Source organism: Pituophis catenifer, unplaced genomic scaffold (assembly GCF_029215685.1).
Source record: "Pituophis catenifer annectens isolate HBS135680 unplaced genomic scaffold, rPitCat1.0.hap2 SCAF_3, whole genome shotgun sequence".
NCBI lineage: Eukaryota > Metazoa > Chordata > Lepidosauria > Squamata > Colubridae > Pituophis > Pituophis catenifer.
In genome coordinates, this window is record NW_027256883.1 from 117,115,992 (window position 1) to 117,260,170 (window position 144,179).

The 144,179-nt window shown below is 37.5% G+C and overlaps 1 protein-coding gene across 1 annotated transcript; it reads left to right on the top strand.

The window, feature by feature from the left end:
- Positions 1-30,477: 30,477 nt before the first annotated feature.
- PLA2G4A (phospholipase A2 group IVA) lies at positions 30,478-84,098 on the top strand. The gene is made up of 17 exons (XM_070939291.1): positions 30,478-30,510; positions 38,489-38,570; positions 43,288-43,436; positions 45,564-45,677; positions 47,030-47,067; positions 47,614-47,743; positions 49,674-49,810; positions 52,032-52,254; positions 53,502-53,616; positions 56,207-56,344; positions 56,829-56,921; positions 62,186-62,254; positions 62,947-63,189; positions 70,280-70,464; positions 77,234-77,429; positions 79,259-79,416; positions 83,765-84,098. The coding sequence occupies exons 1-17, from the start codon at positions 30,478-30,480 to the stop codon at positions 83,891-83,893; spliced, it is 2,232 nt and encodes a 743-aa protein (XP_070795392.1). The 3' UTR covers positions 83,894-84,098.
- The last annotated feature ends 60,081 nt before the right edge of the window (positions 84,099-144,179 follow it).

A 144,179-nucleotide genomic window follows, 5' to 3' on the forward strand; every position in this document is an offset into this window, starting at 1 on the left:
GGCCTTCTGAAAGAGTGTCACAATGGGGGCCAGAGGGAGAGAGCCACCACGGAGAAGGCTCTTCTTCTGGGTCCCGCCAAATATATGTCCTTAGGGGACAGGGCTGAAATATTCCTTGCCTTTCCCCTCTAGTGGGTTGGGTGGATGTGACAGGCAAGAGACAGTCCCTCAGATAACCTGGTCCCAAGCCACGAAGGGCTTTAAAGATGACAACCAGTACTTTGCATTGCACCTGGAAGCAAATTGGCAATCAATACAGCTCCCGCAAGGGAGGTGACACCAAGGTATTGCTTTTTTACATTTCCACCAAACATAATCAAATGATCTATGTTATTTACATTCCCAACGTAAACTGGAAGTACCTTTGTACATTCTGTACAATTTCTCTGATGATATACAGATTAATTATTTTATAGCAATTCTGTTTAAAGTTGTTACATAAATTTCAGTCTTTTCCACCATGTATTTCCCATTATTTCATTTCTATATCGTAACCACATTTCTTTAGCATTTTTATTAAAGGTTTTTTCATTTGTTTTATATTTCAATAAAAAATGTATAATTTTAGCAATTATATGTCAGTCATTTGTACATGTTTCAAATCCAGTCTTGCAGTATTTAAAAGCATACATTATTTTATTATTTTTAATAATTGTATTATTTTGTCTGCTCGCATTTTTGTATTTTTACTAACATCCTCATCTTCTGTTTAACCTTAAAATTTGCTAATGCACCAAAATCTTTTAATTTATCCATTAATGTTCCACCTTGTGAATTTTAAAGGATCTTCCAAAACTAACATCATGTCATCCACAAAAATGCTTATAAGTCATTTTTAAAAAATCTTTACTCGTACAATCCTCTCATCCTCTTGTATATCTCCACTCGGTATTCAAGAACCAAAATAAGCAGGAGTTGGGGTCAATAGTCTTGACCTACTCCTTTTGGTATTTTATATAGTTTGATTAAATCTCTATTCACAATTATATGTGCTCATAACTCATAATTGAGTTTATCCATTTTATAAAATTTCTCCAAAATTCATAACTTTCAAAATCTTGTACGTGATAACTGCAGCGAGATTTTTGTATGCACAAATATGGAAAGATTCCACAATGGAAGAATGATTGGTAAAGATGACAGAATTTGCTGATGGCTAAATTGAGTTCCTTGATCAGAAAAAAAGACAATATCCATGTTTACTAGTGACAAGAAACATCTGAAGATTTTTTTGTGTGAAACAGAAGGGGAAAAAAACTTTTTAGCATTTTGATAAGACAGAATACAGTAAGACTTAAATTTATAATTGTACTTATAACTGCTTAAAGATTAGAAACTTTGTATGTTCTTTCTTTTCTGTATTTTTTTTACTTCCTTCCCCCTTTCTTGCACGTTTAGCTTTCTCTTTGACTTCTTTTTTTCTTTTTCTTACTTTGTATTAGTTTTCTTTTTTTTAAAAAAAGGTATTTAGTAAAATATACATTAGAGAGAGAGAAATAGCGAAATAAAATTTGCCCCATGTTCTGTTTAGACATCTTGCTAGGATTCCATTTTTTCTGCTGATGACTTAAGATAGCTCAAATAAAGAATAAAAAGGAATAGATCATAGTTGATAGACTGCACTTTTTGTTCAAAAACTCAAGGTGGTCAATTGGCACTCCTTTCTCACATCTACTCCAATAACAACAAACCTGTGAGACAGGTTGGGCTGAAAGAATGACTGGGCCAAAGAAACTTCCATGGCTGAAGGTAGACTTGAATCTGGATTTCCCCAGATTCACGTTAACGAGTACACTGGTTTAATGAATTGCACAAAGACACTTGTTTGTCTATGTGATAAATACTGTGCAATGATTTGCTTGACAGTAGTTGATTGCTAGAACACTATTCTAAAAACTAGAACAGCTCAAGTTACACAACATGCATGGTATATGGATTAAGATTAAACTAGAGTAAGGAGACCAGGTTTTAGTCAACTTTCAACTCTGGAAGCTTCATGGGACACATTCTCTCTCATCCATATATCATATGATGGTTGTATTTTTGGGGAAACAAATAGGTCAGAGAGCTATATATGCTGCCTTGAGCTCCCTCTCCTCAATGAAGAGTGGGTTACCAATCTAATAAATAAGAACAGAAACAAATAAAAAAACATTATGGCATTGAGGAAGAATTGTTCTCTGGATTCCATCTTTTGAATCAGATCTTTACTGAATATCAGGGTGGGGCAGAAGGGTGGAGTAAGCAGCAGGTCTACCTATGCCGCAAAAGATGAAAACTCTTTTTATATGCACAGAATCAGGCAACAAGCTTGCAATCTATGGGAGTTCTAAAAAATGAAAGTTTTTCAAAGGCTGAATGTTCCACAGAGGCTGATACATTGTGCTTCCTTATCACTTGTCCTTGCTTCTATCAGCTTGCTAGCCAGTTTAAGCCACATCCTGTTTTTCCTAGCAGTAGAAGAGAGAGAGAGAGAGAGAGAGAGAGAGAGAGAGAGAGAGAGAGAGAGAGGGAGAGAGAGAGAGGGAGGGAGGGAGGGAGAAGGGGGACCACTGCCTTGTTCAAACTATCGATAGTTATTCTTCCTTCAATGGTTTAGCATAATGACATGGTAGCTGCTGAAGTTCTAACAAAAATGCAAGTTAACTGAGAATTTCAAGTTTTAGCAGATGAGATATAAATCTGATCTTTGAAATTCCACTCTGGGGGTCCTGGTTATCATTCATATACTTTGAGGTCTATCTTGGATAGGAAATGTGTCAGAGGCCTTGTTCTTCTAAGAGTAAAGGACTAATATAGAAACAGGTTTTTGCCAGTCCAACTATTTCATAAAACTGGGTGACATTATTTTCTTATAAAGATTTCATTCAGTGTTAATTTAATTCAATTTAGTTTCCAACTGATTCAGGGCAGCTCACAATATATTATCATAAAGTAATCCAATCTAATTCAAAACAAGATGGGGTTCAGGCACTATATAGAGATAAAAATAATAAAAAAGGCATACCCAAGAAGGGAATCCATCCATCTCAACAAACAAGTATTCAAGGCTTTATGTCAATGCCAACAGGGTGGGGGGAGGGGCACATGGATTTCCGGGTGATCTCATTCCAAAGGGCAGGCACCACAACAGGGAAGGCTTACTTCCTGGGCCCTGATAAATGACATTGTTGAACCAGAGACCCAGAATGTGTCAATTCTGCTGGCCTGTACCAGCCAGGCAGAAACCGTGGGAAATAGGCAGTTCCTCAAACAACTGCAGCTGCTACCAATTCCAGCTGCAGAAATGTTTATAATTACATAATTCCTAGCATTTTCCTCCTGCTACCTTTATTGGGGGGGGGGAAAGTGTGGGAGAAATGAATTCAGCAGGAGCCATTGGGAGAGTAATGCTCCTGACCACCAGCAGACTACAGAAAGAATACTCATTAAGTAACATTTTCCAAGACAATGTCCACAATATCTTCAGTGCAGGGGGGTAGCCCAGATGTCAGTGAATATGCTAAGAGGTGTTCCTGCATTTACAGTAAAAACTTGATTAAAAAAAATACACGGAAATAGGAAAATCTCACTTCTATTTAAACTAGATATCAGAGGATAGAATAGATCATTTTGCTCTTAAACACAGAGAGCACATTAAATAACATTAATATTACAAAACCCAGGTCAGTAGTGAAGACCCTTCTTTCTCTTCACTCTCTCCCCATATGCCCTTGTGGCAAAAAAAAAAAAAAAAAAAAAAAAAAACAAAGAGAAGCTACAAACTTCAAAAAAAAAAATACTGTAGGAATAATTTTAATTTTTAAAATGTCTGTTCTTTAAGGTATAGCTTTATTTTCTGGTCCAAAAACCCATTTCTCACTCTATTTATTTGAATCCTGTTTAATATAGTGGTTTTGGTTTTCCTTAGTCTTCTTCCCCAAATAGGTTTATACCGAGAGCGGAACCTTGGACCTTCAACTAGCGTGGAAAAAGGAGTAAGATGCTAGAAAATGTAATCCAAGATGTGGTCCACCTGGTTTTACGTGACCCTATGCACAGCCTCAGCCTTCGGTTTCGAAACATGAGGAGTAAGTGAGCTCAACCACTGACTGAGGCTGTCAGATGTAAATGCCTTATTCTCTAATGTGTAAATAATGTATATATATGGAACATCAGGGGTTAACTTATTCTTTGGACTTTAATGTATTCATAATTTACCACTCCCATTCCTGGCTCCACCCCTTGTATATAAAAGGAGCCATCCTCCCCATTTTCCTAGCTTCTATCTTGAATATTCAGCGAATATAGAATGCCTATTATGATTAAAGAGAAATATATTTAAATCTTTAACTTCTATTATCTTTATTGAGTCTGATCCTGAAAATATTGCAACAAGCTGGTAGCAGAGGATGGTTAATTGACTCAATAAGTAATTAAAAATGTCCAAGAAAGATAGGCCCAACACCAGGGCCTACAGCAAAGAAATAGAAACTGATCAAGAGATGATCAACGAATCCACTAATGCGATTTCGAGAGAATCCGAAGAATACACCACTGAAGAAGAAGAACTGATGAGCGAAAATAACGAACTCAGGTCAGAGATATTAAAAATACTAAAAAGCCAAAAGAATGATGAAAGCCTCATCGCGGACCTCCAGGAGATGCTGAGGAACAGCGGAGCAGCGAGAGAGAAAAACATCATTAAAGAAAAACCCAAAGATCAAAAAACTGTGAGTGAAATGACTACTGAGAAAATAGTTGTAAAAAAGAAAAGATGTGACCCCGCGCGAAATTTTGAATGGCAGCCATCTTGGTTTCAACGAACTTCAAAAGAGAGTGAAGCAGAGCCAATCAAAACGCTCAGTTCAAAATTTCTGGCGCGAAAAACGCTATCAGACGAAGAAAGTGAAAAAGAAGTCTCAAACTCTTCAGATGAACCAAAATCAGAAAGTGAAGACGATTTAACAAAGTCTCAAGTAAAGTCAGCAATGAAAACACTTTTTGCTGCTTTTGGGCCAAGATTGAAAATTTCCAAGACATCAACGAAGAAGCAAGAAATCAAACCGACAACTCAAGACCTGCACGCTCCCATCCCGACTTCGAAAACGACGACACCCGAGCCCAGAGAGCCATGCCGATTCCGTCCTACACCGCAGACAGAATCGAGTGCCAGCGCACACAAGAGAAAGAGAAGAACCGCCGCCATCACCAAAGCCCCAAAAACCGAGCCAGAGACCGACTCATCTGAAGAGGAGCGGATCGAGAGAGCTGAAATGGAGAGAACCTTCCACAACGGCGCCAAAGAAGAAATGAGCAACGCGCATGTGCAAAACTACGTAGACGGCCCCGAAAGACTTGAACTGGCCAGAGAACCGCGCAGACTCGTTACAAGCATCCCAATGCCGTTCTGTAATTTCCTGCACTTGAGAGACCACGGACTGCCTCAGGTTGTAAGTAATGGACAAAATAATGTGGGGAACTTACCCAGTGACTTCCCAAAACTTAGAGTTGATGGCATTAATTTACAAGAGTGGTACCAACAGCTTCAGGTTATTTTTATGAAAGAAAATTTACTATTCTTTATAACTAGTCCTCCAAGAAGACCTTGGACTTTAAAAATAGATTGTTTACATCATAGAGCATTTTTCATAATAATTTCTAGCGTGTCTCCTGCAATGTACCATAGCATCAAACCAAACCTAACTGTATCAGAAATAATTCAATGCATGTTTAATCTATTTCACAGCGATAGCGTAGCCACAACCACAAGAATGTCTAAGGATTTCTTTTCTTCTAGAGTGAAACCAGGGGTTTCTATAAGTGAACATTTGATAAATCTAAACAAAATAAGAGCTGAGCTGCAATTGAGGGGGGAAGTGATTTCAGATCAAACTATGAAAAGTGTTATTATCAATTCACTTGATCCATCATGGGATAGCTTTATGTCACACTTAGATACCATTAATTTGGGATATTTATCAATAGAAAGTCTATCTAACAAATTGATAGCAGAAGACAATTCAAGGAAAAATCGTTCCAGTAACCAAACAGAACACAAATCTTTTAGGAAAGTAGTCTTTCAAGATAAATATAATGAGGCCTTTAGGTGCCACAATTGTGGATCCAGGGAACACAGTAGAAGAGACTGTCCCAAAGTCCCAAGGGAGAGACATAGGCCAGAATATAGGAGCAAATACAATTACAGACAATCTTCCACAGATAGACACAAATATAGAAGTCCACCAAATTACAGAGAAAGTAGAGGGGGTAGAGAAAATTCAAAAGAGAGAAAATCTGGGTCACTAAATGGGCTAAATAAACAAGACAGCACCAAAACACAACAAGATGAGAACAATAATTGGCTTATTGATTCTGGTGCAACAAATCACACCACTAACAACAAAAGTATATTATCTTCATTTACAGAAGATAAGTTTGTGATAAAGGTAGCTAATCAAGAAAAGGTTCAAGTATTAGGCAGAGGAAATGTGACCTTGCCTGGTTTAGGGAAAATAGAGGGGGTATTATTAATCCCAGAAATACCTCACAACATACTAAGTGCTATAAAACTAAGCAGAGAATCTGACATCAATATAGTTTTCTCAAAGGGGAAAGCAACAATAGAAAAGAACAAAACAAATGTAGGCACTGTGATGATAAAAGGGGGTCTACCCTATCTGATAACCAAAGAAAGATGGTTACATAACATTGATTCAAATATGGAAGATTGTATTGAAGCAGATGATGAAAATGTCAGTAACAGTGACAATGATGAATGTAAAATAACTCATGATAACAAAAATACACACAATGAGAAGAAACCAAAAATAGGTAAACCAATTCATGATGAGTGTGCTCACATCTTACATAGGAAGTTAGGACATGCAAGCTTTCCTGTAGTGCAAAAAATAACTGAACACGCAGAAGGTGTAAAAATAAAAAATTGTGAAAATTATTTAGAATGCTCAGTATGTAAATCCACCAAACTAAAAACCAGTCCCAGACCAAAAAAATCTAACAGATCAACTAACAATATTTTTGATTTGGTACATATGGACTTAGTTGGTCCATTAACTCCATCAATTACCTATAGAAAACGTTACTTCCTAACAATAGTGGATGATTACAGTCGCTATGGTTTTGTTTACACATTAAAGCACAAGGATGAAACCTTTCAGAAATTTAAGGAATTCTACAAACGCATAGAAACACAACATAATATCAGAATAAAACAAATTATGACAGATAGGGGATGTGAATTCATGTCTAAAGAATTCTCCCAATGGTTAAAGGATAGAGGGATGCTACATTTCACGTCCAATCCATTTTCTGCATTTCAAAATGGGATTGCAGAGAGAAAGAACTCCACACTACAAACCATGATTAGATGCACATTAGAGGATGCTGGTTTAGGCAAACAATTTTGGTCAGAAGCCTTACATTATTCAAATTACACTCAAAATAGAACATGGTCCAGTATTGTGAATAAGACACCATATGAGGTGATGTACAATAGAAAACCTAAATTAGCACACATGCACATATTTGGAGTTACTGCAGACGTGCACATACCTAAACAATTGAGGAGAAAGGGAGAAAACGTATCCAGGAGATTAAGATTCATGGGATACGAAACTGGAACCAAAGGGTACAGATTTATTGATAATAATAACAAATTTATAGTATCCAGAACAGCTGTGTTTCATGAGCAGGCCAATTGGTCTAAGTTGCACCTTAATGAAATTTTTCCTAATAAAAGCAAAGATAATATATCTTGCGAGGAAGGAACAACAGAAAATCAAAATATTAACAAAAGTAAGAACAAAACCAAAACTTGGACAAATAGTCAGCATAAAATAAAGACAGACACATTAACAAAAAAGGAAGCCAGATATTTGCATGACAATCATAGCAAACCTGAAAGAAATATTAGAAATAATAGAAACCAAATACCAAATAAATACAAAGATTATATTATGCATATGGATGGAGAACAAATAACACCTAATACATATGAGGAAGTATTGAAACTTCCCCGTGGAGAAAGAGAAAAATGGGAACTAGCTATGGAAAAAGAAATGGAAAGTTTACAAGGATTAAATGTATTCACACCTGCGATCGCACCTAAGGATAAAACAATTATAGGTACCAGGTGGATTTATAAAATTAAGAATTTAGAAGGAGGTAATACCTTATACAAGGCCAGACTAGTTGCACAAGGTTATGCACAAAAATATCCAGAAGACTATACTGACACATATTCACCCACAGTGAGAACAGAGAGTGTCAAAACAGCTCTTGTAGTAGCATCTGCACTCAATCTAGACGTGTTTCAATATGACATACAGACTGCATACTTACATGCAAAATTAGATAAGGAAATATATGTAAGAGCACCACACAGTCAATACACTAATAAGAACGAAATTTGGTTATTAAATAAAAGTCTGTACGGATTGAAGCAATCTGGCAAAAGATGGTACGATTGTTTGGTAAAAGTACTTAAGACCATGGATTTCAACGCCACCACTGCTGATAACTGTTTCTTTGTAAAAAAGAGTAATGATCATATTGAATTTGTATTAATTTATGTGGATGATATTTTATATATTGGAAAGCATAAAGAAAGCAGGGAAATCTTTGTAAATAAGTTAAACGAACACTTCTCATTGAAATCACTAGGTAGAGTGAATAAATACCTTGGTGTACAAATTAACAAAACTAAAAGGGGATTCAAACTTACTCAGAAAGATAAAATCATTGAACTCCTAAACAAATGTAACTTAAATAATGCCAAAACATGTGACACACCTATGCAAACTGATTTTCTTAGAAACAATGATGAATCTTCCCCTGAGTTTAAAGACAACACATTTTACAGATCAGTTATAGGTTCACTCCTTTATATATCTAATTGGACTAGGCCAGATATTGCATTACCTCTCAATTTATTGTCAAGATATGTTAGCAAACCAACCTTGTATCATTGGGAAGCTGTCAAAAGAATTTTAAGATATCTGAAAAGTACATTAGATTTTTGTTTAATATTGGAACCCAATAATGACAAAGAACCAAAAATTACTTGTTATGCTGATGCAGATTGGGCTGGTGATACATCATGCAGAAAGAGTACCTCTGGTTATGTTTTTCTATTGAACGATTGTCCAGTTTACTGGTATACTGGTAAACAAGAACTGGTAGCCACTTCTACCACAGAAGCGGAATATGTTTGCTTGTCTAAAGCTGCAAATAACCTTGTATGGTTCAATGATTTGATCACAGATGTTTGGAAGAAACCTACTTTACCATTTATTATGCATGAAGACAATAAAGCGGCCATTGAAATATCTAGATCCGATGCAATTGGACAAAGATCCAGGCATATTGATATAAAATTTAAGCACGTGAGACAACTATCTCAAGACGGATTCATCAAAGCAATACATTGTGATACTTCTGAACAATTAGCTGACATATTAACAAAACCCTTACCTTCTAAACAACACAAATATTTAACTTCTAAATTATATGTATTATATTGTCCTGAATCTGAATGTAACTGGTGTTGTATAACGAACCGGCATTTAGAGGGGGATTTGTCAGATGTAAATGCCTTATTCTCTAATGTGTAAATAATGTATATATATGGAACATCAGGGGTTAACTTATTCTTTGGACTTTAATGTATTCATAATTTACCACTCCCATTCCTGGCTCCACCCCTTGTATATAAAAGGAGCCATCCTCCCCATTTTCCTAGCTTCTATCTTGAATATTCAGCGAATATAGAATGCCTATTATGATTAAAGAGAAATATATTTAAATCTTTAACTTCTATTATCTTTATTGAGTCTGATCCTGAAAATATTGCAACAGAGGCGTTTTCCCCAGGACTTTTTTCCCTCCTAAAACGCTACTCCATGTTTTTTATTGCACCAACAGGTTGTACCTTCAAATGCTCACGTAGAAGCTAATCTTACTGGCTACAGAGAAGGGAAAACAGAAACTTCCGAGCGAATCTACGTGCGGCTGACTGGTCTGCTTTATTCCTTGCAACTGCCTCCACCGGCGCTTTCCAGACCCTTCCCACGTGCACTTCGCCGACCGCCGGCCGTCATTCCACAAGTGAGTGACGTTAGCAAAGCGAAGTTCAACTTTGAGCGCCTCCTTAAACTCCTGGACCATCTGACTCCACAACTCCGCCCACTGGGCTCCGGTTGCGAATGAAAAGTCAGCCCAGTGGAGCCGAAAAGAGGAACGAGGGAGTGGGCGGAGGACAATCCAAAGGAGAATCCGATCTAGTTGGGTCGTGGGATGCGCCATCCTCGGGGCACCTAACCGCGCACCGACCACATTTGTAAGCCATATGCTTAGCATGCTTCATTGTAGCGAGAATGGTTGGGAGAGTGGAAAAACTTCTAGGTGTAGGAGAATGGAATAGAGGAGAGAGTTACCGTCTTAGCTACTGGGATAGACAAGCCGTTTGCTTCTTGCTTAGAAAGGAAAAGGCGCACTTTTTTCCCGAGGCTGAAAAATCAGACTGCTCCGTCTCGCTAACTTGCTGCAAGTTCGTAAAATTGAACGGGCGATGTTGCATTGCAAGGGAGGGGAAAGAGGGCTTTTTGTACCAGGAGGAGTTGCGACATGTTCATGTATTTGCGTAGCATATTTTGACCGGGTTGGAGAAGAAAAAAAAAAGTTGCCTGAGTGGTGACATTTTACGGAACCGAGAATAATCGGCGCTTGGATGTTTCCCGCGTGTTTGACGATCTTAAGGAATACGGATTTCTGTTTCTAAGATCCGTAGGCGATCTAATATGCGTGCCCTTGCAAGCTATTCTTCCGTCTATCGGGCGTGCTTTTAATGAAATAATTTTGGGAGAGGGATGGTGTGGCTGGGTTTCGCTGAACAGAAACCGACAATGTGGCAATGTCGAGGTCGGGAGAAACATAGGAATGTTATTAGACGAGATAGTAAACATGTTCAAATGCAAACAGAGGGGTTTAGAATCCTTAAGAGATTCTCATACCTGGGAATAAACTGTTGAATATATTGGTAAGAATTACTCATGGGACTGATGTATTTTTGGGTAAGTAGATGGGTTGATATTTGTCCCTATTTATTCAAGGATCAACATAATTAGTGGAAGACTTATTTATGTTTCCCCCAGTTTATCTGTGACCCTGATATTTCACTTGTCTTTTCTAATTCTTGATAAAACTGCTCTTAATCTGTTATTAAACAAAGGTAGTGTATGAAATGGTTGAGTTATATTTTAGTCAAATGTGTTCAAATCTTGCGCTGCTTATAGTTATGTCAAATGCCAGGTAGATTGTAGTATGCTTAATACAACAATAAGGAAACCTTTGGAATTGAGTAAGGAAGTCTTGGGTATTGTAACAAAATGGTCATCATGACATAACCAGACACAAAAAATCAAAAGGTTGATTCTCTACCATCTTCTTTTCCCCAGGTTATTTTTTTTTTGAAAAATATTAGACTTATTTTTATGCCTTTTAAATCAGTTTTGACATCTGGTGGCTGCCCAGACAAGCTCTGCAGTCCTTTGCGGAAGGTTTTTCAGAAATGGTTTGCCATTGCATCCTTTCTAGAGTTGAGCGAAAGTGATTGGCCCAAAGTCATCTAACTGGCTTTATGCCAAAGGCAGGACCACAACTCATGGTCTTCTGGGACCTGCTGCCTTAACCCCTAGCCCAAACTGCTCATTAGATTTATATCTCATCTTAATTTGTACAGTTTAAGGCAACAGGCTGCAGTCATAATACTGCTTCTTATTTTCAATACAACAGTGAACCTGTGAAGTGGGTTGGGCTATTACCTATTTTGTTATTATACAAAACAACCTAGGAGAAAACCACAGGGCATAGCAAGCAGAAACCATGCATCATATGCCTTTGAAACTGCCTCCAGTGGAAAAATTTCTGGGAAAACTGTATGACTCTTAAAAACTTCCCAGTTGATAGTTCTACATAGGTTGTGTTTAGCCTGGAGATGAGAAGATTGTAGTAATGAATAATAACTGTCTTTAAATAGCTGAAAGGGGCCATCATGCAACAAAGGGGCAACATTGGTTTGGTTCTTTCAGAAGATAGGGTCATCAGTAGGTTAAGATGAGCAAGACAGTAAATGGTAACAGGACATCAGGAAAAATGTCTTAATGGTAAGACTTTTTCAACAATGGACAGACTGCCTCACTGAAGATGTTCAAACACTGTATGGGTGGACAAGGAATTGGTCTAGATCCGTGATGACGAACCTATGGCACATTGCCAGAGGTGGCACGCAGAGCCCTCTCTGCTGGCATGCATGCCATCGCCCCAGGTCAGATCTCCATGGCGTTTCTTTCGTGAGCTTCTGTTTCCCTTCAAACGACGAAACAAAAGCACACGAAAGAAAAAGAGCTTACCTCTTGCTGCACTGCTGGTGTTGGGATGTCCCACCTCCTGCTGGCCAGCTGGTCTTTGGGTCTTTGCTGCGCATGCACACGTGTCTGTGCACGCGCATGTTTGCACGTGCACGTATTTGTGCATGGGCACCTTTCAGTTTGGGCATGCATGCGCACAGTTTGGGCACTTGGTGTCTAAAAGGTTCGCCATCACTGATTTAGATGATTTTCAATATTCCTTCTAATCTTTATATTCTGTGACACAGACATCAAAGAAGATATTTATGGATACCACATTTCTTGCCCTGATTTAAAATGTCTTCTTTTACCATGCCATCTTCTTATGCTGCATTATCAAAGAGAAAGAAGGAGGAAGTTGCAAAGTGTGGAGGCAATAATCTTTTATCTATCCTGCCTCTGTAGATGGAGCAGATAAAGATTGAATTCAATAGGCAGACATCCCAGTTTTGGGTTACCAGGAGATGGAATTCAGAAGAGAAGGAACCAAAGTCCCTTGATCACTTCAGTTGTTGCTCAAGTCCTCAACTCTTCTTAACTCCTTTGTCCTAGTAATTCAGCCTACCATATTAGGTGAGAATCCACATGTTTATGTCCAGGATGTGAGGGGTCTGTAAATATTTTCACAGCCCTCTTTTTGATTTGTGCAGTATACAGGTCCTCAATCTAAGGCAGGTTGGTAATAATTGTTTTTTCTGCAGTTCTAATTTTCCTCTGAAGTCTGTGTCTGTCTTGTTGGGTTGCAGAACCAAACCAGACGGTTATAGAGGTGCAGGTGACAAACTCAATAATTCCTCTGTAGAACTGTATCAGCAGCTCCTTGGGCAGTTTGAGCTTTCTGAGTTGGCGCAGAAAGAACATTCTTTGTTGTGCTTTTTTGATGACGTTTTTGATGTTAGGTGTCCATTTTAGGTCTTGTTCCAAGAAGCAAGCAGAATCTATAGGTTGAGGCAGAGAAATTAGTGATGGTTTTGGGCAGGAACAACTGCTTTCTCCTCAAAACTATTCAGTAGAAGAATTGGATAGTTTTTACTAACTCATCCTTTTGATTGCTCATCCTCCGCCTCCCTTTTAAACTCCATCCTTTTTGGAAAATGTACTGCAAGGAACTAGTTTGAATTCAAAGAGAATGAATGAAATAGAGCTGCTTCTCAGTCATCATTTTCTCACTAAATTTTCTGATGGTTGAGCTAGTTAGGCCCAATCTTATGACATCCAAAATAAGTTTACAGATAAGAAGGAAGGAATTTTGTCTTGCTTTTTAGAATTTGATGGAAGTCAGGAAGATCTTTTTGCTTTGGTTTTTTTCCAGCAGGTATTGCAAAGCAGGGACAATGATTAATTTGCATGAGCATTACATACAATATGTCTCTGAACAAAACTTGGCAGTTGGAATAGACACAGCATTTTTGGCACCAATTTGGAAGCTGCTTGCTAATGCTGCCTCTGAGATGTTTTTTAATTTATGAGACTAGCGATGTTCTATGTTTTCCTGAAAGATAGCCTGTCTGGACAACCAATGACATTGACTCAAGCAGTGATTGTGAGTAGTATTTATGTCATGTTGTCCATGCAGTAGAAAATTGGGGGTGTGAATGTAGTACTAGAAAACAATTTAGTATGTACAGTTAGGAAGAATTTAACTTTCTTCCTCTCTATTGGCTTTTCCTTTCAAATAGTCCTTCCTTGACTGGCTGTTAAAACAGAAGTAATTTTTTTTAAATGGATGACAGTTGCTCTTAGAAAGAATATTTGCAGAGGAATTTAAGATGAATGTAAGAAGGGTTGAGGTCACATACCTCTCTCTACTGCTAATACAGATTTAGGGAACCAATTTCCTGAGAAAATGTTCATTCATCTTCTGTCACTTATTGTCCAAAAGACAGGATGATTATATTGCTTAGAGGAGACTGTTCTTTTATACAATGGCAAGCAGAACAATAGTTCTTTTAAAGAATGGCAAGCAAAGCTATGTTCCCTACCAAGGAAGGGCTGGCATGTTGTAGTAGATTCCTACAATATAATATATCATTTCTTCTTGCCTTAATAAGAAGCTGTTAATGTTGGAATTATGCTGTAGTGAGCATGGAGATAGAGCATGGAGATATACATACCCTGTTTCCCTGAAAATAAGACATCCCCTGATAATAAGCCCAATCAGGCTTTTGAGCCCATGCGCTAAAATAACCCTCCCCAAAAATATTTAAACGCATGCGCAGCCAGTCCCCACCATTTCCTCTGGTTACGGTTAGGGAGGCAGAGTTGGAAATCAGGTAAGACTGCAAGAGGAGCCCCGTCTTGCCCCATGTGCCCCAAAATACTAAGACCTCCCTGAAAATAAGGCCAAGTGCTTATTTTGGGGTTCAAAAAATATAAGACAGGGTCTTATTTTGGGGGAAACACGGTAGTAGGACAAGCCTGATTGCATATCTGTTTATATCTTGGGAATGGTAGAACCAAAGGACTGTTAATACTCTTGTAGATATCAAACGAGTGAGATTCATAAATAATCTATAATCCTCAATGGAACTGCATAGAGGGAACTGTTCAGTGGAGTAGGGCTCGTACTCTTCAATATTTTCATCAATGATTTAGATCAAATTTTCAGATGACACCAAGCTGGCAAGAATAACTTTAGACTTGAACACTATCTAACAAAATGAAATTCAATGTAGAGAAAAGTAAGGTTCTATATTTAGGCAAGAAAAACCAAATGCACAGGTATAGTATATGTGGTTCTTGGTTCAATAGTGATAACTGTAAGACGGATCTTACGTTCCTAATAGACAGTCATTTAAATATGAGCTAGCAGTGTGATGCAGCTGTCAAAAAAGCCAACTCAGTCCTAGGTTGCATTAATAGATGGATAGAATCAAGGTCACATGAAGTGTTAGTTTCACTTTATAATGCCTTGGTAAGACCACACTTGGAATATTGCATCTAGTTTTGGTCACCACAATATTAAAAAGATTCTGAGACTATAGGAAGAGTACAGAGAACAGCAATAAAGGTGATTAGGGGACTGGAGGATAAAGCATATGAACAGTTCCAGGAATTGGGTGTGTTTAGTTTAATGAAAAGAATGAATAGAGGTGACATGATAGCAGTGTTCCAAATCTAAAGGGCTGCCAAAAAGAAGAGAGGGTCAACCTGTTTTCCAAAGGACCTGAAATCAGGACAAGAAGCTATGGATGGAAACTAATCAAGAAGAGAAGCAGCCCAGAACTAAGGATAAATTTCTTAACAGAACAATTAACCTATGGAAGGGCTTGCCATCAGAAGTTGTGGGTGCTTCAACACTGGAGTTTTTAAAGAAGAGATTAGACAACCATTTACCTGAAATGATATAGGATTTCCTGCCTGAGCAGAGGGTTGGACTAGGAGACTTCCAAGGTGCCTTTCAACTCTGTTATTCTGTTTTTTTGAATTTACACTATTAAGTAAACTTGGTAAAGTCCAAGTCACCTCTTAAAAATTTATTGCATGGACAGCAATCCACTCTTACCTTTAATTGTTTGGTTATGTTCAATTTATATGGATTACTACTGATCTATTCTTCAGAAGTCTTGGTAACTGCACTTCCACTTTAAAATTGTTTTTGTGTCAAATTGTATGTCCCAATATTTGAGCACTACCTTGAAATAGTGAAAGATAAAGAGAAGTATTAAGCAAGGATATTTCGAAATTTCCTTGTATGAAAATTTTTCCTGAAAAAAAAAAAGTAAGAGCACTCACTCCTCACAACATTGTTAATACTTTTTTAAAAAAACAAAGAACTCTTGATGTTAGAACAGATTTCCCCAGATTCTCAATTTTCATCAAATTATTCTTTTAAGCATCAAAGTGAATGTTAAATGAATTCAAATAGGGCTGTGTAATAGATAATTGTAAACACCCTGGCCAAGGCTAAATTGGTGCAAAGCTGATTCTAACTGATTTGCGGTGGCAGAGATTAAAGGAACAAGCTCTCCTACTTCACCCTGGTTTAGAAATTCCCTAGGAGGTACCACCCGGTAATTAGAGAATCTATTCTAGGACTTCAGCCTTAAATCTGAACAATGGCAAGTGCAGGGAAATCAGTAGATACAGGCAGTTCAAATGAGTATAAAGATTTATTGCAAGCTTAAGTTCTGTACAAGAATTGGACCATCTAATGGTCAAAGAAATTGAGCATGAGATAAGAGAGGCATTCAAGGTGAGCTGGACTTAGATCTCTTGTGAGTCTGCAGTGATTTCTTACTTATGACACATTTGATCCAGTGGTGAAATCCAATTTTTTTTACTACCAGTTCTGTGGTCGTGGCTTGGTGGGCATGGCTTGGTGGGCGTGGCAGGGAAAGGATACTGCAAAATATCCATTCCCACCCCACTCCAGGGAAGGATACTGCAAAATCCCCATTCTCTCCCCACTCCTGGGGAGAAGGATATTGCAAAAGCTCCATTCCCACCCTACTATGGGGTCAGCCAGAGGTGGTATTTGCCGGTTCTCTGAACTACTCAAAATTTCTGCTACCGGTTCTCTAGAACCTGCTGGATTTCACCTCTGATTTGATCCCTCCCTCAGGCTCAGTCTGGTCATCTCCTACAAATATTCTCTAATAAACAGATGTCATTGTTAAATGTCAAGTTCATCTTTGAATTAATAAACAAGTATAATTATAACAACATACAGGTGCAAACAGATTAAATTTGTATTTCAAATTGCATACAGATATTAAAAAGCCTAATCTGAAAATTTACAATACAATAATGCACATACAACATAACATTTAGATCTATATTAAAAGCCTTACTTTTTGTAAATCTCAATGGTAATTTACTGTAGCTGAATAACAGATGTTGTTGTAATGAATGAGTTATTATGCCATAGGACAAGCTCATCATGACAAACAGTTTGGTTCTTGTAATAAAGCTATTAAATAGGAGAAAGTCCCATTGAAGTCATTGTGTTGTAATTTCAACCACAGGATGGTGTACGCAGGTCACTCCAATGTTTAAAATATATTTCATCATTAGATGTTATGCATTGAAAGTTTTAGACTTTATTATTTGAACAATATGATATATATTTATATATATGATATATCTGTGTCTGTCTGTCTAGCATATCTATCTATCTATCTATCTATCTATCTATCTATCTATCTATCTATCTATCTATCTATCTAAGTCTAACACTTTCAATGCAGTGCATCTAATGAGGATATATATAGGCGAAGCTGTTGAGCTACATACAGATAATCCTCAACCATTCTAAGTTACAATGACACTGAAAAATGTAGCTTAGACTTTTTAAGTGGCTCCTCACACTTAAAACTGTTGCAGCATCCCCATGTGATGAAAATTTGGGCGCTTGGCAACCAATTCACATTTTTAATGGTGGAAGCGTCCCAGAGTCATATGATCACCATATGCAATGCTCCAAGCAAAGTCAATGGGAGAATGACTGCCTGATTCACTTAACAACTGCAGCAACTTACTTAACAGTAGCAAAAAAGGATGTGAACTCAGGCATGACTCATTTAACTACTACCTTGTAAGCAGCAGAAGTTCTTGCTTGAGAATAGCATTCTGGTCCCAACTGAGGTCATAAGAAATAGGCTTCTTTAATTTTTGATTTAATTTTGTTACTACAAGACACATTTTAAAAAGACTTTAATATTGAGAGAGTGGGAAACTACAACTATTATCATATTTACTGAAAAATGTGGTCCCCAGAATAGCTGGGAGCCAGGTGGCATATACATTTCTATTTATTTCTATTTCTATTTCTATTTCTATTTCTATTTCTATTTCTATTTCTATTTCTAATTCTATTCTATTCTATTCTATTCTATTCTATTCTATTCTATTCTATTCTATTCTATTCTATTCTATTCTATTCTATTTAATAAATTATAATCATTATCATGCTCTTGAAGAAGAAAACATAGGGAAAGGATATTTGTTAACTTGGAGACCTCCCAAATTTCCCCAAAGTTTATTTAATGGTCCATGTGTTCAGAAAGTTTGACAAACATTGTTCTTGTCAAGGGACAAGATGTGTACAAAATGGGAATTGGAAGTGTCTTCAAATAGACTACAGGATGCGTGTTGATTTATCAAACTTAATTTACAAGTTAGACAAAAATGGGTCCTTTCCCCCAATCAGTACAAGTAACAATATTTTGTTTAAATTTCCTAGTTAGTTGTGTCCAGAAATTCTTTTTTATGTTAGGTTTAAATTGTATGCTAACTATAAATAACACATTAATAGATAAAACAGCAGCTGGTAAGGTGGGGGAGAAATCAATGTTAATAAAAGATTGGGTAAGTGCTATCAGTTATTATGTTTAAGTATGACATGTGAGCACTGTTACTGATGTAAGGATCCTTTGAACTCTACCGATTTCAAGGCTTTTGTTCTCCAGTCATAAATATTTACATTATATGCAAAAAAACAAAACACTACCCAGACTTGGCTATAAATATATTCCTGCTTTTCTTAGGCAGAATAATAATTGTTTGTGTTAGCGTCTTGCCATAACAATAGCATAATTGTTAGAATAAGGTAATGTTCCAGAAGTGGAATTGCCCATCTGGCAATTTCCCTGGTCAAAAGTCCAAATATGAATCCTATCTTGAAATAGTCTATGAAAAATTCTGCCCATCTCAAGGAGATGCAAAACTTGTATTGAGGGATAAAAGTTTGAAGTCTTTTTGGAATTCCATCCTGCTGTCTAGCCAGAAACCAGCCTCCTTTCTAGGTCTGGTAGAGTTGGCCCTGATCCTGCACTAATTGCTCCTTACAGTAGAAAGCACGGCCCTCAATCTTTTGGGCACCAGGGACCGGTTCTATGGAGAGACATTTTTCCAGGAACTGGAGGGGACGTGGTTTCATGTGCTGCCTGCATCCTGCAGATGGGTCTTTGCTTGTTGACGTGGACCATGCCACAACCCAGAGACTGGGAGTTGGGGACCTCTGCAGTAGAAGAAGCTGGTATTGCTGTGTTTATTGGTCAATACCTTGACAAGACATTTGGTTAGAGCAACTGTATAGTTTATAAACTTGAAATTAAGTTTTCTCGCATTTTAGCAAGAGTTCTTTGTAGTTAATTCATTGTAATTAATGGTCAAGCTTAGAACGAGTTAAACAGACCTATGAATACCCAGGAAACATTGATAAGTAGTTTAATTGTGGAAAAGCTATTATGAAGGGATTGCAATAACTGCTGTTGTATCAAAAGCAAAACCTATTTATAGCAAAATTGCTCATCTCCCTTTCTTGGGAGGGGCAGGACACTTCATGTTTCTTGGTTTGGTAAAGGATAGCTTTGATATTTTACTGTTTTCTCTGACAGTTTGAGAATTAACTGTCACGCAAGGAACATTTATGACCAATGAGCACACATGGCTTCGATAGTTTGTGAGGATTCTTACAAATGGTTGTTGTTACAAGCACCACAAACCTTAAATTACTCATTTCCTAGAATCATAAACTATAAGAGATGGAAGTGATCTTTATCACCTTCTTGTCCATTGAAAGAAATTATTGTATAGTTTTTATTACCCAGTCCTCTGTTATTGCATTGCCTCCAGTTTCAAACCGAATAGTTGCTTCAAGTAATTATTGCTATTTCTAATAGCAAGCTAGATAAACTTATAAATAATTTATACTTGGTTTAGTACATTTGTTGTTTCATTTTTCAAGGTTTAACATTACACTAGCAAACTCACCCAAAAAAGAACATGGAAGTACAGTCCTAATTCGCACAATCCATTTTCTCACAAATTATTATTTTTTGGTAGTAACGTTTCATCATTCAGTCTGTTTAAGAATTGGAGTCTTTTGCTCTCACAGTTGTGATAAAAGGATAGATCAGACTCATCTTGGTTTTCATAATATAACGGGACTTATTTGCCTGGTTAAAAATTTATGTTACCCAAACAGAGCTTGGCTGAGCTTTATGTAGTCAGCACATTTAAGAGAAAAGACGGGAAAATGCTTGTTACAGAATTACAGGATAACAGAGTTGTAGGGGATCTTGGAGGTCTTCTAGTCCAATCCCTTGCTCAAGCAGAAGACACTATACCATTCTTGACAAATGGTGTCCAATCTGTTCTTAAAAACTTCCAGTGATGGGACACTTACGACTTTTGGAGACAAGCCATTAATTGTAGGAAAGTTCTCCTTAGTTCTAGATCACTTTTCTCTTTGATAAGCTTCCATCTGTTATTCTTGTCCAACCCTCATGTGCTTTGGAGAATAGGTTGACCCCTGTTCTCTGTGACAGCCCATCAAATATTGGAAGACTGCTATCATGTTACCTCTAGTCCTCTTTGTTAGACTGGGCATGCTCAGTCTAGCTTGTGTTCAGCAGGAATGAACAGCCACCATGTCACCCGTAAATGGCTTAATGTAGGGATTGGCAATTGTTTCAGATGCCAGATACTACTCATGATCTCAAAAAAAGAAAGTTAAAATTTAATTAAAATGTAAAGCAATCAAATTTCATTGGTCATGCTATTTTGATCACTTTATAAAATATGTATTTATTTATCAAGGTTCCATAAAGGATCTCAATGGGTGTTGCCTTAATGTCTTTTGTTTAAAGACTGTTCCAAAAGTGCTGTTCAGTGTCCTACAACTTTAGTGATTTAATTCAGTAAAGAAGAATGAGTTGTTGACTTGAATGAGATGTTCAGGGACAAGAAGGATGTATGTCCTTGTTATAATCAGTGAAGGAAAGGGATCCTGCGCAGTTCTGTTAACTTCCCAATCTGTAGGAGAAGAGGCTGTGGGCTGAGTGAAGTGAGGACTCAGCCTAGAATTGTTACATGTCCACAAACGTTCCAAGTTCACCCACCCCCCTTGAATTTTGTTGACTTTTAGGTAAAAGTAAAGGTTCCCCTTGCACATATGTGCTAGTCGTTACTAACTCTAGGGGGTGGTGCTCATCTCTATTTCAAAGCCAAAGAGCCAGTGCTGTCCATGGTCATGTGGCTGGCATGACTAAACACCAAAGGCCATAGGCGCACGGAACACTGTTACCTTTCCACCAAAGGTGTTCCTTATTTTTCTACTTGCATTTTTTATGTGCTTTCAAACTGCTAGGTTAGCAGAAGCTGAGACAATGGGAGCTCACCTCGTTACACGGCACTAGGGATTTGAACCACTGAACTGCTGACCTTTCGATCGATAAGCTCAGTGTCTTAGCCACTGAGCCACCATGTCCCATAATTGTTGACTTTTATCTAGAGCCAATTTAGTGCTTACCATGAGTTGACTAGATTCTTGTGCATAGACATGAGCAATACAGCTCTGTGTATATAGCTCTGTGTATACAGCTCTGTGTGTAAGTTGGGTTCCTTTTGCACAGTTACTAAAAATTCAGTCTGCTACAACTTGGATAACCATGTGGTAGGAATTAACCGTGGACTGTCCTTGTGGAAATCAAGAGATTGTTCTATCTAACCTTCCTATCAGTGTGATAATACAGAAATTGAGCCCATAAGTTATGATTAATCTTAACTATTATCTCCAGTGATCACTTTCTTCTATAGAGTAGGATGTCCTTGCTAATTACTAGATAGCGTATGTTGCAAGTTTGCTTGTTGTAATATTGCAATTGCATAACTAATTTGCTGGAAGTGTGTTTATATTTTAATGTCTGTACTTCTTGAAAGATGCCATAACATGTTAAAAATGTTGCAAGTAGATGTTAAAGATATTTTCAGTATAGCTGTCTACCGAAACTAGATGCTAAACATAGTATGTTTATTATGTAGTAATAAAGCTGGGCCTAAAATTCACCATTTTGGCCTGTGGTTGCTCAGTTCTCGGTGCTGAAGTCAGTAATGAAAGGTGATAATGCTATTCTTTTTATTTAGCATGTCCCTTATTCAGAATTTCTGGGATCATTCATATCCGTTGATCCAATCAATGATCCAAGATTGATTACCTTTATGTATCATTTAATGGCTAGATTACATGCCAACAGTTTCTCCCCTAAAAAGTATAAGAATGTTTCAACTTTGAGGTTGAAATCAGAATCTGTGGAAAGGGTGGGAACCCTTCGCTTCCCAAATTTAGAATTGCTATACAGCTTCATTGCTGTATTTCATTGCAAACAGACTAATGCCTTAAGCCGTTCTAAATAATCCGTACATTGAGTGCTCCTGTTTCCTTTTCTTTCTTGTTTTGGAGTTTGGGAAGAGGTTTTCATAAAAGATTTGGCTCTGGTTTGCCAGAAGAATAAGGTGGGACGCAAAAAGCTGTTAAGTAGCATTCCAGGCCATGACTTTTTTTCAGTAGCAATTTTCAGTGTCAGGTTTTAAACTCCTTGAAAGCTCTTAGTTTTCAAAAACAGTTGTGTCACATGGCTTTAAGGAGCTGTTGCATGATTATCTGGAGCCAAATAGTGTACCATCTTTTTTACTTTTGCTAGTTCAATAGTCCTTTTTTTGTACAATGTCTCCTTATGATTTATATAGGAAAATTAATATTTTCCAAATTGCCCTTAAAGTCAATTTGAATTAGTATTTGTTGTCCTCCTCAACTGATGCCTTCTAGATGTCCTTTGCCTAACATCTATGTTGTCTGTGGATGTGGCTATCCGTGAAGAGTATTTGGAAGCTACAGCTGATAGAGAATGCAGCAACTTAGTTACCAGCTTGTTTCTAAGTCCAATTCAAGGTGTTGGTTATTAGCTTTAAAGTCAATATGACATGGATTCAAGGTATCTCCCCAATGTGATCAATTCGCTCGACCTTATCTGTCAAGGAATTCTGGCTGGCAGGGTCAAGGAGAAGAGCCTTTTCCACTGTGACCCCTGCCCTGTTGAACATTTTGTTGAACAATCTGCTTCCAGAGTTGAGATCTGCCTCCAAAACCTGGTTTTGCCAGCTGACTTGGTGCCCTGATGGGGATGCCCTTCATTGAAAGTGGTTGATGGGTTAAGAAAGAAGAGCTCACCCACATGCCATCTGCCCTTTAGTTTTTATTTAAATCTTTTAATTTTAACTGTTTTTATATTTATCTTTTTAACATTTTGTAACCATCCTGAGTTATTTTATCGGTGAGAGGGGTGGCATTTAAATTTAAGAAATAAATAAAAATAAAATCTTGTGTTCTACCTGATTTGTAATTACCAGATGTGAACCTGGGGGATCAAATGCAAATGAAGGGCATTGCACATTCAGTACAAAAAAAAAGAAAGGAAAATTTAGCCTAAAAGACCCATAATTTCAGCACCTAAAACTATAAAAATCCATATATTCTTCTTTCAATTCTTCAAATGCATTTTACATCTTTTCAACTTGCTGCATTACTTATGCCTGAAAGGAGGGAAGCTATAACTTAAGAAATAGAGGTATCTACTGAAATATCTAATCAGATCATATATTTCAACATATGATTTTCCAGGGAAGTACATTTACCTTTTTGCCACAGGACTTTAATTGTGTAATGTCCTGTCTAATGTGATATGAGAAACTTTGAATTATTTTTGACCTTGTTAAATGGTTATCACTTCAAATTGGCAGTCGTGTCTTGTATGACCAGTTAGACTGCATAGCTCTCATTCTTAAAGAAAAATGTAGTCGGGTAACTTTAACTGTTTTTTTTTTTTTTTGTCAAAACTGAAAGTAGGCTTAGACATTTTTATTACTAATCAAACAATTACAATGCATCAAGATACAAGTTGTCTTTCAGGCTAATGGAACTCCCTTCCACTTGCCTATTTTTGGAGGTAATTTTCAAGGCAGACAACAAAAATGAAATCTATATTGAATATATGTTGACTTCTGCTGAGCTTGTAGATCGCAGCTATGCAGTAGTCCCTTCAAAGGAGCATAAAGTGTTCTTTAACCAAGAAAGTGACAATACTTCTCCGGACGTATGTTCCTGAGCCCCATTTAGATCTCAGGGTTCGAAGACCCATCAAGCAATGCAAATTCATGAATGAATTAAACCCCATTTTACCCTTTCTCCAGCTATGACCCTTATCTTTCCATACAACCCCATAGCTCTAAGAGTTCCCTGAATGGATGTTCTGTGGAAATTTGCAGCCCATTACATACTGTATTTTTCAGACATACGACATACCTATCTTTTTTGGTGAGGAAAACAAGAAAAAGTAATTTGCCTCTGCCTCCCAGAAATTTTGCCTCGTTGCAGCAAACAGCCTGATTTACTTTCATTTTCGTTTTCATCATAGCTTGATTAGCACAAGAAAAAAAAAATCTGCTCCCAGCAATTTACCTCCTTGCAGCAAGCAGCAGAGGCCCGTACAAAACAGCTGAGAGCAAAACAGCTGAGAATAGGGAAGCCGATCCAATTTATGCTAATTTGGCTGTGCTGAAGCTGAAATGAGCTGTTCCTTCTTGCTACAAGGAGGTAAACTGCTGGGAGGCAGAGGCCAAAGGGTGGGGGCCAGTGGGTGGGTGGGGCTACATCCAGTGTATAAGATGCACTTAAATTTTCACCCCCTTTTAGGGGAGAAAAAAGTGCATCTTATATTCAAAAAAATATGGCACTTAACATATAATCTGCAGTAGCTTTATCTAGATTGAATTGCACTGCATATTTGAGGCTGACATCCTGATTGTTTGGTAGACATTTAAAGGCTTCTGACAATCAAATCAAATCAAATCAAATCAAACCTTTATTGTCAATGCACAACATGTGTACAATGAGATTGAATGAGCCTCCCTTGGTCCACCCCTCCTCCATCGAAAACACAGAATACATCTCAATAACTCAGTAAATAAAAGAAAAAAATCCCTAACCCAAATAAGTAATAACTGCACACATTCCCATATACATATATGTATATAACATTATATTATATTACACCGGTATAAACATGTTGCACGTTGCGCTGGCCCTGCAAGTCTATTATATTAAATCTGATTGTGCTGTTATGTTGCATTCAGAAGTCTGACGGCCCATGGATAAAAGCTATTTTTCAGCCTATTCGTTCAGCTGGCTATGCTGCTATATCTCCTGCCCGATGGTAGGAGAGTAAAGAAGTGCTGACCAGGGTGTGAATCATCCCTGAGAATCCCCAAAGTCTATATCATGTTTAGCACTCGTTGAAGGAACATATGGCTGTTTTGTTGGTAACAAATGCCATTTTAAGCAGATGTGTAGGCAGATAATAAAGCAATAATTCTCTTCCTCTGCCCCCCCCACTTTATACATTAATTGTAAAGATTGGTCCCTTCTAAAAACCCAGCAATGGCTTATATTTTAATTCTGATCATTTGCACATGTTCACATGTTACCAATGACTAATTTTTCTCTTTAGTGATGCTTTCTGTGAACAAGAAAGTGACATAATTAGCTATTAAAATGTGTTTGCTTATTTATATAGTGTTAAGCACTACTCCCATTTACCAGAAAGTAAGTCTCAGTGAGCTTAATAGCTATGTAACTTAGTAGCTACTATTAGCTACTATTAGCTACTAGCTTAGTAGCTATTATTAAAAAAATAATTTCTAAAATATTTGCATTGCTTTTTATTGAACTATTACAAGCGAATTATGCATACGACAAATTTAAGATGCATGCATAAAATGTGAAAAAAATCTTAAGACAATTTAGCAACCAGAACAGATATCTCAAAATAAAGATATGGGATAGTAAAACCTGAACCTTCCTATCGATAGGCAGGAGTTGCTAGCTATGATTTTGGAACAGGGAAAATACATTATTGTGCAGCACTGTAAACTTGAATTCTAGATGAGTGAGAATCTCTTAATGTGATTTCCCTTTCATGTGCATGCAGCTGTTTTCATACATGGTATTTTTTATTGAATTTTTCATTGTTTTGCTTAGTTTACTAGATTGAGTTTAGTTTATTAGTGCTGTTTTTTAAATTAATTACACATGTATTTTTCCAGAAATATTTGTTATGCAAAATGTTTTGTCCCTGCAGTCTTCACTTAAAGTTATTTTCTTGATATGCTACATCATTGAGTGCATCTTCTTGCATCATAGAATATTAAGCATCAAAGATAGACATGGAGGGTAATTATTCCACATTTACATTTTTGAAATGTTGTGAGGAATTATTTATGACAGTATGGAGGCTGCTCCTATGGTATTTCAAAATGCTTGGTTCTTACACCGTTCTGGTTAATTTTTCCAGTCTTTGCTCAATAGATGTAATCTTGCAAAATGATATACATGCTTTAAACAGTACTGTCTTATCTGCCTGGCTTCTCCTTTTTTTCTCCCTTGCTTTTCACCTTTCAGATGGACTATCAAGACTTTTGTTGCTACAAAGACCTGTAGCAGTCATAGCAGAAGTTGTCAGTCCACGTTATCGTTCCAAATTAGCAAGGGTGAAAACAATCAAGGATTCCCTGACAACAAAAACACTTCATTCCTGAGTGTTTGGGGAATGAAGAAGTGACAATATGGAAGCGCCCATACACAACATTAAAATAGGCCCATTGTAAACTATAGGCTAAAGTAATGGCTACTATAATGCAAGTTATTCTAATTTAGTTGTGGCAAATTCTAGATCAGTGGTCCCCAACCTTTTCAGCTTTGTGGATTGGTGGCAGTGGGGGGGGGAAGAGGATGGTACCACTTGCACAGCCCAGTGCCCAAAGGTCTGCAGCCCAGTACTGGGTTGGCCTGGGGGTTGAGGACCTCTATTCTAGAACTAATTTACCTCATAGATGTACTGCCATGACTTCAGTTTATTACCAAGATTTAACAATATTTTTTCATAAATGGGGTATTTTCTCAATATCTTTTGATTTTCTCAATTTTCTTTTGATAGTTGCCTATTCCTCCCTACGGGTGAGACTTAATACTATCTAGAGGAAACCACATGGACTTTCCATTTATTATACCACAAACTGACTGTACAATATATCATGTAGAAATACCAAATTATACCTCTAAATAATGTCAGTGTTGAATTGTGACCTCCAGACCCTTAATAAACATCCAACAACCTTTGTTCTTTTGTGTTTAGTCAAACTGCAAAGCAAAAAAAATAAAAAAAATAAAATCATTTAATCTTGTGATGACTAAATAATCTGTGATGATCTTGATCTGGAGAATTTTTCAATGATTATTTTGTTCTCATTCTGGCTTTGTGAGTTAAACAGCTGCAATTCTCAGTTGGACATCAGAACAATTTTCTGACTGGTAAGATGTGATTAAAATAGTTCTGACTGCCTCACAATGTGGTGGACTTTTCTTTATTCAAGATGTCTTTCACTTTTTTATTTTTCTTCTATGTCTGTTATTTTCCTGAGATTGATTTGTTAGATTTAGGAGCCACAGGACTCCCAAAGGACTGGCTAAATTTATACTTAAAGTAAGAAAGCAATAAAAAAAATGCTAGAAAGAAGATCCAGACAGACATGATTTTTAAGATTTGTGGAACATTCTCAGAATTGGAGCTAAGCACATCTCTGAGGAATATCATTCATAACTGCCCATGTGCCATGAAGGAATTTATAAGTGATAATAAGCAATTTAAATAGTACACAGAAGCTCACTGGCAACAAGTGAAGCTGTAGGAGCTGTAGTGACACATGGACATTCCAAGACATGCCAACATTGCCTGTGCTATTGCATTCTGGATCAGTTGCAACTTCTGAGTAGTCATCAAGGCCAACCCCATGTAGAACGCAATACAGGAGTCTAAGCAAGAGATGGCTAGGGCATGTCTGATAATCTGAAGGGCTTCCTGATCCAGGAATGGATGTAACTGACAGACCAGATAAAGCTTTGTAAAACTCTCGATTTCAGCTGCAATGTGCATTCTAATCCCCAGATTTGCAAAGCCCCCCCAATCCAGAGCCCCCCAGTCTTGTCAGGACTGAGTCTGAGTCTATTTCTCCCCATCCAGACCCACAAAGCCTCCAGATACTGAGATAGGAATTGACTATTTGGCTGGTATAGCATTGAGAAGTATTACTAGGTATCACCCACATATTGATAATAACAGACTCCAAAAGATTAACTCACCCTGTGGTTTCATGTAGATGCTAAACAGGAGGGGAAGGAATGTCAAACCCTGAGGCACCCCACAAGTGAGAGGCTGTGGGTATGACACCTTTCCCACATCAACGTTGATTGGAACCAGCTGATGAGAGCCACCACAACACAGAGCCACCAACTCCTAAAACCCACAACTGGCCAGAAAGATACTGTAATTGATGGCATTAAAAACATAGAGAGATTAAGGAACACCAGAATAGAGCACCACCCTCATCCCAAGTCATTCAGAGTTATCAGGAAGTACAAATAATGCTGTCTCCATACTGAATCCCAGATGAAATGGGTCAAGACAGTCAGCTTCTTCCAGGTTCCACTGTTACTTTTACTGTATTGGCTCCTTGCCTAATACAGATGGTCCTAAGTTAACAATGGCAACTGGGATCCGAATTGCCAACATTAAGTGATACTGTTAAGCAAATCTCCACAGGTCATTAAGCAATCATCTGACCATGTTCCCTAAAAAGGGAAAGTTGGCAGTTGCCCAAAATTGTCAGGTTTGACGGGGAAAACACCACCCATTCTCTCAAACAGGCTGATACCACTGCCTGGGCCCAAATATAGGTCACCTCCCAGTATATTGTGCTATTAAAGCTCTTCTGATTGAAGTTCTGATAGAAGTTTTTAGAGAGAAGCAAAGCTATTGAATGTTCCCTTGAAAATATATACTGACTAGTAGAATTCTACTGTAGAGTTTGGACTGACTTTGCATCATGCTATTGCATGCTTTGTTAAATAGTAACATATGCCACATACTACAGTTAATTGGTTTTCATAACTGTAGCCGCTGCCGCTACTGGTTCACCTGAACCAAGGTGAACCAGTAGAAACCCACCCCTGGTACACATGCTTTTTAATCACACATTCCTCCTAGCTGTAGGAGCTTTAGGATCAGGAGATACGATTTATAATAATAAAAAGGGATAGCTAGAATTAAAAGTTGGCAAATCTGAACTGGAGAGAACCAGCTTCTAAAGCCTTCAGGATTAAACTGATCTCAAAACAAATGATTCAGAAATACCTGGAAATGTTCATTCTGCCCTGCCTGGGCTAGCATCCAGCTTGGAATGCTCATGAATCTCACATCAGAAACTTTTTCTCCGTTCCACTTGATAAATTAGGTCCTCCTGTCCAAAATATCTGAATTTTGCAATTAGCTGTCTGAGATATGTTTAAAACATTACACTTTACACTTTGGCTATGTGCATAAATTGGACTCTGTGTGTGTGTCTATTTATGTATGTATCTCCACAGAAAAAAAAAAAAAGCAAGGCATTGGGGCATGAGCCCAAAATTTCAACTTAAATTTAATGTGTGATTTGCCCATCTCTTGCCAGAAGAAGAAACTCAATATTGTCTGCAAATAAGCCTCTTTACAGGGATATTTTTCTTTCACAGTTTTAATTCTAACTTAACTTCTGTGGTCCACATCCCATATTTAAAAGGTTCCTAAGGGGATATGCGTAAGTGTACTCACATGCCTATTGTCCTTTGTCACATTTTAGTTTTTTCATTTTGTTCGTTTGAATTTGTAGTTTTTGTTAGGCATATAAATAAATAAAATAAATGTGTCAGAGCAAGTATTCATCAATCAATCTACTTCAATGTGAGGTCTCCAAAACCTTTGGAATTCTTTCTCTATAATTTCTGCAAATAGGGGAATGCTGCCTAGAGAGGTTAAATTAAAGTTCAACAGAACTGTAAGATAAACCATTTTGAAAAATTGTTGCAAGGTTTATGGATTTATTTTACTTTAGATGTTCTTACTTTAGTAAGATTTTTTTTTTTTATGGACTTTGGGTTGCCTTGGCTTGTTTCTTCACTACCTTGCCTTAAAGCCAAGTTCAAAATCCTTGTCAGGTTCAACAATGATTTGACTTGTGAGGTTAGGAGATTATGATATTTCATCTAGAAATCTGTTACACAATAGGATAAATATTTTTATGTTGTTTTTCAGCCATTTTCAGAAAGTGGAAATTCATATTGGAGGCTGTCTTGGGAACAACCATTACATCTACAAGATAGCATAATTCTTATCCTATCAGACTCAGTACTGATTCTACAATGTCCAGTATAGATCCATTTCAGCAGATTATGGTAAGTGGATAATTGTTCTATTTTGATTACCCAAAATAATTATTTTAATTATGGTAACAAATATTAGGGCCTGCATGTTTTGAAATATAGAGATAGGAAAAATTTAAAATAAGGAAATAAAACGGAAAGGCACTGGGTTAAACTAAATCGTTCAAATTGATTGCTAGAAGGGCTAGAAATTCTATAAAAAGAAACTGTACTAACTGCACTATGGAATTCTGAAAACCTGTAGGAAATTAAAATATTTAGATATTTGAGCTTACAATATCCAAGCATTCCAGGGTCCTGGAACAAGTTCTTGCCATTTACACTGCAGAGATGCTCCAACTCCTAACAAAATATATATTTGATTTGAAAGCTAGCAAATAATAGTATTTATTTCAGAAGAAACTAAAGTAGATTAGGTTATTGGGGTTCATTTGAAATAAGTAATTGTTCTGATTCAGATATCACATTTTCTTAGTCTGCAAGCTGTGCTCGGAAGATCAGGAACATGGCAACCGTTTCTAGTTCTCATTTCTTCTGTCTTCCCTCAAAGCAAGCTTTTTTATTCCCTTCTATGGTTTGCTATGGTTATAAGGCCTTTGTCAAGAAGTCCCAAGTAATCCTGAATCCTGATTGCTTATTTATTTCTTTGAGTGTTTGCAGCCAGTGTTGTTTAAACTGACCTAAGCTGACAGCAAGCTGTGGTTACAGCAAACCACTGGAAGAAGCCATGCTGGAGAGAGAGAAGGAAGCTGCAAAAGAAATACCCTGGCTGAACTTTCGATTCCTTATGCATCCTTTATATCTGATGATTGTAACCTTTTCCACAAGGATGTAGTCATTATATTCTTTTAAGTGCAACAACAGCTCATACTTACAAAACAGAATGGCTGTTTCACTTTGACTATACTTTTACCGGGTTAATGTTACCCAGAGCTGCTTTTGTCTATTTCACTCAACTTTAGTAAAAAAGGAAAATTATTTTAATTAGTAAATTAAATCGACATTCATAATTGTATAACTTTGAGTATGCCTATGTAGGGCCGTATTGTAGATGAAAGTCATTTTTTCGTACTGCAGTTGTGAACCCATTCCAAAATGTTAGAATATTTAGCAGACCAACAATTTAGCGAAATCTGTAAATTCAGTGTAAGCTGTCCACCAACTGCTAGCTTGCTGCCTGGAGCTCTCCATGCTGTAATAGAGAATGTGTCAATTCCCATTATATACGAAAGAGGTCTTTAAAAAAAAAACACAACCTAGATCAGTGATGGCTAACCTTTTTGCCATCGCGTGCCAAAAGCAGGGGGAGCACAAGGGGTCACGTGTGTGTGTGCCCGCCCACACCCATAATTCTATGCACCCCCCCATGCATGCACACACGACCCCCCTGCGCTCCCCCTGCTTTAGGCACGTGATGGCACAGTGGGCCCAGTAGGCCTGTTTTTCGCCCTTCCCAGGCTCCAGAGGCTTTCTAGGAAGTTGGCAAATGGGCCGTTTCCGGCCTCTGGAAGGCCTCCAGGTGGGTTGGGAAGGCTGTTTTCGCCCTCCCTAGGCTCCTAGAAAGCCTCTGGAGCCTGAGGAGAGAGAAAAACAGGCCTTCCCCACATACCCCCATGCCCTCCGGAGGCAGGAAACAGATTGTTTCCCTACTCCGGTGGGCCCAGAAGGCCCGAAAATCAGCTGGCCAGTGCACGCACACATGCTGGAGCTGAGCTCACGTGCCACTGATATGGCTCTGCGTGCCACAGGTTTGCCATCACAGATCTAGATTGTCTTCCAGATTAACTGTTTTGTATCTTCATGCTGTTGGTTTGGGCTCAAAGAGAAAGAGAAATTGGATATTGATTAAAATAATCAAGCTGTACAGTATGTTTATGTTTATGTTTATTAGATTTCTATACCGCCCTTCTCCTGAAGGACTCAGGGCGGTGTACAGCCATATTAAAACACATATAAATATACAAAATTTAAAACAATTTAAAATTGAATATATAAAAATTTGGCCCATAGATTAAAACATACATACACCCATTCTAAAATTCGTATTAGGCCAGGCCGGCTTGTTGGAACAAGAGGGTCTTCAAGGCGCGGCGAAAGGTACGCAAGTCGGGGATGAGACGAATCTCTAGGGGCAGCTCATTCCAGAGGGCTGGTGCCCCCACAGAGAAGGCTCTCCCCCTGGGTGTCGTCAGTCAGCATTTTCTGGCCGACGGCACCCTGAGGAGTCCCTCTCTGTGGGAGCGTATTGGCCGGTGGAAGGCTGTTGCTGGCAGCAGGCGGTCTCGTATATACCCCGGTCCTAAGCCATAGAGCGCTTTAAAGGTGGTGACCAACATCTTGAATCGCATTCGGAAGACCACCGGGAGCCAGTGCAGCTCGCACAGGAGGGGTGTTACGTGGGTGAGCTGAGTCGCCCTCATAACCATCTATGCGGCCGCATTCTGGACCAGTTGGGTCCCGACTCCGAGCGCTCTTCAAGGGGAGCCCTATGTAGAGAGTGTTACAGTAGTCCAGACGGGACGTGACGAGGGCATGAGTGACCGTGCGCAAGGCATCCTGGTCCAGAAAGGGACGCAACTGGTGTATCAGGCGAACCTGATAAAAAGCTCCCCTAGCCATGGCCGTTATATGATCTTCCAAGGACAGCCGTGCATCAAGGAGAACACCCAAGTTGCGAACCCTCTCTGAGGGGGACAAGATCTCACCCCCAGTAGTCAGCGATGGAGCCAGCTGACTATACCGGGACGCCAGAAACCACAGCCACTCAGTCTTGGAAGGGTTGAGTTTGAGCTTGTTCCTCCCCATCCAGATCCGCACGGCCTCCAGGCACCGGGACATCACATCAAGGGCATCATTGGGGTGGTCCGGGGTGGAGATACACAGCTGAGTATCGTCAGCGTACTGATGAAACCTCACCCCGAAACCATGGATGATCTCGCCCAGCGGCTTCACATAAATGTTGAACAAAAGGGGCAAGAGGACTGACCCTTGCGGCACCCCACAAACAAGGCGCCTTGAGGTCGACCTCTGTCCCCCTGCCAACACAAACTGCGTACGATCGGAGAGGAAGGAGGAGAACCACCGTAACATGGTTCCCCCCACTCCCAACCCCTCCAATTGTCGCAGCATGATACCATGGTCGATGGTATCAAAAGCCGCTGAGAGATCTAATAGGACCACGACAGAGGAACAACCCCTGTCCCAAGCCATCCAGAGATCATCAACCAATGCGACCAGTGCTGTTTCCGTGCTGTACCCAGGCCTGAAGCCCAACTGGAATGGATCTAGATAATCGGCTTCATCCAGGTACTGGGGAAGTTGTCATGCCACCACACTCTCAACAACCTTCGCAACAAAGCAAAAGTTGGAGACTGGATGATAATTCGCTAATACAGCCGGGTCCAGGGAAGGCTTCTTGAGCAGAGGCTTCACCACCGCCTCTTTTAAAGAGGGGGGGAAGAGACCCTCACTCAAAGAAGCATTAATAATTCCCTGGAGCCAGCCTCATGTAACCGCCCGGGAGGCCAGCACCAACCAGGAGGGACATGGGTCCAATAAACATGTGGCAGTGCTAAGCCTACCCAGAATATTGTCCACATCCTCGGGAGTCACAAGGTCAAACCCCTCCCAGATAACATTCTCAAGAGTATGTCCTAACAGTGGTTTGATTCTTAACTTGAAAGAAAGACTTCAAAATTTCTCATTATATTTGTAGAGAAGCACCTTCCATCAAGTTTTTACAGATGCAAACTAAAAATTTAAGTGATTACCCTGTTGCATTTTTGTTTCTGAAATTATAATTTCTGCTAAATAACTCTTTACTACTTTTAAGTTGCTGAAATACAACAAAAGGCATGTAGTTCTTATAAAATGAGGAACCCCAAAACATTAAGCATATGAAAACATCAATATATATTTACAAGAAATTCCATTGTGTACGTGCAAGAAACAAGTAACTGGGAAAATCCCTTCCAGAATAGGATTTCAGTTTCTATAGCTGAAGAGTACTAGATTTCCTATCTTGCTGGACAATGTTAATATTTCATTCTGGTCAATTTTGTCTCACTTCTTTATCCATTTATGTTTTGCTCAGTTTTGCACAATTATTTGTATGTCTTGAAAGTTGATGCTCTACTTGTTCCTTCTTGGTTCATTTTATTTATTTTGTTTTTTAATATAATTTTATTTGGGGTGTATTTTGGAATACACATATATCTTGCTTAGTGACCACAATTGGGGCTGGCAATTGTTGCTAAGGGCTGCAATCACTAATTGGAAAATCATGTAACCATGACTGGCTTATGACCGGCTCACTTCCAATTTGGTTGTTAGGTGAATCACTATGGTTGATATGTGCAATTTTACTTCTGAGTTCCTCCTTAACTCTGCTTGTTGGAAGCTGGTTGTGAAGTCCAGAAATAGTGACTGTAGGTCAGTGGGACATTTTGACAGTTATAAATGCATACTAGTTGTGAAGCACCAAAGTGGCAATCATGTGACCATGGGATGTTGTAACGGTTGTAAATGCAAGGATTTGGTTTTTTTATATTGTTGTAATCTTGAACGTCATTAAACAAAGCAGTTGGTAAGTGAGGACTAGTTGTAAACACAGATCAGGTAGAAATACATGCACTAAGAACCAATGGTCTTGTTTGCTGTCCTTTGATAGCACCTTGGTCATAATATTATTTAGCAGGAACAATGATCACCAGATCAAAGTGATATGGAGTTGTAAAATCAGGAGTTAATCACCACAAATTATCTTGTATTGGTAGCTCCTTTCAGTAGTTCATATCTGGGGCTTTCTGAGTAACCTCTGAAAAAACCAAACTTTTTTTGTTAAAAAAAGACACATTTAATAATTTCACCTTGAAGATATTAGTTTCTTTAGTTCTTTAATCTGTGGCAGCAAGTAAAACACCTATTAGGTAAACTGGATAAATCATTTTTAATGAGATACTATTTGTTTTCAGTATCTGGGAATTAGCTAAGTGTTTTGGCTGCTTAACTTCATACGTTAGGGAAACAACTCAACAGTTACTGTAAAAATTATCACATGCTCTCAAATGCACATGTTTTCTACATGAAGTTCATATTCCTGTAACTGTAGTAACTGTACTTATTGTAGGGCAATAAGCTGACTTTGTATAAATATACAAGGCTATTGTTTAACACACTGTAAGCCGCACTGAGTCTCCAGAGAAGGGTGGCATATAAATCAAATTAAAAAACAAAACAAAACAAAAAAACTGTAGTCAAACAAAAATTAAGCTTGAGTTGTATCCATATCCTATGGAAATAGTTGGCAAAACATGCTCACCAAGCAAGAAGGCCACCAATTCCTTCATCATAATGTTCTTCTAAAAATATCTTTCACTTTCTTGGATTTTTTTAAATTTGTAATGTGGGTTTGACTCTTATGGCAGTCATATCCTTCTGAGACAACTAATAATTCTCAAAAAGCAATGTTGATGCAATAAGAGTTTTTCCCACTTCTTTCCCCCTCCTTTTTATTTGAGGTTTGACTTAATGGGGCAAAAGAAATGGAAGTGGAATATTGCAAGTTGGGGTGAATAAAGTAGTAGTCATACTGTTCACAGATGCTTTGACATAAGCTTTGACTGCCATCTCCTGGATAAAGGGTTCAAGTTGGAAATATAACAATATGGTTTCTCCTCACTTTATGCAAATTTTCTACTATGCAATTGATCATTTTCATCCAAGAATTAGCTTTATGTAAAAATAATTTGCCATTCTATAATTTCATGACAGGACTTTTCCCCACCAAACCTGTTTGAACATTTCCCCGCCAAAATCTTTTTTCTGCCGTCACACATGCTATGAGGTGGTTATACCTTCCTCCCTCCCTCCCTTATATAAAATAAAATATATAAAATAAAAACAGCAATTGGACATAATTTGGAACAGCTTATAATTCTCCAAAGAGGGCCAGATATTTCTCTTTTTTTGCATATAAATATTATGTCTCATTATTCAAGTAGATAAAGCTCATGGATCTCCATCATTCATTAATAGGTGGAATCAGGCTGCTGAGCAGATAACTGCAGTATAGTTTAAAAGATAGTGGCTCTTTTCCCCCTGAGCAATCCAATAATGTTTGCCTTTGCATTTTTCTGACTCTACCAGCAATCCCTTAAGCGATTACATTGTTAGGATCTGCTCTGATTGTTATCATCAACCAAGATAGCAAGATCATACATGATTTTTTTTATTGCTTGGATTTGGTCCTGTCACTCAACAAAATCCGACCAGCCAACAGAGAGATAGTTTTTGTTTCTTTGTTCTTGTCCATGTTAATCTTGCCCATGGCTGTTCTTAGGAAGAAAATTTCCAAATTCTCTTTGATTCCATCAACAGTATTCTGGTCTGAGGAGGGCAGAAGGATCAGGGCAGTTATATATCTCAGCCCGCACACCTTTTCATCATTCAGCCTTACTAGCTGTTGCAGTAATTGACATTTTTGCATGAAAGTCATATCAGTTCATTTCTAACCACAGTTCAAAATGCTGGGGCAAGCCTTTTAACTCTACAGGATCCAAGTAGTGGAATGAATGTGGCTTTTTATAGCATGTAAGTAAGAAAAATTTGCCCCTCACTACCACTAGCAGGATGTTACCATGACAATGTTTGTGAAAATCCTGCTAGTAGTGATTGTAAGGAATAAATCTTTCTGACCTCATTCAAGTAATGTTCTTTCCAGAATAGGCTGCTTGGCACCAATTTGATAATCTTTTCAGTTTCATCAAAAATATTAAAGGTTCCTTTAATTATTGAATTATAAATTTTCAAATTATTAGGTTTATTTTTTTGTGGACGTAAAAGCTATTTGGAATATATCAATATAACATAAAAACTATTTTGAGTATATCAATGCAATAATATCAGCATTAATATGACTACATAATCCAACTATAATAAATAGCAAACTGTATGATTGAAATTAGTTAAGTTAATAATAAGTTGCCTATCTGGTCATTTCTCAGTTTGCAAACATTGACAGATTGCTGTCTGTCTCTTGAAGCAGAACACACTTCCTATATTTTGTTCTATATTTTGGTTTCCCTAAATATATTGTAATATATTTGCTATGCAGGCAATAATAGGAGTTACACTTTGATTCATTTGGGGGATATAAGATGGAGAAAGTTGCTTTCTTGCTTTGCATGGAAATGACAAGTTTCACTTTGAATTCCCACAAGATTGAGGCAAAAGCAAACTCTTCCTTTGCATCTTCCCTTAAAGCTGACTGTCGGGGTGCAGATGGACAATTCTTCCTTCTTAATCTAAACATTGCCTGCAAAGATTTTTGAAATTTGGCAGACAGTAAAGGAGATTAGGGCGAATATCTTAGAATATGTCTAAGCTTGATGGACTGATTGATGGACAAAGTTTTGTTTTGGTTTTTTTTTGCACAGGACATGCTGTTGAAAAAGTTACCCAAACTTGCAAAGTTAGAAAATCACTGCTATTAGTCCATATAGTCATGAATACAGGTCTTTTTGTATATTTATGAGTTGCATTCTATGATATTTAGGCATCATAAAAAATTAAGCAGATCAAAAAGTATATTTTTCTCATGGGATGAAGGTGCCTGCAAATGTACTTAAAAGTTTGCAAATGTATCTAAAAGACTCTTGTAAAATCAGTGTCTACCTGTATGCAGTGCTCTTGCTGACTAATGACATATTTGAACAGTACCTGTGCTTGAAGGGGAGGAGAGTTAATATGATGAAACTCAAACTCAAATACAAAGAGGAAGAAAATAACCACAGATGAATAGGAGTGGTAGCAGTCAGCTGAAGAGAAAATAACTTTATAATACACAATGCTGTGTGTTCCGGTGTGTACTTAATTTTCTTTGGGGGAGGAAAGGAGAACTGTAGGTTAGCTGAAAACTCATTAAAGAGCTGCTACTTTTCTATTGGGTATAATTCTTTTGCTTCCTAATCTATTGTTATTTGACATTTAGGTGGAACATCAGTATTCACACAAATTTACTGTGACGGTTAAGCAAGCTAAAAATGTCACCAAGGGGGCTTTTGGAGATATGCGTAAGTATCACTTTAGTGTTATTTATATTGTATTGTTTTCTTTTCAGTTCTTACCACATGAGTTTAGAGAGGTATGTTCTTCAGGTATGACTGATTTTCAAATTAATTTTTGCTGCTTCAGAAATTTGAAATGTAACACATGTATGTTATATTAAATAAATAAATTGAATGCAGATCTGATACCAAATTGAGTCATTTTAGAGCTTTATTCGTGGAGATTCTTAGGGCTACAAACTTACAATGCCTTTGCAGAACTGATAACATTTTTTTCTTCCAGGGCTTTCCAGATAAGGAAAAGTCTAGGTAGTGGTTGAAGGAAACATGAAGAGGGTAATTTTGTCACTGACAGCTCTGACCTTTAATAACCCTGAAATGTTTTATCTGGAATCTCCCCTATGGGGTTTTCAGAGAAAATTATTCTTTTTTTTTTTTTACTGCTTTCGTCTCTTAGAAACAGGAATATTATAAGTAGTGTTTTCGTGAAAGACCACTTCACTTTGAATTCAAGTGTGCATAAACCATAAAATACAGTGATATGGAATGGACAATGGATGGACTCTGATTATAACTTTTTTGAAGTAGAGGGAGAGGAAAGTCACTTTTGGTGGATGACTCTGTTGGATTCTATTTTTCCTTTGTAAAAAAGGGCTTGTAAGTGTTGTGCAAAGATTATCATCATCACCACCACCATCTTTCCTCTTAAAATGGTCATGTGACCATGCAATGTGTCGTATGTTCAGTTGATTATTAAGGAGAAAGGTTGTGCTAGAAGCCTGCTCTGATGTCATCCTGGGTGGAGGTAAATCATTTTCAAATAGTTTCAATGGGGAAAAAGGAAAGTCCTACTTGATTGCTGATCAGTGAGTTCTATTTACTTGCACCTGAACAGTTACAGCTGGAATTTTTGGTCTTCTTAAGATGACCACACATTCTTGTGCTGTGATACAATCATTTAAAGATGTAGTAAGATATCAGTGATACTACATTTTTTTATTCATGAATAGGTGGACCAAAATCCAGAATTTCCTAATTTGCTATGTGGCAAATTAGATTCCAAAGAATTCAAGATATGAATGTTTCAATTACCAGTTTTTTTAAAAAATAAATTAAAATGAAAAATATTTAGAAGAAACTCTGTGCACTACTTTGTCTGAAATTTACAGTAAACCTTCCATTAGCTTTTTCTAATTGTTTCCAATTCTATTACATTATGAAAAATGTTTTAGCCATTTCTTTATGTCAGATTGCAGTCAGTGAGAGATTTGGAATTCTAAGCTGAAAATCACATACTGAGCCTGGTTACATCCAGTTTGTGACAGCTGCCAGTAAAAATCAGTTCCAATAAACCCCCAATTACAAGAATATAAATACATTTGCAAAAATGTTATCAAAAATCTCTAAAAATTATTTATAAATAACAGTGTCAAATAATGAAATTTCAGAAAGACAAAATCAAAATACCATCCACCAAATAAGAATCATAACAGAGAAAGCTAGAATATAAAAACAGTTTTCACATAACTGAAGATGGACAAAATCCAAGTCCCATTGAAGAAAGAAAATTGAAGAAATCTAAGTCCCATGATCTGAGCTCCAGGTTCAGCATCTAGAGGTCACAACACATGTCTTTATTGTTGCCAAGAAAACTACAACAACATTTTCATGTAAGCAGGGGCAGTCAAGTACCATTTGAGGGACTTCATATTGCTTTTCAGTGTTTCTCATATCTCTGGCTTTTTGAGGAGCTGCATTAAAATAACAAATAATATAATAGTGCAATCTATGTTGCAATTGTTTATAGGAAAATATTCAATTGAATTATGGTTAAAAACATTTCCTGTGAACATTGATAAAGTTTTGGACTGACCCTGCTTTATCATTTGATTTACATTTCTGATTTTAGAACAACTTATCTAAACAGCTGCCTTTTCTTTTTGTTTTCCTTCAGTTTGATATAATGGTTAAGATCCTGGCATAGAAACAGAAGATTGTGAGTTGTAGCCCTGCCTTAGGCATGAAATCTAGCTGTATGACTTTGGGTCACTCTCTCTCTCTCAGACCAACCCATCTCACAGGGTTCTTGTTGTGGGTAAAATAGGTAACTCACCACCTTCAGTTACCTAAAATAGGTAACACACAACTGTCAGTTACCTATGAAGTAATAAAGGTAGGATAAAAATCTAATAAATAAAAAATAATTTATCCTGATTTCTTTTTTTTGTTTTCTAAATTTTGTCTGCAGAAGAATTCATTTAAGTAAAACACATTTCATCACCCAGAATATTTCTGTTTTTTTCCTTTTATTACCTCACTTTCATTAAGCCCATAGTAGAGTACCTCTACTACTTGTTAATAACAGAACTGAGCATTCCTCAGTTCTTTTATTAACGAATTGTATCCATAGCAGCTAGTAATTAAATTAGAAGATTGTTTAAAAGCTTAATTAGAAGATTCTATTAATCCCTTTTTCATTTTCAAAAATACACATTTAGTTCTGACCTAACAAATTTGAATGTTAGAATGTTAGTAAAAGAAGTGTTGTTTGTAGGGAGTCTGGAAACTGGATTCTGAAACAGTCTATTAAAACGTGTATTTTCCATTCAACCAGTCAACAAGCCATCAATCTTCATACTGCTTGCTGAAGCTGATTACATCGCATTTTCTTAAGGGCTAAGGTTGCAAAATTAACTAGAGATCAGAATGTGATTGCAATTATAGCTTTAACTATGTTTAGTTTCAGTCTTCTACGCCAGTATATTTTTTATCATAGGAATACCTTTTCATTAATATGTGTATAATAAAATTTAAAAAGGTATCTGATTTGAAAGCAGAATGGCTTTATGATAGTGTAACTCAACCAGCCAAATAAAGATAAGATCCATTTTTACTATGTACTCATCTAAAAAACATGGACACTGTTCAAGCTTTGAGCAAACAGGCATCAGCAAGCATCAGCATTCATAAGGAGGTATCCTCATAGGAAAAAATAAAACCACCCCAGAATGTCTGCTTTATAAAATCATCACAATAAAAATAATTTAAAATGTACTCAACAATATACAAGCCTATTTGAAAAAGAATGTACTTTTGACTTTTGATGACTTATATTGCTGGTCACTCTTTTGGACAAATTTTCATTCTGGAAGTTAAGAAACCTTGTATAAGACAGAATGCTACTAAAAAGACTTTATTCTGCTACATCAGAATCTGTGCCATGATCATAGCATCTTATTACAGCGTGCTTTCCCTGCATTATCCTCACCTGCTGCTACTTCAAAGCCCATCCAGCACAATCTTTTCCCAATTGAGCATTACCTGTGCTAAATACTCAGGGAATCTACCAACACTCGGGATGGGGGAGGGGAGTTGGAGTCCTTTACACTGTAGTTGCTCCTACTTTCTTCTTCCTGAAAGCAGAGATGATAGCAAAATATGAATGTTCTTTGAGATATAGTAGCTCTTACTCCAAAGTTTTCAGGGAGTGAATCTTTTGATTCAGATGATACTGTGGGATTTGGGATGAGAATATCCTGCCGTTGATTCACAATTTTCTATGCCTGGGATTAGGTTGTTGTGGTTTGTTTTTTTTTTTTTTAGAGATGATGAATGCTGTTCATACATTGTGGGTAGTAAAAAGGCTTAACTATAAAACAAGTTTGTTATTCGGACATAGGATGAATTTATCCATATACCGACTAACATTAACGAGACTATCAGAGTGGCTTCATATACAGGTATTCAAAGTGGCTACATATATCTGTAAAGTCCTGTATTGGATTTTTCCACCTGATGATCTCCTGACAATCCTAAATTGAGAGCAGATGCATATATTTGCCTGCAGAAGGGATAAGTCATTGTTTCACAATGTCAGATAAATACTTCAATTAGCATAAGGCTATAATTAGCATGCTTGCTCTTGGGCACTAATTTAGCCATACTTTGACTGCTGATATATGCATGAATGTCTATAGTCTTTCTCTTTACATAAGAGTGATGTGAGGGCACAGCAGTTAAGACACTGGTCTTGTCAGCTGGAAAGCTGACAGCTCAGGTTTGAGACCCAAGTGCCACAGAATGGGATGAGCTCCCATCCTCACTCCAGCTCCTGCTAATCTAGCAGTTTGAAAGCATTCAAATGCAAGTACATAAATAAGTACCACTTTGGTGGGAAGGTAGCAGTGCTCCGTGATGTCATGCTGGCCATATGACCATGGAACTGTCTTCAGACAGTGCTGGGTCAATGGCCTTGAAATGGAAATCATCCCCTATAGTTGGCAACAACTAGTGGAGTAAAATCTGCAGGTACTTCTTTACTTTTACCTTTTTCTCTGTATATACTATTATGCTTAATATGGGAGATGTTTTTTTGGACCTATTTATTGATTCTTTAATTCATTTTAGTGTGTTTAGTTGTTTTCTCCTTACTAAGTAAAGCTAATCAGATGGATAATGGTTGTATCAAACTTGATGACCACTTTATGTTATTGCAAGAGTAGTATAACTTTCATATAGTTTTATATGATATATAGTTTTAAATAGATATCATATAAAACTTTTACATAGTACTTTTTTTACATAGTACTTTTATAGTATCTCTTTAGAAATCAGTTCTTAAACAGCATGTAAAAAATAGGTTTAAGGAATATGATGTTATGGCTGACCTACAGGTTTTCAGAGAAGCTATTGCTAATACCATCATGTTCTTATTTTATTACAGTAGACACTCCTGATCCCTATGTGGAGCTCTTTATTCCCACAGCACCAGACAGCAGGAAGAGAACAAACTATATCAACAACAATGTGAATCCTGAGTGGAATGAAACTTTTGAGATAATTTTGGATCCCAACCAGGAAAATATTCTGGAGGTACTAGTACAAATATCTGTAGGGAAAAGGACTCATGCGGTGTGGATACTATATTAAAAATATTAAATGCAATGTCAAAAGAGGCAGACTAATTCAGCAACTTGGTAGTACAGGGGTTTAAGGCACCCTGTTATTAAGCTTATTAAGACCAGCTGCCTGCAATTATTGCAGGGTTCGAATCTCGCCAAGGCTCAAGGTTGACTCAGCCTTCCATCCTTTCTAAGGTAGGTGAAATGAGGACCCAGTTTGTGGGGGCAATAAGCTGACTTTGTATAAATATACAAAAGGATGAAGGCTATTGCTGAGCACATTGTAAGCCGCCCTGAGTCTCCGGAGAAGGGCGGCATATAAATCAAATTTAAAAAACAAAACAAAACTGTGTGTGTTAAGTACCCTTGTTCTATCTCTATCTATCCATCATCTTAAGGTGGTATGCTTTATGACTTTCTACCCTGTTTCTCCCAAAATAAGATCTCCCCTGATAATAAGCCTAATCGGGCTTTTGAGTGCATGGCAATAAGGCCAAGCACTTATTTCAGGGTTCAAAAAAATATAAGACAGGGTCTTATTTTGGAGAAAACACAGGTATTATAAATGAAAGTTTACTGAATGAAACAATCTAAGGGCTGATATTTGCTTTTCTACATGGCATGAATGTATATTTAATCACATTAGCCTCTTCTCTGTCTGTCTCTGTCTGTCTCTATCTCTATCCATCATCTATCATCCATCCATCCATCCATCCATCCATCCATCCATCCATCCATCTATCTATCTATCTATCTATCTTATCTGTCTGTCTATCTATCACATCTCTCTCTCTCTTTCTCTCTCTCTCTCCCTCTCTCTCTCTCTCCCTCTCTCTCTCTCTCTTCTCCACCACCCATCTCCCTTGCAGAGGGACACCTTCAGTCTAAAGTTGTATAGTCCAAATTGCAAGGAGACGTAGACCTAGTGTGCAAAGAGAGAAAGGCATTTGGAGAATGGAAAAAAGAAATTAAACTGGGGAATCTAAAAGGATTAACTTGGACAGTGTGTTTCTGAGCACCTTTTCTACCATTGTGAAATAACTCTAACCAAAATGATAAGTATAAAATGACAAGATGAGACATCTTGTGAGCAGAGATTTGGGCATTTAGTAGTCTAAGCTCATCTCTTTTGATGAAGTACTTTTACAAGTATAAAATATTATGAGAAACAGTAGGAATCACAGAGCTAAGATTAACACACAGACACCCACACACGCCCACACACGCCCACACACACACACACACACACACACACACACACACACACACACACACAGAGGTGTATACATCTAAAATATACAGGCCGTCTATAATATACTGTAATATAGACCAGAATGAGAAAGTTCCAATATGAATTTCTCATTTCAAAAATACACGTTTTATTGCAGCTGGTCTATAGCTTCTGAATGTCAGTCTAGCTTGAAATGAGCTTTGTAATATTACTTATTTCTCCCTTTCTAAGTAAATGAGCCCATTTGAGAAAGGATAAAGGGAAGAACAACAGGGAGGGGAATGTTCTAAAGAGAGGCAAAATATTGGGTTCATCAGAAATAATTTTTCTACAGAGTATGACATTTTGTTTGCTTTCTGAACAGAATAATTAGTTATCTCCTGCCTTTAGAAATCAGAAGTTTGTATTTTTACAAAATATTACAGCATTATATGACAATCAGGAGTAAATATCAGTTTGGCCAATCTAATTTATGTCCAGTAGGTATACAACTATGTCCATTCATCCTGAAGAACTAGTTGCTGGTCTAACATAATTTTAGTACTAATCATTTGTAAAAATACAAATATTTTTTTCAAAACTATCATGTGTGCAATCTCTCAGTATAATTGTTTTGCCATTTTTGGTAAAGGTTTACAGGTTTTCCAATTAAAAAAAAGTAAAAATATTTAACCAATATTGCTTTGTTGACTTGAAGTGAAATAAGTTGGTAACAAAATGTGTTTTTAGATCTTTAATCAATCCAATGTATGTTGAAAATTAACTTAAAGTTTTGTTTACTAAGCATGTTTGCTTCATTTTTAAAAAGTCTTCTTTTACATTTGTTTAGGATATGAGAAGGTTCAGTTTAAGTGTATCTTTTTTCAGATTACTCTTATGGATGCAAATTATGTGATGGATGAGACTATTGGTACAGCAACTTTTCCCATTTCATCTTTGAAAATTGGGGAGAAGAAGCAAGTTCCATTCATCATTAATAAAGTAAGTTCCAAAATCAACATGGTCACTTTCCAAGGTTATAAGTCGAGGATCTAAAATCTAGAATCTAGTGATTATACACAAATGATGTTCTTTACTTCTGTTAAACATTTCTGGTGCTGAAAATGATGCGATCTGTTGAAATTACAAAGATTACAAAATTATGACTGGGATATTGAGGATATGAATCAAACCACATATTTTATTTTATTCTTTGAAGCTTTTCAAAGAGTGCTAATCTTAGTATTTTTTAATAAAAGATTTACCTGGCTGAAGCCACTGCTGTAGGCAGTGTCTTAAAATGAAATTTATTTTGTAGTCCAATTTGCACAGATGGATGAACAATGCACATGTTGATAGCTGCAATTGTGAAGAGCCATCCATTAGAAGCCATAAGCCATGTTTAAACATACTTACATTTTGCTATCCCAGATTTTTTAGTCCTTCATTTGTAGTGTCAAGACCTGAGCCATGTTCATATATCAATTGAACAGCATCTAGTTTTTTTCATAACTAGATTGCTGAATCTGGTGTTTGTTCAATTTTGGATAATAGCCATACTTTGAAAAATGAATTTGATTTGAAAAGATACCTGTCAAGTTTTTCTGTTGTCTGATTTTGATAGTTTGCATGAGTCTAGATTTTAATTCCTTTTTTTTGATATGGATGGAATGTGTTACTTCATTTTTTTCTCTCCGTTCCTATCAGTAATGCATTTCAAAATCACTTCCCAGATAAAATTGCTCTGATTACTTATGCAACATGGCAGTACTATTTATTATCGGCACCCTATGTAACAGCATTGCAAAAAAAAAATCATATTACATTGGTTATAAGATGAACTCCATTACATTTTTTTTACTAAGTCATATATTATTCCTTCTCTTAGGAACATATATTGATTTTTTCCCCGTGTCTTCCAGAGAATATAAGATGTAAAACTTCCCTTGCCCCAGCCGCCCTCCCCTCCCAATCTCTTTCCTCCCCTCCCCTCCTCTCTTTAATATGAAATTATTCTGCAGTTTGTGTTTTTGTGATCCAAATGGTGAGTGAATATGAGATAGTATTCAACTGTATTGATAATGTATTGAGACCAAGGAAATATATTTATGTTTATTCTTAAAAATAGTTCATACCACTTCTTGATTTAAATAAAACAAAAGTATGAAATATAAATAACAATGTTTTTTGAGAAAAATGTAGTGACTTAAAAAAGGCTTTTAAAGCCTGGAAAGTTAGAAAAAAATATAAACTGGTAGGTGATTAATGTTAGGCGAGATTCCTTTGTTTATAAGACAATAGATCACAAATTTCTTGACAAAAATTGTGATACAGTTATAACATTGTTTGTTTAGGTTATAGAAGTCATATTGGAGGTCTCTCTTGAAGTTTGGTAAGTAATCTTGGTATTCACAAAGTGTATTTGAAGAAATGATAGCATTGAGACATGTCTTCCTTTTTTGTGCAATTATGATGTATAAACTGTATCATAAAGATCTATTGGACTACAATGACATAGGATTGAGAATCCATTGAGATAGGCAGGATTGTCTTGTTGATCTCAACGTAGGATATTGCTGTAGTTTAGTTCTGTGTATATTTATTTGGCAGTCCTGTATTTTGCGTTATCTGTAGTTATGTTTCACTGAATTCCTCTGGCATGTATCCACAAGCATGATTTATGTTATCTTGGTACTATAATTTGGCCTGAAACTGATGGCAGTGAAGCCAGACAATTCACTTCCTTCTGAGCCTTTTGGAGCTGCAAGCATTACCAACATATTTAAAAATTCAGCACTTTAAATATTATTAAACCATCATTTAAGTGGCATTACAGAAAGTCCATGCTTGAGCAGGACATTATTGGCATAGAACTTAAGTAGATTAAATTGTTCTTTAAGTGGGAGTTTTAGGACTAAACAGGTGTTTTGCTCAGCAGCTCTTCAACAGACCTCCGTTTCAGCATGGCTCTGTGTGATGAAGAGAAGGAATTCCGACAGCAGCGGAAAACTAGAGTAATGCATCATCTGAACAAGTTATTGGGAGCTGATTTGGCCTCCATTCGTGATGTAAGTTGGAGGGCTTATATCCATGATGGCGAACCTATGGCACATGTGCCAGAGGTGGCGGCAGTGCCTTCTCTGATGGCACACAAGCCGTCGCCTCAGTTCAGCTCTGCTGCGCATGCATGCGTGCCTCTCGCCAGCCAGCTCATTGGGTCATTGGGTCTCTGCTGCACATGCGGGGGGCATGTGAGGGGCCATGTGCGCATGTGTAGGGGCAGGGGGCATGTAGAGGTCACGCAGGGATGGGGCGCATGCAGGGGGCCACATACATTGCATTTTGGGGGTTCAGCCATGCATTCACGCGCATGTGCACTTTTGGCACTCGGTCTGGAAAAGGTTAGCCATCACTGGCTTATATCCAGCAGTCTTTAGTTCAACCCCACAATGATCCAAAGCTACATTGCATTAGATTTTTTTTTTACTGTAACTTCAAATCCTATTTCACCTTTCAACTCTCTGTAAATTTTTGTTTCCATGTACTTTCATTTATTTATTTTTTATTTATTTTTAATTTGATTTATATGCCGCCCTTCTCCGGAGACTCAGGGCGGCTTACAATGCGTTAAGCAATAGCCTTCATACTTTTGTATATTTTATACAAAGTCAGCATATTGCCCCCACAAACTGGGTCCTCATTTCATCTACCTTAGAAAGGATGGAAGGCTGAGTCAACCTTGAGCCTTGGAGAGATTCGAACCAGCAGAAATTGCAGGCAGCTGTGTTAATAACAGGGTGCGTAGACCACTGTACTATCAAGGCTCTCATCAGCAAGCCACTCGGTTTCTCCAAATCTGGAATACTTGTTGAAGTTCTCATATCATTTTGTTTCAGTTGAAAACTTTGGTTTTTAATCTTAAGCAAAACACTTTAAACTTTCTTATCAAGTGCTTTGCCTAATGCTATGCATGATTGCTAAGACTTTGTTTGCTTTCCTAACTAGCTAAGTCTAGTTCTAACTAATTAGGTTAGAGTTAGTTATTCTAGTAATAACTAATTATAACTGCTTAAGTTTTTTTTTTTTTAAAAAAAAAACCTCTAGCCTCTAATAATTTTATTTGGTTTGTTTGAGTTGAAATTATGAAAATTTATTGGAACATTTGTTTGATCTGTGAGACATGCGGTCTTGATATGTGGGAAAATGGGAACTAGAAAGGACAGGAGATATACACAGTGTTCTTATTTTCTCAAACATTTCTCATTGCTTATAATGTCCAAATATGAACTTTTGTGTTGTTAAACGGTCCAGAAATGGTTTTGGTCAGCACAGCAAACAAATTAACAAATAATTTATCATTACGTATGCTTTCTCTATACTGAATATCTTAAAGTAAAATTAGAGATTATTTCTAAATTTTCATGCATAAGGCAGAGAGAGACAGTAACTATAAATGACATGCTAACATACAGGTCAGTGCTCCAATTTTTAAAATGGTGGGTTAGTAAAGTTGTTTATAGATTAGAATTTTCTAGCCTATTGTTTTTTTTCCTATAAAAACCTCAAAACTGATCTCTCTGAAGAGTATTAAATACAGATCAGCTCTTGGCAAATGTTTCTTCAAACGCTGGATGAAGAAAGATACAAGCCATGGGTTGTGTTTAGGAGTGAACAAATGATTTTTTGGATGGGTGGGTTTTCTGTTACATTCAGTGGTGGGTTGTCCCCGGTTCGCACTGGTTCTATAGAACTGGTAGTAAAACCAGTGGGAGGCTCCACCCACCAACCCCGATGTCATCAAAACGCTTCTGCGCATGTGCAGAAGCTTCTACGCTCATGCACGCATGCAGCCCCGCTGCGAACCAGTAGTAAAGGTAAGTAGAACCCACCCCCTGGTTACATTATGTGTTTTATATAATGTTACCATGACTATATAATGTCTTGCTCGTGTTGTGTGATAAATACCTTAGAAGGCATCTACATTGTATGTTTTTCCAGGTGCCAGTAATAGCAGTCTTGGGATCTGGAGGTGGATTTCGGGCAACTGTGGGATTATCTGGAGTAATGAAAGCACTGTATGAATCTGGAATTTTAGACTGTGCAACATATATTGCTGGTTTATCTGGATCCACATGGCAAGTTTGATTTTTTTTAAAAAAGCTTTTTTTATTTTAATAGGCAATACCTTACTCTTATTATGTATATTTTTTATCCCTTGATTCTATAGCTAAATTGCCAAAATCTTTTAAAAAAGGGTAAATCAGCTTTTAGCTAGTGGTTGACTTCTATTTCTAATTCTTTGGTTTGGTGATTTAAAAATCTTTCTGAGTTAATAAAAGCTTGCAATTTAGGTTTTTAATGTTTTAGTTACACTATTTGAGAAAATTGAAACCTATAAAAACAAATTTGCCTTAAACTTATACTTACAGTGTATGGTTCACTAATCAGCTAAAATTGTCTGCAATAAATCTTCAGTATAGCTCAAGGGTGCTTTAAATGTACTGAAAATAAAATATCACTTCATAACATGAAAGCAATTATATTGTTTATTATTACTGAATCCTTAAAATAATGGATTTGATTGATTTCTAAAACTAGTAGTTCTTAGAGCATAAAATAAAAGGAAATTCACAGTCCCTTGAAGATAGCTTTCCCAGGGAATTTGTGCTACCAGATGACTCAATCTTTCATCAAGCATTAAGAGAACTTGACTCTAGAGCAGGGGTGTCAAACTTGCGGTGTCACATTGTCATGTGACATATCACAACTTTTTTCCCCTTTGCCAAAATGGGGGTGGGCATGGCCAGCACATGACACATCTGGCCCACGGGCTGTGAGTTTGACACCCCTGTTCTAGAGTAAAGTTCTCTTACTGCTTGATGAAAGATTGAGTCGTCTGGTAGCATAGGTCATATTGTCAAAATTTAAAAAAGAACTCAAGCATCTGAGTTCTGGACTAGGAAGGCAAGTAGAAATAGGTAGGAGTAAGACAACTTTAATTTATAATATTACTTTGTTTTTTCTTTCTTGGAATATTCTATTATTTTATATTGATAGCTAATAATTGATAGTCTGTTCAATTGTGACAATGGTATAAATTCAATTAACAAACTTAATATTTTCCTGCTGTAAAGGCTAAAGAGGCTGCAGCCCTAGATGAAATTTTGTCAGTTTTTTAGAATAAACTTAGTCAAAATGAAATTTAAAAAATGGCATAACTACTGTCAGATATATTTTGAGGATCAGTAAATATAATTTAAAATCTTGCTGCCAAATGATGAAATTAGAATTCTTAAATTGAAGTAATCTCCTCTCTTAAAAACTATGTTTCTGGTAGCATGCTATCTTAAACATGGAGATTAGAGAAATACATATTGTATGTCCCAGTTAATTAGAGGACTGAGTATTTATAAACAATTAAAGTTTTATTAAATATGTATATATAATATAAATTATTTTAGATAAACGTAAAATACACAAGTTTCACCAGTGTTTTGTTTTTCTTCTCCTCCCCTCCGCTTTTCTCTTATTTATTTATTTAAAAAATTTACATGGCTGCCCAACTCACTCTTGGTGACTCCGGGTGGCTTGTAAGGATAAGACCCCAGTACAACAAACTAATAACTCTCCCCACCACCAGTGATAATAATTAGATCAGCCACTTGATGGGCTCCATTTAATTCTGGGGTCCCCAGGCCCACTGGCAGAACTATGTCTTCAGGGCCTTGCAAAAGGGTGTCAAAGTGGTGGCCAATCTTATCTCTGCAGGGATGATGTTCCACAGAGAGGGACTCATTACAGAAACAGCTCTTCTTTGTCCTGCTAGATGGACCTTCTTAAGATGATCCCATATGATTCCCTGCTTTCCCATTATGGCGGGTTGGGTAGATATGACTGGGAAAATATGGTTCTTCAAATAACATCGACTCAAGCCATGTAGAACTTTGAAAGTGTCAACCAGCACCTTGAGTTGGACTCAGAAGCAATTTGGCAACTGATTATTCCACAAGAGAAGTGACATGTGCAAATCTAGGCTTACCCAAACCCATGTGGGCCACCACATTTTGAACCAATTAAACCTTCTAGATACTTTTCAAGGCAGTTCCATGTAAAACACATTGCAATAGTCAAGATAGGAGGTGACATAGGTGAGGGGAACAGTGAGTAGGAAATGTTGGTCCAAGAAAGGCCTAACTCACAGGCCCTCCTAGCCGAGACTGCCACCTGCTCTTTAAGCAGTAGTTGTGAGTCCTGGAGAGCGTCCCCTCATTTGTCACCATTATTGGTTGAAGATCTTGTGACCATCTTTGGTCCATTTTTATGTGCACTAAAAATATTGTTTTGGTCTGTTCATAGGTACATGTCAACCCTGTATTCTCATCCAGATTTCCCAGTGAAAGGGCCAAAGGAGATAAATGTTGAGTTGAGGAACAGTATTAGTCACACCCCACTGAAACTACTTACACCCCAGAAAGTGAAGCGATACATTGAAGCACTATGGAAAAAGAAGAGGTCTGGGCAGCCTGTGACATTTACAGATATCTTCGGAATGTTGATAGGAGAAACACTGGTTCAAAATGTAAGCATTGGTCAAAAGATTTAGGGAAGCTGTTTAAATCTTAGGTGCATAATATTTGTGTAAATACAGCTTGATGCATCAGAACTGCTGACTTTGTAGTAGAAACTGCAGACAACGATGAAAAAACTCTGCTAATCATAATTAAACCAATGGTTTGAATTCTAGTTATAACTACAACATAATCTAATACAAATGTGAGTTGGGCTCTGCCTTTTGGTTACCCAGAAAGCTGCAGTAGCTACCCAATACTTCTATTACCACTTTATCATAAATATTCAAATGTCAAAAATTCATCCTGCCCCCCACGCATGTGTGTGTAGCCCCCCGCACACGCTCCACTCCCATGCATGCGCACACGCCCCCCACATATGCCCCCTCTGCACATGTGTGCATGGCCCCCCTGCATGCGCCCCACACCCCACGCATATGTGGCAGGGACCCGAAGACCAGCTGGCCAGTGGGAGGCACGCGCGCATACGCAGAAGAGCTGAACTGGGGCGACGGCTTGCGTGCCATCAGAAAGGTTCACCATCATGGGTATAGTCTGTTATTTTAGCACATAAAATTAAATAATACCCATTTACATCAGCAATATAACCTGTTGTTATATTGTTTCAACTGTTGTACATCAGTTGAAAATAGCAATAGCAATCGCACTTAGATTTATATACCGCTTCACGGTGCTTTACAGCCCTCTCTAAGTGGTTTACAATATCAGCATATTGCCCCCAACAATCTGGGTCCTCATTTTACTGACCTTGGAAGGATGGAAGGATGAGTCAACTTTGAGCCGATGAGAATATCCTTTGAGTTTCCTAATATATGAATAATATTTTCACTGTTTTTAAATTTTTATTATAATTAGTATTTATTGTGAAAGTTATAGAAAGTTATTGGCACATAAGCTGCTCAGAGTCTGAAAGAGTAGGAGTGCTTTATAAGCCTAATGAATAGAACCAGTAATCACCAACTTGTGATTTTTAACCAGACTAATCAGTAGTGAGAAGGCTTTCTTAGTCTTTGTTACAAGATTATTAATTTATAATTTCCATGTAGATAATTCTGTTACATTTTTGGTGTATGTTCAGCTGGTTTATGACCATAATGAAGTAACCTGAAGTAACTTTTTTGTATTTTAAAAAAAGTAAAACTCTGAGGGAGATAGGTGATTAAAAATATGAAATATGAATAAATATATCAGCTTCAGTTCAAATATTAAACTACATAATTCTGTTTCCTTTTTGCAGAGAATGGATATCACTTTATCTTATATGAGGGAAAAAGTCAACAAAGCACAGTCAGCTTTGCCACTTTTTACCTGTCTTCATGTTAAACCTGATGTGTCAGAACTGATGTTTGCAGGTCGGTGTTCTCACTATCTGGGTTCAGTCAGCCTTTATTTATTTAAGACCATCCTATTCAAGAATGAATAGGAAAAAAATGAATTTCCAGACAAGACAAATTATCCAAAACACACCCATGAGGAGCTCAACAACCACCCTACTTCAGAGCTTGGGAGAAGTTTTAAGGACTTCTAGAACCCCATTTTTTGAGAGAGGCACATGTACAGTATCTTTAGAGAGACGCTATCCTAGAGGGCAGGCATGTATGTTGGGTCCCAATAGATGGCACTGTTAATAGATGGCAGATAACATACCAACTATGTAGATCTTACCTGATGAGCAGAAACCATGGAAGGTGGTCCTCGGATAACTTGACCGTATTTAAGAGGTAATGACTACCATCTTGAATTGCTTCTGGAAACTCACTGGCTATCAGTGCAACTTGTGCAGGAATGGGTGTCACACAGGCTTATGCCAGTCACTTCCTGTTCTACTACATTTTGGATTACTTGTAGTTTCCAGATGATCTTTGAGATCACAGAGGGTGCATTGCATGATATGATCAGGATATGAGTAACTAAATGAAGGGCCTCTTAATGCAGGAATGGACACAATTGACATACAAGATGGAACTATAGAAAGTGGCAGAATCACTGGCTAAACTAGAGGGGGCAGTAAAAACATGTTTCAGCCATGGGAGGAAGTAGCAGAGGCCACACTACTGAAGTCTTTATCTGCTGGTTCCCAAGAAAATACAATTTCTGGTAAAAGTCTTGTAAATAGGTGATCAACAATAAAGAAACTACTTTGGCCTACTCACAAAACTGTTCTGGTTTCTTGGACCTGACACAAAGTACCTCTATATCTGCCACCTTCTTTTCAAGTCAAAGATGATCCCCAGGTTTCATATCAGTTTTGAATATGGAAGGGTAGCCTATTCCAAAACTAAAAATGAAAAGTCCTCATTTTGAAGGGCCAATGGGGCCCCTCAAAATCCACTTAGTCTGTTTGCACAGCTCCAGGCACCATGACAGGACACTGGCACAGGGTCAAATTGTACATTGATGACCTTATCCAATAGCTTTATAAAAAGGAAGTGAAAGAGATTTGAACCACGAAACATAATTATAAGAAAAAGCATATATTGCTTCAAGTAAACACCACAAAGCTTGATTTTTATTTTGTCCAACCCAAAAAGAAGAAATTAAAATGACAAAGATCTAGAATTAAAGGCGGAGCAAAAGTGTTTGAAGATGAAACTGATGCTTTTGGTCTGGATTGATTGAAAGAATTGGTGCTTGCTTAGTGGTTGTATCAGTATACAGTTCTTTTTACTCTGTTGCAGACACATATGAGTGACACAGACTTTTTAAGATAATAATTATGAATCAGATAGGTCCTTTGTGTTTTAATCAGCTGCTTTTTAATGATGTAAATAAATCAACATAAACATTCTCTTGATGCTAAAAAAACAAAATTCTGGTACCTTTGTGCATGTGCATGTGCTGCACATAGTTAAGTAAGTAGGTTTATTGTTAAAACAATATGTGCTACATGTAGTGTATATGAAATAGAAAGAAAGTTAGCTTTCATGTAAATTCCAGGGCTTGGGAGGTGAGTGAAAATGATTATTTTTATTAATACATTAATACTGCATTACATTTCTGTTAGTAAAGTCACTGAACTGGCAGAATTGCTTAATATTTATTATCTACTGTGTATTAGTTGGCAGCTCAGTATGAATTTTGATTTTGTGATGCTGCAGTTGGTCAGTGGGACTTAGTTCACTGTGGGTTGGTGCCCAGCTCTAATTTTTGTTTTTGTTTTTTATCATGGATCAATTTATTTATGGTAATAGATCAAAATCCCATACTCAATAAAGCAAAACATATGAGCAAAACAAGTAATGTAAAATTAGTAAAAGAGATAGCTAATAACTCTCCACACAAAAACAATCAAATCTCTATACTACCAAAACTCTCATGTCTGTTTGACACTTTGTAACCTTCAGTTGTGCAAAATGCTGCATCATAGGGCAACTCTAGTCAACAAAGGTACTCGAGATAAGCTAATTTATAGAATGCTGGGACCTATTACTCCCCCACGGAATGAAATTTGTGAAAGATGTAACTGCTTCAAAGAGGAGGGGAGGAAGTACTGGAAGGAAAGTAGGATAGAACAGGGAGGAAGAAGGGATGGAGAAAGAGAGAGGGAGGAAGAAAGGAAGGAAGAGGACAAACTGAAGTTGAAGAAACATCTCAGAAAAAGGCCATGGCAAACCACTTTCAGTTAACACTTTATCCCTTTATTGTTGAATTTATCAAAACAGTATTAGTATCTAATACTAAGTGACAATTTCAACAGATGCTTAACATTTTGTTCGGTCTTTTGCTATGATTCTCTAGTTGGAACCAAGATCTTTCTTGACCCAAACTATTTGATTATACTAGTTTACATGTTCATATATGTATATTGGGAGGAGAAAAGTGTGAGAAAATCAGAAGTCTGAACCAGTGGCAAACTTCTGTTTGTAAGCACTGCCTTTGTAGTAGGTTAAGTCACTCCTCATTTCTCTGTCTGTTCTAATCATTGTTTATTGCTGCTTTCAGATTGGGTGGAGTTCAGTCCCTATGAGATTGGAATGGCTAAATATGGAACCTTCATGACTCCCAATCTTTTTGGTAGCAAGTTTTTTATGGGCACAGTAGTGAAAAAATACAAAGAGAATCCTCTGCATTTCTTAATGGGTAAGTACTAGATTAAATCTCAGAAAGTAAATAATGCCCAAGCATTATTCTTTTTTTAAAAAAATAGTACCATTGTTCTCTGAAAATCCAAGGACAAAACTTACAGTACCATTACTGTATCATATCTAAAAAATGTATATCTTTCTGCTACCAAATAGACATTTGCAGCCCAAATATAGTAGTTTAACACACAGTTAAAGTATGTATGAATCACATTTGACTTTTCTAGTCCTATGAGTGAATCCTTACAGGTAGATGAACAGAAAGTTTCTATCCAGTGTAAGGCTTCATAGTTTGCATTCTTCTTCACTCTGTTCCTGCGATCTCTTTTACAGTAGTGTAATAATAGTTATTTTTTAAATTTAATAAATGCTATAAGTTAGTTTGTACGTTAAAGTCTGACTTTGAAAATTAATAAAGATATTATATTAAAAGGATAAATTATCAGTCATCTATATACATAAAATATTTTACTTGTTTTCAGGTGTATGGGGAAGTGCATTTGCTATACTGATCAACAGAGTGCTTGGGGTTTCTAACAGCCACAATAAAGGACCCACAATGGAAGAAGAATTAGGTATTGTAATAAAAGTTGAAGCATGTGTCTATGTTGATATTTCTGTTTAAAAATAATTAAACAAATGTAAAATTGGTATGCTGAAAAGCAAAGTCCCAGCCTCCAAGATCATCTGTTTTCCATGTCACCTTTTAGTTCTTAAGGAAGTAATAACCTACAGTGTAAATGCTTTGGTTGGAAATGTCCTACTTGCCGATTAAAAAAGAAAAAAGTAAGTAGAAATGGTACAGAATACCTGTAGGGCACCTTGACCTGCAGGGATGGAATCTAAAGGTGATGGAGATGGTTATCTGATAAAGGAAGTACTTTGCAACTGTCCATGTGTCCCATGATAGCCAGGTTGTGAATGCTAAGTTCTTTTCAGAGGTTTTGCAGCTGGGTAAGAAGAATGTTCACCATATGCACTTACCAGTGTAGAAAGGCTTGGGATCCCTGGGCTAAAGTAGCTTAGACTGGGCTAAAGTAGCTTAGACAAATTCATGGACTTTATACAGTATAAGCAGCTTGGATGCCATGTTCCTTCCAATAGTATGGAATATCATTAGGAAAGAATATTGCCTTTATGCAGGGGTGGGCTGCTGGGGGTTTGGGAGAACCTCTAGTAAGATTCTGTGCAGTTCAGAGAACTCCCAAATCCCACTCCTGGCTCACCCTGTCAACCCCTCCCCTCCCAGGAGTTCCCATGCAGCTGTTTTGGATGCAGGTAAGTACAGGGCATGCGCAGAGGCTCAGGGAGGGCGAAAATTGAGCCTACCGGAAGTTCGGGAAGGATGGAAATGGGCCCATTTCTGGTCACCAGAGGGCCTCAGGAGCCTGGGGAGGTTGTTTTCGCCATCCCAGAGGCTCGAGGAAAGCCTCTGGAGCCCGGGGAGGGCAAAAGCCCCCACCAGTACAGGATGCTGACTAGGCGATGCCCACCATGGCCACGCCCATCCAGCAACCGGGCTAAAATTTTTGAAGCCTATCCCTGCCTTTATGTCCTGTGTGGAAGCTTGTCTGAAGCATCTGGCTATATATTTAGTAAGAACAATGCTTGATTACCGGAACTGTAGTCTATTTTTTCTGAGTTTTATTGTTCTGTTTATTCATTGAATGAATGTCTATTCATCTGTTAAGGATGAAAACTTCATGTGGCTTATTTCCCCCATGCAGCTTATATTAGAGACTGTTATCTGTCTCCCTCATGAACTAAAGAACAAGTGAAGAATAATCAAATAGAAAGAAAAAATTCCTGCAACAAGATCATTGTTTTTTTTACAGATGGCTAGATCCATAAATTTAGCCATCTGTCAAACTTGTTTCAGTCAAAACATGAGCAATCTTGGGGGAGAAATTGCAACCACTCCTGTAATTCACTTGAGATCCTTCTGAAGTCCACATGATCACAGGTTTTGGAACCGCCGTAATTTATGCTGCTTTATTATTATTAGCCCACATAAACTCGGGAGAATGGAAGCCTTTTCCTTAAAAATTATGGAACGTAATCTTTCATACTGCGCCAGTATCGATTGGTAGATATTTTTTCACCTTCCTAGTCTAGGGCTGAGAGAAAATAACTTGCCCAAAAGTCACCTAGATGGTTTCTATCCCTGATGGAGAATTAGAACTTGGGTCTCCCCATTCCTGATTCAGTATCTTAATCACTGCACCATTCTGGCTGTCTGCATGACATGATATGACTATATAAAAATTGACATAGAATTTTAAATGGAAGAATTGCTACAATGGACAAGAACAAAGCATCAGATGTCAATACAAATTTTTTTAAAGCAATACTAAATCTATTTTGAGGAAATGTAGAATACTATACATCGTTTTATTTCATTCCAAATAGACCACAGAGAATGCAGGAGATGAGCTGTCTCTGAAAATGTCTTCATTGTAGTAGTCACCCATGTCACTCCTTTATTTACTCATGGTTGACAGCTCTTACTTTAGTCTGTGATCCCTTACAGAAACCCATCATTTCCTCCTCCTGCCTTCCAGGCAGTTGTCAGGCTTTTGAAATACTGTGGCTGAGAAAAATATATCTATGTACATTTTTGGCTAATTTGCAGTTCCACATACCCTACAGGAAATTTCATCTCTTCCTAAAAGGTTAGGTAATAAAATTTGGGAGCATCTAAAATAAATTGCTAGTTGGTAGCAGCTGCTTGCCTATACTCTAAAACTGGTGAATTTGTACTTCATTCAAAAGAACCATTCAAATTATGCATTACATGCCTGTTTGCTGTAGTGGAGAAATACTGTATATACTGTAGTCTTTCAAAGACATTGAGACTTATTCCCAAATGAATAAAACATTTTTCCAAAAACTAAAAACATGCTTAATCCTATTGATTTCATTGACTTTGATATGGTTAACTTTTGCATTACAGGTAGTCCTCGACTTACAGTGTTTCATTTTGTGACTGTTCAAAGTTATTAGGCAATGAAAAAAGTGACTTATGCCCATTTTTCAATTACGGCTGTTGCAGCTTCCCCATGATCATGTGGTCAAATTTCAGATGTTTGGCAACAGGTTCATACTTATGTCTGATGCTGTGTCCCAAGGTCATGTGATCACCTTTTGCGACCTTCTGATAAGCAAAGTTAATGGGGAAGTCAGATTCACTTAACAACCTGATTATTAATTTATCAACTGCAGGGATTCACTTAACAATGGAGGCAAAAAAGGTGGGGCAAAATTCACTTAACAACAGAAATGTTGGGCTCAATTCTAGCCGTAAGTCAAGGACTACCTTTATTTTAAAGTTAAATCTGTTTCTCTGTTTCCTTTTTAAATTATTCAGGGGTTGGTTGGTTGTTATGATGTAGTCATTCTCTCATTGAACGTCTGATAGTTTGTTGTTACAGTACTGCATGGTGTTAGTCAGAAATCCTTAAAGCAGAGTCAGTCTTATTGCAGAGTTGAAAAAAATATGTGCATTGGCCACAGGATAACCCTGATACTGATCTACACAGACATGCAATCAGATGGCCATTGCGTGAGAGCATGACTCTTATAAAAGTCACACTCTCAACTATTCTTTTAAGGAAGTGATCTACTTGCTTTCTAAAATGCAAACCACTCCCAACTGAACATTTACTTGAGAAATAATAAAAAGAATTCCTGAAGAGTAAGATAATCTAATTCTTTCATAATGAACTCTGGAGAATAATGTCAGTTTTTTGATACGAAGAATAAAATATCCTGCCCCCTTTCTTTCCTTATGTACAAAAATAGTTTGGAAATCTATCTCTTAGGAGGAAAAATATTGGAGTTATCTAGTAATCAGAGCCGCTCATACTAAGATGTTTTTGAAAGTATTTGAAATGCTTTTAGTATGCCAGACTGTGTTGGATATCATAACCATGAATTGAGCCCTAAAACCAGTTTTCCTCACTTCCTAGCTTCCAACTTTCAGTGTCATCGTAATGCATTTAAAATGCCAAACTGATTTAATATTGGATAACTAGATGGAGCACTAAAACAGTATTATATCGCAGTACTGTTTATTATAAGTAGGTGTAATGTAGAAAGAGTCTAAAACTGAAGCAGTGTTTTAGAGTTGTGTGTTTTTTTTCCCTCAGCTGCTGTTCTGAGACAGATCCCTATGTTAACAAAGCTTGTCTGCCTCTTGGATCATGGTACATTTGATGTAGGGTTCTTTTCTTTTTCTATATTACGGCTTTTATGAAGGGCTTAGTGAGTCCAGTGGGAAATAGCTTGCTCACTTCTGAAGATGTAATGATACATTTCAGTGATCATATGAGAACCAGCAGCAAGGAACTAATTTTGTGCTATTATTTATAGTAGGGAGATGGTTACAGAAGTGGGTCCTAATGTAATTCCAGGAGATTGATTTGAGAGTCTCAGAAAGCAGGAATTCCAAGAGGAGACTAGATTGGTGGTCCTTTGTCCTTTTCAGCATTGAGAATATCCTTTTTCCAGTTTGCTTGTATCTAAGAATATAAATAGAACCCAGCCACCCTAGAGATCAAATTACATATTGCATAGAACATATAGAAGCTTTCTCTTCACTTTTTTCTTTTATTGCAAATGATAAATCCTACTTAAATGTGATTGTATATCTGAATGGAGAGGGAAGTTTTAAAATCTTTTTCCTTCCACCCTAGAGTCATTTTCCAAAGGAAATAGCTATGAGAAAGACTTAAATTATTTTCCCTGTGTACCCTTGGTTCTGATCCCAGTCATGATCTTATAGGCTTTACTTTTAAGTAACCTATAAAGTACTTTTTAAAAATCTAATACTGTATGTAGATCTTCTATGATCTACTGTGAAAAGAGAAAATAAAAGTACATTAATTGCTATTATTACATTGACAGCAAGCAGAGTAGGGAAAATTGTAAGCTACTGAATCTCACTTGTACCTCAGAAGCTTGAATGTTAGATTACTTTGTTTCTCACACTATATTGGGGCTTGCTTTTGACTCGGTTAAGACTAGTGTGCCTTATCATTCAGACAGTGTGTTTGGCTCAAGTAAAAAAAAAAAAGTATAAGGGTTCCCCCCCCCAAAAGGTGTTTCCTTTGATTTTACCTAATACTGTAATAATAATAAATAGTTAGATCAGATAGCAAACAGCAAAAGGAAGTCAGTGTCAGAGAACAAGAAACTAGCTTCATAAATAATGTATTTATTTCTTAATCTCTTTTATCAGAAGGTGGCATGAACTGCAGCTTTCTTTGTAAGAAAAAAAATCCAATGCCTCCAATTTTTACTTAGCTATCCTTTGATATTTATGGAGATGGAAAATCTTTTGGAATTAAAAAAATCTGCAAAATTCAAATTAACTTTAAAAAAAGAGGAAAATATCACAATGACTTTGCTTTCCTTAAAGTACCTCTATAGGGAAATTAGGCTAGATTACAATCTTTAAGTAAGTACAGACAACTTCCTTTGCCCTATATTGCTGCCATGCTCCAGTCTCTATGTCAGGAATCGGGAACAATGGCCCTTTTATGGCTTGTGGACTTCAACTCCCAGAATTTCTGAGCCAGCATGGCTGGCTCAGGAATTCTGGGAGTTGAAGTCCACAGGTCATAAAAGGGCCATTGTTCCCCATCTCTGTTCTATGTGATGGTCCACAGAAGACACATATTATCTTTGTGTTTACAGAATGGAAGGCAACTGCAGTGAAGAAATACTCTGATTGACCGCCTTCCCCTCCCCAGTACTAATATATTTTCTAATTTCTTCCATTTCTGCATGTTTATTCAATATTTAAAGTATCAAACTGTTTCTTTCCTTGTTTTCACAGAAAATATCAGGTTGCGACAGATTGTAAGCAATGATTCAGATAGTGATGATGAATCACAGGGGCCAAAAGGTAAGAAAAGTTACCAATCATGACACTGCCTAGAAAATATTTTATGGACAATGCCTAACCAAAGAAAGACATAACCGAAAGAGCCAAACAAGACTATGTGTTAATTGGACAGAAGTACTTTCCCCCTATTAAACATTTCTGGATGCTTCATACATCTTATTTTTTATGCTTATTTTTTATTTTTTAAAATTAAAGATAGATGTTTAAATGTCCAGGTTATGTCCCAGATTAAAAAAGCATAGGTTAAAAATGATCTTATAATTTATATTTTACATTTAAGATATTGAAAGTATTTTTCATATGTTGTCATCTTGTAATACTTAAAACAATCTGCAATGTAGGCCTGAACCATGAGATGGGCAGGAAAGAAAGAAAGGAAGGAAGGAAGAAAGAAAGAAAGAAAGAAAGAAAGAAAGAAAGAAAGAAAGAAAGAAAGAAAGAAAGAAAGAAAGAAAGAAAGAAAGAAAGAAAGAAAGAAAGAAAGAAAGAAATGTTAGTATTGCCACATTGCAGACCAGTGATGAGACACAATTTAACTTCTCTGAGCACAGGTAGTAAGTTCATGTAGGAACAGTGATGTGCTGCTTAATGTTTAAGTACTGGCTTCATTGTTACCTGCTTGCTGGAGAATAGTTAATTAACTAGGTTTCATTGCTGATGCTGATGCCTTTTTTTTTAACCTTCTGAAACAGGCTCGGAAAACTCCCAGGCTGAAAAATCTCACGAACAGAGCAGCCAGGAAAGCTGGGTTCAGAGGATGTTTATGGCACTGGTAGGCGACAGCGCCCTTTTCAACACCCGAGAGGGCCGGGCTGGCAAAGTCCACAATTTCATGTTGGGTTTGAATCTCAATACTTGCTATCCGTTATCCCCTTTCGTTGGTGTCAGTACTCAGGAATCGATGGAAGATGATGACGTGGATACTGCTGTAACAGGTGAAAATCCATATGTTTCTTCATTCTGTTTCTCTGATCAGTAAGACAGAATGAAATGTAAAGGGTTCCAAGTAACCTACCCATAGCAGATAAAACTCTGAGGTAGGCAACTTCCCCCAAAAATAAGTTTATTGGATATGCCATATTGGCACAGGCTGATGAAAACCGACTCTGAATATTCTCATGGTTTTCACCTAATTAAAAGTAAAAGTTTTTCACTTTCTCAAAACAATCAGTCACATGGTCCAATCAGGATGCTGTCCAGTTGCTAGGTGACTCCAGTCCCTTCCTTCTGAGCACTTGCAGGAATGTCCTTGGTTCCCAAGAGAAAGTATTTTGTTTTGGCTACAACACCCCAACTATCTCTTCCCCCCTCCCTATTCCTCTTCTCCAATGTTTCAGCACTGAAGTCTCAAAATTGTCTCGTCAAGCAGCTTCAGGGTTGACAGCAATCTTTTTCTTTTTTTTTTGAGATTTGCTTCAAAATACAGATAGTCCTTGACTTACAACCATTAGCAACCATTTGAAGTTATAGCATCCCTGAAAATAAATGACTTACAATCGATGTTCCCATTTACAACCATCACAACATTCCCCACGTTCACGTGATCAATATTCTGGTGCTTGGTCCATGGCATATATTTACAAGGGTTGCAGCAGCATCCTGGGGTCATGTGATCACCATTTTACAACCTTCCCTGTGTCTGACAGGCAAAGTCGAATGAGGAAGCCAGATTTGCTTAACGACCATTTGATTCACGGAACTGCAGTGACTCCCTTAACAACCACAGCAAAAAGGTTGTAAAATTGGGCACAACCCACTTAGCAGCTTAACAACATATATTCTGGTCCCAGTTGTGGCTGTAAGTCGAGGACTATCTGTATACCTAAAGAGTTATGCATAGCTTGGGCCTTACATAACCAATTTCACTCACTCCATCACCCACCCTCCTCGCCCTTGAATTTGTCAAAACACTTCTTAGGCACACTAGTTGGAACAGAGCAGACACTTGACACATAACTGTATAACAATCTTTAGTGTATACTGGAATAAAGCCACTTTAAGCAATTGCCTGCCCTTTGTCAATAGGATAGTGCAGACCCTTTTTGTATCTCCCACAGTTTAAATCCAGCACTTCTATTCCATGCCTTTCTCACCACTTAAGAGACATCTGACTTTAATCTTGTGGGGTGGAGACAGTTGACAGCTAACATGATCAGCATTCTCATTGTGGAAAGCTGTGACAATTAACATAATTTTGACACTTCCTGATCTTGTCTTACATAGCTTGGTTATTAGAAGCAGCCCGACAATCTGATGTCAGGAGTTGGATTATTATTATTAGTCATATTTATTATTCAAATAGTAAGCTGGAAGATTACTTTGGCTGTCTCCAAACCTTGAAAATTATGATTAGGGAAAATCAGGGAATAGAGAAGGACTATTCTCATGAGTGTGTTTATAAGGTTATCCTTCTAATTAATGGCATTATATCAAAATCAAACCAAATGAGAACAGTGGTATATCCTCTGGAAATTGACGCTTATTTGTATGTTTTTTTAATCATTTCTATTACTAAATGTATCCCATATTTTAATATAATTTCCAAAGGAGCTTTTAATTAAAAATGGTGAATATTTTAAATATGTGGTGGGAAATATGTGGTCACAGGGTCCTTGGGGCTATAGGTGCAGCTCAGTGGTGGGTGAACCGGTAGTGGCAGCGATGGGAGGCTCCGCCCACCCACCCAGATGTCATAAAAAATGCTCTGTGCATGCGCAGAAGCGCAGCGCGCTCACAAAGTGAATGTGTGTGCTCGCGTGCTAACGATAACAAACTGGTAGCACCGGGATTTGAATCCCACTACTGGTGCAGCTACATTTATGTTAAATCCATGCCCTTCCTAGTTGTGAAGGTACCAGAGAGGCAACATGTAGGTGTACTGTATGTAATGATTTAGACCTCTCTGTGAGAGAAGGTATGTCCATAAGCTCTGAAAGAGGTAATGGTGTGTCCCTTTCTTAGAAGCCATTCTTGGATCCAGCCAAACTTGATCATTTTAGTTCATTCAAGTCATTGAGAAGATTATCGCCGGTTTGTCAGAATGGAATATAGGATCATCCGAGAATAGTTGTAATCTTAGACTCAGTTGATGCAAGATGGAGATATTTGTTCTCATCAACAGCAAATGCCCTTCCAAAACCTTTTGCCAGGTATATCATAGAATCATATAGGGCTGGAGGTCTGCCAGTCCAATTCCCTGCCTACGGCAGGATATTGCTTAGCAGTCTCTCTTTAAGCAAGAGCTTTGTAGGGAAGTTCTCAAGTCTTATGGAAGTATTCTTATATTGTACTTATTCTTAAGTAGTCTTATGTTTTCCATGTGGAAAAAAATATAGAATTAAGAAATAAGTTTCAGGCAGTAGGAAAACTTCATATAATATAAGATTTGGTTTCCTCTTGCCTCAGTTTGTTTTTGCCTGTCTGAGGTCTTTTGATTAGAAAGTTAAATTCTTATTTCTATTGAAGGAAGCATTTTGAATCCCTCAATTGTCATATTATTTAAGTAAACATTTATTTTATTGTATATACAATATAACAAGAATACGATATATAAAAGACTTAAATATTCCCCACTAAATATTCCATGAAGTAAAAACTGTTACATTTGATGCCCAGCAGAAGCAATAATCAGTAACCCAACTTGACAACTTTTCTTGGTCCGATACTGAGTAAATAAACGTTATCAATTCTTGGGTAAATAAACACACTGGGCAGCTGCTTGAAGAATAGGGTAGTTCATTCCATTGTGTAACATGGAGTATAGCAATCTAGGCACTTTAACTAGGATCTGCCAATATTTTTTTTTGGCTCCCAACACATGAACTTTTCTGTTATGTCTGCACCTCCCAAAGTTTTCTTTATTCACTCCTCCTAGTTACTGGAAGTTATATAACAAGAAACACTTGATTCCAGTTCACCAATTTTCTCCTTTATTTATTTGTAGTAAAATTGTTCAAATGTAAATGAAGACTAAATAATCTGGAAGATTAGTTTATGAATATTCTCATACAATCCCTTTCATACTTAGAACTCTTGCTTTCTAAAATAAATCCCTTCGCCTCAAAGTATTTCCTTTGAAAGAATATCAGCTTAGATGGAACTATAAATCCTATCTAAAGCTTAAAATAGCATACATTTTGAAAAGTGTTTCAGTAAAAATATTTCTTTTAAATATCTGCCACCTCGTAACAAAGGGGTTCAGCAGTTAAAGATGTTGAGCCCTGATTCAAGACCTGACTTCCCCACAACCCATCATGTCTACCTAACAGTTTGAAAGCATGCAAATGCGAGTAGATAAATAGGTACCACTTGGATGGGAAGGTAACAACATTCCCTGCTCTTTGGCATATAGTTATGCTGGCCACATGACCACAGAAAATGTCTTTGGACAATGCTGTCTCCATTGATTGAGAAACAGAGAAGAAAACCACCCCTTAGATACAACTGGACAGTAAAAATCTTTATCTTTATTTTTTACTCCTTATAACTTTTTTAATCCACCATGTTGTTTCTCACAATAGTCTACCAAGGGATACTTACAAGCAGGGAGGGAAATGTCTCTCTTCTATGCTTGTATTTCTACAACTCTTTTTTTTTTTTTTATTAAAGGGAATGGGTTTAACTGGATGCGGAGGATTTTTTGTGGTTAATTCTTTTTATTTGATGTAAGCTACTGGGAGTCAGCCTCTAAATCTCAGCCATAAATAAATTTACTTCCCCAAGCTGCAAACTTGAGTCTTCAAGGCTCATAGTTCTTGCAATACTTCTCTTCCAATAAATTATCCAATTCCCTTTTAAATCCACCCACATTAGTGGCTATCACCACATCTTGTGGTAATAAATAAATTTAAAAAACACTATACATTCTATGAAGAAGTTACTTCTTAGGTCTGTTCTAAAACTCCTGAGATCACTGGATAATCCCTGCTGCTAATTATTTATAAGAAGGAAAAAAAATGTCTCGTTTCTCCATGCCACACATACTTCTCAGTATTCAGGATTTTATTCCTTACCACCTCCCATTAAGAAAGCTCTCAAGGAAGGAAATCTAGAATATCTTTTCTTATTTATCTGTTTCCTTCTTTGAGAAAGTCAGGTATCCTATAACTTCTATAGTGGTGTGTGCATGTCAATATATGTTAGATTAGGTGAGAGCGGGCAATGCAGTGGCTCAGCAATTAAAACACTGGGTTTGTCATCTGGAAAGCCAACAGCCCAAGTTTGAGACCCAGGTTTGAGACCAGAGTGCTCACAACTGTTCTTGCCCCAGCTCCTACCAACCCAGCAGTATGAAATCCTGTAAAAGCAAGTAGGTAAATAGGTGCCATACCGCTATGCTGGCCACATGACCACAGAAATGAAAACGGAGATAAGCACCGCCCTCTGTAGTCAGCAATCTGCAGGGACTCCCTTAACTGAGGATGGCTATTTTTTATATCTTTATTTGTTGGTATATAGAGAGAGTTTTGAAGAAACGGGGACTGACATTTTATTTTTAGATGGTTTTACATTTAAAGTCTAGTTTTCAACTAGGAACTCAAAGTGTTGCCTATAGCAGAAACTTTCTCTTCATTTTGTCCTCCCAACTGTTCTGGGATGGCAGAAGTGGCTGAAATAGATGTTTTTCCAAATTCCCTCTTCAGTGGAAAATGAATAGAGGGTTTTGTACCCTGTATTTATTAAGTTCTCATTCAAGCACAGACTCAAAGTGAAACAAAAATTCTTTCTACATTTCTGGCTTTCCTTAAAAGCACTTCTGGAAAGGAAATGTCTCTGTTTCTCACGTACTCTTGGTTTAATTAATTCTTGGAAGAGAAAATGTATTATTTCAAATGAACTGCTTGTACATATGGAAGCTGCAACTGGAAATAACAAATGGAACAAGGTTGGAATAATCTGAACCAAATGTGGTTTTCCATGCCAAATTTGTATTTACAAAATAATACCCAGATGTGCATTTGTTCTTAGATTTTACATTTATCCATCCATATGAAACTTTGTTCTGCATGGTCTAGTAAAGCTCTACAAAAGTAATTGCAACAATAGAGTGGAAAGATGAGGTTATGTCTGCCTCATCTTGGAAAAAAAAAAACTCTAGCAATAGAGAACGGCCCTTAAGAAACTTCATTTAATACAGATGTCCCCTGATCCTCCTCCAGTTAGATTGCATTTGTTGCAATTGAATATATTTTATTTTTTGACTATTTTCATAAGACATCAAGTAGCTTCTTAGACAGATTCTAAAATGTATCCACCAAATTTGAAATATTCAGACAAAAATCTTTGGCATCCAAGCGAAGAAAAAGGTGTGTGGTCCCATCCTCCTTTTCCTGACACTTTATGATTCATTTTCTGGCTTATATGAAATTAGAATTCCTCATGGCTTTTAAACTAGAAAATTTAGGCTTAACATCAGTTAACAAATCAAGATATTTACAGGAAAGAAAACTGGTTTACCCATACTATTAATAACATTTCAAAGTGAAGCATTATGGAAGGACTAGGGATTAGCGCTTGGTTTCTGGGTTTTGTTCAATTTACTAAACCACATCTGAGGGTTGACCAAGGCAATCCATTAAGGTTTTATTTTGCTAATATTAAGGATGTGGATATCACGAATAAACATTGGGTAATTCCACTGGATTATTATGCCATGCCTTATAGCATTCAGTGCTTTAAACAAGCAAAATGGTAGGGTTTTTTTTTTGTGAATGGCTTTCCTATTTTAATAATAATGATAGCATTAAAATGTTTGCTTCATGCAGCTACATTGTTTTTCACACACATTTTCTTGCTCGTGCTAATCTACATTCCATAGGTATGTCACTTTTGAAGAGAATGTATAACTGACTGGGATTGTCTCTTCTCAGTTGCTGCAGGCACAAATTATGCAGTCCGCTGCATTTATACTCCATCCACCTCATCCAGGAGCTCAAAAAAGATGCACAGTTTTCTTTCTTTTCCTTTTTTCCTTCCCTTCCACTCTTTAAAGAATCACAATAAGGTAGTTTAGTCTGAGAGATATTGACTGGCTCCAAAGTACACAATGAATGTGGGTTGTACTTTCAGCAGTCTAACCACACTGTAGAGTCGAGTAGTGAGCCCAAGAGACTAAAGGATAATATCACTCATCTATAACGTGAGTTATGTGTGAATCAATGCTCACCCCTCCTCTCCCCATCATCACTTAGACTTATTATTGGACTTATCACTGTAAATATCCTGAAACTGGTTACAGTAGTTCTCTAACAGTATAAATAATAGCTTGCTTTTATTTGAACCAGATATGTGATTCAAGTATTTTTTTTCACAAAACGTTACTGAATTTAAAAAGAATATAAAGTACAAAAAAGAAAGTTGCAAAGACAAAATTGGGAAGCAGGGAAAAAACAACAGTGGGGGAAGGGTGTAGATAAGAAGGGGGAAATGGTATAGAAAAGAATAAGTTCTGATTTTCTTTGGTACATGCATGAAATACAATGATCCTTTGAACTATAGAAAACCATAGCATACAGAGCTTCTGTGGTTATAAGCAGTTCTAGTCATCAGATCCCAAGGTTAAAGTTTCATTTCTTTCAGCTTTGAGGAAAAAGACCAAAAGTGGTTTCCAAGAAGAAACAAAGCTAGATAAAGTATTTTCTTTCGACCAAATAGTCAGTTTCATCTTCTTCACCAACTCCATTAACTTCATCTATTCTTCCATTGTTGATATTCCATTGTTGATATTTGGGAATCGTTTCATTGTTGTATTTAAAGAAGCCTTGCTGCTGTTATCCTGTGTAAGAAAAGAATCTCATGTTTTTTGTTTTGATCATTTTGTGTGTCCATCAAATGTAGAACAAAACACTCTGGTTTCAATTATGCATTCAATTTTAGAATTCTCTGAATTTACACACACACACACACGATCCCAGTATTTCTTAGCTTTCTTACAAGTAAACTTCCAAGTATTTTTTAATTTGAAACATGAGAATTTGTTTTGGAAAATGGAATAAATCCTTGATATCATTACCTCTCTTTTCCTAGATCCCAATGAATTTGACAGGATATTGGAACCTCTGGATGTAAAGAGTAAAAAAATTCATGTTGTGGACAGTGGACTTACTTTTAATTTGCCATATCCACTTATCTTAAGACCTCAGCGAGGAGTTGATCTTATTATCTCGTTTGATTTTTCTGCTCGCCCCAGTGATTCTAGTCCTCCTTTTAAGGTGAGTAACCTAGGGCAGTTATGGACCTGAATTGACAACCTACTTACTCTAGATTTTAAGTTTGTAAGTCTTCCAACAAGTTCTGAGTAGTGGCTTAGAGGTTGGACCAGGTTCAAGAAAGATCAATATTAGAGCTCCCAATATTAGAAGTGCCCCTCCCACCCATTGTGGGTGGGAGGGGCAGATATGGTGGTAGCAGGGGGCCATATCATGTTTCAGGAGTGCGCACTCGCTGTTTGCGAACGATTGTGCACTCAGGTCCCCAATGCATCCCTCGTTCCCCGGGTTGCACAAATCCTCAGGGCCTGATGTTGTGCAACGCCAGGTCCATGATAAACAAAGCCCCCCTCATTTACGACCTTGTTCAAAAGGGGGGAGTTGACCTGGCGGGTATTACAGAGACCTGGTTGGGCTGGGAGGGGGGGGTTTTCCCTCATTGAAATGTGCCCACCAGGCTTCCACGCATTCCATCAGCCAAGGGCTCAGGGTAGGGGCGGGGTGGTGGTGGCTATTATAAAGGAAAGTCTTTGTCCGTGGGAGGCCACTGTACCTCAGATAGCCGGATGTGAGTCCTTCCTTATGAAATGGGGTCGTGGGGTGCAGATGGGCTTGCTGATTGAGTACCTGGCTCCCTGCCATGTAGCAGCGGCCCTGCCCGAGCTGCTCAATGTAATAGCCGGGGTGGCGGTGGATACCCCCAGACTTATGGTCATGGGGGATTTCAACCTGCCATCTGTCGGTGAAACGTCAGAGGCAGCCTGGGAGTTCATGGCTTCCATGATGGCCATGGACCTGACCCAGTTAGTTCAAGACCCTACTCACATGGAGGGACACACTCTGGACTTGATTTTTGTCTCTGGTCAGTGGCTGAATGATCTAGAAACAGGAGATATAGCCATCAAGCCCTTGTCATGGTCAGATCATTCACTCCTTCGACTAGACTTTTGAGCCGCTATCCTCCGCTGCAGGGAGACGGAATCAACTAGGTGGTTCCGTCCCAGGCGCCTGATGGATCCGGATAAGTTCCTGACGGAGCTTGGGCCATTCCCTGAGACTCTGGCTCATGACTCGACTGAAGAACTGGTGGCCACCTGGGATAGGGCGGCCGCTGGAGCTTTAGATCGTGTCATGCCTTTGCGGCCTCTGACCTGGTGCCGATCCCAATTGGCTCCCTGGTTTTCCGAGGAGCTGAGGGAGATGAAGCACAGGAAAAGATGCCTGGAGAGCCATTGGAAGGCCAGCCGTTCCGAATCTGACCGAACACTGGTGAGGTCTCCTATTAAGATCTACCTAGTGGCGATAAGAGCGGCAAAATCTAATTATTTTTCCGCTCTTGTTGTGTCTGCAGATAACTGCCCAGCTGCCCTGTTTAGGGTGACCTGCTTCGTATTTCATTTGGGAGCGCGGGAAGATCCCTTGCAGAGTAGGGCTGAGGATTTTGTGCAGTACCTACATGATAAAATTGTTCAGATTCGGGAAGGCTTGGACTCTGACTGGGTAGGTTCAGATGGGGTGATGGAGGTGGGTCTTGAGAGTGTTATCTGGGAGGAGTTTGACCATGTGACTCCTGAGGATGTGGACAGGATTCTGGGTAGACTTAGTGCAGTCACATGTTTATTGGACTCCTGGTTGGTGCTGGCCTCCCAGGCAGTCACATGAGGCTGGCTCCAGGTGATTATTAACGCTTCTTGGAATGAGGGTTTCTTCCCCTCCGCCTTGAAAGAGGTGGTGGTGAGGCTCCTCCTCAAGAAGCCTTCCCTGTACCCGGCTGTATTAGCGAACTATCGTCCAGTCTCCAACCTTTGCTTTGTGGCGAAGGTTGTTGAGAGTGTGGTGGTGCGACAACTTCCCCAGTACCTGGATGAAGCTGTCTATCTAGATCTGTACCAGTCGGGCTTCAGGCCAGGGTACAGCACGGAAACGGCATTCGTCACATTGGTTGATGATCTCTGGAGGGCTCGGGACAGGGGTTGTTCCTCTGTCCTGGTCCTATTAGATCTCTCAGCAGCTTTTGATACCATCAACCATGGTATCATGCTGCGCCGGCTGGTGGGGTTAGGAGTGGGGGGCACCGTGTTGCGGTGGTTCTCCTTCCTCTATGACCGTATGCAGTCTGTGTTGGCAGGGGGACAGAGGTTGACCTCAAGGTGCCTTGTTTGTGGGGTGCCGCAAGGGTTGGTCCTCTCGCCCCTCCTGTTCAACATTTATGTGAAGCTGCTGGGTGAGATCATCCGTGGTTTTGGGGTGAAGTTCCATCAATACGCTGATGATACTCAGCTGTACATCTCCACCCCAGACCACCCCAATGATGCCCTTGATGTGATGTCCCGGTGCCTGGAGGCCGTGCGGATCTGGATGGGGAGAAACGAGCTCAGACTCAATCCCTCCAAGACCGAGTGGCTGTGGTTTCCGGCGTCCCATTATAGCCAGCTGGTTCCATCGCTGACTATTGGGGGGGAGATTTTGGCCCCCTCAGAGAGGGCTCGCAACTTGGGTGTCCTCCTGGATGCACGGCTGTCTCTAGAAGAACATGTGACGCTGTGGCCAGGGGGGCTTTTTATCAGGTTTGCCTGATTCACCAGTTGCGTCCCTTTCTGGATCGGGACTCCTTGTGCACGGTCACTCATGCCCTTGTCACTTCCCGCCTGGACTACTGTAATGATCTCTACATGGGGGTCCCTTTGAAGAGCACTTGGAGGCTCCAACTGGTCCAGAATGCGGCTGCGCGGGTGATTATGGGAGCGACACGGCACAGCCATGTAACACCTCTCTTGCGCGAGCTGCACTGGCTCCTGGTGGTCTTCCGGGTACGATTCAAGGTGCTGGTTACCATCTTTAAAGCGCTCCATGGCTTAGGACCTGGGTACTTACGAGATCGCCTTCTGCCACCGATAGCCTTCCACTGGCCAATACGCTCCTACAGAGAGGGACTCCTTAGGGTGTCGTTGGTCAAACAATGTCAACTGGCGACCCCCAGGGGGAGAGTCTTCTTGGTGGGGGCACCTGCCCTCTGGAATGAATTGACCCCGGAGATACGTATGATCCCTGACCTATGCACCTTTCGCCGTGCCCTCAAGACATTATTGTTTCAACAAGCAGGGCTGGTTTACACATGAATTTTAAGGTTTGTTTTAGTTTTTAATAATATTGGGGCCAAATTATTTAGTATGTTTTAAAACTGTTTTTAAATTTTATGGATATATGTGTTTTATTGTTGGCTGTGCACTGCCCTGAGTCCCTCGGGAGAAGGGTGGTATAAAAATTTAAATAAATAATAAATAAATAAATAAATTAAATAAATAAATAAATAAATAAATAAAGCTATATAAACCTGAAGTAGTCAGACTTGTTCAGCTCAATCCTATCTCACAGAAAGGAGGGGATAAAAGATGAGGTAGGTCAGTTGTAAATAGACTGAACATAAATTTTATTATATATTTATGATGTAGATATTACATTTAACAAAAAGAATGGTAAATACTGGGGAGAAAATATCCTCTGATTGGACATTTTCTAATCAAGCAAAAATCATCGTCAACAGACTCTTCTATGGTTATTTAGCTACAGTATAGATTGGAAACTAGATCTGCTCTAAGGACTAGATACAATTCTACCCTTGACCAAAGAGGTTTGATAATATTTGGAGGGTTACTTTTTTGTGTGCAGGAAATTACTTATTCTAGCCATTTGGGAGAAACTAACTTCCACTAGCAGAAGTCTTTTATTGTCCTGTGGAATGATTGCAAGGATAGCTTAGCCAAGTCACCCTCCATGGAATAAGTCCAAAGGAGTGAAACACAAAACAGATTTCTCTGCTTTATATTGTGTCCTCATCTGTCCTACATATTTATTCCCATCTGAGAAAAATGTGGGTGGGCTGAAACTCAACATCTGCTCCAACTAGAATATCTTAAACAATGGTTGTGCCTAAACTTGGCCATTTCATGCCATACCCCTTTGGAAAATGTACCGTTCAGAGATTTTGTTGAGTATACAACTATGCGTGTGGCTTATTTGACACACTGAAAGAAGTAAATTCTCATTTCATTTATTGTGCTGTAAATATGACTTCGTAATACTACCAGGAAAAATATCAGATAGAGATAACATTATACATTTGGGGAAATATTTGGCACATTGATCATACAATAGACACTTGAGAATAATGTCATGGCTTTTGGGAAACATGGAAAAAAAATAGAAATTGAGCCATAAGTGTCAGCATAATTTGTAGCATTACATGAAACTGCCTTTATGACGCAGGAAATGTTATGACCCTCTTGTTTTATAGAGATCCACCCTTTTATATTCAATTAAATGTTACATTTATAATTGCAACCATACCAAACTCATTGGGTAGTGTTTCTCACAAAAAGCTACTGGCGACCTAATAATACTACTAATAAACTGAAATGTGGGATTTTATATAGTAACATTCTCAAACGTTGCTGTTTGAAAGCTTGGTTTATGCTTTTATACTTCCTGTTCTATGGACACCATGTTTTCCGCAGGGAGGGAAAAAGAAATAGGATTCTCTCTATTATTCTTGTAGTTTGAAGAGTACCACCACAATTCTGCCCTTTTATTAGGATCTTGAAAAGCAATAAAGTCTAACATTTATTTTATCTAACAGCTAATCACAAACAGATGTTGAAGGGCCATCCAATATTGCACCAAATGATCATTATTTAGAATATGATATTCTTCAGTTTCCACAGAGTGTATTAAGAGATTCAGCTGTTGAACAGATACTGGGGTTTTTATTTTTTACTAACATGAGGAAGAAGAGAGAGAGAGAGAGAGAGAGAGAGAGAGAGAGAGAGAGAGAGAGAGAGAGAGAGAGAGATCATTATATCTGCTATTCATAGAACATATTTTATTAACAAATAAAACATTTAAGCAGTCATGATTTTCTTCTAATAGAAAGGAAGTATGAGATGAGATTGTAGTGTTCTGAGGCAGAACCATCTTACACTGTATTGTAAGGTTTTTTTCTCTAACTCTGTTTTTTTCAAAGTTCAAATAATTAAATGAGTGCCAAAAGAATAAACAAGATTACATTTTTATTGCATTTTCCCTATTTAATGTTCTCTTAACTCTTAACTGAAGCAAAGAAATAAGTGATATCATTATGGCAGGAAATAAGGTATTTCCTTTACCAGAAGAAAAATATATTGAAATCAAGAGAAAGCTACAATTTTAATGGTATTTTACACTCATTGTGCCTCTTCACAACAAAAGATTGGTGCAAAGTACATGTTTAAACAGTGTTGAACAGAAATGCCTATATTTGATTTGAATATAGAAGTATCACATATGAGCTATATTTCTGATAATTTTCCTATGAAAGGGGATGAACCACTAGAAGCTCAAAAAAGTAATAGAAATAAAAACAATGACAGTGTCTCTTCATCATCTTTAAAAAATTAAGCACTTGTCTTCACAATTATATTTAGATGACAGTTCCTTAATTTTGGCTTTTACATCTTTCCTTTGACATGATAACTGAAGGAAATGATGTTATTGCCAACCTGCAAGAGTTGATGCTATTTTGATTTCCAGCTTTTCTATAGTGAGAAATTATTATAAGCTCCTAAAAACAGGAAGTCTACAGATAGAATATGAAAATTGTTGTTAACAAAATGTCTTTTCATGCTGTTTGTTCTGTTTCTCTAACATATGTTACTATTAGAATTTTACATTGCAATAAAGATATAAAAACAGAACAGTAGAATAAGAAAAAAAAGGAAATAAAAAAAGAAAAGAACTGAAAAAAGAAAGAAAACATAGAATTTTGAGTTCCACCCTTCTTTCTATTGAGTAATTGCCATCTTACTCTTTCTCCTCCTCTTTCCCCTTTCTAATCCCCACATCCATAAATTAGTCTTTTCTTAGTCCATATAAAAAGTATATAAAAACTTAGTCCAGTCTTTAAAAATAATCTTTTATCATTTTTTTGCCTGACCAACTTGATCAGCTTTGCCATTTCTATGAACTCCATTTATCCATTCCTCTATTGTGGGTATTCATGCTATCTGTTTTCTGTGGTTTTGTAGTTTTGGAGATATGGGAATATGTTTTGTAATCTGCAATGGCATGTGCAGGGTGACTTTGTTTTGAATGAGAAAGGGTGCAGTATGTGATTTCCAGTTTCCAAAAACGGAACTAAAGCAATTGTTTGTCCTCTGGGTAGAATAATGTGGTATGTACGGGTACATCTTGCCCAGCTGAGAAATCCATGTGATGAAAAGGATTAAACATTATCACTTAGTGCAATGTGAAATCCGAACCATTATTTTGCAATGAAGTTTTTACTTTGTATTGTCATTTTATGGGTTAGAAATATTTGCTTCTAATGATTTTAATGTTTTTATGTTGTAAGCTGCCCAGAGTCACTTCGAAACCAGATGGGTGGCAAATAAATTCAATTAATAATTTAAAAAATAAATAATAAAATAATAGAAGACTATATGTCTATGGAGATTGTCAGTTATCCGAGTCATGGTTGGCTTGAAGGGACTTTTTCAAAAGGCAACTGGACTTTGTTTTTCTTGGAAGATGTTTTGCTTCTCATCCAAGAAGCTTGTTCAGTTCTAAATGAATGGCGGAGGATGGTTGTGATGTGCATCTTTCCATCTTCCAACATTCAGTCAGAACAATAGAAGACTATTCTCCTTTCTCTCAATTATGCATGATTGTATCAGTTTGTCCTTTCTTGTGTTCCTTTATATGATGTCTGTGTCTTGAAAAAATATGACTTTCTTTCTAGGAAATTTTACTTGCTGAAAAATGGGCCAAAATGAACAACCTTCCTTTCCCGAAAATAGACCCAAATGTGTTTGATCGTGAAGGATTAAAAGAGTGTTATGTCTTCAAGCCCAAAAATCCTGCATCTGAAATAGATTGTCCCACGATTATTCATTTTGTTTTGGCCAATATTAACTTCAGAAATTATAAAGCACCAGGTCAGTGCCAGAAAAGCATCATTACCACAAAAAATAAACCTAACAATCAGTTTCGTGTAAGATAAACCTTGCTCTATACAGATTTATGCTCTTTTATTTTATTTTTTAACACTGAATTTACTCTCTTTTTCTGTCTTTCTTTTTGGGAAAGGGAGGTAGGAATATCTTTGCAACAGCTGTTTCTGTTTCAAACACATTAAAATATATATCCATTGTCTACACAACGGATGATGAATTTCAAATATAAGAAATTACTCCTTAGCTTATCAGTTTATTTAGATCAGATGGGCAATGTAATGTAAATAAAGTCACATTTTTGCCAACAATGCAATTGCACTCTAGATTTGGATTTCTTGCATGTTTGAGGAACAATTTAAAAACAATCCTTCATTCGCGAGAATCTTAAGACAATAAAAAAAAAACTTGTCCCAAAAAATAGTCCAATCACTTATGGCATTATGTGACTACATAACCAATTATCTCTGGTTTTCACACACACTCCAAATTTTGTACAGGTAGTCCTCTACTTAAAACCATAATTGAGCCCAAATTTTCCTTTGCTAAGCAAGAGAGTTGTTAAGTGAGTTGTGCCTCAGTTTTCGATCTTTTCTGCCACAGTTTGTTAAATTGCTATAATTGTTAAGCAAATTACTGAAATTGTTAAGTGAGTCTGGCTTCCCCCATTGACTTTGCTTGTTGGAAGCCAGCTGGAAAGGTTACAAAAGATGATGACATGACCCCAGGACACTGCAACTGTCATAAATACATACCAATTGTCAAGCACCCGAATTTTGATCACGTGACCATAAGGATGCTGCAACATTTCTCAGTGTGAAAACCCAACAGTCATTAAATAAATGGTTGTAAGTCAAGGACTACCTATATCCGTGATGGTGAATCTATGGCACGGGTGCCACAGGTGGCACATGGAGCCATATCTGTGGGCACACGAGCATTGCCCTAGCTTAGCTCCAGTGCATATGCGCGTGCCGGCCAGCTGATTTTCAGGCCTCCCGGGCCCACTGGAAGTCAGGAAATGGGCTGTTTCCAGTTTCTGGAGGGCCTCCGGGTGGGTGGGGAAGGCTGTTTTCACCCTCTCCAGGCTCCTAGAAAGTCTTTGGAGCCTGAGGAAGGCGAAAAAACAGGCCTACTGGGCCCACCGTGCCATCGCATGCCAAAAGCAGGGGGAGCATGGGGGGGCACGCACACATGCATGATAGCAGGGCGCATTGAATTATGGGTGTGGGCACGTGCGCATATGAGCCCCCTGTGCTACCCCGGCTTTTGGCATGTGACGGCAAAAAGGTTAGCCATCACTGACCTATATGGTATCCAGCTGTAAAAATATTGGTCAGTTTTTGATATAGCTTGTATAGTCTATGCCAACTTTGTCAAGCTTTGTACACCAGAAGTTAAAATCTACAGGCAACTGATTTGGATTAATATATCATTATTTTACATGGATTTTCTTTACCTTTTTAAGATAATTTTTATATTCTTGATATTCAGTTGTTATTTCATTCTATCTCTTTATGATCTTTGGAGCAAACGTGTATGGCATCTTATAAGATTCTGAAACCAATAAGCCAAAATTCCATTTCAGACAGTAGCAAAGGTTAAATAAGATTCATTAATGTTTCACTGACTTTGCTGAAACCATTGCTTATTCTTGGTAGCACTCTCAGTGTGCCTAGGAATTTAAAGAATGAAAGGAGGAGGAGCTTGCAAGGGAAATTCACAGTTATTAAACACTCAATTGCGTGCAATCTATACCCATCTGCTGAATTATTTGGTCTTAAGATATCTTTTACTTTGCTGTCTAATGATAGGTGTTCCAAGAGAAACTCAAGAAGAGAAAGACTTCGCTGACTTTGATATTTTTGATGATCCTGACTCACCATTCTCCACCTTCAACTTCCAGTATTCAAATGAGGCTTTCAACAGGTTGCACGATCTGATGGAGTTCAATACCCTTAACAACTTAGATGTATGTATAATATACAAGGGAATTTTTAGATGCTCTGTTGAATTCAATGATTCGTATATCTACCATTTAAGGGTTCTTTCTTCTATCTTGATAATTGTTATTAATTTCTAGATAATTCCTTTTCACTTTCAAAACCAGAAAGAAAATGGGTCCAGATAACATAAAATAAAAATGTATATGTTAAATAACGCAGCCAATGATCCTTCTGCTATACCTTACTTGTATATAGTGGGTCCAATTTTGAACATCAGGAAAAAAAACACCCAGTTTCCATATTATTATTTGGAGAGCAAGGGATGGAAAAAGAAAATTATTAAACATAGACAGATGACAATACAATAAATGATCACTGAAGCTGTTGGGCAATGCCAGCGCAATAGGTTTATTGGGCAAAAGTAACAATTTCCTCAATTATGGGAGATAAGGAAGAGTATGTTAATGTCCATACTTCTGCCTTGAGTTCTGCAAACAAAGCTTGGGAAAAACCAAGATTCCTGTTGCTGCTTTGAAGTGCTTTCTGCTTTAGAGTTCCACTGATTCTTGTCCTGCAGAGAGTTACACCTATTATTTCTTCAGCAGTTTGGAAAAGTAGATGAGTAGACAGAAATGATGTCTACTTTTAAATAATTGGCAGCTCTTTTATTCAGTGAGAGCATAGTACAGAATAAATTATTTATATATCTATATCTATATCTATATCTATATCTATCTATCTATCTATCTATCTATCTATCTATCTATCTATCTATCTATATCCTTCTTTGTTTGCTTTCAGTAATCTAGGCTAGGATTTAAGAAATAATTATTTAAACAAGAAAATCCTTCTATATTCCTTGCAAATCTATAAATTGTAGATAAATGAGGCGTTGATTTTTTTTTTATAGAAAGATGTTCAGCAACATATATTTAAATGGGGATGATCTTAATTCTTATATCTTTGCTTTCTTCTAAAAAGCAGCAGGCAAAAACCTTGGACTGGCTTTATATTGATTCCTTCTTAATATGACTATCACCCCAAACTGTGAATGTTCCTATTTCAGAATGATGCAGACATATTCTTAGGGCTAATATTATCTTGGCATTAAGGCAGGGGTGAAATCCAGCAGGTTCTGACAGGTTCTGGAGAACCAGTAGCAGAAATTTTGAGTAGTTCAGAGAACCGGCAAATACCACCTCTGGTTGGCCCCAGAGTGGGGTGGGAATGGAGATTTTGCAATATCCTTCTCCCAGGAGTGGGGAGAGAATGGGGTCCCCTGGAATGGAGTGGGAATGGAGATTTTGCAGTATCCTTCCCCTGCCATGCCCACCATGCCACGCCCACCAAGCCACATCACGCCCATCAAACCACGCCCACAGAACCGGTAGTAAAAAAAATTGAATTTCACCACTGCATTAAGGAAACATAATTGTCATCTCAACCTGGTTCGCTCTAAATGCATTAGACCTTAATTCCAATAGTCTCCAATCAGCCTACACATGGTCTTTGTGGACTGGGACTGGATTTCTCTTGAGGCTGAAAGCATTTCCCCTAAGCATTCCTATGGGAGGAGTATCTATGGAGATTCTCAGTCATCCAGGTCATAGTTTTCCCAAAGGTGTTTTTTTCAAGAGGCAACTGGACTTTCTTGTTTTTCTTTGAAGACGTTTTGCTTCTTATCCAAGAAGCTTCTTCAACTCTAACTGGATGGTGGGGAAGGATTTATACTCCTTGCACACAGTTGGTCATTTGCATTCTTTTAGAGAATTGTTGAGGCCACCTGGAGCTTTATCTGTGTCCTCAGGGTCACCTGACCAGTGCAAATGGGTGTGGAGTCTCCTTGTAACTGCTGAAAGGACTGTGTTGTAGACTAGAGATAGATGATGTTGTATCGATCTTCTTGGATGAGAAATAAAACGTCCTCAAAGAAAAACAAGAAAATCCAGTTACCTATGGGAGTAGTAATTGGCAACAATTTTGGAATGCAGTGCCTATGCGCCACTCAGCCCCTCCCATATGATAATGCAATTTATTGTGGATTTGCTGTTTAAGGATTGGACAAAATTCCAAATCCAGGCTCAGTGTGCTTCTCCTTTCTTATTTGCTGTAGAAGGTACAGTCAAGCATGTATCAAAATATTTTTAGATTGCATTCTAAAGTTGTTCACTATTCCAAATGCAATGAAGCCTTCTTTTACTACATCTTGATGCAATAGACTTCCCAGGCAGCACATCAACTTTCTGCTATTTGCTTAATGATGCCATCATGCAAATAAGCATAATTTATATCATTTGATTATGACTTCATCGTATTTTGTTTACATAGGCAAACATAAATATTCAAATTATGCAAATCTCTGTGATGCCTGTACTCCTCCTAGGTTCTTTCCCTAACTTAATCCATTCAGATGAGGTTTCATTTGTAAATTTCTAAAAGCACCTTGTTTTTCCTTGCTCTAACCTTACTTTCTCATTATTACTTTAATTTCAGAAATCCATTTTGTAGGCTTAAGTCAGTTCTGGCCATGAATTTACCTGTTAAGCTTTATTAACAAGTAGAGCTTCTAATTAATGCATATTGGGCAAAATTGCATGGTGAACTCCTTCTACAGAATGCAGAAAGATATAACTTTGTTTATGAAAAAGCAGAAAATTTGCTAATGTTTCACTGAAGAGGAAAAGGAAGGCACATGACTTCCATTTGCATAGACAATGACATTTTTGTTACATTTAACATTTTGTAACCCACCCTCCCTTCCCCATAGAAATTCCACATATGGACATGTTGATGCATGTTCAATACAAGGGAAATTTATCTATTTGTTAATTAAATTTATATGCTGCCAATCTCATGGTTTCAGGCAACTCTGAGCAATAGAAGTTGATTTGAAGGTCTCTTTCACAAAACAGAAAAATTGAGGAATGATTAGATGGAAAAGCTGGGAAACTTAGTTTATGGTTGTGCTCCTGGACAAAATCACAGTCTTTATATGTAAAATACAGTTGAAGGGGTTTTTTTGCTAGACAGTTTAGTAATTACTAACATTACTTTTTCTGCAAAAGTTGGAACTGTTGGGTATATTATGATTAAAAGATGCCATCTAGTGGTTAAATTTCATTCTCCATTAAAAAAAACACACTGTGTACAAATTAAAAACAAAAAGCATAAATTATAAAATCGTACATCATGATTGTCCATGATAATATTTTCATCCAGGTCTTTGCTATTGCATACATTCACCTTTCAAATAATCTCCTTAGCCAAAAGTAATTCTAACTGAAAATGGAGTCCCAGATATTAAACTATGAACATAATGTCTGAAAGAAGGGAAAAATGCCCCCAAAGGATATACAAGATCAGTGCATATATTATCTTGTCCATACCTTGGTGGAATAAGTCCAGCCTTCACTTGCATTAAAGATATGTGAAGGAATTTTTGCTGCTGCTGCTGTGTTTATGCACTTATGAAATTGTGCTATTAACTTTGGATCGTGGCTAGAATCTGTCATCTTTCTGGTATCACAGTATATATTAGAAAATGCCTTCCTCTTTTTTATTTCAGAAAGTAGAAGATTGCAGCAATTTATACATAGAGAGAGAGGAAGGGAGGGAGAGGGGGGGGCTTATGCACACTTGGGCGTGTGCATAAACTCTTTAGGACTCTCTTGTGTTTCACATTCAAAGACTCAAAAAGGAATTTTGGATTATTCATGTGCTGTAATACATGTATGGAAAATGTATGTGTGTTTCTTTATATGCGTATAAACAAATATACACAAAGAGAACTGGATCATTATATTTCCATCAGAAACTATTTCTTTAATGTGATTGATCTTTTATTCGTTTAGTGTAAAAAGTATACAGTGCAAATCTGATAGATACCGTGTTTCACCAAAAATAAGACCCAACTGGAAAATAAATCCTAGCATGATTTTTCAGGATGCTTGTAATATAAGCCCTACCCCCAAAATAAGCCCCAGTTAAGATCGTCAGCCAGACAGACACATTTAGTACGGTATTTCCTCAAAAATAAGACATAACTGGAAATTAAGCCCTAATGCATCTTTTGAATCAAGAAAATAATATAAGACCTGATCTTATTTTGGGGAAAACATAGTACCTCTTTAAAGGAAGGTTCCACTGAGATTAATGGAACATATTCCTCTGTAAGCAGGCAGAGCATATATGGCAGCAAATTTAGATACTTTTTAAAAGGTTTTATCCTGTGAAGAAAAGGAAATTACAAAACAGAACAACATTATATCCTTTGTTTGATACTGATACTTGTATAATTAGACAACAGAAAATGCAGGGTATTCTACTTTTACCACTAGTACAGTTTTGATGCTGTTTTTGCTTCTTTCTTCACAGGTAATCAAAGAAGTGATAACAGACAGTATTGAGTATAGAAGGCAGAACCCATCACGCTGTTCTGTATCACTCAGCAATGTTGAAGCAAGGAGATACTTCAACAAAGCTAAAAGCAATAACCACACATAAGGATCAATACGAATTTTGCTACTTAGAGCCAAGGATTGTTGCATTGATCAAATAGACTATATGCAGAAAAGAATCCTCTGGGAATGGATCATTACAAAATAAAGGAATTCAATTGCATCCATGATGATGATGATGATGATGATGATGATGAAAATGATAGCAGGTTTATTTTCAGCTAGAAACCTAATAACACGTACAGTATAAATCCAAAATAAGACATAAAGGAAGAAGGAGAAAAAAGGACAAAGTAGAATACTTAACACAATAGAATTCATAAGCATCATAGTAGATAATAATGGTAAAATAAAGTAAAATTTAAAAAATTGGTTCAACTGGTTTTTTTTCAGATTATATTAATCTTCTGACCCGGTTATTCTTGTATATTTCTCCTCATTCCTTTAAAGGACCCAGTTTGTGGGGGCAATAAGCTGACTTTGTATAAAATATACAAAAGAATGAAGGCTATTGCTTAACACATTGTAAGCTGCCCTGAGTCTCCGGAGAAGGGCGGCATATAAATCAAATTAAAAAAACAAAAAAAAAACACTTCTACACTTAAGGTTCCCCTGAAATATATTGATTTATTTAACATGTTTGAAGTTGTACAGTAATCTTAGCGTACTTAGAGGCTGAGTTGAGGAACTGTTATTTTAAGAATACAGTACTCTCATTTTTGATGTCAATACTCTGTGGTTGTTTGAATGCTGTATTTTAAGTAAATTGTTTCATGAAGGTTTGTTCTTCCCAATTATATAAAAATGTTTGTATCACTGTGAGATGAGTGTTAAAAATCTAAACCTATCTCCACCATCCATTCATTTAACAACATCAAAAACAAAATAAGGTGGATATTAATATATAGCTTGGTTTTTATTTTGTTGTTGTTGAATTTTTATATAATTGAACATAGTAGACTCTTGACTTAGTTTAATTTAGTTAAAGGACAGGGACTTTTTTTAAAAAAAGTGTTTATTTCTTTTTAAGTAAAGTTGTACATTCTATAAAGGAACTTAAACTATTCAAACAAAGAGTGGCTTCCTTTCCCAGGTATGGACGTAGTTACAATTATTTATATTGCCAATTGAGCCTTAAAATATCGGAAACCATTCTGCATAAAAGTTTTTTTTTTGCAAACCTAGTTATTTTTAAACACTATAGATTCCTTTCTTCTTCTATCACACTCCTGTCCTATGCAACCATCTGTCATTATTGCAATCTGCGTAATTCTAAATCACAATGGGGGATTCTTTTGTTTTTCTTTTTAGCATAACTTGATCCATGAATCTATGCCTTACGATAAAAGAATATGTCAGCCTGTTATGGCTTGCTAAATACACAATACACAGTACCCCCAATTTGGTATTGTGTATGAGCCACACTATGAAATCATAATTCTATATTTATTTATTTAATTAATGGAATGTGTGAGATATTTCAGAGCCAAACTATAGCCAGTCCTTCCCAGATCATGCTCCTATCCTTTCTCTTAGTTCTTTGGTGTATATAGTTATCTTCCCATCCAAGTAACAAACAGGAATATAGAGATGTGCCCTTTGGCAGAACAATGTTGCTGTTCATGAAAAGACTGCACCATCTGTTTTACTGTGTTTCCCCAAAAATAAGACCCTGTCGTATATTTTTTTGAATCCTGAAATAAGTACTTGGCCTTATTGCCATGAGCTCAAAAGCCCAATTGGGTTAATTATCAGGGGATGTCTTATTTGGGGGGAAACAGGGTAGTTATGGAGTTGCCTTTTCAAACAAAACAGAAAATCCCTTTATATTTTCCTTGCTGGTTTGTGCTTATGATTGTAAATCTTTACAAGATGGGCTATGCTACTGCTTGGTACCTGAATAATTAAATCTGGATGAGCAACTCAGTCCAGCACTCAGGAAAAAAATACAGATTAAATGATGAAAAAATGACACTGAGTTGAGCAGGTATAAAAATTCAATACATAAATAAAATGCTGATGGGTATTTTTTAGCGTGGGTTTGTACCTTAAATCAACTTTTGATTTCTAGTGAATGCCTGGATAACTCCCTGCAGGAGTTGGGAAGGTTTTTCCATTGGCCATTGTCTTCTTAGGGCTGAGAGTGACTTGCCTAAAATCCCTCAAATATTGACTTCATGTTGAAGATGGGATTAAAACTGATGACATTCCAATTTCTAAACTGGTCTCTTAAACATCTCAAATAGGTTAAAGACCAAACTATATCCACTGAACCAGAAATGTAATCCAATATGTAATTATTCATCTTGTATGCACTACTCCTTGCTGAGAAATCTAAAAATCTGTTCAGAGTTAATTTGTCCCTATTTCTTCTTTGCTTCAGGCACCAAAGAGCACCAATTGACTCCCCACAAGAGCCTTTACTTCCCTTCTGACTTCCCTTAATAATTTTTTTGGCACCTCCCTTCCTACACAAAAGAGAATTTTAAACCCTTACGATGACCAGACATATGTACCTGCAATGACATTTTTGCTGTCTAACGTGTATTGTTCAAGTGCCGGGAAGATGAGAAGTTACAGTAACTGCATTGCTTTTGACTGGAATATTGTGAAGTGATCTCATATTTGGCCAATATACATTCTTAAAGTAACATGATTCTCTTTGCCAAGTTTTAGCAGTTTGCAATGGCAATTATTGCAAATATGTATGATCAGACCTTTCCTACTTTTATGCCGTTTCAAAACTAATGATCCTTGGCTGTTAAAATGCTTTGTTTCAAAGCTTGTGTTGATCTCAGAACAAAAATATTAATGCCCCTGGAGACGGGAACAAAAGATCAACTGAAGGGTCATGCTTTAGAGCTTTGTTTTCAAGATAGATTGAACGAGATAGCATTCCCTAATGGATGTAATCCAGTTACTTCCATGGTTGATCGTGATTTTACTTCAGAGAGTTTATGGTGAGCCATGTACTCTTTAACTGGTGCCTGCCCTCTAGTCTCTGGTTCTAAGAAAGTTTTCAGGATGTTTTTGCTAGAAATTTATTCTAGTTTTCCTCTTTGTTTTGGAAACATATATAAGCATTTAAATAATAGTATTTCATTCTGCAAAACTGGGTTATATTCACATTTTTTTTTGTTTTTGCCCTCTTGATTTAGTTGTTACTAAATGTTTATATATTATAAACATCAGGGATTCTTAATACATGATCTGAATTCAGCCATAGATTTTAACGTTTATATTTCTATACTGCCAACTGATTAATATTTCAGCCAATGCCATTCTACAGCCAATGTATCTTAGAATTAAATAACTGATGAATGCAAATAAATATGCAAAAATAATCATTTGTGTGGGGTTTCCCCCCCAAAAAAATAACAGATAACTAACATTCTTCACCGAGAGAAAATTAAAATCATGTCAGATGTGGAAATGAATTCTAATTCCATTCTTTGAATGTTTTTATGCAACACGGTATTCAGGAATATTAATCTTTCATTAGTTCATTGTATTATACTTGAAGTGTTCTCCTTGTTTGGCTTATATAAATAATAGAAGTATGGATTTGTTACATGCTGCAAATAATTTTATGTTTTGCTCTCTGTAATGGAGAATTTATAAGATATATATATATCTTATATATAGATGTATATATATGTATATAGAAAGTGTTTACCGAGACACCTGGTCTACCCCAACATGTGGGAGGGGGCATTCTGCTCCCTTTTGCCTTTCAGCTCCAATCCAGGAGCCCTCAAGCAGTCGCATTCACGACAAACCATTTTTATACCAAATATATTTTTGCTGATAAAGAAATAAAGGGAGACTAGTATAGATCTATTTCAAGCTTTTTAGCTCTCATCAGCCAGCCATACCCTAACATACATACATACATACATACATACATACATACATACATATTTCCAGTAAGTCCTTGCTAAAATAAGATTTAAAAGTTTTAAAGTGACATCCTAAGGAGAATTGTGGGTGCCATCAGTAATTTCCAAAATCTTGATAGCCAGGATTGTTCAGATATGGTTCCCTTCATTTTTAATGACTTCCTGAGTGGCCTCATTAAACAAATATGGCAATCAATAAATGAATGCTGAGGTTAAGCAAATCCATCTATTTCTATGGGTATTACGTTCCAGAAACTCACTGAAAAGACTGGAAACCAGCATACCCTGTAGTGGTCATGTGATTATGGAATGCTGCATTAGGCTGTAAAGGCAAGCCGGTTACCAAGCACCCAAAATGCAGTCATGTGACCATGGGGCTGTTGTGTGCTGCCATCAGATCTCTGAAACTGGGTCAAAAGTAGTTTTTTGGGGATCTGTCATAATTTTGATGATTGTTAAGCAAGAACTACCTATAGTACTTCCTATATAACTTCCTGCAGATTTAACTATAACTTCCATCTACGTTGAACATTACTTTCTATTCTGCTGACAAAAGTTCATCTCCTTTGGTGGAGATGTACCTCTGTTCCAGCATGGTTATAGTTATTAAGATGGAGTGATTTTTGTTGATTTATTTTCATTGTGGGACAAGCCATTTCAGTTAAATTTGATCTGCATAAGATTTAAATCTCTTATTACACAGCTATGTCTTAATTGCTAATTGCAGATCTAAAACAAGAATAAGGGAATGCTCTGAGCCTGCTCTTTGCTGGAAAAACTCACACTTTATAAATAGAATGATTTAGTGCCAGTAATCTGTTTTTTATATTATATTCTCTATAGTATATTTTTAAAAAGTTATAAAGTTCCCAATTTTAAAGACTGTTTATTCAATAGTTGCTGGATTTGTAAAATAATTATTTAATTATTTCATTTTCCTTTACATAAAAGGAAATAAATTAATTTTACATAAAAAATTAAGTTGCTTACTTCATTTAATAGCTATTCTAGCATCTATTGTATTATTAAGACTTTACCAAAAGATCTGTCATACTGTTTAAACTGTTTTATGATAGTGTGAATTAGATGTTTAAAATCATGACAGGATTCTATTGGTTTTTTAAAAAACTTTCTGTGAAAACAAAGGATGTGATATAATCTTATTTTTAATACATATATTTTAAGTAAAACCAGCAACATATTAAATCATTCATTTTTCTTTTATTTAGAATGTTTAATTGGTTCACAAGACTAACAATGAATTGTCCCTTGTATGCATAAAAACATTTCATGTCCCTTTCTTAACAATACTTGGAATATCATCTGTTTTGTCCCATGACATTATTATTTACTGCTTTAAATAAATGTTACTGTGTGGTTACATTATAGACTATCAAATTTACTGTCTCACATTTCCATAATTTGTTATACAGTTGTATTACAGGAAACATAATGTTGGTTCATTGGAAACCACGGTTTAGAAATAGGTTTGCTCAACCCAGAGAACCTCTTTTCTAGGTTTTGTAGAGCATGACTGAAGTTAGTAGTGTAGATCAGAAAGGCTAAGAATTCTCCAGCTAAATCGAATTATGGTAAATTAAAAAAACTAACCGAACTGGATCTTATCCAACCAGTATGATTCAGTTTTTATATATGTGGCCAAATTTTGCTACACTGTTTGTAAAACCAAACACCCTTGGATTGCATCAATGATCTTGCCGTAAACTATGTTATTTTATTTGGTTATATCTGCTGCTAACTTGTTGAATTCTTTATTTTGCAATAAAGGTTAATATAATACAATACATCCCGATTAGTAATAGCCTATTCTAAATATTTTTATGGGGGAATCCTTGGAAGGAGTTTTGCTTTTTTTTAAAAAAAAAAATTCCTTCATCCCACTTTGCAACAGCATATAAGAAATATAATCATCTTTTGTATAAATGTCAGATGCTATAGTTGTTGGCTATTGTCAATTCATTCTGGAAAAAGGGACTATAGAACTGCTGACCCGGGTTACATAAACATGTTTCTCATCTTTGCTTGCGCAGCACAGTAATAAGTAGACATTTCCTAAAGCTCTTGGAATTTGCCCCTTGTAACTATTCTCTTTAACTGCATCAGAACTTTCGTCTGTTGTTTTGGCAGAGAGAAGTTAGGCTTTTCTCATGCTAGGATGATAGAACATACATGCATGCAACCCTCAAAATCTGTTGTATGACTACATTTGTTACAGCTGAAAAAAAATGATATTCTTGAATGTTGTGAGTCCCCCATCAGCTGAAACTAATGACACAATCCCAGCTTTTTGAGTGTTCTTGAATGGCCTTGATTTGCTTAACAGTATTGATATCTGACTGTGATCTTAAAGAATGAAAGGAAGCAAGGAGCAAGTAAATGAAGGAGATCATGGCACACTCCTTGAAGACTATCTGGAAATTAGAACTGGTCCAGAATGTGGCAGCGTGCAGTTCTGGGTGACCCACAGTTGGCCCATATTGTACCGCTATTGGGTGAGCTGAACTACCTTCCAGTTTCTTAATAGGCATACATCTTTTAAACCCTAAATGGCATGAGATCAGATCACTTGCAGAAGTGCTTGTCCTGGAAGGTATCTATTAATCTCATCAGTCAGACAGGGTGGACATGTTCCAAGTCCCTTCCCTAAATCTATCAGGTCTTAAATTCTTACAGGTCGTGTGGCATTTAGCTGGTCTCTAGTTTGCTCCTCTGGAAAAATACTTGCTAATATTATTTCCAATATAATAGATTCCCATAAAATATAACAATATCATCAGGTAATATTGTCAGCTCTATGGCTCATATTTGAGGATGCTTTACTTTTTTGGCTTTATGTATACCGTGAATATAAGCATTCTGGTTTATAAACCATGGCTTATAGCTCAGTATTATCTGTGAAGTAGCATGAATTATTTGTTCATGGTTTAAAATCAGTTGGAGCTTAGTGCGATGTACGAATTTGACTCCACTGAGGTTCTCAAATCTTAGTTTCCCCTTTCCTTATTCAAATCCTCTTTGCAGAAAGGGTTTTTAGGTTTGCCAGTTAAAGAAATCAAGACATGACTAAGTATCATTTTAATCCGGTTTTCACTGAAGTGGCAAATCTTGAGTTGGTCAATACTGTGTCATACTGCTAGTATAGAACCAGTTAGGTCTAGTGGTTAAGGCACCAAACTAGGAAGTAAGAGTTCAAGTTCCACCTTTGGGTAATCTTGGGCCAGTCAATCTCTCTCAGCCCAACTCACAATTCAACTCACCTCAAAGGGTCATTGTGGAGAAAAGAGAAGGAGGAATGTGTGTTGGACACCTTGAATTATTTGTAAAATAATAAGCAAGCAAGCTATAATGGAATCCATTTCCATACTTCCCCTCATTCCCCTAGTTAACAGATGATATTAGACAGCATCTCTAATGCAATTCTTTCACAGGTATTCTTTTCGTTATGATACGAGGATCTTTCATGTAATCAGTCTCGGATGATTTATTTCAGATAAAACTTTGCCACATCAGGAAGAAGAAAAATTACAATGCAGATCATATGTGGAAGAAATACTGACTTCTTGGTGGTTCTGAAAGATGTTTGTGATTTCTTTCCCTTTCAGTGGATTAATGAAAAATTATTTCGGTGTCATTCATGTTTTTGGAACTGCTGACAGTAGATGCCATCAGTGAAGATTTTCTTCAAAATGCACACTGAAACTTTAAAGAGAAAATTTTGCTAAAACAATGGCAAAGGGAGAAAAAGTGATGTTTTCTTTTTCCTTGTCCATCCCAATTTTTAGGATGCTGTGGTAGATGGTAGATTCATCTTATGAATTTATCAAAACAATGGGATCTAATTATTGCTTTTGCTTTGTATATCTGTACAGTGAGTTACTAGACTCTTAAGACTTGGCACCCAGAAATCCAGGGTAAACCTTTCAGGAATATACAGTATATAGATTACAAACATTTTAAATTTTGAACTATGACTAATATAATTCAAAAGGCAATTTGCACAGGCAACAAAGACATAGATAAATTTAATGAGACTTCTATGTTTTTAAATGAATATTCATTATAAAAATGTTTATCTTTTTTTTTGTTGTTGTTAAATTAGGAAGTATTGTAGTAAAAGTGTGCTGGTGAAAAGAATATCTATTTTAATTCTCTGGTATGTATAGGATTCATAAGTAAACAGTACCTTTAACAAGATTCCAAGATAGGCTGAAATAAGAAAACCTTTACATGTTATAGTTTTATTGTTGTTCAATGAATAAGCCATAGTTGTAAGTTTCACACATAGTGCTAGGACAAAATATACTTATATTCACGTCACAGAATCGGGCTGTGTTCTCATGACACAAGGAATTATAAAGGTTGTTTAATTAACACATACAAGAATAATTTTCCTACATCACATACCGTATTTTTCAGAGTATAAGACGCATGGGAGTATAAGACACACCTACCTTTTTTGGTGAGGAAAAGAAGAAAAAGAAATCTCCCTCTGCCTCTGCCTCTGCCTCTGAGCAATTTTGTCTGGTTGCAGCAAACAGCCTGCTTTACTTTCATTTTCATTTTCAGCATAGCTTGATTAGCACAAGACAAAAAAAAATCTGCTCCAGCAATTTACCTCTTTGCAGCAAGCAGCAGAGCCCTGTGCAAAACACCTGAGAGCAAATCAGCTGAGAGTCGGGAGGCCGATCCAATCAACTTGCGCTAATTAGGCTGTGCTGAAGCTGAAAGGACCTGTTTTTGTTGCTGTTTGCTTGCAAGGAGGTAACTGCTGCGAGACAGAGGCCAAAGGGTAGGGGCCAGTGGGTGGGCGGGGCTACATTTGGTGTATAAGACGCGCCTAAATTTTCACCCCCATTTGGGGGGGGAAGGTGCATCTTATACTCTGAAAAATACAGTACTTTGCATCATTTGAATTCCAAATGGCCACCAAGGAACCAGAGTCTGCATTTTTATTTAGCATGTAGTCCAAACATAACCATAATGTAAGTATGTCTGATTTAATAGAATTTGTGGATCCTTTATACAACGTGTGGAACCAGCTTCAGAAAAGCTCTCGGCTACAGTGGCAAACACAGGCCTGGTTTAGGTGCATACTATCTACAACTATATCCCAATAAAGAAGCTTGCTGTCTCCAGAACTTTGAAATGTTAAAATTTCTTTGCTATATCCACAGAAGAAAAGCACATTGTCTCACCTATTTTAAGAAGGCATGAGACTAGAACAACAACTGAGTTTGGAAATAGTAATGATAGATTGAGAATCAAAATTAAGACAGATTCATCCAGTTTGGGCACTAGAATTGGGAAGATTATACACATATTACATACATTTTTACACGATCTTCATTTCTGGCACAAATTCATAGTAATATAGAGAACTGGAGGTACCAGAATAAAAGATAGAAGTTGGTAACAATAGGCCAACTTGTGTCCATGGAGAGCCTCTACTAAGTATTATAGACAATACAGAACAATACCTTCAGAAAAACCCTTTCAAGACCTTTTTCTGAAGTGATTTTCTTGAGGGTACAGGAAAGAATATTCTTCAAATTCTGTCATGCATGTTTTCAAAATTTCAAAATTTTTTTTACTACCGGTTCTGTAGGTGTGACTTGGTGGGCATGACATGGCTTGGTGGGCGTGGCCTGGTGGGTGTGGCAGGGGAAGGATATTGTTAAATCTCCATTCCCACCCCACTCCAGGGGAAGGATACTGTAAAATCTCCATTTCCTCCCAATCAGCTGAGACTTGGGAGGCAGAGAATAGATGGGGGCGGGGCCAGTCAGAATTTTTACTACCGGTTCGCCGAACTACTCAAAATTTCCGCTACCGGTTTTCCAGAACTGGTCAGAACCTGCTGAAACCCACCTCTGGCAGAGTAGTATGTGTAGAGGGGGTAAAGGGGAAGGGACCAGACTGACAAAAGCAATGGTGAGCAATTGTGACCTAAGCCCTTTTATTTACATGTACCATAATGCTACATACATGCTTAAAAAGGGTTTTAGCTTGGAGCACAATGGCACGCCCATGTTTGGATCCCTTTTATTTCTTTGAAAAAGTGTTTAGTTTTTCTACAGCTGTAGTGGATTTTCAGCTTGTACATCTAAGTTAATTCCAATATAATATTATTTTGTTATATAATGTTTTAAATGTCACGTTTAATTGTTTTATTTTATCTCTTATGGTTGCTTAGCAGAAAAAATGGTGTAAATATATAAACAGAGAGGCCCAACGTCTGATTCAATTTCTCTTGGCCCAAAACTGATGCAGTGTTTAACAGCTGAACCCATGGATAGAATGATTTATATCCTTATAATAAAATGCTAAATATTTTTAGACAAAATCAAAGTACCTAAGGAAATGTTGGTCTAGACATTTGGCATCACTGAAAGGCAGATTGTAAATAACTGGCTAATTTTATTAAATTATGTGCGTGATAAATTTGACAGATCTTTAAACAATGAATAGAATTTATGTAGGAAACCACAGGGTGGCCTCATAGAGGGGGTCTTAGTAAAGGAGCTGGAATGTTAGCATTTAAGTTGTACGGTGACAAAAATTGCTTAATATCTGATGAGTATCCACAGGCAGTCTTTCTGGGCTCAAAATGGAATCTGATGAAGATATTCCACCATTACACATTTCTATTGTTTTACCATAAAGTTTATCTCTTAATCTACACCCTTCGTCTTGGTACATGACTTTACAAGAGTCAATGTTCTTGATTAAGAAAATGGAAAATAGTTAAGATCCATCATCATTTCCTAAGGTGAAGTGGCTGCCTTCCTCAGCAGATTAGAAGCACTATTAAATGGTAGTAAAATTATTTCTCTTATTCATTATTATATTTTTATGCCAAGTCTCAGGAGCAGTGCCTTATCATTGTCTACATTATGAGCCAAGAGAAAGTAGTTTGATTCTGAATTCTAGGCCCCTTTAATATGTATATGTGCAGGAGATGGAGATATTGAATGGGTTTATCCCCTAGAAACAACTCTAAATCAATAGATGATGCCATGAAAGAAAAGAATTACTGCTGTTTCTCAAGAAAAAATAAATTGATAAGCTTCCAATAAGTTTCATTTTTTCACAGTAAACTACAATTCTAAACCTGCTATAAAGGCTTAGCTTGATCCAGTTGTATTTCCATAATAATCTATTGAATAACATACCAAAATTTGTCCTCCAATTTCCTGAATGTGATCTTTGTGAGTGAGGCTTATTTTAAATTTCATTCTCAAAATGCTTTTGGTGTTCCTAATGGGGTGCTTCTAACAGTGGCAATTCAGCCAGATAAATGAAATAAAAGTCATAGTGAAGGTCAATATTATTGATGGAAATGTCAGTCATCCAAAGTAGAGGTTTCCCCCTGTTTGGTCATGAACTGATATTACATTATTTTTGAATGGCACATTATGTACTATTTAAGAAACATCAGATTTTCCAATTACCAGCAAGCGTTCACCTTCTAGGTAATAGAAACTATAGCAGGTATTTTCACAATTTATGTCAATCTTACTAACAGCAGTTAAGTTAAATATTGTAAACATTTGAAGTGGTAAAAGCACCTAAATATAGAGATGGGGATAGAAAAATAGTGGGATAAACATTGCTTGTAAAATTGACTTGTTTTCTTAAAGGTTAACAGAACCCAGATAAGGACAAATTTGTAGAAACAAATTATACAACTTTTAGAATGTTATGTTTGAAAATAGGAAACAGCATGTGGATTTTTTGTGTGTGTGTTAAAGTTCTTATTTTTCTTGTCTTTTATTTCTATATCTACCAATTATATTTTTTAAAAAAAGGAAAGGAAAACAAAACTATTGTGTATGCAGGCAAGATTCAAAGAAATGTTAAACTTACCTTGTTGAGCAATGACTAAGAGAGCAGGTTATATTTTATTTATTTTCCTGCGTTGCACTTTTTTTTCTATCAGTCTTCAGTGTTATAACTTTTTCACTTGAGATATACGAGTAGTTGGAACATGAAAATGTGCAGCTGTAGAGTTTGCTTATGTACAATTTCCAGACCCTCTTCTAACCCAGGGAAATCCATATGGTAGCTGAGATCATCTTACCAACCTGTAAGAAAACACAAGGATTTTTTTTCTGCAGGCACTGTGCTCAGCTGGCATCCCAGTCTCTATAGTTAACAAGGGAAGAAGAGAAGCTCAGAGATGCAAAGATTTGGATGATCAGCTGGCACACTTGGCCAAGGTGGTTAGGGAGGCTGACAAGTTTTGTGTCATCTTTGTGCCTAAATATGGCTCACAGTTCACAGCCTCCCAGTTTCTAGCCTGTACTACCTCTTCCTGTCTGCTGTTATACTGGGGCATATGGGAAAATTCTTTCCTGCCAGAATGTACTTCAACTTGAAGGAAAATTGTTGGAACTACTATGCCCACCTGTTTACGGGACAGCTTTCTTGGGGTTTAGAGGGATTCCAGGTTTGCGTGGTCCGTCCACATTTCAGATAGTTTCCTCACGCCCTCAAGCAGGTGTCGCCATGTTAGGAGTGCCCACCTCACCGCAAAAGCCTCCTCCCAGTCCTAGGTCCACCGTCTCTCCCTCCATTCCTGGAATGGGGCTCCAGCATGAGGTGGGGTAGGCATCCTGGACCCAACAGGTCCAGTCAAGGCACAGCTATGCCACCAGTTCTCTGTTGACGCATGACTAATCCCAGGCTCAGGGCCTGCCCACCCCTCTGCAGGACACCCCTTACTCCTGTTCTTATGTTCCTTCGGCCTCACCACAGGCAGGTCCCTGGGGCATACGGGTGCCTTAACTACACCAACCTGGATCTAATGATAATATTGAATGTACAATATATAGAGGTGACAGAAAATCATAAGGAAGGCATAAATAAGATTGAAAACTCCTTGGATTCCATAAATCAGGGGTCTCCAACCCCAGAGCCATGGCCTAATACTGGGCCATGGCCTGTTTGGAACTGGGCTGTGGAAGCTGTGTGTGAGTGCTCGCCCACCCACCACTGGTTTGGAACCATCCCCTCTCCCCTCTCCCCACCAGTCTGCAAAACTGGAAAGATTGGGGACCGTTGCCCTAAAGTTTAGAAAGTACTTAGTATTAAGATTGATAAAGCAGGATATTTGCCTTCAGTGGTAGCTGCTGGTTATGGTTAAAAAAAAAGGGAAGATGGAATACAGTAATAGTGCAATATACATAAAAACCAGATGGCAGTTTGATCACACCATCATGGCCACCATCTCCACTTTTGACCATGATCCCTGGACACTACTGTAAACATCTTGACATTTCTTGTGGAAGGCATTTTAGAAAGAAGGTTGTGCAAAAGTGCCAATGGTTTCTTCAAAGACAGTGGATTTACATGTAGTACTGTATAAACCAGAACACACTTGACTTCTTTGAGGATTAGCATATTCTGTGAATCCAGCCATTGTGCTTCATAAACATGTCAAATTTACTCATTGTTTTCAAAATGTATACAGTATACTGTTCTCATTGGCTTACAACTCTCTCTCAAGCTACAACTTACCTAAACAAACTAGTGATGTCAAAAGACTATAAATAAAGCAGTGATTTAAAAAGATGATTTATAAACAATACATTAATCGAGAGTGGGCAAAAATAGCTTTGTGGTAACCTACTAAATTGAAATATTAATCTTTTGAAAAACCAGGGATGAAAAAATAATAATAATGCTGGAAAGATAATAAAATAAGGACCAAGCAAGTCTAAGGGCAAAAAGCATTCAAGAACTGGGAAGTGACCACCAAGAAGATCTGCTCCTGGGTGTCATTCATGATACCTGATGAGAAGAGCAACCTAGAACCGCACTTGGTAGGAAGCTGTTATCAGGCAGGCAGGAACATATGGAAAGAGATGTTCCTTCAAGCCATTTGGGGCTACAGTATTTGCAGATTAATCTTAAATTAATCTTGAATGCCTTACACCATGATTTATGGCATAGTTAATTAAAATTTAATAAATGATGCTTAAACCAGTTATATTTTAGCATTCAGATCCTAAAGGCAAACACAAGAAGGCATCTAAGGGTCACTCAGTGGGAGAACGAAGAAAGAAAAATGGTGTTCTTCCTGGAATTTGTTACCTGTAAATAAATCAATATGCTTGTTCTGAGGGACCTTCTTCTGAAGCATGAGAAATACATTGTAAGTGTGGCTCTTTATGACTTTGAGGCTCAAGCTTTTGGGTACTGATTATTTGATTTCTAAAACAAAATCAGATTGAAGAAGCAAAATTGTAGATACACCTGTTCTCACATATAATTGAGCGTGCATCAATTTAATTATTGCCACTTCTCCAGATGTTCATGGAAATTAATTTTTTTTAGAGTTTCCTAATGTCTCATAGGTCCTTACTTCTCTGCAAGGAACACTACTTTTTCTATCTACGTGATTTTTCCTATGCAGGAAAATTGTATTTGCTATCATGATTGAATAATGCAGCTATTCTGTTTGAAAAAAAATGTTGCCAGTTCTAATGTGCGTAGAGTGCAAAAATGGATTTGTATATGTTTGATGTATAATACAATGCAGATGTTTTTCATGCCTTTCCACAATTGCATTGGTCTCTGGGAAAGAAAGAAAAGTCAGGTGTGAAAGACTCCTGATAAGATAAATTGCAATGAAACTAGAAGCTATTTTAAACATCAAGGATTTTTTTTAAAAAAAGGACTACAGAAATACATTTTTAATGTTGCACTAGGTTTCTTTCATACTGGATCATCCTATTGTACTCTAAATTTTGTTACCAAATAGATCTCTCTAAGTTTAAAACTTCTCTGATGCTACAATTTTTCTATTGGTTTATACTTAATTCATAGAATAGAATAGAATAGAATAGAATAGAATAGAATAGAATAGAATAGAATAGAATAGAATAGAATCTGGAAGGGAACTTGAAGATCTTCTAGTCCATTATTTCTTGTCCTGCCCTCTGGTGCTTTGAATAATAATTTGACCTCCTTTTCTTTGTGGCAATCCCTCAAACAAATATTTTTGTTGAACTTCTTGCTTCAAATCAAATGCCGCTTCTCTTTTAACTGAAGCCACGATGCAGTAGTGTAAATCTTAGAATGACTAAGTTGGAGGGAGCAAACAAATGTATATCAGGAGAGAATGGATTTATCTATATCTTAAATATTAAGACAGAATAATTAATGTTGATAATTTATCTTATTAGCCTGTTACCACTAGAGGAAACATTTTGGCGACAGCTTTCTTTGGCTCGCTTCGTTTTTTGAACTGAGTGTTCCCTAGCTCAGAATCTAAAGGATTAGCCCGATTCTTACTTCCTGATTGTAGTAGCCGAATATTTTTCTAAAAATTGAAGCTGTTTAAAATAATCAGTTCATGCTGCAATGCTATAATATATTATGACTATACTGTCTTACACTTTGCTGTAAGCCCCAGTTGGGTAGTTGGGATGTGAGAAATATTTTAAGAGATGCTTCAACTCACTCTTTTAATCCATAGTTGCCACCTCTCAGGAGAACTTTCAGATTGCTCACATAAGAGAAAACTCTACCTCAGAAAGGAAAGTCTGTCATCCAGTTCTTTTAACAGAAGTATTTTAATCAAAAGAGAGTTGTAATGTACAAGGAAGTCATCCTGCCAGGAACCTTGAACTGGTAGTCCAGGTCTAGATTTCCAGATTGAACTATAACAAACAATAGTAGAGTGTTTGGGGGGGGGTAATTTCTCATATTTTATTTAATACTATGTCAAAAATTTCTTCTATATTTTTTAATACACCCTTATTCTGTTGGGTGGAAAAGAAATAGTTCTTGCTTTTTATTTCATTTATTTATCTTTGAGGAAGAACATTCAGGGGACATTCTCATCACACAGAAATGTCATGATTGGCTAGAGGAATTGTCAGTCAAAGCATAGATGCTTCATTTTGGGCTTCTGGGGCAAGTATGGCAAATCGAAGATGGTTCTCTGAAAATGAGCTGATGACCATGGCAAAAGCCAATGGTCAGTAGGTTGGTTTTTTAGAACCTGTTTAGATAAGGAGAGGATAGGAAATCACCCATATGTGCTCCAGAAGGCTGCTCCTCATAAGGAGATTGCAGGATAGTCGCTTACCATGGGAGAGGACAGGACTACCCATCTTACTTGCAACAGTGGCAGAGACATTTAAGGGTTTGCATCCTGTGTTCATGAGGATATTGATAGGGACACATACAAACACATGCAAGCTGTATATGAGAGATTGGCAAACCTCAGGATAAACTTTGTGCTCTCCAGAATCTCAGATTGCACTGTGGAATGTTGGCAACAAAGCAGCTAAGTTTCATGACATAATTTTCTAGGTTTTCTGTTTTCTTTTAAGTTGAAAAGAGTGATTAAGCTTCCTGAAGATTTGACTCACCTATGCTGTACATAAATGTTGCCTAGCCACGTCGTGTAGAAAAGCTCCTAAGTGTTTAGATCACATCGATGGTCATGCTGTCCTGAGCCATTGAATACTGAAATAAGTAATAAAATCTATCCTCCAACCAGAGGTGGGTTTCAGCAGGTTCTGACCAGTTCTGGAGAACCGGTAGTGGAAATTTTGAGTAGTTCGGAGAACCGGTAGTAAAAATTCTGACTGGCCCTGCCCCATGTATTCTCTGCCTCCCAAGTCCCAGATGATTGGGAAGAAATGAGGATTTTGCAGTATCCTTCCCCTGGAGTGGGGTAGGAATGGAGATTTTACAGTATCCTTCCCCTGCCATGCCCACCAAGCCACGCCCACAGAACCAGTAGTAAAAAATTTTGAAACCCACCACTGCCTCCAACCCCCAAAAATGTCACCCATCCCATTATATCATGGATTGAAAGACTTCTTATTCTTTGAGCCACAGCATTCTTCCTTACAATGGGGAGTGGGTGGGTGGGGAATCAGTCTAAATCTGTCAATATTTAAAAGTATTGACTATTTTAAATATTAGAAAATCCATATTCTTGTATTTATATCCATCACAAACATATTTCTTTTAGAGACTCAACTATCTGCTGTCAGCAGCAATAATGGGTTGCTGTTGTGGTCCTTCCTTCCTTCCTTCCTTCCTTCCTTCCTTCCTTCCTTCCTTCCTTCCTTCCTTCCTTCCTTCCTTCCTTCTTGTTATTGACCCATTTTTATTACTTTAAGTGTCTTGGTCCTATAGCCTTGCCAAGTTCAAACACATTTGTTTAGTTTATTCCCAGTTAGCTCTGGGTAAGCAAGTATATTATATCAAAATGACAGTTAGCTTGTCCTCCTGAGCTTAAATTTCTAGTGTAGTTTATTTTTATTTGTGAAAACTCTTTCTGGTTTGTTCCCCAAGGTTAAACATATCATTACTGAAAAGTAAAGTTAATAGAGAGTTTTTCTTTCTTTTTTTCTTTTTTAAAGAAGGATGTTCATATCCTGTTGGTAACATTCTTGGACTGGATTTTCTAAGACATGTATACAAGAAATACAGAAATTGGAGGGAAAGTATTAAAATATATATTTTTCCCATCTTGGAGTTTATATGATGTAAATGAAAAAAAGTAAATGTTAAGAGTTTGGAGCAATAGCAAAAAATATACAAAATATTGGAAATGCTTTTTGTTTTCAGTTGAATCTGTAAGTCAGATGAAAAAGTGAAACAAACTTTGAAAACAAGGGGAACTTCCAACTCTAAAAAGTCAAGCAATTGTTTTCAAGCATTAAATATATTCCATGTTAGACTGTAGTTCCTGAAAGTGTTCCTGAAAGTGTTATTGATGGGAGTTTGTTCCTATAAAAAGCAACATTGCACAAGGAATTAACAATGTTATTCAAACCAACAGAAACAGACAAAGTGTTAGAAAGAAAAGTTTAGGCAGAAATGCTATAGGAGGGCATTAAAACCAAGGGACTTTATCTAAGTCAACAGGGAAAAATGGGCCTTTTGAGGAAGAGAAATAGTGACCTACCACATCAGGAGGACATTACAAACATTTGGTCAAATGGACTTGTAAACACATACAGCAACATTCAATGTAACATAAAATGTAGGCACTACTGTATTTTACCACATTGGCTGGTGTTTGTGGGAACTTTACTTGCATACACACCTAAGAGAGTTATACTTGTGTGTGAGGTTCCCATTTCTTCCCTTTAAAGCAGTGTTTCTTTAAGTATTGTCTTAAGATATATGGGTGTCCCTTAAAATCCACTCAGAGATTTGTGAAGCCAAAATTATTTTTTCAGGCTATGCTGAAAAATAATACAGTATTAAAATCCCACCAAACTGTCATGAGAAACGATAGTGGCAGTGAAAACATCAATTTAAAATTTTAATATGGTAAAAATTAATAAATACAACCCATACAAACAAAATATGTTTTGGTGTTCTCCATATGTTTTGAAAGAGAGACGGGTTCTGAGAGCAAAATTTTTAAAAAACTACTGCTTTAAAGGACTGCAAGCTGAAATTTCCATTATGGCCACTAGATGTCCCTATAACCCTGCAGGAATTTCATTCTGCCAAATTATTTTTTCTCTTCCAGCTTTTCTCCATTTCAGATGCCTTCCACCCACAACAGCTTCAAAAATAATGTTTGTTTTTCTTTTATATTGTTGCTACCTTATGTAGAAAATCCACAGCTCTCTAAAGGAAACAATGGGCAAACTATAAATTCACTCTATTACCCACAATCCTGGAACTGTTTTTGGAGCAAGTCCAACATGACAGCATCATTTGGAAGATACTTTATCATTTGTTCCTATGTTGTTGCTGCTGCTGCTGTGATTGCTAACGGAATGAAAGAAAAATACTGTAAAAGAAATGATGTTCGTAAGCAGGAAATAGACCTAAATCAGCACCTAGTAATGGATTATGAATTGCTCCATTTTACATAATGTTGGGCGATTATTTGGAATATCTTCTAGTCCCTATAAAAGGGACTTCATTTTTCTCTTCCACACAGGAGTAGGATAATTTATTTTTAAAAAATTCAGATGCAGATTGCTAGAGATGAGAGGAAAGGCAAGGTAAGAGGTTGTTTTTTTTCCCTAGGCGTGTGTTTATGTACTCCAGAGGTCTCCAAATCTGAGAATGTTAAAACTTCTGGACTTCATCTCCCAGAATTGGGAGTTGACATCCACAAGCCTTAAAGTTGTCAAGTTTGGAGACCCCTGATATAGTCCTTCTGCCAATCTATGGGTCTCCCTGTTTCATTCTAAGGTGAAAACTGACCATGACATTCAGATTTAATATCTGCTGTCCCAGGGCTGCCCAGGTGCAATGTGTAAGATGATTCTCTTTTCTGCCATGCACAATGTGAAGTTTGCTTTCCATCTTTATTTATTTTTAATTATAAAAGAAACAAAACCTCAAGACTGATCCCCAAAAAAGACAAAGTTCAAGCCCAGAAAATGAAAAATGGAAAAAAAAAAAAAAGCAGAAATTCTGATTGGAAGATAGCTTGTTTGTCCTCTCCTACAGCTTTGGGGAGCTACCCCAAAGTATCAAAGAATACTGTATTTTTCCATCTATAAGAAGCCCCCATGTACAGGATGCCCCCATGTTTCATGTAGAGTAAGTAAGCGCACTACAAGCCATCGTTGTGCAGAAGCCATCTTATTAGAGAATGAGTAATACAAGAACAGGAAATGCATCACAGGAACAATAGAGATGAAACCTAGAGTGGCAATGTGATACAGGAGACAGCTACAATAGAGAGGAATGATAGAGCTGCATATAAGATAGAGGCTCTTCTGGCAGAGCTGGAGAAAGGGGATGGGCCATGCCTTCTCCTCCTCCACGCCTCCTGTGTATAAGATGCCCCTCTATTTTCCAGTAAATATTTTAAAGAAAAAGTAGGCGCCTTATACATGGAAAAATGTGGTAAAATGAAGTTCTTCTACCACACTTTATAATTGGTGATCAAATGACCTTGCCATAGGACCAAACCCAATGGTAACCCAATGGACTCATAAGCCCATAAGACAAGCCAGATAGCCCAGTTGGTGACAAATCTATTACAACCAAGGATTATCATATTAATCTTAGCTCGAGACCCTGTGACTGAAGCAGCTGGAGTTCTTCATAAACTGAATAACTGCCTCCTTGCATCATAGCTATGCTGGAAATCCCCAATCTCTTCTATTTCTCACCCAATGTGAACTATGTATTATTTAGATGAGACAAGTTGATTGAGATTTGATGACTTCCCTGCCAACCCAACAAATATGTACTGATTAAGGGAGTGCTATTGTAGACAACTCCTCCTTTAGGCATCAAACCAGAATTTGACAACCAAACTAAGTCGGTGGTATGCCTGAGAGCTAACTTTGAGGATTTAGTCAAGCAAATGGCTGCCAGCTCTGCAATCTGTCACCTATAACAGGGTAACATCCGCATCAACATGGCAGTGTGCTGCTGAGTTTCAGCTGTTAGCTCAGGATGTGGGCTGGAATGAAAGTGACTTACCTGACCAGTTCAAAGCAAGGCTGTCAGATGAGATACAGGATGAGCTCATTCATCGAGGCATTCCACAGACTATAGCAGCTAGACTGCTGATAGAAAACATGGAGAATTGCAGCAGAATATGGGTGGAAAGGGGAAACAGTATTTTTTTTTTCATTGTTTGCATTCAGCACATTCCAATTTCATTTTTATATTCAAACCAAACCAAGCCTAGGGCACATTCTGTATCATTTAATGAAGCTTGCAATAATACGGCTTGATGTTTATTTATTAAATATAATGAAACCTGAAATGCAGTCAAAAAACAGGAAGACAGAGACACAAAGAAATGGTAAAAGATAAAAGTGGCTAAGGACTTAATTTCTACGATCTATACTTTATATTTAAAAAAAAGCCCAGAGGTTTCAAGAGCAACTGTGGATATCAGGGTCACCTAAGAGTCCCTTAATTTAGAAGAGAAGGAAGAAGAAGACTATACACACACACACACACACACACACACACCTGTGTGTGTCTGTGTATGTATGTATGTATGTATGTACGTACGTACGCCTGTTGTGGAAATATACTGTATCAGTAGTGGAATTCAATTTTTTTTACTACCGGTTCTATGGGCATGGCTTGATGGGCATGGCAGGGGAAGGATATTGCAAAATCTCCATTCCCACCCCACTCTGCGGCCAGCCAGAGGTGGGTATTTGCTGGTTCTCTGAATTACTCAAAATTTCTGCTACCGGTTTTCCGGAATCTGTCAGAACCTGCTGAATAACACCCCTCTACTGAACATATATACTGTATACGTGTGTGTGTGTGTGTGTATGTGTATACACACAGATATTTCCACAATATATATATATCCACACACACATATTTATATGTCGTGGAAATTTAATTTGCTCAGTTAATGCTTTGACAACATTAGGAACATTAGCCTAAACATTGCATGGAAAAATATGGATAGTCTAAGAATTAAAGATATTGTTTTGGTCTTATTTATTATTCTTTTCTGGTTTTCTGTTTTTGAAAGTTGGATTAAGAATTTATTGTATAAGCAAGAAGAATCTGGAAAGGTTTATGATGAGGAAGTTATTTGCTTATTAAGAAAGGGTGTTTAAAGAAGCATGTTGGGCTCTCCTTAATAAAATGATATAGGAAAGGGTAACTGTTAATAGTTTTTATGGCAACTAAGATTAATTATGTATCAAAGACTAACATGTACCAGTTGCTATACAGATGAAGCATGGGTTCACATCCATAATCTGATAGTGTCTTACTAACTAGGCTCTATCTATATGGAGTTGCGACTCAGAGGGCAAGGTAGGGTGGAAGACAAAACGAAAACAAAATCAATCAATCAATGATACAATAAAATAGCCTTCTTTTCAGAATGCTTTAAAAAAACAAACAAACACAACAACAATGGTAATTTCCATTGGCCTATAGCTGTAAATAGATCCAAGACATTAGAGGATCTTCCTTGTGATGATACAGTCTTTACAATCATTGATGTCGGTCTCTTCCTCCATCAGTTGAGCATTGGTTAAGGGTCAAAATACAGTTCAAGGGGCCTAAGTGTGTAAGATGTCTTTTACAGCTAAGCTTAAAACTTACTTGAAGCTTACTTGCAATTAAAACTTACTTGAAGCTAAAGGCAAAAAATAGGCAACAGGAGTGGATGATATAAAAAACCTATTAATATATACATGCATATCTATAATTGTTTGATAGGTGTAGCTGTTTTCCCTAGGATTTATTTCTTGATTTGAAAAGTTGCAGTATGGAGCAATATTTTGTGATGGGTCAGGATATAAATTAAAAACACATGCCAATAAATCACTCATTAAAGAAAGGAAGAGCTTCCTCTGTTTCTCATTATTGTCACGAGAAATAAGATTCATTTCTTTGGAAATCGAAAAGGATTTTCTATTTTAGCAAGTTCAGCCCACTGCTTCACCTACGAAGACCAAGCAGATAGAAGAATGAAAAATGAAAAATGCAAGTGGACAAGAACATCAAGTGAGGGAAGGATTGTAACTGGGAGAGAAGAGATGTACAAATAAAGAACTGTTGTCAATTCTGCAAGGGTATATATGAGGATGTATACACATTTTGAAAAAAGTTATTTACTTTTATAGGAGGTTCTGTTTGTCTTCCTTGTCCTCTGCTGTGAGAAAACATTTTTTCACATTAATTTGATTGCTGAGGAACCCTTGTCAGTCCATGATGAAACCTAATACAAATGGAGCTAGTTTGATCTAGTGGTTAAGGCATCAGGCTAAAAAACCCACAGTTCTCCCCCACCCCCCAGGTGATTTTGGACCAGTCAATTTCTGTCAGTCTACTCACCTCACAGGGGAAATGTTATGGGGAAATTAGGAGGGATAAGGAATATTAGGTATATTTACCACCTTCAATTATTTACAAAAATAATGAAGGTGGGTAAAAAAGCAGAAAAAATATTTACCTTGTTGTACCTTCCTTCCTTCCTCCCTTCCTATCTTCCTCCCTCCCTCCCTCCCTTCCTTCCTTCCTTCCTTCCTTCCTTCCTTCCTTCCTTCCTTCTTCCCTCCCTCCCTCCCTCCTTGAATCCTTCTTCCTTCCATTCCACCTTTCTTTTCTTCCATTCTTCCTCCCACCTTTCCTACCTTCCTTCCCTCCCCCTCCTTCCTCCCCTTCCTTTCTGCCACTCTGTCACTATCTTCCTCCCTCGAATCCTCCTTTCTTCCTTGAATCTTCCCTCCCTCCTTCCTTCCACCTTTCCTTTCTTCCCTCCATGTTGTTCCTTCCATTCCTTTCTGTCATTATCTTCCTCCCTCCCTCCCTCCCTCCCTCCCTCCCTCCCTTCCTTCCTTCCTTCCTTCCTTCCTTCCTTCCTTCCTTCCTTCCTTCCTTCCTTCCTTCTGTGTGAAGGAGTAAGGGATTGAGAAACTGACTGGGAAATTTTCACAGGAAATTGAAAAGGAAGATCATGTAACTACAGCAGTAGCAGCACAGCAGCAGTCAGTAGCACTGGAGCAGCCACATGTTTCCCAAATTTCATTCCTTTAGGAATGAATCTAGCTTCTAGATTTTGGACATATTCTATAAATTAGCCCATTTGAGGTACCTTGGCTCCAGTTATTGATGCATTGTTTTGCCCAGTCAAACATGTTAGTATTATACAAATTTGATGGATATGGTCATCCATCTCACAAATATTACACTGGTAATAATACATTAAAAACAATACAATTCCCTTTCACCCAATATCAGCAAAGGCTACGTTCACATAAAGAAGCAGTTCCTTGCTACCGTACAATGTAACAGAAGATCTAAATAACAGCATGTCTTTTACGGAAGTCTTTTCATAATTGTGAAGTACCTCTTACAATGATAATTAAAGCTACTATTATCTCATCTAATGCCATCTGTTTTGTGACAAGCCAGACTATCATGGTAGCCATCTGTGAATGGCCCATAAGATGCTTTCAACATTCCAGAGATATCCATTGATAGAAACCTTTGCCTATTCCTGGTTTATTTCTTCCTTCCAAATTGTCATAATAGATGTGTCCCAATTTATCATCTCAAAATATAAAAGTACCCCCCTCAACATTTACCAATAAAAGCAGCCTTAATTCAATGAAATAATTGCCCTGTACTTAAGGACAATGGGTTAGCTGTTTGTAAAGATATATCAACATTCTTAATTGGAACAAGTCTTTAAATTTTATCAAAGTGGGATGCTGCCAATTTCATTTCAACTCAATGCTAGCTTATAAATGTTTGATTTCCATGTGAAACAGTTCAATATAACCAATAGTTCAATGGAATGCTTTGTTTTCTTCATGCACCTCCAATGAGATAAAACAAGTTTATAATTGAACACTGCCTAACCTTTAGAGGGTCATTGGTTATATGATATGTTTATTCATCCATAAATACTTTTTCAAAATCGTTTTTATGTGAAACCATATTTTATAAAAAAAGAAAATTTAATATACTTTATTAGTGATCACGTAAAAACTAAGTTCCAATGATAAGTTGTCTATTTTTAGTGGAAAATTGAGTGGTAGTAATTATTATTGATGTTGGCTTTGAAATGTGTTACTGGTATTAACTATATGTTAAAAATTAAAACAAGACAGCCTCCACTGAGGAAAAAAATGCTTTGCAAACCACATCAAAAAGCTTTGACTTACATAATTTAAGTAATCTTAAGCAGAATTATGAAGTGTAAAGTGGTGTTAAACCATTTCTTTTATTTTTGTTCTTAAACAACAAAAGAAATGTTGCATTAAAAATTTGATAATTCCTTTCATTGATGTCGCTAACAGATTTTTATATTATAGTTTAATCAAAGAGAGAAAAACAATGTAGCAGAGCTAGTTATATAATCTTTAAAACTGACTCCAGGAAGATGTTTTATTTTCAACTTCTATCATGCGTTCAGGAGAAAATGTGTTTCCCTGATTTAGTTAATTAAACTTTGAAGTTGCATCTCTTAAAACTGTGAAAGAAGATGAGAAAAATACAAGGCCACATTTTGCAAAATTTGACAAAATAATTATTCTTTTGAGGACTTATTCCATTGGAATGAGTCAGCAGAAAAAAAGTCTGTTGTCTGTAATAGAGATACATGGGATACTAATAGATGTATCTGTAAAATGTAATAGAGATACATGGAATACTTGATAAAATATAATCCCAGAGAAAGAATAGCCCAACTGACTGGTGAAGCATTAATTATAAGAAATGCATCAAACTTGAAATAGACATTCTGCAATGAAACATCAGTAGTGCTTAACCATTTGTTTTTCTAAAAAGCTACAATTCATAGTACTTTACTCTAATGGTTACAAGTTTTAATTGACTTGAGTTTGGGGAGACTGCTTTGTCTCTGATGTATTTTGGGAATACATGAGTGCAAGGGTTATAGGTCATGAAGAAAAAAATATGGACAATGGCCTTCAGGCAACGAGTAGCTTGTGTTTATCAATCTGCTTATCCTTCTATGCATTCCTTAATCTCGACAGATTATAACAGCTAGCCAACATAGCTGGGACTCAGAGGTTAAACAGGTCTGGGACACAGACCACCAAAGAATATTAGGTCAAAACCAGACTGAGAAGTTGAAAAACACTCAGGCATGAACATGAATATTCACACATATCTTGTGAACAATATTGCATGGTTGTGTCACTAAGAATTGAGCTGGATTCAGGAGTGTCTTTACTTTTATACTTTAATCAACTTTTCAAACTTATCTGGAAGTTTTGATTACATATAAATTTAATCAAACATGATTGATTAAGTTTTCCAAATTGGTTTTATATCATTTACTAACAAATTGTTTTTGTATACAGATTATTTTTTAAAAAAGCTAAATTCTTGTACTTTTCATGTACAAGAATATGTTTTGAGAAATATATCACATTTAATGCTATATCTCGGGCAGTTATCTGGAAATGTAGACATACAGGAGCTGGTTAAAAAAAAGAGTTTATAGTCATCTGTGAGGCCACACGTATTGGAGAATAGAAGCTAAAACTCAATAAATCTACAGAATTCCATCTTACTAAAGGCTGATTTGTATTACAAATTCTTTCACATCACATCACAAGGCTACAGAAAATTTATTCATATTCAATTTTCTTTAAAACCAATTAATTGCTGGTTCTCTTTAAAAGATGCATTATCAATTGTATGTTTTAAAACGTTCATAGCCCTGATGCAGTTCTATTTCTTTGTGGCATACATACAGTATATGCCGGGCACACTCAAATAGAAGTTACCATTTACCTTCTGAAGTGCAGTAGATTCTAAATGAAATTAAAATTGGATTTGGTTTGTTTATGATCAATACTGATTTTTCCTCCCATAAAGAACAAGTGCAGGCAGTAAGCGTGAATAATCAGCGGAGAAACTCTGTCCTGTTTATGATGGGTAACCTGCTTATAATACTTTGGAAGAATGGGCTTTTAGGACTACTGTGCATAGCAAAAGAGATAAAGACAGTTTATTACTCAGAGCTTGTGCGTATAGCTCAGTAGGCAACTATGTAGCCAAATAAATCATATCATATTGTGAAACCTTGCATTTCCTAAGATTGCCCCATCAATGTCTTCCAGATTATGCCCCTAAATCCTTTTCACTTTACTGTTGCCTAGGCAACCAAAAAAATAAAATAAAATCACAGCACTGAAAAGAAGGTTTGAGATTTCATTTGAACATGTGTGAAAATTACATTCTGGAAGATTAAATGGAATTGATCCCATGTTTATCTTGAATGCTTCTCAGCAATGGGATGAATATTATCCTATATATCCCCAAGGGCAGCCACTAAAGGAAGATGCACACATAAGGGGTTCTAACTGAAGTCAACATAGAATTTCCCCTCCCCCCCCCAAAAAAAAAATAGAGCCAAGGAAACAAGGGACTTTGGTAGAATAAAAGAATCATCTAATCATTGGGCTGGATGGGAGCTTGGAGGTCTTCTAGTCCAAACCCTTGTCCAAGGCAGGAGTCATTATATCATCCGGGACAAATGGTTATTAAATCTTTTCTTGAAAATCTACAGTGATGGAGTATTTAAACGAGATGTTCATTGCTTAATTTTTCTCACTGTTATTTCCAAGGTTGGACCTCCCTCTAATGAGCATCAGCCCATTGGTTCTTGTCCTGCCTTTAGGAGCTATGGAGACTAAGTTGATGCCCTCTTCCCTGTGACAGCCCCTCAAGTATTGGAAGATTGCTAACATTGTCTCCCCCAAGTCTTCTCTTAAGACTTAAGCTAAGCATACCTAGTTTCTTTAAATGTTCATCATACAATTTAGTTCCCAGATCCCTTATAGCAGGGGTGTCAAAATCACGGCCCATGGGCCGGATGCGTCATGCATTGGCCATGCCCACCTTCAGTTTAGTGAAGTGTTTCCACATCACATGACAACAATGTGATGCTGTGAGTTTGACTCCCCTGCCTTACAGTCTCTGTTGATCTTTGTACTCTTTCTATGATCTAAGCAACTTTTTTGTTTTGTGATGATCAGAACTAGGTGAAAAATCCTAATTGTGGTGCTCTATCACTTTCCATGATCTTGATGATATCTTTCTGTTGATGCAGTTTAGGACCAAGTTGGTTTTCTTGGCAACTACACCACATTGCTGACTCATACTTAAGCAGTTATCCATCAGGACACCTAGACCTACTGCCAAAAAACACTACTGTTGAATCAGGTACTGCCTATCCTATATCTGTGCATTTAGGACCTTACTTTTCTTATGGCTGAACTACATCTTGTTGGATAGAGTCCGATGCTCATGTCTGTCAACATCTTTCTGAATCGTGCTGGCAATTCCCCAGTTTGGTGTCATCTGGAAATTTGATGAGTGCCCTTTCCATTCCATTATCTAGGCCATTTATGAAGATATTGGAGAGCACTGACCCCAAGGTAGAACCTTGAAGTACCTCATTGCATGCTTCCTTTCATTTACATGCAGTTCCATTGACAACTGCAGGCTGAGTGCAGTTGGCCAGCCATTGCAAATCCATCTGGTGATGGTATTGTCTATCTCACATTGTTCTATCTTACCAAGAAGTAGGCTGTGGTCAAATGGCTTACAGAAGCTTAAGTATACTATATCCACAGAATTTCCTTGATCCAGTAATTTAGTCAGTTTATCAAAGAAGGCAATAAGGCTTGTGCAGATCCAGTGTGCAGATGCAAATAAACATTTCCTTGTAGAGTTCCTGCTTTTGATTCTTAGTGGTAAGATTTGCATGCATAACAGTGTGCTTGATACTAGCTTGATTCACTGAAGACCAGTTCTCTATAGCTCATGGTGAGCTTCTGTTTGCCCTCCAAGAATCCTCCAATGTTATGCAGAGACTTCCAATGACAGAATAAATCTGAAGATTGCCTGTGATTGAAGAAGAGCTATGAATCAGATCTTGTCCTAAAGGTAATAAGTAGCGAATGGCTTTTATATTTCTTTAGCCTCACATGTACAGATATTAAGGATAGAAACAAAGATCTGGAAATGAGAGTCAGGATTGAACCAATTATCCTGTTCCCCCAGTATAGAAATGTATAGTCTTGCTTTAAAAACAAAACAAAATCAAGCTGTACTTTTCTCATGTCTTCACACTTTAACAATACAGTATCATCAAACTCCTGCACGAACAGTAAAATCTTGTCAACAATTTCAACTGCTATTGTGCACTCTCATACCAATGTTGCATGAGTGCCAAATGTCAGGAAATGTGGTCTTCTGTGAGAATGCCGAAATTCCTGGCAATTTGATAAAATTCCAGCCATTTTATTTATTTTTCAATTAATTTAAATTTGGAGTTTGTGGATACGCGATGTTGTCCACTTCTAGTCTAATGTATAAAGCAAGGAAGGTAAAAATAGATACAGCAAAACTCTCTTGACCTGCGTTTGATTTTTTTTCTCTGTGCAGAACTTTTTTTTGGATAATATTGTTTCTGTTTTATCAGGGCATTGTCAAATTGCAACTCACACAACTCAAGAAAGAAAGAAAGAAAGAAAAAAAGAAAAAAGAAAGAAAGAAAGAAAGAAAGAAAGAAAGAAAGAAAGAAAGAAAGAAAGAAAGAAAGAAGCTCTGATAAGTATGTTTAATCAAACTTTGGGAGGCTATGTTTTGAGATTTCTTTTTGTTTCTTCAAATGATGGGTTTGAAAGAGAAGGGAAAGGATCCACAGAAGTCTGAAATTTATATTAAGTACAGAGGTGTTCTAAAAGCTTTGGCTCTCACCTCAATGGCAAAATGCACTCTGTGTCAATCATACAACTGAAAATACATCACAACTCAAAACAAAGTTGTTCTTGCCAAGGAATGAAAAGAGATGCATGTCAATCTTTCCATCGTTCTCTTTTTAATTTTGAAATGCTATGTTTCACTGAAGAACTTTTACTTGGCAGTGAATATTTTATTGTTTTAGAAAACTTGGTATAGACCAGTTAGGACTGTATAAAAATAACACATATTTGGAAAAATATTTGTCTGATAGCAACAGCAATAGCAATAGCAATAGCAATAGCACTTAGTCTTATATACCGCTTCACAGTGCTTTACAGCCCTCTCTAAGTGGTTTACAGAGTCGGCATATTACCCTCAACAATCTGGGTCTTCATTTTATCCACCTCGGAAGGATGGAAGGCTGAGTCAACTTTGACCCTGGTGAGATTTGAACTGCCAAACTGCAGGCAGCTGGCAGGCAGCAGAAGTAGCCTGCAGTACTGCACTTTAACCACTGCGCCACCGTGGCTCATGATGGCATGCTTTGCATCCCAAAGACCCAAAATTTAATCACTACAATGTTGACCTATGACCTACATGCATCAACCAGTCACTGGTCTGCTCACTAAAATAATCCTCATATATTAGTGCATATCTATTAAGTAGTCTCTTAAAAAAACTTCTATTCCCACTCCCAACCTCCGTTATTACCACTTGCATTATTTTTGACTGTTCCTGGTTGGTACTGGTATGAGCTTGGCTAATCTCTAATATTCAACCCATATGGCTCCCCCACAACTGAGATCTCTTTTTCTCTATCTGGGCATTTCTGGCTGCTGCTGACTGCTAGCTGATCCCACAATAACAGAATAACAGAATTGAAAAGGACCTTGGAGGTCTTCTTCTCCAACTCCCTCTTCAAACAGGAAACCCTATACTCTTTCAGATAAATGGTTGTCCAATCTCTTCTTAAAAATCTCCAGTGATGGAGTATCCATAAATTTTGGAGACAAGCTATTACACTGATTAATTGTTCTCACTGACAGGAAATTTCTCCTTAGTTCTAGGTTGAATCTCTTCTTGATAAGTTTCCATCCATTACTTCTTGTCCTGCCTTCATGGGCTTTGGAGAATAGGTTGCCTCTCTCTTCCTTGTCCCTTAGACAGTGGTGGGATTCGAATAATTTAACAACCGGTTCTCTGCCCTAATGATTTCTTCCAACAACCGGTTCACCAAACTGCTCAGAAAATTAACAACCGGTTCTCCCGAAGTGGTGCGAACTGGCTGAATCCCACCACTGCCCTTAGATATCAGAAGACTGTACCCCATGCCACTCAATCTTTCCGGCCAAATGCCACTGTGTGCAACAACAACAACAACAATAAAAAACAATTCCTCCTAGAAAACCATCAGAATGTCATAGATGAAACAGCCACAAAATTATTGTGACCTCTCTATCTCAGCTTCTAAACTGCCAGAATAGAACAATTGATTTGAAATATTTTTTCCTGTTTACCCAGTCTAAGAAATATTAAATGCATACTGTAGACTTCCAACCAGCAATATCTCCACACCAGATTTACACAAGTGAGCAGATTCTTATGGCAGACTCTCATGTAGATAGATACACAGTATTACAGTCTTTAAGGCCAACTTAGTCTTGACCTCATCACTGTGAAAATGACAAATGGTCATAACCCCGCAGATAAGTGCCATAAAAAATTATGTTTTGTATGCCGTTAATCTACCAACCATGACAAGAGCAAAGAGCTTAACAACACTTCAAGAGAGGAAGTTAAATCTATAAACACAGAACTCATTAATCTGGGAGGGGAAACCAAGCAGACATCAAAGTAACAATTCTGACACATCACCCAAACAATAATTCAGACATACCACCCTAAGTTTTACTGGACCAAATACTGATTTAATTTAGTACCTGATATTCCACCTTGGATTTTCCTCCCAGTAACTCAGATTCTGGAGGTTTTATACAGCCATTTTGATTAATAAACTTCATAGACTTATTTTATATGAATTGGTCCAATCATCTTTTCATGTCATCTAAGATGATATCATTATGATACTTCATGGTAGCAAATCCCATGGTTTATAAAAATTCTTTATCCATCCAAAATTCCCTACCATTCAATGTCTTTGGATGAGTTCATGTTTTTGTGATGTGAGAAAATTATAATGCTTTTTTTATACCATAAAACAAACAAACAAAAAAAGTGTTAAATGATAAAATAATGGCATTTTTGTAAATTGCAATTTTCTAGGTAGAGGCTGTTCCCATTTCATATTGAATCTAAAATAATATGTGTATGAAACATTTCTTCTGCAAGATCATGGGTGGGGAACAATGGCCCTTTTATGACTTGTGGACTTCAATTCCCAAAATTCCTGAGCCAGCCATGCTCGGCCATGCTCCATTCTGGAAGCTGAAGTCCACAAGTCATAAAGGGGCCATCATTCCCCAGCTCTGTGCTAGATAATGCCTCTGCCCCATATGTTGTAAATTATCTGTTTTATTCAAATCTTTACCTCTTAAACTATATCCAATATATCAGCACGTTGAAGAAAAATTATGTTGTTTCAATCTATATAATTGGTCCAGTTTATTTCTGCCACTTGACATCTATCTTAAGTGGACAGGAAAGTTTAGCAGTAGAGTCTAATCTAATTGCAAAATTTAACACAACTCCAGGAGAATGTCTTTTCCATTTATCACATTTAACATTGAGCGATCCCAGTGAGCAAGTAATATCTAATTAATCCATTTACAGAAGCGCTACTTATCTGTTAAAATTAAATGGTATACATTTATAGTGCCTTAGTGTAAATACAAAGCTCACTTTTTATTTTAAAGCTCCTCCCACACACCCATACATACACACACAGAGAGAAAGAGATAGAGATAGATAGATAAATAGAGAGAGAGAGAGAGAGAGAGAGAGAGAGAGAGAGAGAGAGAGAGACCAATAATCAAGTGCAAGCCAGACAAAAACAAAAAAATCCCGCAGTTTATTTAGCACCATCTTTTGGCCATATCTGAACATTTTAAGGACCATAACTACATAACTTTTCACGTGAGTGATTTATGAAAATGCAAAGAAAAACCAGCCAAGCAGATTGCCATAGGCAGGCAGAGTATAGCTAAATTGTTGGTACAATCTGCTACTTCTGACCTTTCCATATGCACAAAAAAGGGATTAATTTAGACAGTTAAATCACAAGTAGCAGCACCTAGTCAAATTATGGCATGGGTCTAAACTATCTGAGAACTTGTTTATCCTAATGGGATTAGCCTACCTTACTAGAGCCATCAGAAGGGGCATGCTGCAACCCCATCGACTAAGGAATTTTGGCTGGCAAGTTCAGAAGAAGAACCTTTTCTGGTGCGGGTCCTGCCCTCTGGAACATCTTGCTCCCCGAGGTCCTGTCTAACCCACCCTTTTGGCTTTCCAAAAGACCTTGAAGACATAGCTATGCCAATTAGCCTAGGCCGTGTTGGCAAACCTATGGCATGCGTGCCGAAAGTGGCACACAGAGCCATTTCTCCGGGCATGTAGAGCCATCACCCGGGTTCTGATACGCTGGCCATCTGGTTTTCATGCGCACGGGTGTGCCGGAAATTGGAAGAGCAGCTGCCCATTGCACATGCACACTCCAGGAAAACAATCTTCCTGTTTCCAGAGTGTGCATGCGCACTGGCCAGCTGGTCTAGTTTCTGGCATGCATGCGTATGCAAAGACCAGCAACTGGCGCACCTGCCAAAAGATGCAGAGAGGGAATCCCGGTGGTCACTTCCTAAGGGAGCAGAGGAAGGTAAGTCAGGGATTCCCTCCCTCCCTGCTTGCGTGAGCTACTTGCGCGGTCCCAGGCGGTCCGGACCACCGGAGGACCAGCAGCCAGTAAGGGTGGGGTGGTGGTGGGCTGCCTGCTCAGATGACCCCATGGCCGTCATCAAAGTGGGCTGAGATGCCCCTCTTGGCTTGCTTCACCAGCCGCACGGGTCACTTGGGATGTGTTGCAGCTGCACCACCCCAGAAGAGCAGCAGTAGCAATTGCAGCTGCCGGGAGAAGGGAAGAGCAACCGGTCAGCTCAGGTGCATTTGCTGGCAGGCGGGCAGCTGCCCAGCCCACGGCTTCTTCCCTGGTGTATGCCCAGAGAGCCTGGCTCGGCTGGTGGCGCAGCAGTGGGGGTCGGGTGAGGGTGTGTGCTACCAGTGGTTGGGCCCATCGCTCAACCCCTACTATGCCTGCTGCCACATGAAAACATTGTTGCCACAATCTCCGCTGCTTGGAGAACTTCGCTGCCTCCCCAATTCCAAAAATGGGGTGTGGAGAGGCAAAACAAGAATACTACCGTTTCAGCCGCCACCTGAAATGCAATATACTTATCCCATGGCTTGCATAAACCGCTTCCGCCCCTTTCAAAATAGCCACCTGGCGCTTCCCTCGGGCGCTCAGGGCCAGCAAGCAGCTCTTCTTCTGAGAAGGTGGGGGAGAGGCAGGTGCGCCAGCAGAGACGGGCTTTGGCTGCTCATTCTGCTGTGACCCTGAACCCTTGCTTGGGCTCCTCCCTGCTGGGTGCTGGGCTTCCTGGGAACCCCTTGCGCCTTTGCTGCCTTGGAAAGAGGAAAGAGAAAGTGAGTCTGTGGGGAAAGAGGAGAAGGGCGGGGCCCGAAGTGGACGGGTGAGCTTCTTCGGCCGGTGCATGGCACTGCCCAGATGGCAGGGCCAAGAGCACTGCCACCGGCTTGGGAACAGCTGTCTCACCAGGGAACTGGCCAGTAACTGGTTGTCCTCTGGTAAGAAGCGCGCCGGCCCTCTTGGAAAAAGTGCATGCGTGGCAGGCGCACCCCTCCCTTCCCCTTCCAGGAGTCCCCACGCACCCCATTTTGGCTCCCCATAGCCCGTTTTTGCTCCCAGAAGGCTGCAGGGAGGCCCAAAACAGAGCACGGAAGGGCAGTGCCTCCCTGCTGGCCATTTTTGCTCCCAGGGGGGTGCAGGAGGCTGAGTGCTGCCTGTCACACCCCCTGACTACACCCACCATGGCCATGCCCATCCAGCCAGTCATTAGGGCAGAGAACCGGTTGTTAAATTATTTGAATCCCATCACTGGATTTAGTTGACCAAGGGAGAGAGTGTAGCTAAATCTTGCTTTTCTTACAAAACACATATTTTCTATGTTTTTTGTAAGAACATAGAAAAACATTTCTGTGCATTGTGATAAAATTTGAAAGAAGAAAGGCTACTGAATACATTTCAGTAGCAAGGGTAAAGTATAGTAGTATCCATCCATCCATCCATCCATCCATCCATCCATCCATCCATCCATATCTATCTATCTATCTATCTATCTATCTATCTATCTATCTATCTATCTATCATCTACCTACCTACCTACCTACCTACCTACCTATCATCTATCATTTTATATGCCAGCCATCTCAATTCTTGGTGATTTTCATACATAGGATTAAATGCAGAAAAAACATTAAAACAATAAATAAAGATCTTAAATGTAAAAATTCAGTTAAAATAAAATTAAGCAGGATGGAGAGGGAGGATGCAAAGTGAGCACAGGGAGGAGGTGGGGTGTTGTCTATTCCAATAGCCACATCCAACATGCCACAACTGAATTACTGCAGGAGTTCAGTAATCTAACATTTAAAATAAAAATCAGCAGCATCTCGAAAACCTAGAATGTTATGTTCTCATAATTCTGCAAGCATTATAGTTGAACATTCTATCTCCTATATCAATATGGCATGTTATACTTCATTAGAACTTTTATAGAGCATTTTATGCGGTTAGAAACAAAATAAATAAATAAATAAATAAATAAATAAATAAATAAATAAATAAATAAATAAATAAAATCATCTGATCTGGCTACCTTCACTGGCCAAAGGTCAATTCTTTACTAAAGGCACATTTTCTAAGGATTTATCTATACTGCCCCATTACCCTGTTGCCCCATTACCAGAATGGGACAATAACCATTTTTGGAGGAATGATTGACATCACTCTGTACTCACGTTCCTTTGATTGCAAATACAACCTCCAAATTTAATTCTCTGCTGTGTCTCATAGCACGTTCTATGCTCCTGCCCATTTTATCTTTTGCACTATTACTTTGTGACAGGCTAACAATAGCAGTTCATTGGTTATTTTGCAGAGGCTGGAAGAACTCTTCAACGGTGTCAATCAATCAATCAAATCTTTGTTATGGTCATAAACCAGCACAACAACTGAATCATGGTCTCCAATGTTTTCTAGAGCTATTATAAAATTTCTGGGAAAGGCAGCATAATTGCTGTTATTTGTCCTGTAAATAGAAGATTGCTAGCTCACAATCTGCAGAACCTCTTTTTTTTTTTTTTTAAAAAGCACTATTTTTCTTTCCCTGAGTTAGTTATTATTCCAGAGATTAAAAAATCTATTTCCATGGATTTTTTAAAAAAACTGTGTTTCTCTAGTCACCAGTTTCTATCCAATTTCTGCTTAGCCATGATGTCGTCCAGATTTTATTTTTCATTGTGCTTGGTAGCACTTAATTCAGTAAGCAACTGCCTTAATTCAGGTAACAACTTTATCTATTTCCCTGCACCTCCAAAGTTAAGTGGGAGAGGTCTGGATAGCTACCAGAAAATTCCAAAAAGAATCAAAAACATTTTAAGAGTAAAAATCAATTTCTGTTTTATAGATTCAGATATATTTCCTTAAATACTCTTAAACTAGACTGAAAAGTCAAGATGGTATCCCAGAAGACCATGATAAAATATTTCCATATTGTTACAAGGAAAAGTGCACAAATGTGTTCATGTAATCACTGAAAGTCAAATTCCATGACATATTTTCTTTTTCCTTTTAACTGGTGTTGCTACAATGTTTGAGGCTAGATTTACAAGAACTTGGTTAGGAAGGTCAAGAGAGCCTTGGATTCAAGGAGGTGATGGAAAAACTGCTTCAGGAATACTTATAAACTTGGACAAGAAGCAGATCAGCTAAAAAAACCCTAAAAACAATGAATAGTAAATGCTAGGTCAAGGCATAATTTCTGAGTTTAGACAAGCAGCATGGTTACAATTAGACAAGGGAGACTCAAATGTTAATGAGCCATGAATGTTGGATTGCTGAATCTATAGTTCAGTCCTACAAACTTTAATTTTAAGAGATTTAATTTGAAGAGAAAAAACAATTGCAACCAGCCAGCCTTCCACTGAGGACCTGTATATTGTATGGGTCAGAAAGAGAGCTGAGTAAATATCTACTGACCCCTGACATCCTGGACATAAATTGTTTCAATTCCTCCCCTCAGGATACTGCTACAGGATACTGCTACAGGGCATGCCAAAAACAACCAGACAGACACAGTTTTTTTCCCCCTCATGCCATCACTCTGTTGAACATTTAATTCCCATAGCACTGTCTTATGCCTAAGGTTATTTATCCATGTAGTATAGCTGTATTGCTAATATCCTGCTAATCTTTTCTACTACCTTCTCTTTCTGGTATCATTATTATGATTATTATTACTCTATTGTTTTCTATGTACACTGAGAGCTTCTGCAGCAGAGACAATTTTGTGGTATATTTATTCTATTCTTTTCTTTTCTTTTCTTTTCTTTTCTTTTCTTTTCTTTTCTTTTCTTTTCTTTTCTTTTCTTTTCTTCACTGAAATAAGATAAATTACAGGTGACCCATTTAACCTGTCTGAAAAAAAAATTGTTAATTTTTGCCACAATGAGAAAATATGTTTTCAAATGTTGCGCATGACATTTATCACTGGGAAAATGCTGCAGGACCTCAAAAGACAATCTCAGCAATCTGCAATGGCAAAGGTGGTGCATTAGGTACCTTAGTCCTATATATATATCAGTGTCTCATTCAGCAAGGTAACTGAAGCATTTTGTACCAGCTGAACTTTGTGGTCCAAACAAAGTGATTGACAAAATGCTTCCCAGAGTCCATTGCAGTGATCTAAGCTTGAAATAGCAATGGCTAATCATCCTGGTCCAGGACACAGACTAACCAACATACTAGGTTACCTGGTCTTCTAGTGACATTAGAAGAAACTCTGTACTGATTCTTTCCAGAAAGTGCAATCATTTTATGAACAATCTAATTTCTCCCACACAGAAACTATCCTTACACAAAATATCCACCTTGTCCATATTGATTCTCAAGTTGTTGATTCTTATCTAACCCATTATTGCATCCAGACACTGGTTTAGAACCTGCATAAGCTCTTATGATTCCACGATTATGGAGAAACATAAGTGTTCAACATAATAATGACAGTCTTCAAAGTCTTAATCAATTCCTGCAGTGGCTTCATTAAGATGTTAGGTAATATTGGGAATAAACAGTTGCCAGGGTCTAGAGACTCAGTCACTCTCTGAAACTATTCTTGCAAGCAAGAGCAGAACCACCATAGTATAGAACTTCTAACTCCCAAAGACTCCCATGTCTGATGATAATACAAGTCAATATGAGGTCAAATAGGATATAAAATAGGCAAGCCTGGATTTAAAAAAAAATCTGTTATTGATTTGTCAAAGAGAACAGTTCCTTTTCTGTGCTTTAGTTTCATTGGTTAATTCTAGCAGTTGTCTCAATAATATAATGTAAATTTACAGAATTCTCAAGAAATTACTCAACAAGGTGGAGCTGCAACAAAACAGTGTAAGATGTAATGTTATCTTACATTATTTTGTTCCCCAAAAATCTGTTCCTCCTTTTAAAACATTCAACCAGTATTCCATCATTAGGTAGTTTGGGGAAGATCTCTCCTCTTCCTCTCCCTCTCCCACCCTGCCTCTTTCCACCCTATCTCTACCTCCCTCCCTCTCTCACACACAGTTAGTTTCTAGAAACCCTAAAGTACCCTTTCTTAACCCTTCTCTCTTTTGCATGGAAGATTCCTATTTTGGGGAAGGAACATCACTTGGAGAACTGAGATATCTAGGTTCTCAAGGCAAAAAAAAATCATATTCATTTGTGTTTATTGTATTTGAACAAAAGTACAAGCTTAGCAACAAAGTTAAATGCATGTTCCCTACAAAAATGAAACAAACAAACCCTCCAGTTTCTGCTCCATGTAGCAGAGATCCCTGAAGCCCCATTCTTCGCAGAAATGAAGCTATTATATAGTTTTAAATATAAGGCACAAAATGAGAATTTCAGCATCCATAATTGCAAAGTCTGCTTTTGTAGATTAAAATTGCAAATGCAGAAATACATTTGGATAGGTTTCTCTGCTTTTTCCATAGTTCTTTGTACTGTTAAATAATTGAATGCAGAGTTTTCCAAACAAAACATTCTCCCCAAGGAAAGTTAATGAACCAGATTAGCAAACGCAACATAAATTGAGTTAAGGATATTCATTCTATACTGATTTCATGTGTTTGTAATCACATATGTATTCTTATGCATCTAGATAAAGATATAGAGGTACAGAGATATACCCGTTTCAAGCCTTGTGAAATCTATATGTGTGTTGATTAAGCCCTAACTCTTGTTGAAATTACTCAGCTGAAAAGCTTTCATATATACAGGGAGAGAGGGAGAAAGAAAGAAAGAGAAGGAAGGAAGGAAGGAAGGAAGGAAGGAAGGAAGGAAGGAAGGAAGGAAGGAAGGAAGGAAAGAAATGTGAAATACCTCTATTTAGTATTGAATCCGTCTGAAGGAGACTGAGAGACTTTAGGTGAGATAATGCAAAATTTCCTAATTTGCTATATGTAAAGCCCCATATAATGATGATAATATGTCAGAATGGGTAAAAATAATAATCCAGAGCTGGATTTTTCTTACTGGTGCTGATCAAATCCACATAAAAATTGTGCAAGCTTTTTCTGCAGAACTCTTAACCAGCATGATGTTACAAAGAATAATTTACAGGAGATAATGTAAACAGGTCATTGCAAGCATTCTAAAAAGTAATCTATAATGCTAAATAAATAAGATAAACATGTACAGCCCCACCTCTCAAAATGATATGCTTGTTTTGAAAAGATTAAAGTGAGGCCTCATTATCGGTTTCAGATTAAAATCCAAATTGTTGGACCATTCCAAGAATTTGGAAACATTCATGCAGTGATTTTTTTTTTAAAAAAGCATAATAGTTCTCCCCAATTTCAGGAGAAAAAAAAGATGTAAGAGAATTCATCCCAGGCTATGACAAAACAAAGCAGAATGCAACCGAAGAATTCCGTTTTTAAGATATAACAATAATCTGAAGATATGTCCAGGTCTCCTATTATGGATGGCATTAGATTGCTTATAGCAGGGCTGTCAAACTAGCAGCCTGTGGGCCTGATGTAATACACACTGGCCATGCCCATGCCCAGTTTAGTGAGGGGGGAAAAAGTCACGATACTGTCATGTGATGCTACTGTGATGACATGAGTTTGACACTCCTGGCTTATAGCAATGGCATTTAGACTTATATACCGCCACACAGTGCTTTACAGTCCTCTCTAAACGGCTTACAGAGTCAGCATATTGCCCCAGACAATCTGGCTCCTCATGATTAATACAAAAGGGAAGAGAAAAAGTGAAAAAGAAAAAGAAAGACTTTCACTCACTGCATTACTAAGAAACCAAACATCACCCAATTAGTTGGTCTGTGTCTGATTATATCTCAATCGTATCTATTAATGCACACTGAAAATAGAATGTCACTTCTGACTTAGAAGCAAACACATCACACACATGTCATTGAAAGGCAATTATAAGATTCTTCATTAACAACCATGATTAAATGATCTTTGTATTTATCACTTATGTCTATGAGAGAATAAAACTAATACTTTCCATCTGGCTGACAGCACAATTCTCTTAAATGTGAAAAAAAAAGAAAAGCTTTTAAAAATCTCTACTATCTGTACTTTTCTTTCTATTTCTTTTTTATTCCTGAATTAAGTCCATAAAGAATCACGAAAGGATCACACATTGCACACTGAAACTATCTGATATATAGGGTTTACTTTCAAGTAAAAGTACAAAGGGTTATATTATTCATGCTCTTGCCCACTCCCATCCTTCATACTTAGGTAACTCATAAGAGATTCTGCCTGAGCCAAAGTATCCCCTTTTTTCCTCCCAAATTGGGAAAAAAGAATTAATTTGAAATTTACCTTTTCTGGTCTCCAGATAAAGATCAGGAAACTAAAGCAGTGGTGAAAAGGAGCTGCTAATATTTTTTCCCCCGTTTCTTTTTCCCATCAAAGTGCAGGAGAGAAATTGTAGTATATAAATATGCCCCTCTTCATTTCACTGCTGAAGTATCTTTTTGTCTGTAAGAATTGGTAAAATAGAAAGCTGCCTCTGTGTCCAAAGACCTCCAAATGACTCAGCTGTTCTTATCAAGATGCATAACCAGTGGTGAAATCCAAATTCTTTTACTACTGGTTCTGTGGGCGTGGCTTGGGCGTGGTGTGGCTTGGTGGGTGTGGAGGGGAAGGATACTACAAAATCTCCATTCCCACCCCACTCCAGGGGAAGGATACTGCAAAATCTCCATTCCCACCCCACTCTAGGGGAAGGATACTGCAAAATCTCCATTCCCACCCCACTCTGGGGCCAGCCAGAGATGGTATTTGCCAGTTCTCTGAACTACTCAAAATTTCCACTCCCAGTTCTACAGAACCTGCTGGATTTCACCCCTGTGCATACTATTGTTAAAGCACTATAGTCATACACAGGAAATGGCAGACAGAAGCCTAAAAGAATCTTTTTTCAAATGTGAAAGGATTGCATTATTAGTCCTGGTCAGACATATCATTATCTCAGATGTCTTCACACTGGCATATAGAATGTGAAAAGAATGCAAATCACCAGCTGTCTGCAAGGAGTATAAATCCTTCCATTCACCACCATCCAGTCAGAGATGAAGAAGTTTCTTGGGTGACAAATGAAACATCTTCAAAGAAAAACCAGAAAGTCCAGTTGCCTCTTGAAAAAGCACCTTTGGCACAACCATGACATGTATGACTGAGAATCTCCATAGACTGGCATATGGAGCTATCAGAGATATACCACCATCGCTAGAGAAGGTGTAGAGGCCAATATTGATTGGAATCATCTGTGGCCTGCTTGATATATGGCTGGCAAATTAGCCTATGCTTACACCATATTTATAAGAGGGTGTGAGGTAAAGCTAGCCATATTTAAAGGCTGCTGTACTGTTGGCAAAGAAAAGATGTAAAATCTATGTTCTGCTAGTGACTGTTTCAGAGCCAACAAAGAGGCTGAAGTTTCTATATTCCAAAAACCCAGAGGAAGAAGTTGAAGACCAAGAAGAAAGGTAGTCAAGAAAGTGGGGACCAGATAGAACAACAAGAGGAACTTGACTAACAGTGCAAGGTGTCTGGTTGGCAGATTGGACAGTGGAGAGAGGGTATGGAGAGAATATGAAGAAAAATAATGCCATTCAACCACTAATGTCAGGTTCTGAAAAACCAGATGTAGATAAGGGAAGAGAAGAGAAGTAGAACTCATCAAATTTGCAGATGACACCTAGCTGGCAGGAACAGACAACAACCCAGAAGATAGGCTCAAGATCTAAAAAAGTATCGACAGACTTGAACACTGGGCCTTATCTAACCAAATGAAATTCAATGGTGAGAAAAGTAAGGTTTTGTATCTAGGCAAGAAAAAACAAATGCATAGGCATAGAATAGGTAGTACCTGTCTCAATAGTAGTTATGCGAGAAGGATCTTGGAATCCTAGTGGATAGTCACTTAAATATGAGCCAGCAGTATCCTTCAGCTGCCAAAAAAGCCAACGTAGTACTGGGCTGCATTAATAGAGGGACAGAATCAAGATCATGTGAAGTGCTAATACCACTTTATAATGCCTTGGTAAGACCACACTTGGAATAATGTGTCTAATTTTGGTTACAGTAATATATATATAAAAAAGGTTGAGACTTTTGAAAGAAGAGAAGAGCAACAAAGATAATTAGGGGACTGGAGGCTAAAACATATGAAGAATAGTTGAAGGAATTGATTATGTCTAATTTAAGAGGATAGAGCTGACATATAGCAAGATACTTGTTCCAGGAGGTTATCTCTGCTACCTTCCTGCTCCAGAGAGTTACTTGGACTGAAGGCTTAGAAGGACAAAGAGGAGATCTATCTTCTTACAGGCCTTTGTGTTCTCCAAGGGAGCTCATTATATACCTGCAAGGATTTAAGTTTTCTCAGCTAAGATGCAAGCCCAGCTCCTCTTTGGGGTTCAGTTGGGCCTCTATATGTCAGATCTTTCTCTTGAAATAATTCAGTCCAAATTTCTGATATCTGTTTTTGAAGTACAGCATCCTACCCAGTGTGTCCTGATTGTAGTGCTTCATCATGAAGCTGGCCTACTTAAAATAAAGTTAAAAAATCTGTTTGAATTTACATCTTCTGTTGGCTTGAATTCTCTTCTTTCCTCAGTCAGGTTGGACCCTTTAATTATGACTAAGAGCTTGTCTGCTGCCAGACAATACATGCTAAATTGCATGTATTATGGGTTTACATGGGCAGCCATCACCCTAATGGTTTATAAACATTCACTAGCTGAACTTACACAATGACCCATTGACTTAGGGCTGCAATCAGACTTATCTAGAAGCCACCTTTCTGAATGATTCTGCTTATATTTTCCAACCAGCCAGATACTTAAGCTGTACAATGATTCTGAAATTTAGAAGGGTTCTATCCTTGGTGAGATTCAATTCCTTCTAAGTGGTGTTATTGAAAGGCGATATTGAAATATCATTTTTTAAAAAATTTGATTTATATGCCGCCCTTCTCCGGAGACTCAGGGTGGCTTACAATGCGCTAAGCAATAGCCTTCATCCTTTTGTATATTTATACAAAGTCAGCTTATTGCCCCCACAATCTGGGTCCTCATTTCACCTATCTTTGAAAGGATGGAAGGCTGAGTCAACCTTGAGCCTGGCGAGATTCGAACCTGCAGTAATTGCAGGCAGCTGGTCTTAATAACAGGGTGCTTTAGACCACTGTACTACCAAGGCTCTGTTTTTGAACAGAGATTGTGTCCATGTGGCAAAGGAGCACTGAAATGATGGAACATGTTATTTTGTATTGGTCCTCTACACAAGAACTCATCAGGAATTATTATCTCCCATTTTTTTACAAAAACATTCTGGTTGTTCTGACTCATTCTGCCTTAAGTGGTTACTATCTGATCAATCAGATTTCATTTTGTTGATCACAGTGAACATTGTTCTGTGGTTTGTACAGTATGCCATAGTATCACCTCCAATTTTTCTTAAATATTTTAGAATCTGATGTGTTTCTCTTTTTATGTTAATTGGTTGTGAGTTTTTGTTTTATTTGCTGATATATGACCAAATAAAAATAATAAATTGATTGACTGGCTTTTGAGTTGTAATATCCTTTGGGGGGGGAGGGTATCTTGAAGCAGTAGCTTTTGTGTTGTCTGGGCAGATAAAAGTCAATCCTTATTTGTTTCTACGCTTTATTGTATTTATGGGCCCCAGTATCATTAGTGGAGCTGGTTCATGCTCTTTTCTTGTCTTTGACTGGCATTTTAAGGCCATAGGCCTGAGCCAAAAGGGATGAGGCCAGTCACAAATTGGGAGCTTATTTCAGGAGCTGCTAGTTTGTTGCCACCTTTGCTCTTCTATTTTATGTTGATCTATTACTTGAATAAAGATTAGACTGATTGAATCCTTATATCTTTGCTTACATTTTGCTTTTTTTTTTTTTTTGTCTTTAAGTCAATTTTTGGCTCATGATGACCATCTGGACAAATCCCTGTATTTTTCTTGGCAATATTTTCAGTTGTAGTTCACCATTGTCTCCTTCCTAGGGCTGTGACTGGCTTGAGATCATCTGGGTTGATGACTAAGGTGAGGCTAGAACTCACATCTCCAAGTTTTGAGCTTTATGCCTTAATCACTACACTAAATTTGTTCTTGCTTTCATATCAACTGAGCTGAATAAGAACAAAAGCTGCAGCTAAATATTTCTAGACAAAAATGTTGCTCACTTTGTATCCTGGAAAAGATTATTGATGGGTTTGAAGTGTTGCTTATACATCTACTTACAGTTGTCTAGTATTAAATTGGTTTTAATTCCCATAACCTGAACATTGGATTGAGGTAAAGTAAACCAAGTTTTCAAACTGTCTGCATCAAGGGAACATTTCAACTTCAATCTGTCTTCTAGATTGCTTGTTTGAGGTACAATGGAGCATTCCAGGGAACGGACTAGGTGCAGCCTTCATTTGTGCTGGACTTCAAGCGCATCTGGGGTATAACAAAATAGGAGTTAGAATGAAAGGAAAAGGATTTACTGAGTATCTCTTTCCAGTGAGAATTAGGTAATCATTCTTAGCTACTTGTTTTTGGACACATATTTGGACCAGGAGCTATTCCAGACCCTTGCTTGTATTCCAAGAGGCAACATGCATATATATGAATCTTTGTTTATTCTTCTCTCAGTCTCTTAATTGATCATGAAAGACTCTGAGGTGCTTCTTCTGGATGAGAGAAATTGAACTGATCTACTCACGACCAAATCCTCATACCTTACCCATCCATTAAATAAATAGGCTCTTCTATGTAATATTTTACCATTGAAAAATAATTCACTTGCACAGTTTCTATTACATTAAGAAGTGATGCTAAATTAGGTTAAAAATTAAACTTTCTTTTCTGTTTCGGCCCAAGGATAATAATAAGTGTGGAGGACTGCATTTAGTCCTTTAAATTAAAATGTACACCATGTACTCAAGAGATCAAGTAAATATCTGCTTTAGGCCACATGGATAGAATGTTTTCTTTTCTGCTTCAGCAAACAATCCTTTTATGACTTATTTCTCATTTCTGCATTGCAAAGTAAACTGTGTGATGGTTATTTATGTTTTGTCTGCTGTACAAATATCCATCATTCTAGAAAGGTATCCACTATTGAATAAGCTAAGTCAAAACAACTTTTTAATTACAGTTTTTTTTAACTCTTATACATTTGGAGGTAAAAATTAGTTCTACAATATTCACATTGGACAATTTCATGCAGTTTCACCTCTTATTATAGATCCTATTGGTCTTTACAAGGGACGCGATGGCTCAGTAAGACGCGGAGCTTGTTGATCAAAAAGTTGGCAGTTTAGCAGTTCGAATCCCTAGTGCCTCATAACGGGGTGAGCTCCTGTTACTTGTCCAGCTTCTGCCAACCTAGCAGTTCGAAAGCACGTAAGAAATGCAGGTAGAAAAATAGGGAACCACCTTTGGTGGGAAGATAACAGTGTTCTGTGCGCCTTTGGCATTTAGTTATCTTCAGACGGATTTAGTCATCTTCAGACGGATTTAGTCATCTTCAGACGGACCACGGAGACATCTTCAGACAGTGCTGGCTCTTAAGCTTTGAAATGGAGATGAGCACCACCCCCTAGAGTCGGGAACGACTAGCACATAAGTGTGAGGGGAATCTTTGCCTTTACCTATTGGTCTTTAGAAGACATTTCTATTGAAATACTGTTAGATTTCCATGGAAGTGGGGAACTGAAAAAAAGAAACTGATTGAAAGAAATGTCAAGTATTGAATAGCAGTTTGGGCAGATCCATAAATTAAAATAAAAATAAATCCACAACAGGAACACTATTATATCCAATGAAAGTGACATGAAACAGTAAACAAGCTCTTGAATTTTAAGCTCCCTTCAAGACAAATGAGATATAGGTCAAAGCTTTCTGACATAATGATTCAAAAATAAGTTTTGAGATGACTCACTTGATACTGTTTGGACTTCAGCTTAAATGAAGAAGACTTCCTCATCAAGAGTTTATCCCAAAGGTGGGTTTTCAAGAGGCAACTAGACTTTGTTTTTTCTTGAAGACATTTTGCTTCTTATCCAAGAAGCTTTTTTAGTTCTTCAATTTAGAACTGAAGAAGCTTCTTGGATGAGAAGCAAAATGTCTCCAAGGGAAAACAAAGAAAGTCCAGTTGCCTCTTGAAAAACCACCTTTGGGCCAACCATGACCTGGATGACTGAGCAAAGCCATAGATCTTCAGGACTTTAGTTTATATAAGTACAAATAAAGATTTTGCTTTTTTAATTTTGATAAAACCCTTCCCCATTTTCTCTCCCCCACATTTATTTTGCTTAATAATTGCCATCGACTGATTTTAAAGAACTCAAAAGTTTGCTCATTCTTTTATTTGGACAGATTCTAAGAAAAGTTTTGGTTTCTAGCAGAGTATGAATTAGATATTGTATATATAGTTGCTTGTAGCTGTAAAGGGTAACTGGCTTCTGTGCCAGGTGCTGAGGGAAATACATTACAGATGTGAATGAGATCTTTGGCAGCATTCATAGATTTTATTTCTCTCTCTCAACTTTTAATTATTTCCATCTGGATTCATAAAGGTGTAATTGCTTTTTTTTTTTGTTTATTCATGTAATTATTTGGACAAAATCTCTTAGAATGTTTACCACTGCCCTTATGATAGCCTGCATTCAGCCATGCACTCTCTATGACTTTTCATGCATTCATGCAGAAACCCAAATAAATGCTTATTGCCAGTTTTTCTGAGAAGGAGAATCTGAGAATAGATCAAAGTTTAGTTTCTATATGAAGCATTCCTGTAGGATGGAGAGGAAGGGGCCACAGATACTGGGCTGACATTAGAGGTGGAATCTCAAAAATATTAGAGTAATTCTGGAAAAGAGAACAGGAAGGAAAATTGGAATGGAAACCACAACTGGACCTAGGCAATTTATTGAACCTACACAGGCTGAAGATCAGTTTTAATAAAGAACAAAGTGAGAAGACAAAGTGAAGTTGGTCTGGGCAGTGTTTCACTGCTAAAAGGTGGTTAGTTCATGGGCATCCAGAAAAGATGGCTTGAGAATGTTGCTTGGGCGTGATCCAGAGAAGACCCAAAGAAGAGGCCATATTGCAGGTTATGATCTATTTGTGTAGATGATTACCCAGAGAGTAAAGAAGATGGAAGATCAATTTTACCCAGCCAGAGACAAACCATCTTCTAACTGATCTAACCAATAGATGGATTTCAGGTTGAAAATGTAAGATGACAAGAAAGTAATGCTTCTGGTAGTGACATGCTTGAGAAATTAAGTGCTTAGGAAGATAAGCACACTGTTTGGGTTGCAGCTGAACTACAAGTCCTAGGCCAGGGGTATCAAACACAAGGCCTGCGGTCCAGATCCAGCCCATGGGATGCTTAGTCTGGCCTGTGGGTCCACCCTGGAAACTGTAAAGGACCAGCCCATGGTGTCTCTGACAGTGAAAACGGAGCTCCCCCAGAGCTGCCAGGAGGCCGTTGTGGCCGAAAACAGAGCCCATTTTCATTGGCAGAGCACTCAAGCCCCCACAGGCACCCCCGACACAAGTGACATCATGAGCTTGTCATACCCACCCTGGCCACATTCACCCAAGTCCCCTCAAGGTCAAACTCAACTGATGCGGCCCTCAATTAAATCGAGTTTGACACCCCTGTCCTAGGCAGATGATGTGATTTCTAGGACTATCTATTCTTAGTGGATAGTTTCAGGCCAATGATTTTTAAGGAAACAAAATGGGAAGTGGATGAAGCAATGTGATAGGAAAAAATGGGAAAAATATATGAAGAGGCAAAGCTATTTGATAGTTTTACCAACCCATTGCTTTTCTCAAGCTCTATAATAGTTACTCATTCAAGCCAGTTGCCTGGATGTAAACAAAATAAAATAAGATAGAATAACCAAAGATCTTTTGAAGACATGTCAAATTTTGAACAGCAGTGGTGGGTGGAGAATAGGGAAAAGTTTGCTGACATCTATCTCACTCAAGCATCTTGCTTTGCTTCATTATAAAGTTGGTTAGCTACATATGAATTTGTTTTGCTAGAAGAAAAGCAGATTCATGTAGAGACAGGAAAGGGCAAGAATTACCATGGAGAGGAGGAGAACAAAACATATGCAGTTATTTTAGTCCAGGTTAACCAAGGTTTCTGAAGAACATACAGAGTCAAAAATAGTTATAGTTCTTGGCTGTTTTACTAGACTATGAAAGTTTGTATCCTAAACATTTTGAACATCTTTAATCTTACTCATTACTCTTTTGCTACAAACATTGTAAAAGAATAATGGGATTAACTTTCTGGGATTAACGCTGTGATTTAAATGAGATTTCAGATTGTTTTGGGGAATGCCGAAACTTAGAGTAAGATTGCATTTTCCATGCAGAAGTGCTTGGGTTAAATCTCTACCCATCTCCAGGTAGAGTTGGAATTCTGGGAATGACTCCTACCAGGAATTGTTGGAACTGTTTCTTAGTGTAAACAATGCTGACTTTGATGGACAATGATCCAAACATTTCCTATATTTTCAGTTTGTTTTCAGTTATATAACACGGCTTTGACAACTGAGAGCACAGTTTAAAGAATTTATTTTTAATATATATTTATTTAGGAAGAATGTGCAATAGTGGGAAATTTCAGATTATAAACATAATCTGTTCTGCAAGGATATGTCTCTGTCTCTGTCTCTCTATTTGAGAATAATAGAATAATAGAGTTGGAAGGGACCCTGGAGGTCTTCTAGTCCAACCCCTGCTCAGGCAGGACACCCTATACCATTTCAGACAAATGGTTGTTCAATCTCTTCTTAAAAACATCCAGTGTTGGAGCATTCACAACTTCTGAGGCGAGTTGTTCCATTGATTAATTGTTCTCACTATCCGGAAATTTCTCCTTAGTTCTAGGTTGCTTCTCTCTTTGATTAGTTTCCATCCATTGCTTCCTGTCCTGCCTTCAGGTCAGGGGTGGGTTCTATTTACCTTTACTACCAGTTTGCAACAGGAGCATGCGCATGCACAGATCGTACCTTATGACGTCCAGGCAGGTGGGCGGAGCCTCCTGCTGCTTTTACTACCGGTTCACAAGAACTGGACAGAACCGGGAGCAACCCACCACTGCTTGAGATGCTTGGGAGAATAGCTTGACTCCCTCTTCTTTATGCCAACCCTTTAGATATTGGAACATTGCTATCATGTCACCCTAGTCCTTCTTTTCATTAAAGTACACATACCCAATCCCAGCAACCATTCTTTATATGTTTTAGCCTCCAGTCTCCTATCTCAATCCTTCCTCTATCTCAATCTCTGTCTCTATTTCTATATCTTTATCTCTATGATCTCTATCTCCCTCTCCATTTCTCATTATCTTTCTCATCACAGAATAGAATTAACAGAAGTAAAACAATATATGAAATATAGAGAATAGCAAAATGTTTATACATTTTTCATTTAGATTACTTCTGCCTGCTAATATTTCTGTAGTTCCACTTAACGATTTTAATATACTTGATTGATTAGGGATACTTAGGAAATCTTAAAAGCCTCGTGGTCCTGCATATGCTGATCACTTTTAAATTGCTGCACATATTTGAGAAATTGTTAATTGATCACCTTCAGGGCCTCTTCCATTGGGAACAGAAAACTTTCTGTGAGCTAATACTATTTGCCCCAGGAAGGTTTTCATTGTGATTGATGAAATCAAAAGAGAAGCATTTGCAACATTCTGCAACTTTCATTGACTTAAAACCCTTACGGAAAGTAAAAATTTGGCTATGTCAACATTTCTATATATGAAATATGGACGTAAAAAAAAAATTACATCTTTTCTCTCTGTTCACTATAAACCATGTTTTGGAGCAGCAGGGAAAATCATAACGCTGATTGGCCAGTCCAGAAAGAATGAATATAAATTACTGAATATGAACAAGCAAAAGAAAGAATGGATTATGGATTATTTCAAATATTTTCAGACCAGCGGACCTGATAGTCTTTTTAAAAAAATACTTCCAGAACGTCTGATTAAAAGGCAAAGTTCTAGTGATAAAAAATTGAGTGTGTTTGAGTTTTTCCCCTTAGTCTCTTGCAGTATTCCAGAGCAGCATGCTGGATGGGTAATTCTGGGACTTGAAATCTATACATCTTAAAGTTGCTGAGAAACTCTGTCCTAGGGTTAAGCAGGACACTGTTGGAAAAACCATGCTCTAAAGCAGTAGTGAAATCTGAACCAGTTTGCCACTGGTTCGCTGGCCACGCATTGTTCTGACCCAGGCCCAAGTAGTAGGAAAATCAGTCAGTGAAAAAACAAACAAACTTTATTCGAACAGCTGAGAATAACTTCATTCCCAGCGTCGTTCAACTAAATTAGAGCAAATTCCTCCCAACACAAATTCCTCAGTCCTATTGCAAACCTTGTCCAATTAGGCAAACTGCCAAAGGCCTTTTTTTTTTTAATTTGATTTATATGCCGCCCTTCTCCGGAGACTCAGGGCGGCTTACAATGCGTTAAGCAATAGCCTTCATTCTTTTGTATATTTTATACAAAGTCAGCTTATTGCCCCCATAAACTGGGTCCTCATTTCACCTACCTTAGAAAGGATGGAAGGCTGAGTCAACCTTGAGCCTTGGAGAGATTCGAACCAGCAGAAATTGCAGGCAGCTGTGTTAATAACAGGGTGCACTAAACCCCTGTACTATCAAGGCTCTTTCTTGGCAAACATTCAGAAGTCACAGATACAAAAATAAATACAAGATGTAGACGAAGAAGAAGACGAAGCTACCAAAGTTGTTTTCCAGCAAAGCCCAAACGCCGTTGCTGGTCTGTTTTAAGCCTTATGGGAGGGGCCAATCATCTCTTGGCCCTACTCCCGAGTTGTCCTCTTTGCTTGAGCTGCTCTTGCCTTCTGGCAGCTCTTCTCATGCATGCATTAGGAACAGGCTCCTCCTGTTCCTCTGCCTCACTCCTATCAGTCTCTGGAGGCTCTGGGGTCCGCACTTCACTCCCCGATGGCCCTGGCCCCATCTCTGCCTCTGACGCAGAGCCCTCATCCGGGCCTTCCCCAGCCTCCAGGACTGGCCCATGTTTTTCCTCAGCCTCATCGCTGTCCGACTCCACTGCCAGCTCCGCAGGCTGCTGGCGGACCACAACACGCATGCGTGGTGTGCATGCATGCACAGTACGCTCCAAATGCATGCTTTGAACAGAAAAAGGAGGCTTGGGAATGTAAGTAGAACAGCGAGGGGGGAAAACAACTGTGCGCACAATTTAGATTCACTAGAAAACAGGATTTCCTGTTTTAAATCACGCAGCACAGCTGATCGTCAGAAATACTGATTCAGATGAACCGGTAGCTTTTTTTTACTACCAGTTTGCCTGAACTGGTAGTTTTTATCACTACCGATTCACCATAACTGGTGCGAACCAGTAGCATTTCACCACTGCTCTAAAGTAAGTGCAAGAAAATGAAGAAATATACTAGGTACTATTTTGTTGTTATTGTTCTACATGATACTTTTGGAAGATTTTTGTTTTGTTTTGTTTTCTCTCATAATCTACATGAACTACAGATAATCTTCGATTTACAACCTTAATTGATCTCAATTTTTTTGTTCCTAAGTGAAAAATTCATTAATTTTGCCCCATTTTGCGAACTTTTGTGCCGCAGTTAAGTGAATCACTGCAGTTCTTAAGTTAGTAACATGGTTGTTAAGTGAATCTAGCTTCCCCATTAACTTTGCTTGTAAGAAGGTCACAAAAGCTGATCACCTGACTCTGGGACACTGCAACCATCATAAATTGGAGTGAGTTGTCAAGTATCTGAATTTTGATCACGTGACGATGGGGCTACTGCAACGGCTGAAGTGTGAAAAATGGTCATAAGTCACTTTTTCAGTGCCGTGGTAACTTTGAAAGGCCACTAAGTGAACTGTTGTAAGTTGAGGACTACCTGTAGTCAAACATACCATCTGGAACGGGCTTCCCCCGGAGTTACGAAACATCCAAGACTTACGCATTTTCCGCCGAGCCTTGAAAACATTTCTATTCCAACAAGCTGGTCTGGCCTAACTCTCCCTTTTTAATTGGCTTTTAAACTGTCTTTTAAATTGGATTTTAAACCTCTTTAGATAAATTTGGATGTTTTTTAATCTTTGAGCCTAAATTACTTAATCTGTTTCTTAATAGTTTTTAACTTCTATATGTATTTGTATTTATTATGGCTGTTCACCGCCCTGAGTCCTTCGGGAGTAGGGCGGTATACAAATATGAAAAATAAATAAATAAATAAATAAATAAAATGTGCACAGCAGAGGTAGGATGATATGCAGAATCAAAATTTAGAGGGCGGCAGAGAAGAGAGGTGTATGTATGCCCAAGCAGTAAGTTACAATGAAGACTTGATCAAGTTGAAGCTGACAGTCTTCCAGCAAGCACACAACAATGGCATATTGTCATGATATGTGGAACTACCTCAGTGCATATTTGTGATATGTATATGTGTGTATTAAAATGCTTAACCATTACCCTGGGCTTCTGAACTCTGCTCAATGACCGCAGAAGGGACATCCATCATTGTGTTGCACCAACAAAGTCAAACTTGTTAACCTACATACATACAACAAGAAGGTGGCCAGCAAGTCAGGCTTAGTGATAAATATATAATTTGGTATCTTGAAATGCCTATTTGTCAAATTCTCACTCGACACTTTTAACAGTTCAGGAAAAATGCCTTCTAACACTTCCATGAACTGCTTGACAGCTTCTCTTTTCTTTTGGCATTCAGCTACCTATTATGGTTTCTTGTTACTTTTAGTTTATCTGCATTTTGTCAAGAACGGAAGTCCATACTGATTTGGGGCAGCTAGTTCATTATTTGGCATATGCTGCTACGTGAGTTCTCACCTGGAATGTGGGTGTTCAGCAAAGCTTCTGAAAATGGTGTTACATTTTTCACAGCTAATTGGCAAATGTGTTGCTTGTTGGCATGCTTCAGACACATCTGAATATAAAAAGGAATGATCTGAAAATACAAACAGCCCTTTCTTTATTCACAATCAAGCTGAAAAGCTGGGAGGAAAAGTAAAGAGAGAGAGAGAGAAGAGGGGAAAAAAAAGAGAAACTTTTTTGGGGGAAGGAGAAGGAGGAGGATTTTAAAAAATTAGCTGAATAAGGAAGGTTTTTTTTTTTTTAATTGCACAGCTGGAAAGAGAACTGAAATGGGACCTTCAAACATAAGATTAAGCAGGGTTTGTGAATGTAATCTATGACAATACATTTCCAAACTTTTCAGTTATGTTTGCTGAAAACTGTCTTATAATAGGATGGTTCACAGATAATAAGATAAGAGCAATATTTTTCTTTTTATAAAATCTACACCTCTTGGGCATCACAAAGCAAACATTTTGATATCTGGCCAGTATTCTTAAGAACACACTGCCTGCCCACTCAGTTCAGATTCAGAACTTCTTCTCATGTTCTATTTTATAATCACTGGGAGTGAACACAAGAGAAAACAGGCACAACAGGAAAGCTGAAAGCAAAACTGTAAGTGAAATCTGGAGCAGCCATGGAGGTTAAGACTTTAGGCAGCCCAAATTGACCAAACTAAGTAACAATTTTAATTAGCAATTTTATGATGTTTGTGTGTCTATATTTTTCTTGACTGTACACCGCCTTGAGTCCTACGGGAGAAAGGCGGTATAGAAATATAATAAATAAATAAATAAATAAATAAATAAATAAATAAATAAATAAATAAATGATTCTACTGGGTGATTTTCACTTTTTTTTTAAATAGAAATAATAAAAGGCCCATTTAGAATAAACCAGAATCAATTGAAGCCTTAGCGGTAGGCAATTCAGGACTTATTTTAGATGTTGCTTGGACTCCGAAGATAAGCTTTTTTGGCCACAGGCTTGTAATGCACCTATAATACTCCAAAGCTACTAGACCAAGTATCTTGACCTTATTTATTTATTTATTTATTATTTATTTATTTATTTATTTATTTATTTATTTATTTATTTATTCATTCATTCATTCATTCATTCATTCATTTATTCTTTCTTTCATTCATTCATTCATTCTATTTATTTATTTATTTATTTATTTATTTATCAAGCATATATAAGATAACAGGTAAAAGTATAAACATAATTTGAATACATGAAAGAGTAAGTAAAAAAGGAATATTAGGACAGGGATGGTAGGCACGCTGGTGCACTTATGCTTGCCCTTTACAGACCTCTTAGGAATGGAATGAGATCAACAGTAGACAGTTTAAGGTTAAAGTTTTGGGGGTTTGGGGAAGAAACTACAGAGTCAAGTAGTGCATTCCAGGCATTGACCACTCTGTTGCTGAAGTCATATTTCCTGCAATTAAGTTTGGAGCGATTTACCTTGAGTTTGTATGTATTATTTGCTATTATTTATCCCAAAGGTGCTTTTTTTCAAGAGGCAATTGGATGTTTTGCTTCTCTCTGAGCTGAAGAAGTTTCTTGGATGAGAAGTGAAATGTCTTCAAAGAAAAACCAGAAAGTCTACTTGCCTCTTGAAAAAACACCTTTGGGACGTGGATGATGGAAATCTCCATAGATATCTTGACCTTATTTCCTCCAGTAGAGTGAAGGTGACACCTTCCAAACTCTGTTGACCCCAGCTATTAAAAAAATATGCATCATCATTTAAAAAAATTACAGCCACAAAAAGATCACCTCTGAAATAGAATTTTCAGAATTTTGCCTTAGGAAGCAACTTCTTGCACATTTGGGGAAGACTCTTCTATTTGATTGCCACTGAAATGAGGTGGATATGCGTAGACATTTTCTGGTTTTTCATTGCCAAGGACCAGTCTTCAAAGACTTACATATGCCAGTTCTGTTTGTTAGCAGAATTTCCTTAGATACAGTATATTCTAAAGCAGAAATGGACAATTTTCTGGTTGGTAGAGACCAAATCTACCATTCGAGGGGAGACCAAAGTTGTTAAGTAAGTGGAGCTAGATTTTTTTCTCAGAGAACTTTTTAGTGGGAGATGCTTCTTTTAGGTTTAATGCCACATTTTCATCTATAAGTGTAGCTGAAAATGGCTGAAGATTATTCTATTCGTTTTTAAGCAATTGTCAGAGGGGATTTGTGAACTGCCTGCATCTCTTGAAGCCCTAGATTGCCCTTCCCTGTTGTACAGCAAATACTTTAGTTCATGTAGGGCACTCACAGTAAAGATTCTGTATTTTGTTTTAAAAAAATGCAGGAATATAGGCAGAATCAAGCAATATCAAAGATGTCCAACTGAACATAATAAGCAACTACATGAAAATAGGAGTACTGTGGGGACTGCTTTCTGTGGAACTAACCATAAAACAAATGAAAATAATGAGAATATATATAAAAGAAAGTGGGAGTTTATACATCTAGCAAATAATAAATAAATAGATGTACCGGTAAGTAACAAAACTATGTTTCCCTCAAGTTCTTGAATCATTTGTCATATGAAGGCTCTTAATAAAGATACAGAAGATGCTTGATGTTCTGATTCCCTGATGGCATGTTGGCAAGTTACAATTATGCATGGTGTATATAATTATTATGTATACATAATTATGTATACAATTATGTAAATTAGAACCAACAATAAAGATATCAACATGGTAGGAGCCTTCTTCCCTTTAGTATCAACCATCAACAGACCTATAATATTTCTGATAGATGGCTATCCAGTCTCTTCTTAAAAGCCTCCAGTGTTGAGACACCCACAATTTCCAAAGGCAATTTGTTTCACTGCTTAATTGTTCTCACTGTTAGCAATTTTAGTTCTAGGTTCTCTCCTTGGTTAGTTTCCATCATTGTTTCTTGTCCTGCCTACAAGTGCTTTGGTAAATAAGCTGGTACCCTCTTCCTGTGGCAGCTCTTCAAGTATTGAAAGACTGCTATCATGTCACCCCTGATCCCTCTTTTCACTAGACCAGGTATATCCATTTCCTGCAATCGTTCTTCGTATGTTTTAATTTTTAAGCCCCTAATCATTTTTGTTGCTCTTCCAATGTCTCAATATCTTTTTTGTATTGGGGTGATCAAAACTGGATACAATATTCTAAATGTGGTCTTACCAAGGATTTGTAGAGCGGTACTAGTACTTCATGTGATCTTGATTTTTTTTTTTTGTTAGTTGCGAAGTCATGTCCGACCCATTGCGACACTATGGACAATATTCCTCCAGGCCTTCCTGTCCTCTACCATCCTCTGGAGTCCATTTAAGCTTATGCCTACTGCTTCAGTGACTCCATCCAGTCACCTCATTCTCTGTCGTCCCCTTCTTCTTTTGCCCTCAATCTTTCCCAGCATTAGGCTCTTCTCCAGTGAGTCCTTCCTTCCCATTAGGTGGCCAAAATTATCTTAAGGAAATGTTCTTCATTTCGGGTATAAATATATAATTACAAATATCAGTTCAAAATTGACAACAACAGTTTATTAAAAATCTCATTGAATGTATAGGATACATGTGTCAGGCTCCAAGTAATGCACCCATTACAAATCGAACTTCGAGGCATTGCTTTTCCTCAAAGAACAAATTTATTTAGATACACCATCTTGGCGCTACTGGTGAAAAGCCAGTACTAAAGTTCCCGGGCTTTTCACCCCAATATAAGTTTCAGTTTCTCAAGTTTCCAAAACAATCGGTCACTTTGTTCAACCAAGATGAAAGCTGGTTGCTTGGCGACTTCTCTCCTCCTCCTCCGGTCCGTGAGCCATTGGAATGTGCATGACTCATCGAGTAGTTATGTTGTGGTGACTGAAGGCTCCATCCTCCTCCAACTCAAAACTGTGTCAAACTGAATTAACATTAGAACACCCCAGGATACAAACAATCCCACACCCAAGTAAAATTCAGGCTTGACAACATGTTATATACAATTTTAATATTCTTCCAAGCATTTTTTTAAAAAAATTTCAAGCAGTTTGATGAAACATTAAGATTTTTTAACCCCTAAATTATCTCAATTTCATCATTCATAACAGAGTGGTAGGTTAACTTTATCACCTTTCAGCTTTATCATCAAACACACATGGACCCACACACATATAAATATATATATATGGCATAATCACACAATTAACTTTGATGATCTCTTTGATATCATGGAAGAAGCTATTTTTACCCAAAACTCAGCTGTATTCCTTGCATTAAAGGCCCAATGGTTTGTTTGAAAGACAATGGGCCAAAACTATTATTTCAATCCTTACTCATATCAGAGGAAATAGACTGGCAACCACCTAACTGAAATGGTATAGGGACTCCTGCTTGAGCAGTGGGGTGAGACTAGGAGACCTCCAAGATCTCTTCCAGTTCTATTCTGATTTATTGAAATAAACTTGCTCTCTACATGGGGCTCCCCTTGAGGAGCACCCAGAGGCTCCAACTGGTGCAGAGTGCGGCCACGTGGGTGGTTATGGAAGTGACGTGGCGTTCCCATGTAACACCTCTCCTGCGTGAGCTGCACTGGCTCCCGGTGGTCTTCCAGGTGCGCTTCAAGGTTTTGGTTACCACCTTTAGAGCGCTCCATGGCTTAGGACCCGGGTACTTACGGGACCGCCTGCTGCCACCAGTAGCCGCTCACTGGCCAGTACGCTCTCATAGAGAGGGGCTCCTCAGGGTGCCGTTGGCCAAACAGTGTCGACTGGCAGCCCCCAGGGGCCTTCTCTGTGGGGGCACCTGCTATCTGGAATGAGCTACCCCCAGAGATACGGAGAATCCCGGATTTACGCCTTCCGCTGTGCCCTCAAGACCTTTTTATTCCAACAGGCTGGCCTGGCCTAACCTCCCTTTTTAATTGTAAATTTTAAATTTGTCTAAAACTTTAGGAGTGTTTTAATCTGTTCCGGGCCAAATTTATTTAATTAGGTTTTTATACTGTTTTTAAATTTTGTAATCTGTGTGTTTTATCTCTTGGCTGTTCACCGCCCTAAGTCCTTCGGGAGTAGGGCGGTATATAAATCTAATAATAATAAAAATAAAAAAATAAAAAATTATATTGAAACCATCTATAAAAAACTAAAATTAGCTGTTCTTTCCTTGTTTAAAACTCTGAGGAGAAAAGTAAGAAACAACTTGATAGAATAATAATTCCTTCAACTTTCTCCCCCACCATAATTAACTTTGTACTGAAGGACACAAAATGGAATACAAAACAAGATATTGTTATACAGATCATTAAACTGCAATCAAGCTTTAAAAATACAGGGAACACAATCTAATGTCACTTAAATAACTCTGGCTCTAAACTTAAAAAACATCCTATCAAAAATATCTCCACTGGGAAATAGAGGAAATGAACTTTAACCTCATACTGCTACAAAAGATGGCTTCCAGGGCTGACAATGAGTATTTTTCATTCTTTCTACTTTGAGTGAATCATTTCTGCACTAAATAACACATATGCATTCCTAAATATTGTATTTTCCATTAGTTATTCAGGTCAAAGCATTGGAGAAAGGATGTTCATCAGTAACCATATTCCAACTAGCGTGAACAATAGTTTTCTGGTTAAGGGCCACACTTTTGATTTTTATGGGGCTTTGTGGGGTTGTATTTTAAGTGACATGGTTGGCAATATCATGATAGTGTCTCTGTGCATGTGTGTGTTGAGTCTTAAAATCCCCAACTCCTTTTAATATTGTCTTTGGTAATAGACAATTAAAGTTCTTGGTTCTAGAAGTATTAGCATCCTCTGCATTGTGTCAGCAACTGCAACTACGACATCTTACTATAGTGATTATAGTGATATCATGTTTTTTTCTACAAGGAGCTATTGAAAACCTTGTTTTCCATGAACCTGTCAAATATTTTTAAATTGTCAAAATTAATGTCCATCACTACATCCTGTGGTAGTGAATGGCACTATCTGCCTTCCTCAAATCTCTTATAAATCAGACTGAATGAACCCATGGTCTAGATTCTCCATGCCTTGAGATTAATTTTATACAGCCCATATTATCCCTCCTTTCAAGTTATGCCTTAGATATTTCCAACTTTCTTCATAGGGGAGTTGCTTATACCAGAACTCATTAATCAACCATATTTTATGCTGGAAATAAATAACCTTTTGTCTAGTTTCTTCCTGATATACAATTTAATCTCGTGGCTTGGAACTATTTTCTTTAGCTAAGGTTTTTTCTCTCCTTTTAAAAGAACGAGTTATTGTTTCACTTCTTTTAATTTGCAATTCTTCTTCTGAATGCCAATGAAGTATCTACCAAATTAAAAAAAAATCCTCTTAAAGGTCAGCCATTTCTGGATTGATGTGATTCTGCATTGTGCTTGATTTAGTAGCTTTAAGTCACATTAATTCCACTTGTTTATAATTAGACTGCCTGTAGAAATGAAATAAATTCTTGCCAAGAATTCTTCTTAATACTAGTTCAAATTACATATTAACTGGCAAATGGAAATCTGCATTTTTTAACCCAAAGTAGTCTGGTTTAACATGCTGAAAGGGAAATACAACTGATGTGTGCTCAGAAACATGTTTCAGTGGGGATTAACTCCATGTTTCTTCAGTTTCTGAATAAAGTAGGGGGGGAAAACCAAGGAAAGCATCCATGTTTCTTTGCTCAAGTAAAAACAAAACAAAACAAAACAAAACAAAACAAAACAAAACAAAACAAAACAAAACAAAACAAAACAAAACAAAACAAAACAAAACAAAACACAGTAAAAGGCCTTGTGGCATTTTATAACAAGCTGAACATATTTCTTTTTTTTTCTTTCAAGTTTTTTTAAATTTTATTTTACATATATATCTCAATGTATAAACAGTGTGGCACCTGGGTGTCATACATTCTAATACAAATAAAACTAGTAAAATAATCATAGTTATTACATTCAACCAATTTATATATTTCTAATAATAATACACATTTATATTAAGTTGTAGTTCATCATTATTTAATTATTCCATGTTTTAATATATTGCTCTAATGCCACTCACCATATTATTTGATCATACATAATAATACAGCCATTCAATTTCTAAGCTTCCCTCTTCTTATTGCTTTTATTTTATCATGTAAAAATGTATACACTAATATTCCCCTTTTCTCTTATTTCTATCTTTATTCTAACTTTTAATCATGTCACCCTTTTATTAAAAGACGTCTTCTTTCTATCCAACATCTCTCGCCCACTTTGGTGCTGTGAATCCTGTTCATTTTTAACTTACCTCCCATATTTCACTCTTTACATTTATTTGTATTAAGATACAATCATTCATTATTTCATTATTCAATGTTTCAATACACAATTCTGATACCAATCCTAATATTATTTAGATATAAAAAATGATTCTAATCATATTCTTTACAATCATAAAATATCTATAATTCTGATA

Coding starts and splice junctions, on each gene's coding strand:
- PLA2G4A (XM_070939291.1), top strand. CDS start 30,478: ATGTCCAGTATAGATCCATTTCAGCAGATTATG. Junction 70,465..77,233: donor ATTCTAGTCCTCCTTTTAAG/GTGAGTAACCTA, acceptor CTTTCTTTCTAG/GAAATTTTACTTGCTGAAAA. Junction 77,430..79,258: donor CAGAAATTATAAAGCACCAG/GTCAGTGCCAGA, acceptor GTCTAATGATAG/GTGTTCCAAGAGAAACTCAA.